This window comes from Microcaecilia unicolor, chromosome 8 (assembly GCF_901765095.1).
Source record: "Microcaecilia unicolor chromosome 8, aMicUni1.1, whole genome shotgun sequence".
In the NCBI taxonomy this organism is placed as follows: Eukaryota; Metazoa; Chordata; class Amphibia; order Gymnophiona; family Siphonopidae; genus Microcaecilia; species Microcaecilia unicolor.
In genome coordinates, this window is record NC_044038.1 from 174,417,740 (window position 1) to 174,561,918 (window position 144,179).

At 43.5% G+C, this 144,179-nt stretch overlaps 1 protein-coding gene across 1 annotated transcript; it reads left to right on the forward strand.

Moving 5' to 3' along the window:
* The first annotated feature begins 23,987 nt into the window (after nucleotides 1-23,987).
* Nucleotides 23,988-78,225, forward strand: NDFIP1 (Nedd4 family interacting protein 1). The gene is given in 9 exon segments (XM_030213429.1): nucleotides 23,988-24,029; nucleotides 43,813-43,846; nucleotides 43,849-43,899; nucleotides 53,063-53,193; nucleotides 60,878-60,965; nucleotides 61,442-61,566; nucleotides 62,717-62,783; nucleotides 68,782-68,887; nucleotides 74,133-78,225. Coding segments are annotated over 8 exon segments (642 nt in total). The 3' UTR covers nucleotides 68,886-68,887; nucleotides 74,133-78,225.
* Nucleotides 78,226-144,179: the final 65,954 nt, after the last annotated feature.

Consider the following 144,179-nt stretch of genomic DNA (forward strand, 5'->3'; position numbering starts at 1 on the left):
TGGAGGCAGGGAGTCTGACTGGTATTGGCTGAATGCTGGCTGTGTCCCAACAGAGGTGTGAAGCCAGGTAGCCAGCAACTACAGGGGTGAAGATTGCTGAAGGAGACAGGCAAACATCCTCTAGTTTAGTTTTAGGCTTCAATTTGCTGTTTTCAAGTTTACCTCATTTATTCTATTTATGTTTATATTTGGTCATTTTACCTATTGTTATGCTGTTAATAGTATTGTAAGTTTTATGTTTAATTGTACCTGCTATGTACACCTCCTTGGGTGAATCTCTTCATAAAGGTGGTTAATAAATCCCAATAGATAAATAGTGCAGTGGTTTCCAGCCCAGTGTACTGGGACCACCTGGCCAGTTGGGTTTTCAGGATATCTACAATTAATATGCATAAGAGAGATCTGCATACCAAAAGGGCAGTGTATGCAAATCTGTCTCTTTAATATGCATTGTGGATAACCAGGAAACCTGACTGGCTAGATGCTTCCTGAGGACTGGGTTGAAACTGAGGTGCTCCCTGAGGACTGTTCTGGTTAATTTCAGTGGGTGTTAGCTTTAATGTATATAAAATTTAGCCATCTGAGGCTGAGATTAGTTATAGAACTGCAGGTGTTGTGGCAGATTGTATAGAACAGATCAACTGGGCTTTTTCTGCCACCATCTGCTAAGTTTCCATGTAATCTCCAGCTAAGTCAGCCTGGTATTTCCTTGCACAAAATGTCCATGCTGAATTCATCCTTGATGTGGGTCCCCTGGGTCAGAGAAGAAAAACAGTTCTGGTGCTTCTTTTAAAATGGTTGCTTATGTCCTCTGGGTGGTCTGATTCTTCACACCAAATCGTGTCTTGGTAATTCTGCTACTCTCCAGAGACCTCAACACCACGATGCCATGAACTTGCAAATAAACCCAATGAAATTACTTAGCTAAACCTGGCTACAACCCTATTTTTGGTTAGGTTTGCCAGTTAGAGCCCTGAGGTGACGTGTATGTAGTTATAAAACCTGACGAGCTGGCTCTGACTCTGTCTCTTCACCTGCAAGTATTTTAAATATCCTCCAACCATAGGGCTAGGACTGGTAATAGCGTTAGAGCAGCACATAGGCCACCAGTGTGCTTGTGAAAGCAGTTCAAGCACACACAAAAATTGTGTTGGCATTCCAGTAGAAGCATTTGGTCTTGTTGCTTGGAAGGGTGACATAGTGGAATAAGTTAATCATAATAATTTCCTGGGGCTGTGGAAGTAGGTACAGAGGTAAGGAAAACTGAACATGTTGGCAATATTTGGGATATTATTATTGAATAGGAGAAGACTACAGCCAAAGCATCCCAACTAAGTAAATAGATATGACTTGTAAAAGAAACTTGATGAACAGTAGAATTAACAACAAAGATGTTATTGCAAAAAGACTGTTGCATTATTGTACTTTATGTTCTCTGCTAGAAGTTGATTGTTAAACGTTTGGGACCCTGTTTACTAAGCAGTGCTGTAGGTGCGCAAACTTTTTGGCACTTACTATAAATTAGCATGCGCTAATGCTAGAGACACCCATAGGACTATAATGGGTGTGTCTATCAGTGTGTGCAGCTTAGTGAACATGGCCGCAGCTAATCAGTTTTCTGCAGACACCCTGGTGCAGGGGGGAGAGGGGCGCTATTTTTTCTTTGCTTAGAAATTGGCTGTATCTCAATTATTCTCCTGTTGTTTTTTTTTTTTTTAATACAAATATTGAAACAAAAAAGTAGTCCAGTCCTATGAAACCTCAGTTCAATTTCTGGATCAGGCCATCTGCTCTCCAGGTAGAATAGGATTAAGGATGCTGTGGAGGCAGCATTCACAGCCCCTGGAAGATGGGGTCTTAGCTATTGTGCAACAGTGACACATAATGGCCAGATTTTAGGGTCCATGATTAGAATGTTCTGAAAGATGCCCTGGTTGAGGACCAGCACTGTAATGCACAGACTTCATGGTGTCTGGAAAGAAAAAGGGACCCCCCCCCCCCAAATATTTTTCCAAATAACCCCCAAAACATCGTACTGCATCAAAAACGTCTGCCTGAAATTTGAGACATTTCTGAGTACTTTATTTTTCAATGGGATGGGGCTCCATTGCATCGAGCTTGCAAAACAGTTGAGCTCTTAATTAATGCAAACCCAGAAGTCATTGATGTGTCAAGGTTGAAAGAGGACACTTTGAACACAAATTATGAATTAACTAAAAAAACAACAACACTGTTATACTAATGTATTTTCAAAGGTCATACTAAATGTTTAAACAATTACAAAGTATTTTGAAACAATGCAAGGGGTCCTGTTTTTTTTCCAGACACTGTGTAGAGCTGCTTGTGGAGAGTGGGAATATAAAGTAAAGAAACCATTCCAGGGTAGTTGTGAATTAAGTTTCATGACATCAGATCCCAGCCCTGATTCCGACTGGAGTTGGAACCCCAAAGGGAAATAAAAGCATTATTATATTTTTGTCATTGCAGTTTCCTCCTGCTTCTTTGAATTTGCAGCTCAGGTGGAATCAGCTTCCACTGGGCTACAGCATCTTGGCCCCTAATAAACCAAACAGAAAGTTGGCATTCCTCAGCGACCCTCCAGACCGGTCAAGACGCGTGGGTTATGTCCTCCTACCAGCAGAGGGAGACTGAGAAAACACTAAGCTTTTGAAGCCTGTATATATAACCTGTGCAGAACCTCCACTAGCCAGTATTTTCTCAGTCTCAGCAGAGGTAGCAGTTGACAGCCTGTGCAGTCTCCAATAATCTGGTGAGGTAGTTTGTCATTGGGTCGTAGGATTTTTTTTTTCCTTCCAAACTTTATTCTGTTGCAGTACCCTGTACGTGTGTGTAAAAAAAAAAAAAAAAGTGCTTTGAGGCCCTGGGTCTGGTGGGGCCCAGTTTTTCCCCCTGGGGTGTTACACCTATGTTTGGGTCCCTCCCCCTGTGCTGCTCTCTATTTCTGTTTGCTTGGCAGCTTTGTGCCTCGGCTGCTTTCTCAGTATTGTAGCCTTGAGTGCCTTACAATTTCCAGATGCCAGAGTTAGAGTAAGATGCCTTTAAGGTCAGTTATTCTATTTCATTTTGCTTGGCAGCTTTGTGCCTCGGCTGCTTTCTCAGTATTGTAGCCTTGAGTGCCTTACAATTTCCAGATGCCAGAATTAGAGTACTGTGCCTTTAAGGTCAGTTATTCTATTTCGTTTTGCTTGGCAGCTTTGTGCCTCGGCTGCTTTCTCAGTATTGTAGCCTTGAGTGCCTTACAATTTCCAGCTGCCAGAGTTGGAGTACTGTGCCTTTAAGGGCATTTATTTCTTTATTTTCAGCGGACCGAACGGGGGTTTCGATTCCTTGCTGGAACGAGAGAGCAGCGCTTCAGTGCTTTTGCAGTGTGAGTGAGTTTTTGGTTTGGCGCGTTTGCGGAACAGCTTTTCCCTTCCCTCGTGGTTTATGGCGGCCCAGCTCCTCCGATGGCGCGCGTGCTCGTGGCGAGGGGTAGAGGCGCCGGGCGCTCAGTGTAGCTTTGCGGTGCACCTATAAAGGTGGCTGCGGCACCCCCCGACTTGACCGCGGAGGGATCGATGGTGTCGGGAGTCTCCGGGTCAGCGGGAGCGTAGGCAGGGCCGCTGTCAGCGGGAACAGTTTCGGCGGGAACAGCCGCCATCTTGAGACTGACGCGGCCCGTGGAGCCAGCTGTTTTTGGGCCTGCGGCCTCCGTTTTGGCACAAAAGGGCCTAATGACGGTCCAGGAATGGTGGGCTTTCCTCCAGATTTTGTCTGGACGCGGTATCAGGCCTGGAGATCGGGACCCCCCCCCCCTAATTGGAAGAGGGGGCTATTTCCGTCTTGGCTGAGAGACCACGGTTAGAGTGGTCAGAGGACAGGCAATGTTTTTCTCCTGTAGCTGCAGAAGCTGTGCTTAGTGATCTGGGGGAGTCAGATGGAATTGACGGCTCTCAGGAGCAGGATTGGTGGATTCCTGGAGAGGATCCTTCAATAGTGCGGATTTTCCATAGAGATGAGCTGTCAGAACTCATAGATCAGGTGTCGTCCACCCTTCAGTTTGGTCCTGAGGTGGCTTTGGGGGAAACTGTCCAGGATCCGTTGGTGAAGGGCATTCAGCGTCAGGCGTGATCCTTCCCTATGAACAAGGATCTCCGGGAGATGATTTGTCAGGAATGGGATTTGCCGTGTATGGTGGCAAAGGCAATGGCGAGGCTTTATCCCCTCCCTCAGGACGATAGGGATTCCTTTAAGGCTCCCACGGTAGATGCAGTAGTGACGGCAGTAATTATAGCTACGGCTATCCCGGTTGATGGAGGAACGGCCCTCCGTGATCCTCAGGATAGGAAGTTGGGATCTTTTCTCAAGCGTAATTTTGTTTTGTCGGCTCTAGCCCTGCAGGCCTCGGTTTGTGGGGGTCTGGTAGCTCGGGCATGTTTTCGTTGGGCCAAGAAGCTCCTGGATGATTCGGTAGATGTTGGTTCTTCTGGGGGTCAGGAGTTAGCCGACTTGGACATGGGTTCATCCTTTTTGTCTGAGGCTTTTATGATTTGTTGCCTACTTCAGACAAAAAATATGGCTATGGTTGTGGGTCTCTGCCACTTAAGGGAGCTATGCTCTTTGGAGAAGATTTGGACAAGTTAGTGTGAGGTCTTAGTGATACCAAGGTTCTATGGCTTCCAGATTTTCGGTTCAAGGCAGGGGCCAGAACTAGTTCCTCTCGGGGACGGTTTAGGGAGGCTCAGCGGTATAGGCCGGGCAGATCGAGTGGGACCTACCCCTAGCTGTCTGTTTGTCTGTCCAATTTAGATTGTAAGCTCTGTTGAGCAGGGACTGTCTTTTCATGTTAATTTGGACAGCGCTGCATAAGTCTAGTAGTGCTATAGAAATGTTTAATAGTAGTAGGACCTCTAGGGGTCGGTTTTTCCAGCGCGCACAGTTCTTTCGTGAGAGTCGTCACGGAGGGCGTGGCTTTTCCGCAGGAGGTTAGTATTCAGGCCGCAATTCCCAATGAAGGTGTGCGGGCTCAGGCTCTGGTGCATGTTGGGGCTCGGCTGAGTCTGTTTTACCAGAGCTGGGCCCAAATCAGGTCAGATCAGTGGGTTCTCAAGGTGTTTTGAGGCGGATATGCGCTGGAATTCGAAAGCTGTTCTCCCGAAGTGTTTCTGGAATCCTTCTGTCGGTCTTGGAGCAAGAGGGCAGCAGTGAGGGACACTCTGCGGTGGCTGCTCGCGTTGGGAGCCGTGGTTCCTGTTCCTTCAGATCAGCAACGCTCAGGGTGCTATTTGATCTATTTTGTGGTCCACAAGAAAGAGGACACTTTTCGTCCCATTTTAGATCTCAAAAGGGTCAATGCGGCACTCAAGGTGCCCTCTTTCCGGATGGAGACGTTGCGGTCGGTCACTGGTGCGGTCCGGAAAGGAGAGTTTCTCACTTCCCTGGATTTGACGGAAGCTTATCTTCACTTTCCTTCGTGCAGCCTTTTGGTTCCAAGTTACAGGGTCCGATTCGTCGGTTCCTTGCAGAGAAGGCGCCGACAGCCCGTACTTATCGTCAGGTCCTGGGCCTGATGGCGGCGACCATAGAGGTAGTTCCGTGGGCCAGGGCGCACATGCGTCAGGTACAGTCAGCTCTGCTCAGTCGTTGGTCCCCTCTGTCGCAGGACTTGGAAATGTGTTGTCTGCTGTCGGTGGCCCCTCGTCTCAGTCTCCGCTGGTGGCTCAACCCGCGCAATTTGGGAAAAGGAATGCCGTTGGAGTCCCCACAGGGGCTGGTAATGGTCACAGATGCCAGTCTGCAAGGTTGGGGGGCACATTGTCTCGGTCAGGTAGCTCAAGGCCGGTGGTCTCGGGCAGAAACAGAGTGGTCCATCAACCGGCTGGAAACTCGGGCCATTCGGGTGGCGCTCCAGGCCTTGACGTCGGTGGTTCGCCACAAGGCAGTCCGAGTGCTCTGTGACAATGCCATGGCAGTAGCATATGTCAACCGTCAAGGGGGGACGAAGAGCCTTGGCGGCGCAGTTGAACTCATCTTCAGGCTCTCTTGGCAGCGCATGTGGCCGGGGTAGGTCACATAGATGCAGATTATCTCAGCAGGCACACTCTAGATCCCAGAGAGTGGTCTTTTCTTCGGTCAGTGTTCCAGTGAGTTGTGTCGGTCTGGGGACTTTCGGTGATCTTAGGGCAACGGCTCGCTATGCGCAAGTTCAGAGATTTTTTTTTTTTTCAGTCGCTGAAGAGACCCTTGAGCGGAAGGAATCGACGCTCTTCTGTTGCCTTGGCCTCGGGAGTGACTGTATGTGTTTCCTCCGTGGCTGTTAGTCGGTCGAGTAATATAGCGCATCGAACATCACTTCGGTCGGGTGATTCTGTTAGCTCCGGATTGGCAGCGTCGACCATGGTACGGAGACCTGGTGCGGTTGGCAGGGGCGGCGGCCCTGCCTTTGTTGGGATCAGTTCTGTGTCAAGGCCCGATAATCATGCCGGATCCGGCTCGGTTTTCGCTTATGGCTTGGCTCTTGAGCGGCACAAGTTGAAGAAGGGGCTTTCGTCCAGTGGCTTTGCTACGATGTTGAGTTGCCGTAGACGATCCACTTCCTTGGCGTATGTCCGGGTTTGGAGAATCTTTGAGCACTGGTGTGAAGACCATCGAGTTCGGCCGTTTCGCTCTTCGGTGGCGGAAGTTTTGGAATTTCTGCACGATGGTGTTGATAGGGGTCTGGCCTTGTCTACACTGAAGGTTCAGGTGGCAGCTTTGTCATGTTTTCGTGGGAAGCTTCAGTGAAAGTCCTTCGCGTCTGTGCCTGAGGTAGTGCGCCTCAGTGACGGATGGTGCCTCCGTGGGATTTGAAGCTAGTTTTGGATGCTTTGATCAGGCCTCCGTTTGTGCCGCTGGTATCGGCATCTTGTAAGGATTTATCTTTAAAGACGGTCTTGTTGGTGGCGATTACTTCAGCACGGAGTGTTTCAGAGCTTCAGGCTTTGTCTTGTAGGGAACCATTTTTGTCCTTTCTGAGGGAAAGGTTTCGTTGCGGACGGTGCTTTCCTTTTTTGCCCAAGGTGGTTTCCGAGTTCCATGTTAATCAGGTCATCTCTCTGCCAGTGTTGGGTGATATGGCTGGAGATTCGGAGCAGCGTGGTATTGCCAAGCTGGATGTCAGGAGAGTTTTGAGTTGTTATCTCTCTGGAACTCAGGACTTCAGAGCCTCTGACCGTTTGTTCGTTCTTCATGGTGGCCCAAAGAAGGGTGCAGCGGCTCCTAAGGTGACCATAGCACGGTGGTTGAAGGAGGCGGTTGCATCTGCTTACTTGGTGAAGGGTCCTGTGGTGCCTAGGGGCTAGTCTGCTCATTCCACTAGGGGAATGGCAGCCTCGTGGGCGGAGAATAGTATGATTTCTCTGTTAGATATTTGTCGGGCTGCGGTTTGGTTTTCGTTGCATTCCTTTGTGAAGCATTATAGGATTCCTGTGCATGCAAAGGACGAGGTGCACTTTGGGGCAGCAGTTTTGACCTCTGGCCTTAGTAGGTCCCTCCCGTAAGTTAGTTACTGCTCTGGTACGTCCCATGCATCTTGACCGGTCTGGAGGGTCGCTGAGGAAGGTGAAATTAGATCTTACCTGCTAATTTTCTTTCCTCTAGACCCTCCAGACCGGTCAAGAGCCCGCCCTGTCTGTATTGGAGGCCAGGAGGTGTGTTTGTTGGATAATTCTTGGCTGCTGTAGATTGTTGTTTCTCTAATTGCAGACTGTTTATTTCTGTTTTGTGATAGGAGTCCGGGACTGGTGGGGCTCTTCTTTGATAGTCCACCTGTAGAAGCCCAACTGTTTTATCAAAGGCAAAGGAACATGTTTCTGTAAGAGCAAGCGGAAGATGTTTCTTGTTTTTGCAGTTTACTGTGACCACGTACAGGGTTGCTAGTTGTTGTTAGTGTTTTTTGTTTCTCTGCTTTGTCAGGGTTATACTGGCTAGTGGAGGTTCTGCACAGGTTATATATACAGGCTTCAAAAGCTTAGTGTTTTCTCAGTCTCCCTCTGCTGGTAGGAGGACATAACCCACGCGTCTTGACCGGTCTGGAGGGTCTAGAGGAAAGAAAATTAGCAGGTAAGATCTAATTTCACCTTCTGTATCATCTCAGTTCAGCACTTGATGCATTTACTTTGGAAAGCTGCCAGCTTTTCTTCAGAGGTGAACAGAAGGCAGCAGACATAAGACAAATAACTGGAATGGCAAAGTAGAGGTTTGTTATAGATAGCATGATCCCACACCCAAAACCCTTTAATTCTTTTTTTAAATGTGCTAAATTTTTTATTGCAGTCAGTTAACCACATATCAAATTGTGGATCAAGTCTCTTAAGCTCAATCAATTCTGAATCTTTTTTTTTTCTTTTTTACAAATCTAGGGGCCCTTTTACTAAGCTGCATAAGCGTCTAAATGCGTCCAACACACGCCAAAATGGAGTTACTGCATGGCTCTTATGGTAATTTCATTTTTTGAGCACGTCTGAAAATTTTTTATTTTCGGATTTGCGTATTGGGTGTGCACAAAGTGGCATTTGACGCACATAGGTCATTACCACCCAGTTACCACATGAGACTTTACCGCTAGGTTAATGGCTGGCGGTAAGGTCTCAGACCCAAAATGGATGTGCGGCAATTTTCATTTTACTGCACATCCATTTTCTGCAAAAATTTAAAAAGGCATTTTTTACAGGTGCACTGAAAAATGATTCTGCGCATGCCCAAACATGCGTCTACACTACCACAGGCCATTTTTCAGCGCACCTTTGTAAAAGGGCCCCTCAGCTTTCTATTTAGAACAGTGGCGTAGCCAGACTGCCAATTTTGGATGGGCCTGAACCCAAAGTGGGTGGGCACAAAATTTTCTCTCTACCCCCCTCCCCCAGCAAAATTTAGTCACGCTAATCAGATGCATTTGTCACACAGGGTAAAGTGCTGCTTTTCAGTGCATCAGATTTCAGAAAATTTATTTAATAGCCTAACACCCTTTTCAGTGAGCTTTCAGAGGCCAAAACCTCCTGCCTCAGGTCAGTATAATGCTGTTACGGTATCCTCGCCTGACCTAAGGAAGGAAGTATTGGTCTCTGAAACTTCATTAACACAGGTACCATATTACTTTATCCTAAATTAAAAATAAAATTATTTTCTTTACCTTTCTTGTATGGCCATTTACTTTTTCTCATTGTGTTGCTCCCAGTCTCTAGATTCTGCTTTCCTTCGTTTTCGCTTAACTCTTCTGCCAGGGTTTCCTGGCCATTTGTCATTTTTCTCTCCTTTTTCTTTGCTTTCTTCAATATTTTCCTGCCTCTCTCTCTCTCTGTCCTGATTTAATTCATTCTTACTATCCATTCTTTAATTTCCTTCATCTACTTATGGCTTTTCATCTTTTTCTCACCCTTGTTCTCCCCGTGCCCCTTCCTCTTATTCTCCAGTCTTTCACTACTCTCCTTTTCCATCCAGCAGCTCTCTTCTTTCTCTCCCCATCCTTCCAGTCTCCCTCCCCTCTCTCGCCCCATCCTTCCAGTAGTCTCCCCTCTTTCTTTCTGCATCCTTCCGTCCAGTATCACCTCTTTCTCCCTACCCTTCCATCCAGCGTCTTCCCTCTTTCTCTCCCCATCCTTCCATCCATCTACCCTCTCTCCTGATCCTTCCATCTAATGTCTCTCTCTCCCTCTTTCTAACCAGTGTCTCTGTATCACTCTACCCTTTTCTGTTCAGTGTCCCTTCTCTCTCCACATCCTTCCAGTCTCTCCCCTTTCTCTCTGCATCCTTCCAGTCTCTCCCCTTTCTCTCCCCATCCATCCGTTTTCCCTCTTTCTCTCCCCATCCTTCCATCTGTTTTCCCTCTTTCTCTGCCATCCTTCCATCTGTTTTCTATCTTTTCTCCCCATCCTTCCATCTATTTTCCCTCTTTCTCTGCCATCCTTCCGTTTTCCCTCTTTTCTCCCCATCCTTCCATGTTTTCCCTCTTTCTCCCCATCCTTCCATGTTTTCCCTCATTCTCTGCCACCCTTCCATCTGTTTTCCCTCTTTTTCTCCCCATCCTTCCATGTTTTCCCTCTTTCTCCCCATCCTTCCATGTTTTCCCTCATTCTCTGCCATCCTTCCATGTTTCCCTCATTCTCTGCCATCCTTCCATCTGTTTTCCCTCTTTTTCTCCCCATCCTTCCATCTGTTTTCCCTCTTTTTCTCCCCATCCTTCCATGTTTTCCCTCTTTTCTTCGACGAGGCCTGCCCTGCATGCCAGTGCCAGCCCCAGCTCCCATTGCCGGCCACTGCTGCTTTTCCTGTTGAGCAGCAGGGCCTGCGCTACAAAAGAAGAAGCGCTAACGGCGCTAAGGACGAAAAATGTTTTAAAAAAAAGCGCGGCACCGGCAGGCACTGTCTAGGCAGCCTTGAGGCATTGGCTGCTGGCTCGCAGGCTCCTCCCATCTCCTATGTCACTGCCCCTGGAGCGACGCAGGGGCAGTAACGTAAGAGACGGGAGGAGCCTGCGAGCCAGCAGCCAATGCCTCAAGGCTGCCTAGACAGTGCCTGCTGGTGCCGCGCTTTTTTTTTTTTAAACACTTTTCATCCTTAGCGCCGCTAGCGCTTCTTCTTTTTGTAGCGCCGGCCCTGCTGCTCAACAGGAAAAGCAGCAGTGGCCGGCAATGGGTGCTGGGGCTGGCGCTGGGTGGGCCTGGGCCCAGCCAGGCCCACCCGTAGCTACGCCCCTGATTAGAAGCACTGATCAAGAGGATTATCAGGTCAAGCAAACACTTAAGAATAGCATTCCTTTTCTTCATAAAATTGCCTTTGTCTAAATACATCTTAGATTCCTTGAACATTTTGTAATCCCTTGGGAATTCTTTGTACTCTGACATATTCATCTTATGTCAATGGTAAATCTGCACATGTAAATCTTGTATTTATTTTATTTACAGCATTTCTATCCCACATTTTCCAATTAGTGTTGTTTCAATGTGGCTTACATGGCACTAAGAAATACAAACAGATAGGGGATCTGAATTACATAGAATCGAAATGGCTTGATGAGGGATGGGGAAGAAGTAGGCAAGAGGAAATATGAAGGACAAGGGGAGGGTGACAGAGTGGAGAGGTGGATCTATTAGTGGAAGCTAATGTGGGGTCATCATTTAACTACATTTTCCCATCTATTCACACAAAGGTCCATTTCAGGTTCTTTGAGTAAAGTGATGTGGTAGCCGTGTTAGACCACTTTTAAAGGTAATAAATAGAAATAAAACAAAAAACACAGAAAAAAATAAGATACCTTTTTTTATTGGACTAACAATACATTTTTTATTAGCTTTTGAAGGTAACCCATCTTCAGATCAGAAATAATCAAACGTTGACAAATATCAGAATATATAAGTGAAACACAAAAGCATTCTAATGGCAGTATCACAGGAAGAGGGTGGGGTGGGGTGGGTTAGGTGAGAAATATGGAGAGCTGGGTGGATGAGAGACATGGAAAGATGGATGGTTGATAAGGTGACAAAGCCGGAAAAATTGTATGGTTTATCGTGGGACAGAAAACCCAGATCTTTGTTAAGTCCCGTCTGTTTCGTGTCAAAATATTTAATCATTTTGACTTCAAAGGTCTTACATTCCTGGATTGTCGTAAAGTTTCCTTTTAGTATTCTTACCATAAGATCATTCATGCAGTGTTCTGGTTTTGTAAAATGCTGTCCCCCAGAGGTGACATCCTGGTTGGTATTGGAATGTTTAATATTATGTCTATGTAAAGTGAGTCTTGTCTTTAGCATCTGGCTTGTTTCTCCAATATAGCATCTTTCTTCACTGAATGATATATACATTTGAAGATGAGCACATGAAGGATCCCCTTATGCTGAATAGTTTTCCCATGTGAATAACTGGGGGATCCTGTGAAATGTGTTGGCACACTTTGCAGCTAGATATATTTCAGGGATGTGTGCCACTCTCTTCTTTTTGATCTTCTTTCGGGAGCTTTTCACTAGTTTGTGTTTTAAGTTGGGTGGCTGTTGGAAGGTCAGCACTGGTGGGGCTGGGAATATCTCTTTCGGTACATTAGTGGCATGCATCCAAGGGTATTAAAAATAACTCAAGCATGAAATTGCTGATCTACTGTTAGTAATATGTAACCTGTCGTTAAAATCGTCCGTAGTACCTGAAAATTGGAGGGTGGCCAATGTGATACCAGTTTTTTTTAAAGGGTTCTAGAGGTGATCTGGGAAATTACAGCCCGGTAAGCCTGATGTCGGTGCCGGGCAAAATAGTGGAAACCATTAAAATTACAGAACACGTAGACAATGGTTTAATGGGACAGAGCCATGGGTTCAGCCGAGGGAAGTCTTGCCTCACCAATTTGCTTCATTTCTTTGAAGGCACGAATAAACGTGGGTAAAGGTGAGCTGGTTGATGTAGTGTATCTAGATTTTCAGAAAGCTTTTGATAAAGTTCCTCATGAGAGACTCCTGAGAAAATTAAGGAGTCATGGGATAGGAGACAAGGTTCTGGTGTGGATTAGGAATTGGTTATCGGACAGAAAACAGAGGGTAGGGTTAAATGGTCATTTGGATTTAATGCACATGTTTATCAGTAGTTTTACATTCAGGTGCACTAGGTATTTTCCTGTCCCTGAAGTGTTATGGAGGGTTAAGTGACTTGCCCAAGGTCACAAGGAGCCACACTGGAATCTAAACCAAGATTCCCTGGTTCTCAGCCCACTGTTGTGGAGGAGCAGGCTTAATAGCCACAGCATGGCAGTTACTATCCTAAAAACACAAAGAAGGAGGTAATTTGCACAAAATTGCAGTTACAACCCTAAACAAAAGCATAAAGTGGGTAATTTTATAAGGAACCCCCTCATTGTAGGTGACAGGAAGGCGCACAATGGCAGTCTTGTATTAATTTATGCATGTAAATGACCTCTTGTAGAACACCTGCACCATATAATACCCAACACTAATCAAAAATTATCAAACCACCTTATCATATACTAGTTTTCTAGACCTCAGTGGCATTAATTTTATAATGGACCTGCTGCCAATATGGACTATATGAGTTTACATATGAAATTTAAAAAAACTTTGTTGTAAAAAAAGAAGATTTGATATTGATAATGAAGGGGTTATTGATGAATAAATAATGACCAATGAGGAGGCAGGCAAACTGTGGTTTGAGTGATCTGTGTGAAAAAAGTTGCCACTGAGGTCTATAAAACTAGTATATGATATGGTGATTTGATAATTTTTAATTGGCGTTGGATATTATATGGTACATGTATGAATGACCCCTACTACTGGTGTATTTGATATCTCTTGTATGTAGAACACTGACATGCAAAAAGTTAGATATGTTTCTTAGAGCTCAGTATGTCTTTTCTTATGTTCTCTAATCTTCCTTCTTTGTATCACGAAGTAAATTCTTCTGTATAAGAATAAAAACCATTTCCCATTTGTTTTCCAAAATTAAACTCAAGAGGGACAGTAAGGGAGAAAGAGTCTGCAGAGAGATATTAAGGGGGGGAGAAAATGAAGAGAAGGCTAGAGAGAAAAAGAGAGAATAGGAAAGAGAAGGCTGCAGAGAGGGGGGGGGGGGGAAGAGAAGCTGCAAAGAGATAGACAGAGGAGAAAGGGAAGAGAAGGCTGGAAAGATAGTAAGACAGAGACGGAGGAGAAAGGGAAGAGAAGGCTGCAGAGATAGTAAGAGAGAGAGGAGGAAGGGAAGCGAAGGCTGAAAAGAGAGAGACAGGAAAGAAAGGGAAGAGAAGGCTGCAGAGATAGTAAGAGAGAGGGGGGGGGGGGAGGGGAAGAGAAGGCTGCAAAGAGACAGTAAGGGCCAGATGCACTGAACTTAACAAACCATTAACGAGCAAGTAGTAAACCCTGGCATGCACTAAAGGCCATTTTCCATCATGGTAGCAGCTAATGAAAACACAATGCAAATGATCCAAAGGAGCTGCACTACCATTGCAAGGCTATTATAATGAGATGCACTAAGGTTTACCGATTTCCCCTTACCGTGGAAAACCTAACGTGAGGTCTGCACCTCTTGTTAGGCTGGGGCTGCTGTGAACAGACCCATGGAGACCAGTGGGAAAGTGCCTGTAAAAAAAAATAAAAAAAAGAACAAGCTGCATGTCCCAAGTGCTCGTCAGGGACATCCTTCTAAAAGTGCCTAACATGGACATCCTTCAAGGATGTCTCTGACGTGCACTTGGCTTTTTTTTTCCCCTTCCGCCGCCCCCTCCCCCCTGCCTTGAAATGACAGCTTCCCGCAGCCCCGGCCTCCCCGCCATCCTCCGCCCCCCCTGAGGTCGTCACCGCCGCCACCGCTCCCCCCTCCACCGGGCCAGGCCCTCACAGTGCCTCTCACCTCCATGAGGCAACAGCTGATCGCCTCCCTTCGGACTTCCCTCCTTTCCTCCCTGGCCCGCCCTCGTCTGATGTAAGTTACGTCAGACAAGGGCGGGCCAGGGAGTAAAGGAGGGAAGTCCAAAGGGAAGCGATCAGCTGTTGCTTGCTGCAGCGCCTTCACATGGAGGTGAGAGGCACTGTGAGGGCCCGGCCTGGTGGCAGACGGAGGGGGAGGCAGCAGGGGTGGGGCCACGGGGGTGCAGAGGATGGCAGGGAGGCCGGGGCTGAGGGAAGCTGTCATTTCAATATGGGGGGGGGGGGGGGGGCGAAGGACGTCCATAAAGAACGTCCATAGGCACAGCTCTTCTTTTATATATAGTGAAGGACGTCCATAGGCACAGCTCATCTTTTATATATATATAGTGAAGGACGTCCATAAAGGACGTCCTTGGCATGCGCAGAGCAGCCAGCATAATGCTTGGCTGCTCTGCGCATGCTTGACTGGCCGACTGTTTAACGATGGAATAGAGAATGCAAGTGAGCTACAACGAGCAGCTCATTTGCATTCCTATTCCTTGATGCATGCCCGTTCCTTACCGATTCGCTAAGGGAATAGGTAAGGGAAGGGCTTTAACGATTTTTTAGTGCATCTTGGCCTTAGAGACAGAGGAGAAAGGGAAGAGAAGGCTGAGATAGATCGAGAGAGAGAGGAGGAAGGGAAGGCTGGAAAGAGATAGAGGAGAAAGGGAAGAGAAGGCTGCAGTGATAGTAAGAGAGCGAGGGGGAAGGGAAGAGAAGGCTGCAAAGAGACAGTAAGAGACCGAGAAAGGGAAGAGAAGGCTGCAGCGAGTTAGTGAGAAATAGAAAGAGAGGAGGAAGGGAAGAGAAGGCTGGAAAGAGATAGAGAGAGGAGGAAGGGAAGAGAAGGCTGGAAAGAGATAGAGGAGAAAGAGAAGAGAAGGCTGCAGAGATAGTAAGAGAAGGCTGGAAAGAGAGAGAGGAGAAAGGGAAGAGAAGGCTGCAGAGATAGTAAGAGAGAGAGGAGGAAGGGAAGAGAAGGCTGGAAAGAGATAGAGGAGAAGGGGAAGAGAAGGCTGCAGAGATAGTAAGAGAGAGAGGGGGAAGAGAAGGTTGCAGAGAGTTAGTAAGAGATAGAGACAGAGGAGAAAGGGAAGAGAAGGCTGCAGAGATGGGAAGAGAAAGGCTGGAAAGAGAGAGAGGATAAAGGGAAGAGAAGGCTGCAGAGATACTAAGAGAGAGAGAGGGGGGAAGGGAAGAGAAGGCTGCAGAGACAGTAAGAGCAGGGGTTTGGGTTCAGGCCCACCCAACAGAGCACCTTCGTTTGAACGGCAGCAGAGGGAGCAGGCTGAGCTCCCCCGATCCTGTATCTGCCTCCCTCTGTCCCACTGCAGCGCTTCCCAGACGCTACCTACCTACCGCCGCCACAATCCTCCCATTTCAGCAGCAGCGCAGACCAGCGGTAGCGATTCATGCTGCTGCTGCTTCGTTCTAACCCGGAAGCGTCTCCTCTGCAGCGTCCCACCCCAATTATTACAACTTCCTGTCGCTGGGGCAGGATGCGGGCGCTCGGCAGAGGAGACGCTTCCGGGTTAGCACGAAGCAGCAGCAGCATGAATCGCTACCGCTGCTGCTGAAACGGGAGGTACATGCTGGATCGTGGTAGTGGTAGGTAGGCAGCGTCTGGGAAGCGCTGCAGTGGGACAGAGGGAGGGAGATGCAGGATCGGAGCTCAGCCTTTTAAGGGTGGTGCCCCATTGAAGAGTGGGAGAGTTGGGGGGAGGTCTCCATAAGATAGATGCTGCATGAGGTGGAGAGGGGCAAGAGAGAGAGAATTGTGGGACATAGGGTAGAGAGGGGTAAGAAAGTTAAAAAATCTTGCATGGGGAGGGGAGAGGGACAAGAGAAGGAGAAATGTTGGACATAGGGGGGTAGTGGGGAGGGAGATATGGTAAATGTTGGACAGGGGGTGGTGAGGAGGAGAAGATAGATGGTGAAAAATTGGACATGATGGTGGAGGGCAGGAAGAGATATTGTAGGGGGAAGCGAGAGATGTTGGATGGGGCACAAGGGAGGGGGAGAGGCAGAAATGTTGGACATGGCACAGCAGTGTAAGAGAGGAAGAGAGAAAATGCTGCATGGGGGGAGGGGGAAGAGAAGTGTTGGACCCAAGGCACAAGAGAGGGAGAAATGGTAGAACGTGGGAGAGAGGGAGATATATTGGACCTGGGGGTGAATGAGAGGGAGAGAAAAACCACAGGAGGTGGAGAGGGAAGAAAGGAGGAGATGTTGGATTCAGGAGCAGAAGGGTGATGGAGAGATGCTGGACAGTGGGAGTGAGGGAAGAGAGAAGGAGAAATGTTGGAACATGGGGGAGAGGGCAGGAGGGAACAGAGATGTAAGGCTACAAGAGTGGGGTGGGGAGAAAGAGGGAGCAGATGCTGGGCTACAAGGGTGGAGGGAAGGAAGATGATGGAACCATGTGGGAGAGGCCAGGAAGGAGAGGAAGAGGGTGGCAAGGAAATAAATAAAAAGATAGTGATTACAGAGGATAGAAATATGGTAATGAAAGGGAATGGAGGGCTGAGGAAGGAGTGAGATAGGGAAATGGAAAAGCTAGTAGGTGAGAGAAAAAGATGAAAATCTGATAGGTAGCTGTAAACTAAAAAGGAGGAGAACAGTGAGAGGGTGAAATTTGAGTTGACAGCAAGGCAGAAAGAAGAAAAAAGAGAGGAAAGAGCTAAAAATAAGAAGTCAATATGTCAGAAGCATGTGTAGTGAAGGTAAAAGAAGACAAATGGACAGCAGCCGCTTGAAAGAGAATTAGAAGACGACAGACAGGAAAGCAGAAAAGAAGCTGCAACCAACATGATGGAAAAATACAATGTCCAGACCACAAAGGTAGAAAACAATGTATTTTGAATGTTTTAAATGGAATATGTTGGCTTTGGGAAATCTACATAGCAAATGTGTTTGTATCGTGTTCAGGAGAAAGGAAATGCATTTCTGTTTTTATTTCTCCAGTGTTGAAGTACATGCTAAGTTTAACTTTTTTGGGGTTCCGAGTTCAATTTTTGTCTAAATATTTTTATTTCTGATAAAAAACACGATCCCATGTTCTGTATTTGGTGAGGGTCTGTTGGTGTGACAGTAATGGCAGGTTGGAGGGAAGGCAGGGAGGGGGCCCTAGCATGTCTAACACCAGTTCTGACCCTTGCTGTATAGCTGGTAGGGATCCAAGCCTCCCCAGCTGAGGACTTCCTCCAAAGACAGCCATAAATCTTAGTTTCTTACCTGTAACGGTAGTTTTCCGTTGTCAAAGGATCTTCTAGCCACACCTCTGAATATACGCCACGATGACGTGCGTGACCCGGCTATCCAATAGTAATGCTTAAAAAGTAAAAGCAATAAAGTTAGCACATTCCCGCCCAGATATGCAGTATAAATACTGTATGACAGCCAAGACCAGTCAGTTTAATAATATAGCTACGACAACCAGGGAGGGTAGGGAGGGATGGTGTGGCTAGAAGATCCTTTGTCCACGGAAAACTACCGTTACAGGTAAGAAACTAAGATTTTTCCATGGACAGGATCTTCTATCCACACCTCTGAAGACTCCCAAGCATACACAGGTAACAATCATGTGATAGATCAAACATGACTAATCCAATAAACATGATGAAAGAAAATTTGTTACCTGTGGTAGGAGGAGGAGGACAGTTGTCGTTTACATTACCTCCTGAAGGATCGACAGTCCAAATAATTAATCTGTACGTGAAGCTGCATGGAAACAGTAATACTTTGAAAAGTATGCAGGGATGATCATGTAGCTGCCCTAGAGATGTAAAAATGAAGTTGAGGTCGCCATAGCACTCAACGTATGAGTTGTAACATGATGATGTGAAGTATGTTGATTATAACAAATTTTTATATATTGAGTAACAACTGAAGAAAGAGTACATTTAGAAATTAGATGTCGATTTTTTTTTACATTGTAAGAAAGACATAACTGCGAAGGTATATGACCACCTGATGTACACTGTAAATAACTTGATAATGCGCTTGTTACAGTCCAATGTGTGCAATCTATTATGTTGATTAGATTGATAAGGAGGTAGAAAAATTACTGGTAAAATAACCGATTAATTTCTGCGAAAAGAAGACTCTACTTTTGGTAGAAAACTCCAGATAAGATCGTAGTATCAGATCATGATGTACAACTTGAGTATATGGGGTGAAAAATACAAGTGTAGTTTCCTAAGTCTTCGAGGTGAAGTAATAGTAATAAGAAACTACGTTTTCCAAGGAAAAACATTGAAGGTAACCCAATGAAATGGTGCAAATGGAGGTTACATGAGGTTTTTTAAAACCAAAGAGAAATCCTATACTACTGGGGGTAAGTGAATTGGAGATTTACGATTCAGAAGATCTTTCAAAAATCTGTTTGCGATAGGATGTGTCATTACTCTGTAATCATCAATCAAACCAGAGAAAAACATAAAATATGCGCAATTTGGACCTTAACTAAAGAAGTAGCCAAACCTGAGATGGATAAAAAGAGGAAATATTCCAAAAAATGAAGAAATTAGGCAAAATTTTAGGTAAATCTCATGTGTTATACAGTCATAGCGAAATCTGTTCCAGTTAGACAGATAAACAAGTCTGATCGATTGTTTTAGAAGGCAAGAATACATTAATAACTGGTTGAGAAAAACAAAACAAAACCGAATAACCTATCTGGTTACTTGAAGATACCAATTGGAAAGATGGAGTTTATTGAGACTTGGATGAAGAAGTTGACCATTGATCTGCTAGATGAGGTCTGATATTGCATGAAGAAAACCATGGAAGGAGGACAGTTAACTGCATTAGTCCAGGAAACTACGCTTGCCTCGGCCAATATGTTGTTATTAGAATTGGAGGAAAGACGTAAAAGAGAGAATTTGCCCAAGAAATAGTAATACTTCTGCGGCTATCATGTTCCTTTAATATCACCTTGAAAAATATTTATGACAGTTGTATTACTGTGAGGACGCAAAGAGATGTACCAGAGTACAGTGCAAAGCTGAAAAAGGTCGTGAAGAATTGTGATATCACTTGTGTAAGACAAGTATCCTGCTTAACACATCTGCAATGTGATTTTCCCACTCTGATAGATAAATCACTTGAATCACAGAAGGGAGTGATAGAATTAGGGTCTAAAGTCTGACAGCTGCTTGACACAGATGAAGAGAGCTCATAAGCCCTTGCTTATTTATAGAAAATATTGCCACCTTATTGTCTATACTAACCTATATCACTTGGGATGGAAATAGATGTTGAAAAGTTTGAACAGCCACTCTGAGCGCTCTGAATACGAGGAGAGTATGGAATAGAAGCTGTCCTGAAGTGACCAGTGGCCTTGTGTTGACAAGTGTCCTAGATGTGTCTGTCCCCCAACCAACTTAGGATGCATCTGTAGTAAGAAACTTGGTTGGAAAAAGGTGATTGGAACGGAACTCCTACAAAGAGATTTAGTTCATATGACGTAAAAGGATGTCGATACTGAATCCACTTTCCCTTAAAATACCACTGTAGAGGCCTTATGTGTAGTAACACTAGTGGCAGAACAGCAAATGTTAAAGCCATATGTCCCAAAAGAATTTCGTGATGGTACTGAATGAAGATAATGAACTAATTGTATGAGGAAAATGAGCTCGCGGGAGTGGTGACTGTGGTATAGATTATACAGAAACCAGATCCAGTCCCATGAAAGTCAACTTCTGTGTCGGGATCACCTGTGACTTTTTTTTTTTTTTTTTTTAATTGATCAGTAAACCTAACCTTCAAAAAGAATAATGGTAGTCTGTAAAACTTGAAGATTTTGTTGTGGAGACTGGGCTACCATCAACCAATTGTTTAGATATGAAAAACAGGAGGATTCCTTATCAATGTAACTGAACAATTTAAAAAGCAAATGTACAAACAAAGGAACCAAAAAGAGATCTCTCACAACTTATGTTTCCCAAACAAGGTCTGTATTTAAATCAATAAATTGACCTAATTGAGAACACCCTGAGCTCTGACGGTAAGCCAAAATGTATGTTTGTACTGGTAATTTTGTCCTTGACAGACAAACCGAAGGTATCGTCTTGAATAGGGATGAAATAGTAATATGTAAGTCATCATCCTGTAGATCTAGGGCTGAAAACCCTACTCCTTGACTTAATGCAGGAAGTATTACAAGTAAAAATGGCATTCAAATCTTTGTTTTGGGAGAAACTTGTTGAGTTGTGTTATATCCAAGATGTAGGGGTTGTGAAAATACTAAAGAATAACCATTTTGAAGAATATCCAGAATCCACATGTCTAATGTTATTGATCTCCAAACAATGAAAACGTGTTGAATTTTGCTCCCCACCAGACTCTGCCACTTGGAAAGGTGAAAAAGAAGGAGAAAGCTTTTGCTGCTGATGTGTCTGAACAGGCTTCTGAGAACGCTGTTCTCGAGTTGGTCCAGTGTGAAAATATGTGGATAATGAAATATAAATTGACAAGCAGGACATTGATAAATAAAAGATTTACGCTGTTGAAATCTGGTTCCAGAGGTAAAGAAAGGCCACTTCTTATAACTGGATTTAAAAAATTGGTGTTTATCCTGCTCCGAGGTATCAAGTGTTATACCCAATCCTGTTCATTATACCCAGACTGTAAGCTCTCTCTTGTCAAATGTTCTGGTAGCGCTATAATATAGTATTGGTTGTACCACCCTTCTTAAAAGCTTCAATTAGCTGTTTAACACGATCTTAAACGATACAGGGATTTGAACTCACCACCGCTGGATTAGAAGCCAAATAAGAAAGCACCAGAAGAAAGGAGCATCAGGCACCTTTCATAAACAATGAGCACCCAAAACTGAGGCTCTTAAGCATGATAACCATCTTGAAGGAATTAAAGAAACTACATTTCTGACAGAAGTATCAAAGTGATCATATAAAGTAATGACCATTTGTAAAGAAAACCCCTACTAAATTGTCATAATCTGCTGAAAAAGAGGCATATCCTGTAGAGACATTAATGATTGTAATTGGGACAAATCCTCCCAATTAGTAGATAAATATACTATGTGATGAAGTATATAAACATAAATAGGGGCAGATAGCATAGGAGAGTGATAATTCTTTCTTGCTAATATATCCATAAACTGGAAATCCGTTATTCTTATACATCGTAGATTACACCTCCAATGATGCGTGGGTAAGCTGACTCTTATGAAGACTAAAGAGTTCAAGAACCTTATATTTAGTATGTATTGATCCTTAGGTAGATTGAATAGAATATTGTATATCAATCTATGATGGTCCTGAAGCACCTGAGGTATAAGGAGCTTGACCAAATTTAAACACTTAGTGACTTATGCTTTTATCCTTAGAAACCTCTTCTTGAGAAGTTAGAGAAAAATGCAATGCATGAACCAATCTATGTAAAAAACGTTTGCATAATATTCATCACTTAGAGAAAACTCTTCCCTGATTAGTGTACTACATATAAAAAGTAGCAGGGATTGTCTGCCCTGTCTGAATAATATGAGTGTTAGGAAGAGCTGATACAGAGAGTTGTGAGTTCACAGACAAATTGATTGGAAGAGAAGAATGAGATACCCACCACAGCTTCTGCCCCTGAGGAATGAGCGGACAAGAAGCTACGTAGATGAAATCAAATGCAGTGAGACAGCTTGTTCAGAGTGAAATATAGAACCCGAAGGTTCTGTAACCCTCTGTTGAGTCTGTATAATCCTGAAATTGAACTGTGACGAGACTTTCTGGACTTCGAGGTTGTTTTTTTTTTTTTTTTTTTTTAAACCTCCGATACAGAAGCCTATTTACAATTGTTGTTAACTAGGCAACGATACCGACAACATCCATGCCCAGATGGACTGACCTGTCAAGATGGACGGTTCTGACTGCCCTTCCAAGATGCTGAATTGGGCGCCCATGCCCGACGTCGACCTCATAGCCGACTTCGTCTGGACATCGACCTCTGGAGATGGCAGCGGTCACAAGCAAAAACATCCTAAAACGTTTGCTGTATATACCGTGAAGAAAAGATGTAATCCCCGACACTGAGGTAAGGGGGAAAGCAGTAATTGAAGACACCTGATCCCCGGGCAGTAAGGCAAGGGGGAGAGCAGGATAATAATATTCTCCATTAGAGCTAAAGTCTCCGATACCTGTAAAGAAAGTAGTGAAAAACTTACATTTAGATGGATGGCGATGTTGAGGTACAGTAAGTACCCTACCTGACATCGATGTCGAGTTCACTTCCTGAATTCGATCGTGACGTCACTGTTCGAGATCGTCGATCCCGTGATGAACGTCGACGTCGATCCACAGACCTGCCCATGGAGTCAGGCAAACACTCTCGAAACGTTTGCTGTCTGATGGGCGAGAAATTGTCCTGATCCCCGGGCACAGAGGCAAGGGGGAGAGCAGGAATTGAAGTCACCTGATCCCCGGGCACAGAGGCAAGGGGGAGAGCGGGAATTGAAGTCACCTGATCCCCGGGCACTAAGGCAAGGGGGAGAGCAGGGATAATATTATTCTCCATAGCAGCTGAATCATGCGATACCTGTAAAGACAGTACTGGAAAAGATTTGGTAAGAGAACTTACATATGAAGAGTACAAAGCTGTTAAACACTGTTTCTATAAGTAAACAATTTACTACATCGTGAGACAATACAAATAATTTTGACTGACTGAATATAAAAAACCACCGGGTCGCTCTGTCAGCGCGGAAAAAATAAAACTGACTGGTCTTGGCTGTCATACAGTATTTATACTGCATATCTGGGCGGGAATGTGCTAACTTTATTGCTTTTACTTTTTAAGCATTACTATTGGATAGCCGGGTCACGCACGTCATCGTGGCGCATATTCAGAGGTGTGGCTAGAAGATCCTGTCCATGGAAAACTTCCTTCTACCAAGCTCTGCAGTCAGTGACAGTATGCTTGAGTCACGGACAGCTAAGCACGCATAGGGTGCTGGCATCAGTGGCTTACGGATGTTGCTACTGCCTGTCAAGTTTGGTAAAAGGGAGTTCTGGCCACCTTCAGAGAAAGTCTTCAGCTGACAGAGTTTGAGGATCCTTATTAGCTAATGTATTTATATTTTGCGGTAGGGCAGGGCAGAGAAAATATTGTGCCCACCCACTTTGGGCTCAGGCCCATCCAAAATTGGCTGTCTAGCTACGCCTCTTTAAGAGACCAAGAAAGGGAAGAGAAGGCTGCAGAGAGTTAGTAAAACAGAGACAGAGGCGAAAGGAAAGAAGAGAAGACTGCACAGTTGCTGCGGTGCAGGAGAGGAAGAAAACTCGATGGATAAATAACACAACAGGGCTCAGCAGCAGGAAAAGTTACGTAGCTGCGAGGTGCGTACGCGCGCCCGCTTCAGAGAGCGGTCGAGAGCCGCGTAGCACACGCGTCAACCCCCCTCCTACGTGCGCGCACTCGCAGCTCGCCCGTCAGCACAGCAGCAGTCCGTCAGCCAGCCCGCAGCGCTGCCAGATCCCGGCCGGCCCAGGGGCTTCTGTCCGCCTCCTCCGCCGGTTCCCATCTCTCTCGTTTCCTGCCATGGCGGACCAGAACAGCAGCAGCAGCAGCCGATACCAGCAGGTAAAAGTCGGGGCGGGCAGCGCGTGACGCCAGCGTCGGGGTCAGGCCCGCGCGCTGTCAGGGCAGAGGGAGGCCGGACAACCGATTGCCGGGGCCCGGGGGAGGCGCAGGCCCCTTTTCCCCCACTGCCTTCCGGGATGAGCGGTGTATGTGCCCGTTATTTCTTTGGTTTGCTGAACTGGCCTCAAGCGGGTTGAGTAGGTGTTTAATATATATATCTTCCGCTTACCCGGTTTCACTTATGTCCAGTTCGTGAAATTCCGCAATTAACCTTCTGTGAGAACAATTAAAATTTCTGGCCTCGCAACACTAGAGGGTCAGGGATACTCAGAGACCATCTTTGACCTGGCAGTATTCAGCCACAGAGTAGATCTGAGGACTGTATCCACTTGAATTATGTATTTATACCATTCCTCAGGAAAGAGAAATGATAAATAGTAGTAGGAAAGGCGCAGAGAACTTTGGTCACTAAATCACTGACACCCCCCCCCCCCCTCCGATGGGTAACACAGACACCTCAGACCAAGTTATCCAGGACTCAGCAGGAAGGACTCACTCCTGCCAAGTTCCTTACAGCTTTGTTTCTTCTGGAGATGACACTTGCCTGAGCCAAAATCAGACTGGTTAGAGGCCTGGCAATTAAAGCATCAAATAGATCACCATTTAATGCCATGGCCTTCACATAAGTTAAACAGGTGCATACAATCTTTTGTAGCCTGCTTTTCCAAGTACTTTCCTACAGTATTAGTATTTGGGTACAATAAGCCCCTGCCTCAAGAAGCTACTTGTAACAGTGGAGATAAAATTGGTTGATTCTGCCTGGGGTTCACTGAGCCCCCCACATGTCTTTTTGTCTGATGTGTTCTTCTACTGTCTGCATTTTGGCTCTCCTTATTGTCTCATTTCCTTGTATTCTGCTCCCCTACTTTCCTATAATGGTGTTCCTCTCTCTGTTTCTGATTTTAATTTTTTTAAGTTTAAAATTGTACTGTACTCTGCTCTTATAGCCCCAAGAAAGAGTGGTATATCAATAATCATAAACCATAAGTATCATCAGTGGGGGAAGTAGGATTTAAATCCATGCCTTCCTGTTTCTCAGCCCATTGCTCTAACAAGGCAATATATTCCTTGCCTGAATATATTTTATTTTAGTATTCTTGTATTTAATGAAAGCATGTTTTTTTTCCTTTTACTTCCTATTTGTTTTAATATTGTAGGGACATATTCCTTAGCCTGTTATTTTACAGTGCATAACTGTATTTTATGCTGATAACAGAATGGCAATATTTTGAAATTTAATATAGCACCTTTGTTTCATGTGGGCCTAACCAAGTTTAAAGCAGATTATAATAAAGATTAAAAATAAAAAAAACCCAAAACCCATAATATCTAAAAGCTAAGATAAATGTATCACTAAGAAATGGAAGTCCAGGAACCAATGGTTACTTATTACTTCACTTACCAAACTGCAGAAACATAATTTACAAATCCATCTATATGGCTAGATTTGGTTATCTGGGTTCTAAATGGTGGAATTCAATTCCCAAGAACACAAGAGACATTACAAACTATCTTCAGTTCAGAAATGAATTACAAACCTACTGTTTCAAGAAATATTATGGTTAATTATATATGTTACAAATGTTTTGTACTGCATTGTAATTGTAAAACATTACTGTAATTTCTCCTGTTAATTGTAAGCCATGTTGAACTGAAACTTGTTTTTGGATAATTGTGGCATACAAGAATAAATAAACTCTCAATACTTTTAAATAAAATATATACTAGTAATATTAATAGTGCCAACAAGCACAACTCCGTCATCAGTTAGTGACAAAGAACTGATCAAACAGCATAGTGAAAACAACCATAAGAGAGAGCATTTCTAAGATCTTCAGGAAGACCTTTTCAAAGGGTAGGAGCAGCACCACATATTGTTTTAAAATTACATGGCAGACAAATGAAAATCCTAGGAAGATGTAACTTAAATGCCTTGCAGATTACAGATTGATTTGGGATATAAACCTTGACATAACCCTCAAGTATGCAGGAACCAAACAGTTAATTTTATAAACAAAAGATACATCCAGGCCTGAATGGGAAACCAGTGAAGCTGAATCAAAAGCAGAGTTGCCCTGTCCCATTTAGACCTATCCACTTCCAACTTTGTTGCAGTGTTTTGCAATATCTGTAAGAAATAAATTGGCCTACCTGGGAATCCCAGCTTTTGAGGGTTGATTGGCTGGGCTTGTAGTGGTTGTGTATCTGCTGTGGATTTGTTTTTAGTTTGTGTGTTTATAAGCAGTTTTGTTTGATGTTTGATTTCATATATTTTGTAAATAACCATTATTCACTGAGAGAAGGATGTATTTTCTGGATCGGTTTACATTTTTGTGAAATACACTAAATTACAGTAATCTTGATGTGACAGGGTGACAGCTTGTATCTCTTGCCTCAAGCTCTCTTCAGTTAAATATGCCCAAATTTGGTGTAGCAACAGAAGAACTTCACAACAGAAGAAATCTGCCTCCCTAAAGAATGCCAGAAATAGGTGAATAGGAATACAAAGTGGTATTGGTATTCCCTCCAGCCCACTCACCCACAACAGATTGGCTTTTATCAGATTGATATAACAGAAGGAAATATAATTGATGTTGCTACTATCAGATAGTCTGATAGTGGTGGAGAAGGGTACTGAGAGGAGGGATTTGTCCTGTGAGCGGAGGTTACGGGCGGGAACGTAAGGGGAAATGAGGGTAGAGAGGTAATGAGGGGCTGCAGACTGAGTGCATTTGTAGGTAAGAAGGAGAAGCTTGAACTGCAACCCCTCTCCCCCCCCCACTCATTTTTACTTTAAACTTTATCAATAGAAATCAAACAAAATAAAACATGGAAAAGAAAATAAGATGATACCTTTTTTATTGGACATAACTTAATACATTTCTTGATTAGCTACCACACCTCTTTACTTTAAACTGAAACAGTGCTGTAAGTGCTGTAACCACTCGCCTCCACCTACCCTCCTCTCCTCCTTCCTGTACACATTAATTGATTTGATTTGCTTACTTTATTTTTTGTCTATTAGATTGTAAGCTCTTTGAGCAGGGACTGTCTTTCTTCTATGTTTGTGCAGCGCTGCGTACGTCTTGTAGCGCTATAGAAATGCTAAATAGTAGTAGTAGTAGTAATCATATTTTAATTGCTGTATGTCATCCTCTTAAAATTGTCTTAATTTCCTTTCTTGATTTTCACCCATTGGTGAAACTGTGTTTTGATTTTTGGCCTCAGAAAAGCTTCCTCTTACCTTTCTTACTTTCCAACCCAGTGGAAGTTGGAAAGAATTATACAAAAGGAGTTGAGAATGTTTGGCTGGGGTCAAAAATAACTCTGAAAATTGAACAGAATGGGATGAAACTTGGTATGAGAAAAAAAAAAAACTGGTAAAAAAGACTAAATCAGACCAAGGGATCCAGAGAAATACCTCCTCCAAAATGGTCCAGTCTATTTCTATGGAGAACGGAGTTCCAGGTTATGTAGCATAGAAACATAACAGTGAAATGTAGCAGTTGGAAAACAGGGCAAGACAGTTTAAAAGGTGGAATTCCTTACTCTTCTAAACCCCCAGACTGCCCCTACTTCCCCAAAACTACCCCACCATCCTGCAATTCAATTGAACATTGATTTTTAAGGTGTTACATTGTCAGAGACCAGTATATTTAGAAGAGATACTTACACCTTATCCCCCAAATTCTATGTATGGCACCCAAAATTGGGCACTGATCCAAGATGTGCACCTATCTAGATTGGCCAGCGAACCAATTAGTGCCAATAATTGGGTGCTAATTGGCACCAGTTTGAATTTGAGTGCACATCTTTCTACATCCTATTCTATAACCATGTGCACCCAAATCCCATAGTGTGCAGTGTAAAAAGGGGTGTGGCTAGAGGAGGTAAATGGGTGGGTCGGGGTGCTCTTAAAATTTGCATTCAGTGTTATAGAATACTGGGGATGTGGGCCCAAATTGGATGCTAGGATTACACCTGGTTTCAGCAGGCCTAAGTCCTGGTGCTCAAATTTGAGTCCCGAAATTGGCACTCAGGGCTCATTATAGAAGAGCATTGATCACTGATTTTTTTTTAATGCCTATTTTTGAGCTCCATTTACTGAATCCAGCCCTATATCGACCACTGTGATCAGATCAAGGTAACTTAACTACTAGTTCTGGGTGTGGGTATTGTAAGGAAGGCTAGATGGCAGTCAAAAGCATTTCCAGTGTTTGGACCAGAGTTGAGGAATAAATGTCCTATTGAGGTGAGACTGGAAACAAATCTGATGATATTTAGGAGAAAGTTAAACACATTTTTGCTTCCTCATTAATTTGATTCTATATTTTTAAAGGCAGCAATTATGAAGGAAAGTTTTTAGGTTTTATTATATTATATGGCTGACTTTTTTTTCCTGTTTCCAATTTTTATTGTTTTATGTGATGTGTAAACTGTTTTGAATGATCTTTTGACCAGGAAAATGGTATATAAATAAAAAAAAAACCTGCCCCATCCCAGAAAACTACCCCTGCAAATTGTTCTCTCTAAAAACTAGCCCTCGCAACTGTCACACTACCCTATATACTGCCCTCCACACCCAAAAAGTATCTCCTGCAGTAGCTGCACCACTCCCTGAAGTTACCACCTGTAAACTGCCCAACTCCCGCCCCCCCCAAAAAAAAATATCAATGCACAGAGTACTCCACATATAAACTATCCTACCTGCAAGTGACACAACACCCCACAAACTGTCCCAACCCCAAAATCTACCTCAGATTGTCCCACCCTCAAATTTAGTCCCCCCCCCCCCCCAAATAAACCTACTTGTTGCAAATTGCACCCATAGACACAACACATGTCCAGCATGCACAGAAAAGATATATACACATACGTAGCCCCCACAGATGCTTCATATATGTACTGAGGCCGTATTCTTTAACAATGTGTGTAACTTTTCGGAATGCCCCTGACGCCCATGCATACAGTTTGGTTTCTGCATTGGAGAGCAAAATTTCCATGAGATGCTTGTGTTAGGAAGCTGTGTGCTGAGCTGTCAGTGCATGTTCTGATGCAAACTTACTATACTGGCCTCTCAGTTTGTATTACAAACTTGATCTTGAAGTGTTAAGTTCATCCTCTGTAAATAATCCTTTGTTAATGGTTTCTTTTTATCTGGTGAAGGTATTTCTGTAATGGTCCTGTTGTAGTGTCTGCATTTAAGGTTTGTTATTGTGCATTCTACTACTACTACTATTTAACATTTCTAGAGCGCTACAAAGTGTACGCAGCGCTGTACAAACACAGAAGATAATACATAATGATAAGTACATAAGTATTGCCATACTGGGACAGACCGTAGGTCCATCAAGCCCACCATCCTGTTTCCAACAGTGGTCAATCCAGGTTACAAGTACCTGACAAGATACCAAACAATATAATACATTTTATGCTGCTTATCCTAGGAAATAAGCGGTGGATTTTCCCCAAGTCCATCCTAATAATGGATTATGGACGTTTAGGAAGCAATCCAAACCTTTTTTTAAACCCTGCTAAGCTAACTGTTTTTGTGCCTTCTCTGGCAATGAATTCCAGAGTTTAATTACATATTGAGTGAAGAAATATTTTCTCCGATTTGTTTTAAATGTACTACTTTGTTGCTTCATTGCATGACCCCTGGTCCTAGTATTTTTGGAAAGAGTAAACGAGATTCATGTCTACCCATCCACCCCACTCATTATTTTATACACCTCTATCATATCTCCCCTCAGCTGTCTCTTCTCCAAGCTGAAGAGCTCTAGCCACTTTAGCCTTTCCTCGTAGGGAAGTCGTCCCATCCTGTATGTTTAGTGTCCATACTCTAGAAATTGACACTTTGTTTTTGATGCAATATTGCAACTCATTTCTCTTATTGGCAAACAAAAACATAAAGGTGGCTCAGACTGAAACTCCATGGATTGCACGGTTTCTGATTTCAGTTATTGAAAAGTACCGGCAGTGTGCTCACTATTTTAGTTCATTTGAATAATTCCTTATTGTACTTTCTCTTTGTGAACTTTTATTTCTGTAGTTGTTAAAGGGAAAGATCAGTCCGGTAGTCTTTCTTGAGTTTTTCAGTTTTGATTGCCGTCTTCATACTGCATAACACATCACTTCCTGAGTGGGTTGCTGCTTTGCATTCTGTAATGAAAGATCTAAAATGGAAGTATTTTATCTATGTGTATAGCAGTGAGCTCTCTCTTTGATTGGTTTATTGAAAAGCTGGTTAAAATAAAAGGGGCTGCCCTGCTAGGTCAGCTTTGGGGGAGCTGCTCCTCAGTTTGGGATTTGAAGGCTGTAAGTTGAGATTCCACAGATGGAGAATGTGAGCAAGTGCAAAGTGATGCATGTGGGAAAGAGGAACCCGAATTATAGCTACGTAATTCAAGGTTCCACGTTAGGAGTCACCGACCAAGAAAGGGATCTTGGCATCGTTGTTGATGATACGTTGAAACCCTCTGCTCAGTGTGCTGCTGCGGCTAAGAAAGCAAATAGAATGTTAGGTATTATTAGGAAAGGAATGGAAAACAAAAGTGAGGCTGTTATAATGCATTTGTATCGGCCCATGGTGCGACCGCACCTCAAATATTGTGTTCAGTTCTGGTCACCGCATCTCATAAAAGATATAGTGGAATTAGAAAAGGTACAGAGAAGGATGACAAAAATGATAAAGGGGATGGGACGGCTTCCCTATGAGGCAAGGCTGAAGCATCTAGGGCTCTTCAGCTTGGAGAAAAGGCGGCTGAGGGGAGATATGATAGAGGTCTATAAAATAATGAGTGGAGTGGAACGGGTAGATGTGAATCGTTTGTTTACTCTCTCCAAAAATACTAGGGGGCATGTGATGAAGCTGCAAAGTAGTAAATTTAATACGAATCGGAGAAAATGTTTCTTCACTCAACGTGTAATTAAACTCTGGCATTCGTTGCCAGAGAATGTGGTAAAGGCAGTTAGCTTAGCAGGGTTTAAAAAAGGTCTGGACGGCTTCCTAAAGGAAAAGTCCATAGACCATTATTAAATTGAGTTGAGGAAAATCCACTGCTTTTTCTGGGATAAGCTGCATAAAATGTATTGAACGTTTTCAGGATCTTGCCAGATATTTGTGACCTGGATTGACCACTGTTGGAAACAGGATGCTGGGATTGATGGACCTTTGGTCTGTCCCAGTGTGGCAATACTTATGTACTTATGAGAAACAGAACTGAGCACATGAAGGACTCTGCTGTACAGGTGGGAACTGTAAGAAGGCAGAGTATACATTTTTTCCCTTGTGATGCTAAGGGCAAGAAGTCCCTTAGTTAAGTGACATTTGTCCTCCTCCTTAGTGGCTATGATCCGTTTTTAGAAATAAATTGAACAGCAGTGATTGTGGCCAGCCAAATCCTGTCTGAGTTGAATAGTGGAATTATGATCAGCCAGAATGATCTGGTTTCCTGCTGTGATCCTGTTTTTTGTTTTGTAATTGAAGGTACAAATCAAGAATATGACTAATATCAACATTAACAAAGTATATAATAGAAGAGTGCAAAAAATCTTTTCATTCAGTTATAAGAAACAATAAACAAATATTTGAACATTGCTTTTTGTGTTTTTATGAGTTCACTATTTCTACCCCCTCCCTACACTCAACTCCCACCCTCCAACCCTACCCACCCATTCTTAGGAAAGACAAATCACCCAGAAGCTGGTGATAGCTCTGGAGTAGGGGCTCATATTAATTACAAGCTTCACTGCAGTATATTTAACGCACTCTGTTAGACATAGCCAACAACACACATTCTCATACCTTTTGAAGTCTGGCCCAGCACAGAGAGTCCTTCCAGCCTGCTTTATGACATCATACCTTATATTATGAGTTTATCTTGTTGGGCAGACTGGATGGGGCGTATTTGTCTTTATCTGCCGTCATCTACTATGTTACTGTGACATTCTAATACCATTGTAGTATAGAATTCAACCACTGTGTAACATTTGGTGAAATGCTTTGATCGTTATTTAATAGGGCAGCAGTAGGGATGATGTGTAGCTGCAAGTGAGTTACATATACATAGTAACATAGTAGATGACGGCAGAAAAAGACCTGCACGGTCCATCCAGTCTGCCTAACAAGATAAACTCATATGTGCTACTTTTTGTGTATACCTTACCTTGATTTGTATCTTTCATTTTCAGGGCACAGACCGTAGAAGTCTGCCCAGCACTAGCCCCGCCTCCCAACCACCAGCTCCGCTTCCCACCACCGGCTCCGCCACCCAATCTCGGCTAAGCTTCTGAGGATCCCTTCCTTCCGAACAGGATTCTTTTATGTTTATCCCACGCGTATATAAAATGGGATAGGGAAGAAATGTTATGATATTCATTTTCTGGCTAGTCTCAGAGATGAGGACTTTTGTGGATCCTACTGGTTTGCAGTGATGTAGCATGGATCGAGAGAAAAGTACAATTATGTCCTACTTGATAACTGTTGTTCATTGAGTCAGACCAGTCCATGAAACCTGTCTAAGGAATCCAAGAGTGTTGGTTGGGGGGGGGGGGGGGGGGAGGGAGGGAGAAGGAGACCTCATATTGTACAACTTATTAGAAAAAAAAAAAAAGAGATGCATGGATGTATGAGTACAAACATTGGACAATAGACAATAAGAGAACCAAGGGCTTAGTTATGGAGACCGCTTGCTAAAAGAATACTGACAGGCTACCTGCTACATCATATATAGTGGATGGAGCAGGAATTTTCTCTGTCTTTCCTTGCTGGACAGAGATTATATTCCCCTTGTCTGGCAGGACTTGAGGAATGACAGCTATCTATCAGGTAGGGCATAACTGTACTTTTCTAGTTTTTCCTTACAGAATCTATGTAGTTGGCCATTTATGCAAACAAGTCTACCTTAGCCTAACTCTTCATTATTCTCAATCAGGATATAAATGATTGAAGGTTGAACAGCAGGAAAAACAGAATTTTGCTCCAAAAACTAATTAGGAAACATGAACTTAAACCTAAGGATGCAAAATTGAAAGCTGCAGCCCAGGAGTAAGTGGATTTTGGATGAAATGGTTCATGGCAAGCATAGGAAAAAAAACCTGATAAAATAGATCTATGCTTCCAGACTGTTTTCTCTTGTGCCATTTGATAGCTAGAACGTCATACAAACTTATTTGAGGTTAAAGAGAAAATTAATTTACATTAGAAATGTAAGTAGCCTGATAGTTTAATCTCCTGTAGATTCAACGGAATAGCCTAATATTTAAATTTTAGATATAATTACTTTTCTAAACCCAAGCTTAAGGTGACTTAAATTCAGGTCAAGAACACCCTTGGCTTTGTATGTGTGGGGAGTGGGGAGTGGAAGGGCTTAAGATTTATTTCCATGGGTTAGAGCTTTGTTTTTCAGTGTTGATTTGTATGCAGCACGTGTTTTCAGTGTTTGCTTGCATCTTAGGGAATCTTAGAAAACTCAGGTTGCCATAGTAACAAATCGTGAGAGGTAGAGATGTGAATAGTTACCTGCTGCATGAATTTCTTGCACATTGCCAGTGAGGAGATCCATCCAGCAGTTCTTGCCATGCACAACTGTGGTGAGGCTCAAGGGCATGGTTCCAGCCCTCCCCCAATCTCAGCGTTGAGGCTTGGATAGGGGGAATTCTCTGTCAAAGTCCTTCCTTGGATACACAGATGGCAGAAGTTTTGTTTTATAGGGGGCTCTGTGGCCAGAAAGAACTTAGACTTTAGGAGGTCTGAGGCTCCTTGAGGCTGACTACTCTAGCTTAAAGCCAACTCTCCTTAAGGTATACTGTGTTGAGGGAAGACAAGTGTTCATAAATATTCACGGCACTAGCTAAACACCAGCGCATATCACTGCAGGATCACACTGCATAAAAGACATTGGCTGACAGCACAGTGCATAGGCCAGCAGACTGGTCTTTGTCTGCAAGCACTTCTTGAAGTCAACCAGTGGGAGGCTAGGGTTGGCATTGCTCATTGCTTGTTGGGACAGGGCTAAGGCATCAGTATCATAGGCAAATGAAGGGGAAATTTGGACTTGTCTGTTTAATTTCCTTTCTTTGATTCCTGCCAGATCCCACCTGGGGAAGCCATGGGCAGTTGAGGGTTCTTGGTCTGATAGATTTAGAAAGCAAACAGTGAGTCTGAAGGTGGTAGTTCTTGGTGTGTGGAATTTTCATTCATGGGTTAGTGGTCATGAAATGATTTTGATTTCACTAGATTTTGGCTTTGGGGTTGAATTGGTAACCCAGAACATAAGAATTGCCTTCAGTAGTCTTAGTTTTTTTTTTTTTTTTTAAATTTTTTCTTTATTGAGTTTATATTACATTCAGTCATACAACTTAAATGTCAGGAAAAGGAAACAAAAATGACCATTAGATTATTTAACAAAGGAAATAGTTCAAAATCTTTTAGACCACTATAAAAATTATGGCAAGACACAAGGAATGAAGTATAAAGAACATAAAAATTAGTAGTCTTAGTTTTGATAAGAGGACTGAAGGCAGCTGTGAGCTGTTCTTTTCTTTGACTTCATTTGCTGGCAGGGGGATATAACCCACTGGTCTGGTAGGACTTGAGGAAAGCAAATTATCAGGTAAGTCGAAATTTTCCCTTCTCAGTCTGTTTTTGACTATGATCAAATGTAAGCGCTGAGTCATGAACTGAGGGCGATTGATCTTTTCGGCATTTTGTTCTGTGTTCTGTTACATCTTATGACTTGCCTTATCAATCAATAATGATCTGAAATTGAAAATCTGTATAATATGGGGGTTTAATATTCTGTTATCTAAATCTACTAGGTCAGAGCTTCCCAAACCGTAGCTCACAACCTCAAATGGGGTCACAAAACCTGCATTTGGAGTCACAACCTGGACAGGCTCTCTATAGGACTTTTGCCATCGGGGGGGGGGGGGGGGGTCATGTGTTTTCTGCAGCCTTGTGAATTACAGCCGCAGAAAGGTTGACGAGTGCTGCACTTTAAGTTAGATTGATAACTGAAGATTTAGAATTCTGCATAATTTGTAGTGTGATACATTTTTTGATAAAACACTTTGGGCCCTGTTTACAATTTGTGCTGTAGGTGCGCTAGTGTTTTTAGCGTTCGCTAACACTGGAAGCATCCCTATATTCCTATGGGTGTCTCTAGTGTTAGTGTGTGCTAAAAATGCTAGCGCACCTTAATAAACAGGACACTTTATATAATGTATGAATACCAGTGGAGATGGACAGTCTGAGTTGAGTTTCAAGTTGAATTTTAGTGGTGATTTTTTTTCTAAATATTTGGGAGGAATTTCCTCTGAATGGAAGGTGAGATGCAAATACCTTGAACTTTACTATGTGGAAAACTGTAGCTTGGAGAAGCTGAGGCAGCACTCGAGAGATGATGATTCATCCTTCCTGTCATATAAACCAATTTCGGTTTTGATAACGTGCTTTAACCTAATTTTACATGACTGAAACCAGTGGGGGGGAAAAAAACTGCACAGCATTTCCTTTAAGGAAGGAGTTTGTAATGCATGTTGCTGTTGTATTACATTGACAATGATGATTCACTTGTTCAAAATTTTTTTAAATGTAGCTGTCATGAGCCGCCTAGCCCACCCGCCTGGGGTTACCCCGCGGTCACTTAGAGGGTCTATCCTAGCACAGCTCAGGTCTACCTGCACCTATCACTTGTGCTCAACACTAGCACCCTCATCTCACTGACTGGGTCCCAACAGTATCTGAGCATGTCTCCCGCTCTCAAATTATCCCCAGTGATTTCTAGGTTACTGGAGCCACACTCCTAGTGGTCCCACAGTTCCCAGAAAGCACTCACAGACCCAAAACAAAACCCACCAGGATTCTTTATCAGTCCGGACAGGTAGAGGCAACAAACTAAATTGTTTATTGTCTTAAAACTTGAACAATGAACAAAGAATGTGGAATTCACAAACAATAACAGGTAACTGAAATATGGATAAATTATAACACTAACTAAACATTTGTTTACTTTCTAGAAAGTACCTGGGGAGATCAGGACACCTGCTCACCAGTTTTCAAATATAACTGTTTTACAGGGTTCTGCAAAGAGCTTTCTCTCTCTTTTCTCCCGAGCTGAAACTGGAGCAAAAGCCAGTATAATCCAAATTAAATGAGCTCCTGGGCCAATCAGAGCTCAGAGCAACAAGTTTCAAAAATAGCTGGTTACAACACTACAGACATTTCGTTTATATAACTAAAAGAAGGAACGGTCATTCCTCAGTAACAGTTTTAAATGTAAAAATGCACCACCTGCTGGCCAAACTAGAGAAATACACTTCAAGAAATATTCAATACAATTTACAGGCTTAAAAACACGCTGTTCTGTCACAGCAGCATGTTTACATTTTAATATGCGTGTTAATTACCTTTGAAATATTTTCTGCATTTTCATCAGGAGTGTTAATTGCCTTTATTCTTTCAAGATTCTTCTCGTTTCACCCTTGGTTTGAACATTATTTATGAACAAAAACTTAAAACAATGTTTTGGTCTTACCACCCAATGTAGGGTCTTATGATGAGACTGTATCATGTATTTAAATTTGATGGTTTATCTTTCTATTATCACATCAGAGAATTTATAATAAAAATTAGGGATGGGCTGTAATTTGAAATGAATGACATCTGCTGGTAATAGTATGCCCTCTTTTCCACCCGGGGAGGGGGAGCACAAACTATTGCGCATGTACACCCTTTCAAGACTGCTTCCCTATGAGGAAAGGCTAAAGCAGCTAGGGCTCTTCAGCTTGGAGAAGAAATGGCTGAGGGGAGAGATGATAGAAATCTATAAAATACTGAGAGGAGTGGAATGGGTAGATGTGAATATATTTTACGCTGCTTATCCTAGAAATAAACTGTGGATCTTAATAATGGCTTATGGACTTTTCTTTTAGGAAATTAGTCAAACCTTTTTTTAAACCCTGCTAAGCTAACTGCTTTTACCACATTCTCTAGCAACGAATTCCAGTGTTTAATTATACATTCAGTGAAGAAATATTTTCTATGGTTTGTTTTGAATTTACTACTTAGTAGCTTCATTGCGTGTCCCCTAGTCCTAGTATATCTGGAAACAGTAAACAAGCGATTGTACTGTTTTGAGATCTTGCCAGGTACTTGTAACCTGGATTGGCCACTGTTGGAAAGAGGATACTGGGCTTGATGGACCTTCAGTCTGTCCCAGTACGGCAACGCTTATGTTCTTATTCATTGTAAACAAAAAGAATTCCAAATGAAAACGACATGAACATTTTCTGAGCGCCCATCCCTAATAAAAATACAGGTATTATGGTGTGCCTGATTTTCATGTTTTTCTGATGTAGGTTAAAGTTGGGTATGTTGCTTTGTTCTTCTTTTCATCTGCTTTTATTCTAAACCACTTTTAAACAGCTGTAATAAGCAGTAAATCAAAATGAATGGTTATGGAGGTAAAGTGAGCTGTGTACGGTCAGAGTGTCTGTTCATGGCAGATATGAGCCTTATACTTGCAATGCTGCACTCCTGTAGTTGTGCAAGAAGCGCTTTTGTGAACAAATAGTGTAGCAGTTTAGCTACTGGATGTTTTCAAAACATATCTTTATTCATTGTTTGCCCAGTAGTCTCCTTCAGTGTGTTTGGGTTCCAGCTCAGTTGGAGCCACTGACTACTGAGACAATGGTAGGAGCTATGCCCCGAGCCTTCATGTGCGACTTTTTGAGAGTTTTCACTCTTTTTTTTTTTTTAATGGTCTTGCTCGTCCTGTCTAACCCAACAGTGACAGTCCTCGGATAGGGGCCACAGACTGCAGCTTTTTCTTGAACTCTGTGTGCATGCATTCTGCATCTGGCTGCTAGAGATCCCCATGGTGCCATGGTGACCCTCTCTGACATTCAGAGGCTATGAATGCTGTCTCTGTAATGTCCCTGGCTGTTCTAGCAGCTTTTGCAATCCATTCTTATTCTTCTGCAGGGTACTGCTAGTGAGACCTAGTTTTAATAAATGTAGTGAAGTCATGGTTAACTTTCTGAAAGCGACTGTCATTGGTAAAGTACAGGAATTCTAATTTAATGACAGTTATAGCAAAAGATGACCTTATATAATGTCATAATGGATTTAGATTTTTTTTTTAATTTATAGAAGTCTTTATTGAGAATTGTTAAACCAGTACATTAATTTCTCAGCTCGAAACATTTCAATATACCATACTTATACATAACCACATCCATGAGTAATCATATAGTTAAACACCAGCAAAACAATAATGCTATAACAAACACTATATCTTCTTCAAAGTTTTCAGTTTTATGATTATAGAACCCCCGTACCCAAATCTAAATCCCCTCTCTTTGTGTCCCCTTCCCCCCTCACCCTCATCCTTCCTTCCAACATATGGATGCACCTCTCATCCAGAGCATCTGGTTAAGAAAGGTTCCCACACCCTTTCCCATTTAGACAAAGTTTTTCTCTTTACTGCAGTTAATCTCTCCATCTCACATATGTATCGCACCTTTGTTATCCATCTCACCCTTGAGGGTACTAGCGGTGACTTCCAATTCTGTGCTAAATTTATTCGAGCTGCGTGCAGCAGACCCTTCATCAATGACCACTGATCAGATGTTAAGCCCTCCGGCCTCTGTCCCAACAGGAAAATTAAAGGATGCCACCGTACAGACTTGCCCAACCACACTTGCAAACAATAGTGTACCCCTCTCCAATATGCCTGCGCTTTAGGGCAAGACCACCACGTGTCCCATGGTGCCCTCTGCTCCACATTTCCTCCAGCACTCCTTTGGTACCTGAGCACACATATGGTGTAGCCTTACCGGGGTTAAGTACCATCAATAGAATACCTTAATGGCATTCTCTTGCATAGCCACCGCTATTGAGGATCTCAGAATTCTCTTCTCCAGAATCGTCCAACTTGCATCCGACAGAGTAAACTTTAGCTCCTGCTCACATCTCTTCCTATGTAACAGGGATGGTTTAGCATTGGTCACCAGATGTTTATAAAGGAAAGATATCAAACCATGCTTAACCCTCAAATCTACCCACATCTCCTCCAGCGGATGGACATCACGCCGCATGCAGCCTATATAGGCTGGCCCTTTCAGAAAATACAGCAACTGTAAATAAACGTTGCGATCCCCTGGCCTGAGCCCAAAGTCGTTCATCAGTGTTTCAAAAGGTACAAGATTCTCTCCCGTATGCAACTGCCCTAACAGATCCAATCCAGATTCTGCCCACCTGCAAAAAGTATTATTGCCTATGCCCGCCTCAGACAAAGGATTATCCACTATTGGAGCCAGACCTGACACTATGGGCTGACGTGCTGGGAACATGAGGTCCCAGTAGTAAAAAGTAGCCTGCACTGTTGGTGGAAACCTATCTACCCTCCCCTGTATTTACCTACAATCCACATCAAGTGCCCAAAGGTCCTAGTGCCTGTCAAGGATTGTTCAATGTCCACCCACAATTTATGTTCTTTCCTAAACCAATCTACCGCCGCTCGTGCCTGCACCGCACAATAATACCAAAACAGGTTGGGCACCCCCAGTCCTCCCATACGCTTAGTCTTATATAGCAAAGCCCGGGGCAGCCTCAGTTTTTTCTGGTTCCATACAAATCGAATCAAAATGTCCTGTAGGCCAGATAAGAAAGACCGAGACAGCCGCAATGGAAGAACCCGAAACAGGTACAAAAGACAGGGCAAGATGTTCATTTTAATCGCCGCAATCCGCCCGAACCAGGATAAGCCTGCAGACTGCCATCTATCTAAATCCCCCTGTACCTCCCGCTTAAGAGCCGGGTAATTTACAGCAAACAGCTCAGACAAGTCCCCTGTGATATTCACCCCCAATAACTCAATTCACTACTTGCCCACTTAAAGGGAAATGATGTCTTCAACGTATCCATCAGTTTCTGTGAAACATCTACAGCAAGTCCAACAGATTTGCTAGCATTTAGTTTATAACCTGAGATCTGGGTGTAATTCGCAATCTCCTGCATTAAGTTTGGAAGAGAGATTAATGGATTTGTGAGGGACATGATCACATTGTCTGCAAATAGTGCAATTTTATATTCCCTCGCTCCCACCCGGATTTAGATTTTTAATATTGTCAAAAAATTTGCATTAGGAAAATGAGCCTGATCACCACGTTTAACATGTCACATTATGGACTATCATCATCAGTCCAATATTTTTTTTATACAAAATACCTTTTCGATATCTTTCAAGCTTTTTGCATAAGCTCAAAACAAATTTTTAGAAACGTTAGAAAACATAAACTTAGCTGATGAGGCAAATCATACATTTATTGTTTTAAAAAATGGTCTTAAGAAATCATTGCAAAATCCTCAGAACATCTGGCCAGTCAGCTATTTGCTAATAATTTGGATTCACTGCCTCTCTTTCAAAAACAGAATCCTAGAGTATGTTGTTGTGTGCACCGAATTAAGGTTGCAGAAGACTTTTAAAGTGATTTCAAAGTTTCTCACTGTTTGTTCAGTACTACAAAATCTAACTTTTCTTTGACACACAAATTTGATCAATGCTTAGCCCCTCTGTACCTGTGAGCCATGTGTGTATTATTTGCTTTTTCTTTCTCTTGTGTGTCTTTCCTCTCTGAAACCCTATACCTTCCTAGCATAAACTTCTCATGCTCTGAAACCCGAGAGAGAGAGAAATGGCAAGAAAATGATGCCAAGAGTCTGTTTCATGATAACCTCATCAGTCATGGAATTTAGAAGAAGTGGGCCTGGAATAGGTTAGTTGGTTTAGCTGCTTGTTAGCAAGGTTCAACATGTTAGGTCAAATGACTTTTGTTCAAGCCTCCCAGGATCTTTTACTATAAGATCCTAGTATCTTGATGTATAACCTCAGCACATCAATACACCCTGAAGTCCCTTTATATTTCTGAAATGTCCTTTATTGAATAACAAACAGTTTACTCACAATTCAGAAGAGGTGCTTCTTAGCACAGAGCCTTTGTATTCTGAAAGCTGCCTCAGTAGATGGAATCAGAGACCTGAGGAAAAGGGCAGGTCTATTAATGTAGAAAAGCAGTTACACAGGCAGAGCAGCTCACAGATGGGAGATTGAAAATGCAATATCTTATTAGCAAGATATATATGAGGTAAAAAATCGGGTTCTCTCCAGGGAGTCTATGAATAAAGTGCTGACAGAAATAAGATGGAGACAGCTACCAAGTCAGTCAGAGAGAGAACCTGGACAGTAGGGGGGGGGGGGGGGGGGGGGGGGGGGGGGGGGCCTCCCTCAAGCCCAAAGAACAAGAGGCCAAGAAGACAAGAGCACAAGAGCCAAGCTAGGCTGAGCAAAAAAGGCCTAGGCAACAGCTCACCAATAAAACAGTTTTTAAGCAGGTGTGTCTGCACTACCTGTGAACTACATTCACATAATGCCTTGCTTATTTAACATTACAGTGACCTACAGTAAAACATTAACACATTTCAGGAACCTATCCCAACCAGGCAAGGCTGTCAAAGGACGAACAACTTTTGCTTGTTCCTTGTGCCTTTTCTCTGTTTTCTGTGCTCTGGCTGCCAGGTTCACTGGAGACTGAGCATGTGACTCTCAGGTGCAGAGGCTGGAGAATTACAGTTGAAATCACGGGAGTTACAGAATCAAGGTAAATCAATGGTTATCTTCTAGGCAACAGAAGGAGAGACTTTGCCTTGAAGAAGTTCATTGGGCTGACATGGAATGTGTCTGTCTTTGATTAGAGAGGAAATATTTGTCCATTGGGCTTCCTCGCAGAATCATATCTCCTGTTGCCCAGAAGATAACTTTTCTGTCTTCTGTCTTTACTGTGTAGCTGCCATGGTGTCAGCTGCAAATCTCTAACCTCTCAAACTTCATAGGTTTAATTCCCGGTGATTCTCACGCTGGCCTAGCAAAATCAATGTTTTGTTGGCCCCATACTTTATAATGTTGTTGTAAAAAATGATTTTTTCAATTCATTTTGGACCTATATCCATTTGGTTCTTTTAAAAGTATATGAACCGAAAATGCTCTCGTTGTTGTACTGTTTTTCTGTAAACAAATTCACATCCCTAATGGCATTACAGCTTTGAGTTGAGTAGGCCGCTCAACAGCCCTCCCCCATTAGGAATTATCACATTATCTTCTCAGTACACTAATCCAGCAACTATTATGGCAAAGCTGCTGCATGGCTATAAATTGTATTCCAGATATCTGAGTCACTGTGCTGCACACATTGAGCATTAATGGAAGATTTTAAACTGGTATGGATTTACAGTGGCATTTGCTGTAAACAACCTTAGTATATGCCCCAAAACAGAATTGAATGCTGATATTCTAAGTGTCTTATTGGTTCAACATCTCTTGAAAAAGGCAAACCCCAGGAATTGTTTACCCTGTTAAGGTTTACTGAAACTATTTTTAATAGTGGATTTTGAAGTTTGTATATGGAGTTGCTTTGGGATGAGTGTCTGTGGTTTTATCTAGAGGCCAACTGAATTTTGGATTTGGCGCTAAAAACCAGCCCAAAATTGTTGGTGCATTTTTGGCTGAAACTGAAGCTCATTCCTCTCTTCCCCCCCCCCCCCCCCATACCCAAAACTGCTGCCTTCAGACCTACCTTAGAAGCCCTCGTGGAACTTCTGGCCTTGTTGGAGCAGGAGTAACCCCAGTCACCCCTGCCTATGCCAGCTCCAATCTCAAAATGGCTGTCGACTGGTGATCATTCCTGCCCTGACGAGGTCACTAGGGCTTCTAAGGTAGGTCCAAGGAGGGCAGTAGTGATGGGAGCTTGCTTTCTATTCGGGGGAGGAGCTGTATAGTCCACTTTAGTTAGGGGAGGGGGGGTTGGCTGTGCAGCCTGGTTTTGGTTGCTCTTTTTTTTTCTCTGATACTAAAGATGCCTCATTTCATGTATAGCACCTGTCTTATAGTAGTTCCAGTTTGCACTCTTGGGAAGCAGAGAGCAGAGTGCCTTAGTGTTTGAAGTGGGGCAGGAATGCTTCAGTGATTAAAAGCTTCATTCAGTACCCTTTTTACAAAACAAGCAAAGCCTGAATGGTCAGAGCGAGAGAGAAGCTGCAGCAGCCCAATAGTTTTTTGTGTAGGTCTTTCTCCAGTTTTTCTATTTGTATAAAGTAGACAAAGTGAGAAAAAAAAAAGAAACACACTCTCACTCTAGTGGAAGACACTCAATGTGAGCAAAGTTCTCGTGACTATTGTTCCTGTTTAGGCCTGGATGAAACAGGAAATTCAGGATTTATTGCATTACTCAGCCAATAAAGCAACAAGCCTGAATTACTTATTATAGGGAGAGATTCATTTCATATAATCAGCTTGTCGCAGATACATATAGCACATATGCATAAAACAACGAGCGGTTTCCGCAGGCCCTAGGATTTCTTGCAAAGGAAGCTTTGTAATAGAGGGTAACAGGGACTGTAGCTATATTGTAACTTCATTTTCTCAGTTGTGCATATATGGGCCTGTGACTCTATAGCTGCAATATCTTGTAAGTAAAACTACAGGACAACATTGCTGCTTGGAGCCACCTGGTAGTCATTGCTGCAAATGCAAAGACACACAGTTGGGACACTGCAGTAGATTTTGCTACTTTCAGTTTGGATTTTGACAGGGATATGAAAACAGTGCAATAGTCAGTCACACACATGGTATTACTCTCTGATAACCTGTAAATCTCTCTTTAGCTGCAGAATGAAGAGGAGCCGGTGGAGGCTGCTCAAGCATCCCTGATGCTCCTCCACCATACAGCAGCATTGCTGGAGAGAATGCAGGTACAAGTGCTTTCTTTCCAGGTGTGTTTTATTTGTGAGGTTGAGGAGGGGAGATGGAGCTCAGCCAGCTTGGTGTTTTCATTCTCTTCTCTTCTTGCACTTGGCTGCCATTTCACTTGCTTTGTTTGGCAAGCAAGATAAAGGGTAAAACAGAAAACATCACAATTCTTAATCTGTGTAGTAAAAACACTATTTTATGGCGGGGCTAATGAGATTAATACAGTGAAAATGGATCTGACCAAGTAATGTGAGAGGAAATCACTGGGATCTTGTCAGGATAGCTACAGGTAAAGAATGTGATAGAATCAAACCTGCAGCTGTCACCAAGAGAGCAATGTAGTAAAATGAATTAACATGACGCTAATATATATAAACAGGTGATTTTAAAATGCAAATGAAGCATGTGTTATCATAGATACAAACAGTGTATGTCTGCATGTGGATAGTATTGCAAGAACTTAACTCCACAGTATTGCATTTATTTTATTTATTAGGATTTATTTACCGCCTTTTTGGAAGGAATTCACTCAAGGCGGTGTACAGTAAGAATAGATCAAACATTAGCAATAGACAATTACAACAGTAAAAATATTCAAAAACAATACAAAGTATGGCATGGTATACTATTTACAATGTCAACACAATACGTAATAGAACATTCCTTGACACTTGCAGCAGATGAATCCAGGAACTAGTGGGTTAAGTCCGCCTACCAGAAGGTGGCGATAGAGATAAACTAAAGGCAGTGATGCCAGATGGCCAGCTCCTTCCTCAGTTAGTATCTCAGCAGGTGGTGGGTGGCTTTTTCTCCAGCTCCTGGGCCCAAGGCCTCTGAGGGTGCTCCTGGGCCGGTGGCCAGTTTGAGCCGGGGGTTGCAGACTGATGGTGTCCCCTTTGGCAGCATACACAGTTGCTGGGTCCCTGCTGCACCTCAAATTCCCTCTGAACAGGCTTTTGCTGTTCCTTTCCTTCCCTGTTTGTTTCTGCCTCCTTACTAAAAAAAAAAAAAAAAAAAAAAAATGAGAACCATAGAATTTATTTAAAAGAGAAACAGAGACGCACAGGGAAGTGTGTTTTTGCTGAGAGCAGGTTTGTGCTACTGCTGTCCGAGTCCTGTTTTTTGTTGCCTGCTTGTCTGAGCCTGCCTCGAAGTGGAGTCGTAGAGTTTTTTTTTTCTTTGGCTCAGCTGTCAGTTCCCACGCTTTCCCGGTCCGGGGTAAGGCCTGCTGGGTTCCTGTTCGGGGATGGGCGATGGCAGCGGAAGCGGTAAAACGCTGTTCCCAATGCGGGAAACGGTGTTCGGCGGCGGGCCTTTGCAGCGCGGGGTGTGCTGATTTCGCGGGACTCGATGGGGTGCCCCCCCCCCCCCAAGAGCGTGCTTTCCCGCCCAGAGCCTGGCGATTCTCGCACTATTTTGCGATCAGTCGCGGAGCCGGCTCCGGTAGCGGTTTTGGGCAAAGCTTCTCTGCTGGTAGGGGAGTTGGGGGGGCTGTCAGGCACTGTGGGCGGTGGTGCAAGTGCCATGGCTGCGACCTCCGTTGCGGGGGAGGGGTTTTCACCAGAGTTTATTTTGCTACTCCATCAGGCGTTTTGTTGGAAAGGCCCTTGTCCCCCCCTCCCGTGGCTGCGACAGCTTCGGCCTTTGATTCTCTCAAGGGGTCTGGGGGTAACCAAGAGATTTTGGGTTTTTCCCCAGAGGATTTCTCCTCCCTTAAAAAGCCTCGACTTTCTTTGGGGTCTGAGGAGGGGTCCTGCAAACGGTCGCCTGCAGCTTCCTCCATGGTGGCTCTCTCGGAGCAGAAGGGGGTAGAGGACGTGGAGGACGGTGTCCTCACTGACCAACCAGAGGACTCTTCCGCCGTGAGGATTTTCCATAAGGAGGAGTTGTCCTCCTTTATCTTTCAGGCGCTGGAAGCCCTGAATATAGAGGACCCTGAGGTTGCAGCTTTTCAGACGGTCAACCCCAAGATGGCTAGTACCAGACGACCTTCTAAGGCCTTTCCGGTACTTGAAGCTATTGAAGAGTTGATTTCAGCCCAGTGGGCGGATCCAGATGGGCTGAAAGTAGCCAGGGCTATGGCCAGGCTGTATCCGGTTTCAGCGGACCGTTTAGAACAGTTTGCTCTACGTAGGGTGGATGCCCGAAGACTACTCTTCCAGTGGAAGGTGGTGTGACACTTAAGGATATGCAAGACAGACGTCTAGAGGCCTCTTTAAAACGTGCCTTTGAGGTGGCCGTTTTGACACTTCAAGTTTCTGTTTGTAGTTCTTATGCGGCTAGAGCTTGTCTCAGTTGGCTACATTCTGTCATGGATTTGATTTCAGAGTCTGATATGCCGGGAATTCCTCAGATGTTGCTGATGGATATTGGGCTGGCGTACTTGGCGGATGCCTTGTATGATTTGGTCCGTGTTTTGGCCAAACTCATGGCCTTGACCATTTCCTCTCGGCGTCTTCTGTGGCTCCGTCATTGGGCCGCAGATATGGCCTCTAAGCAATGGCTTATTAAATTGCCTTTCCGAGGGAAATTGCCTTTTGGGGAAGACCTAGAAAGATTGTTAAAAGATTTGGGGGATTCCAAATCTCAGCGTCTTTCGGAGGATAGACCCAAGTCTACTTCCAGACAGGGAGCCTCGAGGTCACATTTCAGAGAGACGCGATGGTATCACCCGGGACGGTCCAACGCAGCCTTTCAGTGTCCTCGTTTTGGGCAGCATTCTTCCTTCGCAACGAGAAGCGTCCGACTGGACCCCCTTTTGTTAGGGGGCTCCTTCTCGGGCCTCCCAATGATGGGGCGCAGGTCCACTCGGAAGGAGAGCAGATCGATGGTCGACTTTCCTCTGTTTCTTCCAGAGTGGGCCAGAATTACTTTCGGACCATTGGTCCTTGATGTGGTGCAAGAAGGTTACAAAGTAGAATTCTTCTCTCCCATCGCAAACTTTTTTTCTGGAGTCACGCTGAGTATCGCGGGCCAAGAGGACAGCGGTTCTGCAGTGTTTGCGAGACCTGCTAAGGATAGGGGCTATCGTGCCTGTTCTCCTCTCGAAAGGCGCACCGGTCGGTACTCCGACTTCTTTGTGGTTCCAAAGAAGGGAGGGGCTTTTCGGCCTGTTCTAGATCGCAGAAAAGTAAGCCAGTTTTTGCTGGTTCGTTACTTCCGCATGGAGACATTAAGGGCAGTTATTGCTGCTGTTCAACCAGGCGAGTTTTTGACGGCTCTCGATTTGAGGGAAGCTTACCTGCACATTCCCATTTGGCAGCCCCATCAGAGATTTCTCAGATTTGCGGTGCTGGGTCAGCCAGTTTTGGGCCCTTCCTTTCAGAATGGCCACTGCCCCACACACTTTTTCCAAGCTCACGGTGGTGGTGGCGGGGTTCCTGCGGAAGGAGGGGATTCGAATGCATCCATATCTCGACGACTGGCTGATTCGGGCGACAACAGCAGAGGAGAGTCGAGTGGTCACCGACCGAGTGATTGCGGTGTTGCAATCCTTAGGTTGGGTGGTCAATATGGACAAGAGTCATCTGGTTTCTACTCAGAGTCTGGAGTATCTTGGAGTGCAATTTGATACGAAGTGGGGGAAGGACCTTATTGAGTCATCGCGCTCCCCGAGTGTGGGACTGTGTTCAGCTCCTCAGTTCCATGACTGCGACCTTGGAGGTCATTCCATGGGCAAGAGCTCACATGCGGCCTCTTCAGAATTTCCTTTTGAGCAGATGGTCGCCGACGTCGCTGGATTATCAACGACGTCTTCCTTGGTCGAGCTGGGCCAGGGACAGTCTCGCATAGTGGCTCCGGTCAGCCAGTTTGCAGAAGGGTATTTCTCTGGCGTCTCCCAATTGGGTGGTAGTCGTGACGAATGCCAGCCTTGCGGGCTGGGGAGCCCATTGTCTTCATCGAGTAGCCCAGGGATCGTGGACCCCTCTTGAAGCGACTTGGCCAATAAATAGTCTGGAGTTGCAAGCAGTCGTGAATGCGCTGCGGAGTTTTCAGGACCTTCTGCAGGGGCAAGCGGTTTGTGTATTCTCGGACAACACCACGATGATGGCCTACAACAATAGGCAGGGGGGCACTTGCAGTCTTCCCTTGGCAGTGGAAGCGTCTCGTCTTCTAGTATGGGCGGAAGCGCATGTTCAGAGTCTGTCGGCAGTGCACATTGCGGGTCAAGACAATGTTCAAGCTGATTTTCTCAGCCGGACTCTTTTGGATGCAGCGGAATGGATGCTGTCGGACTCGGCTTTTCGGCTGATCTGTCAACGTTGGGGAAGACCAGTAATGGATCTCATGGCCATGGCTTGCAATGCCAAAGTTTCCCAGTTCTTCATTTGCAAACGGCAGCCAGGATCCGCAGGATTGGATGCTCTTCTCCAGCCATGGCCGGAACAACAGCTACTGTATGTTTTTCCTCCGTGGCCTCTGATAGGGAGAGTTCTTTGCCGCATAGGGCGGCATCGGGGGCCGGTTGTTCTAGTGGCCCCAGACTGGCCCCGACGGCCGTGGTATGCGGATCTCGTTTGAGCACTCTCAGAGCCACCATTGCGACTTCCGGTGACTCCTGATCTGCTGCATCAAGGGCCAGTTCAGATGGAAAATCCCTCCCAATTTGGTCTTACAGCCTGGCTATTGAGAGGCGGCAGCTGAGGAAGAAGGGATTTTCAGGACCAGGTCATTGCCACTCTTTTGGGGGCACAGAAGCAGTCTACTTCACCAGCTTACACGCGAGTGTGGAAAGCTTTCTCGGCGTGGTGTGCTTTACGTGCTGAATCGCCTTTTCGGGCGGACATTCCGGTTATTCTGATGTTCCTTTAGGATGGTCTTCAAAAGGGATTGGCATATAATTCCCTTCGAGTGCAGGTGGCCACGCTAGCTTGTTTTAGGGGCAAACTGGACGGTTCCTCTTTAGCAGCTCACTCTGATGTGGTCCGTTTCCTACGCGGGGCTCTTCGGCTTTGGCCTCCTCTGCGGCAGCCGTGCCCAGCGTGGCATTTGAATGTGGTACTGTGAGCCCTCCAGGCCCCACCATTTGAGCCGTTGAATAAGGTTTCTGAGAAGGATCTAACACTTAAAACAGTGTTTTTGGTGGCCATTGCTTCGGCTAGGAGAATTTCTGAAATTCAGGCTTTGTCTTCCAGAGATCCTTTTTTGCAGTTTTCTGAAGCAGGGGTGTTGATCCGGATGGTACCGTCGTTTCTACCTAAAGTGGTTTCAGCTTTCCATGTCAGGCGGTTTATCTTCCGTCTTTCGGATTATCCATGGGAGTTTGCCTCGCTACGTTTCCTGGACGTGCGGAGAACCTTGTTTCGGTACTTGCAGATCTCTAACAAGTTTCGACGCTTGGATCATCTCTTTGTGCTCTTTTCGGGATCGAAAAGAGGTGAGGTGGCTTCTAAGGCTTTCATTGCTTGCTGGATTAGGGAAACCATTGGAGGGGCGTATCTGCTACAAGGGCGGGCATCTCCAGTGGCCCTGAAGGCACATTCTACTCGGGCACAGGTGGCTTCTTGGGCGGAGGCGTCGGCCTTCTCTGGAAGAGATTTGTCGTGTGGCTACTTGGGCGTCCCGTCATCCTTTGCGAAGCATTAAAGGCTAGACATGTCTGCTCGGGAGGATGCGAGTTTTGGGGCGGGAGTGTTGGCGCGGGGAGCATCGGCTTCCCACCCTACTTAAGGAATGTTTTGGTACATCCCACTAGTTTCTGGATTCATCTGCTGCAAGTGACAAGGAAGGTAAAATTATGTCTTACCTGATAATTTTCTTTCCTTTAACGCAGCAGATGAATCCATGATCCCTCCCTAGTTCAGCAGACGTTTTTTTTTCATTTTCCGTGCAGTGTGGCTATTTTTTTCCTTCTGGGTTCTCTTTTGCAGAGTTCAGACAGATATGGGAACACGGAAAGGATTCCGCTTTCTGGATCAAGTTGCAGTTATTTCGAAGTTCTTATTTGGTTCTCTGTTTTTCATAGTGAGGATGGTTTCTGGTTGTTGTTGGTTTCATATTTTTGGCCTTGGCAAATGCTTACGAATGACATACTAACTGAGGAAGGAGCTTGGCCGTCTGGCATCACTGCCTTTAGTTTGTTTATCTCTATCTCCACCTGCTGGTAGGCGGACTTAACCCACTAGTTCCTGGATTAATCTGCTGCATTAAAGGAAAGAAAATTACCTTATAGGTGATAGCGAAGGGTAAAGCAAAGATGTAACATATAGATAGGTAAGAAAGTACGAAGAGTTAGAAACTAAGGTGATTGATTTAAAGGAAGTTGCACATGAGGTCAGAGAAATGGTTAAATATCTCGGCTAGGGTGGGAGTGGATAAACATGTCCTGCTGCAGTATGTGCAGCCCAAGTCACTCCTTGTGTGTGTGAGTGAGACTAAGTAGTTACTTTGTAAAGCAGTTTGCATATTTTAATGCAAGTATTTTCACAGTGCATTAACATGTGCCCACTTTTGGATCTTTTTTCTCCTTAGCATAGATTTTTCATTCTGTCTGCCACAGGATAGTTTATGTACATTAACAATGCTGCTTGTTTGCATACATTAGTTCCTACTATAACAATAGTGTGCTTTAATACATCAACTCAAAGTTAGCTAGTCCTGTAGCTGATTTTTGATTCCTGGTCTGCATGATAACTTTTACAAGGCAGAGAGAAGAGAGAACAGCATTATTGTGGCATTTTGATTTTTTTTGTTCAGATTCAAGGTGGTCTTCTGCTATGTACTTCAGTAGTTATAGATGTATCATACTTTTATTCCAGTTCTGCTTCATAGCAAAATTGATCTGGGTTTGCCATTTTAACTTTTCCATTGAATACAGTGGAATATTTTAACTAATATACCTAGGGACAGATTTAACAATTGGCAGGGTAGGCAGCTGGGTAGCTGTTCTGTGTGAGTTGCTTGTTCTATGGTCATGGGGTTAAATGGTCAGTATTCACAATGGAGAAGGGTAGTTAGTGGGGTTCCTCAGGGGTCTGTGCTAGGACCGCTGCTTTTTAATATATTTATATGATATAGAGATGGGAGTAACTAGCGAGGTAATTAAATTTGCTGATGACACAAAGTTATTCAAAGTTGTTAAATCGCGACAGGATTGTGAAAAATTACAAGAGGACCTTACGAGACTGGGAGACTGGGTGGCTAAATGGCAGATGACGTTTAATGTGAGCAAGTGCAAGGTGATGCATGTGGGAAAAAAGAACCCGAATTATAGCTACGTCATGCAAGGTTCCACGTTAGGAGTTACGGACCAAGAAAGGGATCTGGGTGTCGTCGTCGATAATACGCTGAAACCTTCTGCTCAGTGTGCTGCTGCGACTAGGAAAGCGAATAGAATGTTGGGTATTATTAGGAAAGGTGTGGAAAACAGGTGTGAGGATGTTATAATGCCATTGTATCGCTCTATGGTGCGACCGCACTTTGAGTATTGTGTTCAATTCTGGTCGCCGCATCTCAAGAAAGATATAGTAGAATTGGAAAAGGTGCAGCGAAGGGCGACTAAAATGATAGCGGGGATGGGACGACTTCCCTATGAAGAAAGATTAAGGAGGCTAGGGCTATTCAGCTTGGAGAAGAGACGGCTGAGGGGAGACATGATAGAGGTATATAAAATAATGAGTGGAGTGGAACAGGTGGATGTGAAGCGTCTGTTCATGCTTTCCAAAAATACTAGGACTAGGGGGCATGCGATGAAACTACAGTGTAGTAAATTTAAAACAAATCGGAGAAAAGTTTTCTTCACCCAACGTATAATTAAACTCTGGAATTCGTTGCCGGAGAAAGTGGTGAAGGCGGTTAGCTTAGCAGAGTTTAAAAAGGGGTTGGACGGTTTCCTAAAGGACAAGTCCATAAACCGCTACTAAATGGACTTGGGAAACATCCACAATTCCCGGAATAACATGTATAGAATGTTTGTACGTTTGGGAAGCTTGCCAGGTGCCCTTGGCCTGGATTGGCCACTGTCGTGGGCATGATGCTGGGCTCGATGGACCCTTGGTCTTTTCCTAGTATGGCATTACTTATGTACTTATGTAACGTCAGCTGTGGCTGTAGCGTGCTACTGTACCTTTAATAAATGTATGTTGGATAGGGATAGCGTGGTGAGCATCCAAGCTGTCCTTATGCCTAAAGGGAGCTAGAGACAGAAATCTACTACTGGATATTCCTGGAACAAAAGCTTGATTAGAAAAAGAAATTATAAGCCTGATTTTTTTTTTCTTTTCATCCTTGCTGAAGGTTTCAGGTTCACTTAGCCTGCACTTGCCATGTCTCTAGCTGTACCGATGTAGCAGCCTTGTACAATTGCCTTACAAGTATCACTACAAGCTACATGAAAAATAGAAACCAGTTTCCGTCCTTTTTTGGCTTTTATCAATACGTGGAGGAGTGTGGTAGCCGTGTTAGTCCACTCTTAAGGTTATCAATAGAAATCAAACAAAATAAAACATGGAAAAGAAAATAAGATGATACCTTTTTTATTGGACTTAATACATTTCTTGATTAGCTTTCAAAGGTTGCCCTTCTTCGTCAGATCGGAAATAAGCAAATGTGCTAGCTGACAGTGTATATAAGTGAAAACATTCAAGCATTACTATGACAGTCTGACAGGGTGGGAGGATGGGGGTGGGTAGGAGGTATGCATGGGGACATCAAAGCTTATCATTGATATTCTAACAGGATAGGTGTGGATAGGTGAGGGGAGGGTGATCAACAGAGAAATACAGCTTTATGGTTTATAATGGGCTAGGAACCCCAGATCCTTGTTAAGTCCTTTCTGTTGGGTGTTAAAATATTCAATCATTCTGACTTCAAAGGTCTTACGTTCTTGTATGGTTTTAAAGCTACCTTTCAGGATTCTCACTGTGAAGTCACTGGTACAGTGTCCTGGTCCTGTAAAATGCTGACCAACAGGGGTGGGAGCGTGAAAACACAATCGAATTTGTTGCTGAGCTTGTTACAGAAAACCAGGCATGTGAGAGGCTACTGATGCCTGTTTATCATAGATGCAGATGCTAGGGTATTTTGTATTAATTTAGTAGGACTGATGAACTGACACAATGCTTTATTAGTGCTGAGTTTGATTTGTAAATAGCATGACAGGATAAAGTTAGCCTTTCTGGTACTGCTGCTCTTATCTCCTTTTTTTTTTATTTATAAATTTTACAGCATTTTTTGACTATAAAGATGAGTCAGGCTTCCCCAATCCTCCCTCTTATAATGTGGCCACCTCACTGCCCAGTTACGATGAAGCTGAGAGAACCAAGACTGAAGCTACCATCCCACTAGTTCCTGGAAGAGTGAGTATCTGAACTCTCTTCACTGGTATCTCATAATTGAAAAGGGGTAATAAGAAACCCACTTGAAGATTAGAAGCTGACAAGTGTTTCCCAAATTAACGAATAGAAACATTTTTTGCTGCTATTATGATCTGAAATTTAATAGCTTAGCTGAAAGGTGAAAACCAATGTTGTAACAGTCAATAGTTAAAGAGACAAAATAAAATGAATCCCCTGGAAACAGTTGAATTCCATACATGCTATGGGAAGTCTTTTTGGCCATTATTACTTATGTAATATTAGTTCATCTGCATGATGGTTCTTTATAGCTATAGTCCATTAAAATAAGCACAGGTGTATTATTGGCACCAGCACTTCAGGCCCTGTGGAACAGCTGCCCAACGATGTCTTCAGCAACCAAAGATTTGGACCAGAACATACTGAGTAGGAACTGTGAAAGAAATTTCTTAGTTTGATACTTTCTGGAAAAACCTGAAAGGAGGGCATACCATGACCATTAGGAAAAGAAATCATTGACACATGAACTTTAAAGGGTGCTCATATATTTCTGTCTCTGACTAAAGATACTCTGGCCTTCTGTCAAAAACTCATCCTGAAAAAAGGGTATTATTGAGAAACAATCCAGCCACCAAGCTATTAAAAGTAACGGGTAAAAGGAAGACAGCTAAAGTTCTCTGTATTGAAGGTAGTGACATAATGGTTCTATTAACTTTGCAAAATAATTTGTAAATGTATGCCCTCTAATTTATGTAGGCTTCTATTTATTGGGGTTATGTTTGTTTATATTTGCCTTCTCACAGTACAGAGAGAGACGGGAGTCTACTCTGTTGGTGATATGATAATACAGCACCCAGAATTTTACTGTGTAGGACTGAGTACTGTACCTTGGTTGGCTTTAAATAGTGTGATTTTACAGTGTACTATGTTATAAACTATTGTTTCCTCAGCGACCCTCCAGACCGGTCAAGACGCGTGGGTTATGTACTCCTACCAGCAGAGGAAGACTGAGGAAACACCGAGCTTTGGATACTGTATATATAACCTGTGCAGCACCCTCACTAGCCAGTATTTTCTCAGTCTCAGCAGAGGTAGAAGTACAGCCTGTGCAGTCTTCAATAGTCTGGTGAAGTAGTTTTATGGATATCGAAAGGGGAATTTTTGATTTTGTTTGGAAATTCTGTCATTTCAGTACCCTTGTACGTGTGTTTGAAAAAAAAAAAGAGCTTCGGGGGCTTGGGTCTGGTGGGGCCCAGTATTCCCCCTGGGGTGTCACACCTGCTAGTCGGGTCCCTCCCACTGTGCTGCTCTCTCTCTGTTTGTGGCAGCTTTGTGCCTCGGCTACTTTCCCAGTACTGGAGCCTTGAGTGCCTTACAGTCAGCAGCTGCCAGATTTTAGCTCTGTTTCTTTAACAGAATAATTATTTTCCTCGGAACGAATGAAGAGTTCACGTTCCTTTGACTAGGCGGGAGAGCAGTGCGATTATTGTTGTTAGTGGAGGCAGCTCGGCGTCTGGTCAGCTCAGCGTTCTGCCTCTCCCTGCAGTCCAGCTATGTCAGGCAAGCTCCTTCATTGCCACGCATGTTCCCGACGCGGGGTAGAGACGCCGGGTACTCAGTGTTGTCTCTGCAGGGAGCCGAAACAGCTGTCCTCGGCTCCTCCCGTTTTGTCCACGGAAGTTCCGGCGGTGGCTGCGGATCCTTTAGCTTCAGGATCGCAGGCGGGAGCGGCGGTGGTTTCAGTTTTGGCAGGAACAGCCGCCATTTTGAATCCAGTGCGGGTAGCAGAACCGGCTGTTTTTGGGCTTGTTTCCTCCATTGGGGCTCAGAAGGTGGCTAATGAAGGCTCAGGAGGGGTTGGTTTCCCTCCGGATTTTGTGTGGATGCTTTATCAAGCCTGGAAATCGGGACCCCCCCCCCCAAATAGAGGAAGGGACTACTCCCATGCTGGCTAAAAGACCCCGTTTAGAGTGGACTGAAGACAGGGATTGTTTCTCTCCTATGGGTTCTGAAGGGCCTCTCAGTGATTTTGGTGAATCCGAGGGCTTTGAGGGCTCTCAGGATCTGGACTGTTTGGTTCCTGGTGAGGACCCCTCAGTAGTTAGAATTTTTCATAGAGATGAGCTTGCGGAGCTCATAGATCAGGTGATGTCCAGCCTTAAGTTGGAACAGGCAGAGATTCCCATGGGAGAGGTAAGACAGGTGGATCCTTTGGTTAAAGGCATTCAGCATAAAGCGCGGTCCTTTCTCATGAATAAGGATCTCCGGGATATGATTAAGAGTGGATTTCGCTGGATTCATCGTGTAAGGTTTCTAAGGCAATGGCGAGGCTTTATCCCCTTCCGCAGGAGGATAGAGATTCCTTTAAGGCTCCCACAGTTGATGCAGTGGTGACAGCTGTTACTAAGGCTACGGCTATTCCTGTAGACGGCGGGACCGCACTTTGTGGCCCCCAGGATAGGAGGTTGGAATCTTTCCTCAAGCGTAGTTTTGATTTGTCGGCTCTAGCCCTACAGGCTTCGGTTTGTGGGGGTTTGGTAGCTCAAGCTTGTTTTCGCTGGGCTAAGAAGCTTCTTGATGATTCAGTGGATGTCGGAACTTCTGGGGTCCAGGAGTTAGCTAAATTGGAGATGGGTTCGTCTTTTCTGTCTGATGCCCTTTACGATTTGTTGCGGGTGTCAGCCAAGAATATGGCTATGATAGTTGGAGTGTGTAGGGCCCTCTGGTTGCGAGGTTGAGTTGCAGATGCGGCTTCTAAGGCTAAATTGTGTTCTCTCCCTTTTAAGGGATCTATGCTCTTTGGGGAGGATTTGGACAAGTTGGTGCGAGGTCTCAGTAATGCTAAAGTTCCTCTTCTTCCTGAATTGCGTCCCAAAGCGGGGTCCAGAGGGACGTCATTACGCGATCGGTTTAGGGAAGCCTGACAGTACAAACCGGGTAGGTCTAGTGGGTCTTCCAGAGGTAGTTTTTTCCAGCGCACCTAGTCTTTTCGAGGAGGTCGTCGTGAAGGCCGTGACTTTTCCTCGGGAGGACCAGGTTCGGGATGCAATCCCCAATGAAGGTGTGCGGGTCCAGCCTCTGGTACGTGTAGGGGCTCGGCTGAGTCAGTTTTACCAGAGCTGGACCCAGATCACATCAGATCAGTGGGTTCTTGAGGTGGTTCGAGACGGGTATGCGCTGGAGTTCAAAAGTTTGCTTCCCGAAGTTTTTCTGGAGTCCTTGTGTTGTTTGCGGGTCAAGAAGGCGGCAGTGCGGGACACTTTGCGGTGTCTCCTCAATCTGGGAGCAGTGGTTTCGGTTCCTCCCGGTCAGCAATGCTTGGGTTGTTATTCGATCTATTTTGTGGTGCCAAAAAAGGAGGGTTCCTTTCGGCCTATTTAGATCTAAAGAGGGTCAATGCCGCGCTAAAGGTTCCCTCCTTTCGCATGGAGACGTTGCGGTCAGTCATTGTCGCTGTGCGGAGTGGGAAGTTCCTAACTTCTCTAGATTTGACAGAGGCTTATCTACACATTCCCATTCGTCCGGCGCATCAGCGTTTTCTTCGCTTTGTGGTTTTAGGGAAGCATTTTCAATTTTGTGCCCTGCCCTTCGGTCTTGCAACAGCTCCCTGCACCTTTTCTAAGGTCATGGTAGTGGTAGCGGTGGCGTTGCGGAGACAGGGTATTTTGGTGCATCCGTATCTAGACGATTGGCTGATTCGGGCCAAGTCAAGGGCAGAGAGCAAACAGGCTACAGCTCGAGTGGTACATTTTCTGGAGTCCCTTGGTTGGGTAGTGAATCTCAGCAAGAGTCATCTTGTTCTGTCATAGTCTCTGGAGTATCTGGGGGTCCTCTTCAATACAGGCAATGGTCGAGTGTTTTTACCGTCCCTTCGGATTCTCAAGTTGCAAGATCAGATTCGTCGGTTTCTTGCGGAGGCATTGCCGACGCTGCATGCTTACCTTCAAGTTCTGGGGATGATGGTGGCGACTATAGAGGTAGTTCCCTGGGCCAGGGTGCACATGCGTCAGTTGCAGTCAGCTCTGCTCAGTCGTTGGTCTCCTCAATCGCAAGAGTTGGAGAGGCGATTGCCGCTGACTGCAATTCCTTGTCTCAGCCTCCGCTGGTGGCTCAACACTCGCAACCTGGAAAAGGGAATGCCGTTGGAATCTTCAGAGTGGGTAGTTCTCGCCACAGATGCCAGTCTCACAGGCTGGGGGGGCTCATTGTCTCGGTCAGGTAGCTCAAGGCTGGTGGTCTCCGGAAGAAGCACAGTGGTCCATCAACCGGTTGGAGTCTCGGGCCATTCGCTTGGCTCTTCAGTTCTTTTAGAATCTGCTTCTAGGCAAGGCAGTCAGAGTGCTCTGCGACAACGCCACGGCCGTGGCTTATGTCAACCGGCAAGGGGTCACAAAGAGCCGGTCGGTCGCGGAGGAGGCGGCGCAGTTGTGTCAATGGGCAGAAATTCTTCAGGCTCTTTTGGCGGCACATGTAGCCAGGGTGGACAACGTGGATGCAGACTATCTGAGCAGACATACTCTAGATCCCGGGGAATGGGCTCTGCATCGATCGGTTTTCAATCGCATTGTGTCAATGTGGGGTCTACCAGTGATGGATCTCATGGCAACAGCAAGCAATGCGCAAGTACAACGGTTTTTCAGTCGCAGAAGGGATCCTCGGGCGGAAGGACTCGGCGCTCTTCTGCTGACCTGGCCTCAGGAGTTGCTGTATGTTTTTCTACCGTGGCCGTTAGTCGGGCGAGTAGTCCAGCGCATCGAACATCACTCGGGTCGGGTGATTTTGATAGCTCCAAATTGGCCGCGTTGTCCGTGGTACGGAGATCTGGTGCGTCTGGCGGTAGCGGAGCCTATTCCACTGACAGAGACAGTATTGTTGTGTTGGGCCGATCGTCTTGCCAGACCCGTCTCCGTTCTCGCTTATGGCTTGGCTCTTGAGAGGCACAAGTTGAGGAAGAAAGGTTTTTCTTCTAGAGTTATCGCTATGATGTTAAGCACTTGCAAACAATCCACTTCTCTGGTGTACGTTCGGGTCTGGAGGCTTTTTGAGCACTGGTGTCAAGATCGGAATTTTTTACCCTTTCGTTCTTCGGTTGCGGATGTATTAGAATTTTTACAGTATGGTTTGGACAGGGGTCTGGCCTTGTCTACTTTGAAGGTACAAGTGGCGGCCTTGTCATGTTTTCGTGGAAAGGTTCAAGGGAAGTCGTTAGCTTCTGCACCTGATGTGATCCGTTTTTTGAAGGGTGTTAAATTGCTTCGGCCTCCTCGTTGTCGGTTGGTTCCTCCATGGGATTTGAATCTTGTTTTGGATGCTTTGATCTGGCCTCTGTTTGAACCTTTGGTTTCGGCTTCTTGCAAGGATCTTTTCTTGAAAGTGGTGTTTTTGGTGGCCATTACGTCAGCGCGGAGGGTTTTGGAACTTCATGCTTTGTCTTGTAGAGCGCCTTTTTTGTCCTTTTTCCAAGGAGAAGGTTTCTTTGCGGCCAGTACCTTCCTTTTTGCCCAAGGTGGTTTCTGATTCCATGTGAATCAGATCATTTCTTTGCCAGTTTTAGAAAATTTGGCGGGAGATTCGGAACAGCGTCGTCTTGCAAAGTTAGATGTGAAGCGAGTTTTGCGTTGTTGTCTATCTAGAACTCGGGAGTTGAGAGCCTCAGATTGGTTGGTTGTTCTTCATGGTGGTCCTAAAAAGGGGGCAGCTGCTTCCAAGGCTACTATAGCCCGGTAGTTGAAGGAGGCGATTGCATCGGCTTACTTATTGAAGGGTCGTGAAGTACCTAAGTTTTTTTCAGCTCATTCCACTAGAGGAGTGATGGCTTCTTGGCCGGAAAATAGTATGATCCCTCTACTAGATATTTGTTGGGCGGCAGTTTGGTCTTCTTTGCATTCGTTTGGTAAACATTATAGGGTTGATGCTCATGCAAAGGAAGAGGCGAGTTTTGGTGCAGCAGTTTTGGCCTCTGGCCTTCGCGGGTTCCACCCGTAGATATTTACTGCTTTGGTACGTCCCACGCGTTTTGACCGGTCTGGAGGGTCGCTGAGGAATGTGAAATTAGATCTTACCTGCTAATTTTCTTTCCTCTAGACCCTCCAGACCGGTCAAGGGCCCGCCCTATATATGCTTTAGGCCAGAAGGTGTTCTTTGAGTTTATTTGTTTTCTCTCGGCAGTTGATGATTGTTGTTCAAATAGTTACAGACTCTTGGGACCAGCTTCTGTTTCTGGTTCGGGTTTGATACAGGTGTGGTTTTGTTTGTGACCCGCCTGTGGAAGCACAAAATCTTGGAGTTATGCAGTGACCACGTACAGGGTCTGTATAATTGTTGTTTTGTTTTTTCTCTGCTTTGTTAGTGTTATACTGGCTAGTGGGGGTGCTTCACAGGTTATTTATACAGTATCCAAAGCTCAGTGTTTTCTCAGTCTCCCTCTGCTGGTAGGAGTACATAACCCATGCGTCTTGACCAGTCTGGAGGGTCTAGAGGAAAGAAAATTAGGAGGCAAGATCTAATTTCACCATTTATATATACAGAACTGTCAACGTGCTGTTCTTTCTTTAATGTTTCTTTTATAAAACTGAAAATTTACGTCAAGACTTGGGTGTTTAAAAGTAGACTTTAACCTTTTGTAAATGTTGGTTTTCCATAGAAGAAAAATGCACTAGGTAAGTCTGAGTGGCTGATTTCAGGCATTTCCACAGAATAAAGTGCTGACATGTCAGATGTGCAAAAACAAGTCCTATGTACTTGGTACGTGGATCTTGATCTTTTTTTTTCCTAGATAAATTTTTTTAAGCTCAGGTTCCCTTGCCAAGACCAACAGGATCCAGGCATTAAGGGAGGGAAGGAAGACTTGCTTGTAACAGCAACAACAAAATTAAACAACACGCACAATCAAAATCCTTCTTATGTTTTATTTTCTTGTCACTTTACCGTTTTGATAATTAAGTACTGATGCTTTTGCCAAACAATTTACTGTATTAAAAAAAAAAAAGGCAACAAAACAGTAACAGGGTAGTGGCTCCAGAATCCCACAGTGCATTGCTGGTGGTGATGTCATAGTGCCTATTATTATATGAATTATAGCAGGCTAAGAGAGGAGAGATGATGATTGTTTAAAGATTCAAATCATGCATCCAAGATTCAAATCATGCATCTGGATGATGAGACTTTCCTGCTGAAGGAATGCTGTCGTGATGTATGTGGTTCCTTTGCCTCTGCTTCCAGCAATGCTCTGTGTCCCTGGGCACAGTCCGCTGGTATTTGCCTTTCAAGAGTACATTTGGATTGTAGAAAACCAGTGTCGAGTCATAAATCTCACTGTGATACTGCAAACACCTTAAGTTCTAGGACCTCCTTAGGGTCCATCAGTTGCTGACTGTGCTCTAGGGGGGAGAGATGGGAAAGGGGACACACCAAAAGCACTTTCTGAAATGGAGCCAAGCCTGATTTTTAAGAGAATATAAAAACAGGTCAAAAAGGAGCAGCAGTAGCAGCAGCCCCAGAAAAAATGACATCTATTGCAGATGCTGTACAAGGTGTGTAAATCAGAAGCTAAGCTGTATTACCTCCCTGTACAGTATTAGCATGCCATTGTCTGTGTTCTTCTGTGACTTTAGAATGATTCATACTCTACCATGTTGTTAACATTTGGTAGACTGAAACAGTTGATTTAATTTCTCCTCTGCATTAGGATGATGATTTTGTGGCCAGAGACGATTTTGATGATGCCGACCAGCTAAGGATAGGAAATGATGGCATTTTCATGCTGACCTTTTTCAGTAAGTACAATGGACATTGAGAGACTGCCTACTTCGGTCTATATTAGTCCAACACCTTTGTCTATGGCCATAAGGCTTCAATTACATGAGTAGAAACTGATGGCAGATAAAGACCATATGGCCTATCCAGTCTGCCCATCTGTGCCAGCTGCTAAGCTCTGCAATCACTTCCTCTTCCTTAGAAATTCTCTGTGCTTGCCCTATGCATTCTTGAATTCAGATACAGTCCTTATCATTGGCTCTGAACAGAAGTGTTGTAGTGACCACATTGGACCTCCATATGAAAAGAAGTGATCTTCGTCTTTTCACATTGGCCAAATAAATTTCTTTTACATTGCATACTTGCTGTCAGCAGGCCTCAGTGGTATTGTAGGATTTGGAAAGCATTCAGATTGATTGCTGATAATGTTGATCTCAGGCCTGAATTCTTTAAGATACGAAATTAATCTATTCTATGTATTCCCACCCCCCCCCAGTGGCATTCCTCTTCAATTGGATTGGGTTTTTCTTGTCCTTCTGTCTGACCACATCAGCTGCTGGACGATATGGCGCCATATCTGGCTTTGGTCTTTCTCTTATTAAGTGGATCCTGATTGTGAGGGTAAGCTATTATCACAACGCTGTCTGAGATTGAACTCTAGGGTACGAGCATCTCCTTTCCAGATGTGAATTTCTCTTTAGGCATGCTCAGGTTCAACTGTAGATCATATGATAGTCCTGTAAGGTTGTTATGAAGCACGTTTCCTATGAAAATAATTGCCAGGCCACACATAATAGAACTCCATAGGCGGGAGATTGCTTTGAGGAGATTCAGGACCTGATTTAATTTTGGTGTGATTTGTAGAAATAAGAGAAGAATCTAAAGCCTACAACATCCAGGTTTTAAATTTAAGCACCTCTTGAGCCATTCTGAAAGGCATTTCTGCAGGTTTTAACTGATATAAACACAATCCCCCCCCCCCCCCCCCGAAGCACCATTGTGTCAGGGACGTGCACACTGGTCCCAGTAGATATATTACCATGGAAAAATGAGCTTGCTTCCTCAGTACACCTGGTTATGGTCCCTTGTGGGCTGGGAGGAATTAGCTAGGACTGCTAAACACTTTGACGTACTTCTAATTGGGGGCAGGAGTGGGGAGCCTGTGACTTAGTACAACACACTTGAGAAATCTCCCAGCTGCAGTTCAGTATTTGAAGCCAGGCATAATGGATCTTTACTGCCTGCTTATTAGTACCTCTTGTTTCTTCTGAAGAACAGTTTTAACCCTATATTTAGCTGGAATAAGATTTCTCAGCATGGGCTGTCATATGCAATGAAATATTGTTGGTGTGCAGTCTTCTCAAAGAGCGCACACTGTGTGCAAAGAGGGCGTACTGCTTCCCGATAGTGTATACATGCATGATGGTTCATGCATGTGCACTCTTTCCCTGCTTTGCAAACAGTGCACGCTGTTTTGCAAACAATGCACGCTGTTGACAACATTCATTCTAGAACGAAAAAATACGTAAAAATTATTTCACTGCCAGTCCCTAATGATTTTTTAACTAGGAATGGAGAGGGGTCTGCTAAGCAGTCAGGTATTGTTTTGGACATTGTCTCTAAAATGAAGAAACAGTAAGAAAAGAATTTTCAGATGTAGAGATGAACTGAAAAATCCCCATTTAAAAACTTGTATGCCCAGTGTTTCTCTAGGAATTGTGCATTTAGTGTTAAAATAGTTGGTGTGTAATATCGGTTATTTCTGTTGTAGTTCTCCACCTACTTCCCTGGTTATTTTGATGGTCAGTACTGGCTCTGGTGGGTTTTCCTTGTATTAGGTAAGTTCTTATAAAATCTTAAGTTCTTTAGTCTTTGGACCTATTTATTGCACCAAGTTAAAATTTGCTTTTAATGTTAGCATTATCAGGATTTATCATGCAGGATAAAGCAGCTTTTCAAGTTATCCAGCACCATTATGAGCATGAAAGGAGTCCTCTCTCCATCTATGCATATCTTTATTTGAGAATTGTGATAAGGGTAGACCATGGTCCTCAAACACATCCTGGAGGACCACCAGCCAGGTAGGTTTTCAGGAAATCCCTAATGAATATTCATGAGAGATTTGCATATAATGGAGGAGTTAGTAAATGTTCAAATCTAACGTGTATATTTATTATGGACCTGCTGTAAGCTTGACTTGGTCCCCCAGAGCATGGTTGAGAAACCCCTAGAGTAAACTGTGCAGGGATTGGAATTCAGGAGCTTTTCTCCGTTTGCTTGGGAGATGGAGGGTATTTGGGCTACAAATTGCACGGGAAGTATTTGATGCATGAAACTACCATACGACCCCTGACACAGGCAATTTGCCAAAACATGGGCCATTAGGTCTTTCAGTAAAATTTGCTGCCTTTGACCTTAGCCTCTGCCTCCTCTGTCCCACTGTTAGGCCACTGCACTTCTTATTCTGGTTTCCTTTGACCTGTGTTCCTGATCCCCTCTGCTTTGGTTGTCCTGCATTCCTAATTGTCCAGCAGGCTAGAGCAAGACAGCCACAGGCAACAGAAATAAAAAAAGCAGTTAAAGATACAGGTCTCCTATTCCTACAAATAGTCCAGAAATGACTGCAGGATAGAAATGAAGCTCTCTCGCCTACAGCCAGGCAGGATTTGCAACCTAAGCCTTTTTCAAAATGTGACTACATGTGCCTCTGACTTGGACTCCTCTGTCTCTAGTGGATTGTCCATGTTGTGTGGCTTCAAGCAAGCTCCTGATTTTAACTCCTTCTCTTCTACATTTTCTAGAAGTGATTCTACTGTGCATCCCAACTTGGATTCACTGATCAATGATATTTCTTATCCCAAATTCTTTAGCTGTCATATGCATTTAAACATAATGAAGTTTCTTTTAGTAAGCATGACTTCCTTTCTATACTAAAATTTATTAATGTTCCTAAGGATATCACCAGTATTGAGAACTCCTCCTGTTCCTTAACATAAACAGCAGATGAGTCCAGAGACTTGTGGTTGTAACCTTCTACCAGCAGGTCGAGATACAGAGCACTGAACTGTCTTATAAGATGGAATGCTCCTTGGCCAGTCAATATTCTCTGTCTTCAGCAGGCGGATTAACAGTCTCTCACAAACTCCTGGTCTCATCTGATGTTGGCTTCTGTTCTGGGTCTCTCACTTCAGTGGAGTTTTGGGGTGTGCGGTTGAACAGTGCTGGCTTTAGGGGATAAACCTGGCGATACCAGGTCCCTCCCCCACCCTTCTCCAGCCCTTCCTTCATTCTCCTTCCTCACTGACAAAAAAAAAAAAAAAAAATTGGGGCATAATTCTTTAAAGCCCACAGCCTTGGCTGCAGGAGAAATACTTGTTTTTTTTTCTGAGGCTAGTGCACTGTTCCCATGACCAAGCAAATCTAACTTTCAGGGTTCCCACTTCAACAAAAACAGGCCTTCTTCATGCTGACAGAAAGAAACTCTTCTTCAAACTCCAGGTCTACCAGTGCCTCCTGCACCTCCCAATGATTGGGTCTCAGTTTCACCTCCTTGGGTTTCATAATGGACACCTCTCCAGGTTCCATGAAGGAGAAATGTTATAATTCTATTTCCTTTTGCTTTTGTTATAAGAAATACTGACTGACCAAGCAAGGATTATTCTGTCCTATAAGACAGTTTAGTTACTACTACTACTATTTAGCATTTCTATAGCGCTACAAGGCATACGCAGCGCTGCACAACATAGAAAGAAAGACAGTCCCTGCTCAAAGAGCTTACAATCTAATAGACAAAAAATAAATAAAGTAAGCAAATCAAATCAATTAATGTGAACGGAAGGAAGAGAGGAGGGTAGGTGGAGGCGAGTGTTACGAGTCAAAAGCAATGTTAAAGAGGTGGGCTTTCAGTCTAGATTTAAAGGTGGCCAAGGATGGGGCAAGACGTTAGGGGCTCAGGAAGTTTATTCCAGGCGTAGGGTGCAGCGAGACAGAAGGCACGAGTCTGGAGTTGGCAGTAGTGGAGAAGGGAACAGATAAGAAGGATTTATCCATGGAGCGGAGTGCACGGGAAGGGGTGTAGGGAAGGACGAGTGTGGAGAGATACTGGGGAGCAGCAGAGTGAATACATTTATAGGTTAGTAGAAGAAGTTTGAACAGGATGCGAAAACGGATAGGGAGCCAGTGAAGGGTTTTGAGGAGAGGGGTAGTATGAGTAAAGCGACCCTGGCGGAAGATGAGACGGGCAGCAGAGTTTTGAACCGACTGGAGAGGGGAGAGGTGACTAAGTGGGAGGCCAGCAAGAAGCAGATTGCAGTATTCTAAACGAGAGGTGACAAGGGTGTGGATGAGGGTTTTGGTAGAGTGCTCGGAAAGAAAGGGGCGGATTTTACGGATGTTGTAAAGAAAGAAACGACAGGTCTTGGCAGTCTGCTGGATATGAGCAGAGAAGGAGAGAGAAGAGTCAAAGATGACCCTAAGGTTTCGAGCTGAGGAGACAGGGAGAATGAGAGAGCCATCAACAGAAATAGAAAACGGGGGGAGCGGGGAGGTGGGTTTGGGGGGGAAAATGAGAAGCTCGGTTTTGGTCATATTTAATTTCAGGTGGCGTTGAGACATCCAGGCAGCAATGTCAGACAAGCACGCTGAAACTTTGGTTTGGATGCAAGGTGAGATATCAGGGGTAGAAAGGTAGATTTGGGAGTCATCAGCATAGAGATGGTAGGAAAAGCCATGGGATGAGATTAATGAACCAAGGGAAGAAGTGTAGATAGAAAAGAGGAGGGGACCAAGAACAGAACCCTGAGGTACGCCGACAGGCAGAGGGATAGAAGTAGAAGAGGATCCACCAGAGTGAACACTAAAGGTGCGGAGGGAGAGGTAGGAAGAGAACCAGGAAAGGACAGAGCCCTGGAATCCAAGTGAGGACAGGGTATCGAGAAGTATGCTGTGATCAACAGTGTCAAAAGCAGCGGAAAGATCAAGAAGAATGAGGATGGATTTGGCCAGTAATAGGTCATTGGAGACTTTAGTAAGCGCAGTTTCGGTTGAGTGGAGAGGGCGAAAACCAGATTGTAATGGGTCAAGAATAGCATGTGAGGAGAGAAAATCAAGGCAGCGGCGGTGAACAGCACGCTCAAGTAATTTGGAGAGAAAAGGAAGGAGGGAGATGGGTCGGTAATTAGAGGGACAAGTAGGGTCAAGTGAAGGCTGCTTAAGGAGAGGTGTGACCACAGCATGTTTAAAGGCAGCAGGGACAGTCGCAGTGGAAAGTGAGAGGTTGAGAATGTGACAGATAAAAGGAATAAGAGTAGGAGAGATGGCATTAAGAAGGTGGGTGGGAATGGGATCAGAGGAACAGGTGGTACATTTTGAGGAAGAAAGGAGAAGTGTAGTTTCCTCAATAGTAACTTCAGGAAAGGAGGAAAGGGAATGAGGGGAAGGAGAGAGAGGGGAACGTACTAGTGGAGGGAGAGCTGGTGAGGTAGAGAAAGCAAGGTTTATCTTTTGAGCCTTGTTGTGAAAGAATTCAGCAAGGGTCTGAGGAGATAATGAAGGGGGAGTTGGGGGAGGGGGCACCTTGAGGAGAGAGTTCAATGTGGTGAAGAGAAGTCGAGGATTAGAGCCAAGAGAGTTGGTCAGTTGGATATAATAATCCTGTTTGGCACGTAAAAGAGCAGATTGGAAGGAGCTCTCTCTCCACCTGTTGGTAGTTGCAACCCACAAGTCTCTGGATTCATCTGCTGCAACTAAAGCAGGGATGTCCAATCTTGGCCCTCACCAGATCAGGTTTTCAGGATATCCCCAGTGAATATGCATGAGATCTGTTTGCATACAATGGAGGCAGTGCATGCAAATAGATCTCATGCTTATTCACTGTGGAAATCCTGAAAACCTGAATGGATTGTGACTCTTGAGGATGGAGGTTGGACAACCGTGGACTAAACGAAAGAAAATTATCAGGTAAGACATTTTTCATTACAAGTAAATGACTGTGCTGTCTATCTTGATAGACTGTTTTCAACTATATTGGTGGATAGAAACTTTTGACTTGGAATTGTAAACTGTGCTGATGTAATATACTTTGCAAATGGTGGTATATCAAGTACTGATTAAAATAAATAAAAATAAATAAAACTTGTTTACAGCAAGGGACATTTTTTGAGTGATGGTGTGCACTGCTCCTAGCCCAGAAATCATAGTGCTCAGATTAATGATCGTTTATAGTAGCACAATATGTATTGTGTGTAATTGGGGCAGAGCTGTCAAGGGTGTAGGTTACAAACTGATCACCAAACAATTAAAAAAAATGATGCCTTGGTAGCATAGAATATTTCTTTTATACATAGCATTCACATTTTAGTAATGGAAAGCTGCCATCTGGTGGTGATAAATTGCATTAGAGCTGTGGACACATCATTGTTTACAGTGGAGGTGTGCTGTGGAATCTTGTTTGTCAGATGATCAGGTTAAGTATTTTTATTGTTTTTTAACAGCAGGGAACTGTTTTGTGTTTGTATTATAAAATAAATTCTTTACGACGTTAACCATTTTCACATCCAAGATGTCTTTAAGCTTTTAAATCAGGGGTGGGCAACCATGGGCCTTGAGAACCACAACTCAGTTGGGTTCCACAATAAATATGCATGAGATCTATTTGATCTGTATATACTGCTTCCATTGTTTGCAATCTCATGCATGTTCATTGTGGAAATCTTGAAAACCCAATTGGGTTATGGCCTAGCGGACCATGATTGCCCAACCCTGCTTTAATCATAAGTGTTTCCTGGGCACTTCTGTGGCACCTCATTGTATCTCTCCTTTTATTTGTGGGTTGTTAGGCATGTTGAGACTTGAGTCGATGAAGCAACTCGTTCATGAAGATCCTCCTCGCTCCTCTTTGCCTTTTGGCCTGTTGAGTCACTGAGGATAGATTTCCTATAATCCTAACTTTTAACGGGATAACTTTTGTTTCTTAAATGGATGAAGTCTGTGAAAGCAAAGGAAATGTTTAGGAGGAAAATGGAGGATTTTGGTTTAGCTCAACCCGTTCTCGGTAGTTAAGGGCAAGTTACTTTCAGGTATACTATTTTCCTGTCCCTGGAGGGCTCATAATCTAAGTTTGTACCTAAGGCAATGGAAGGGTTAAGTGATTTGCCCAAGGTCACAAGGAGCAGCAGTGAGATTTGAACCTGGCTTCCTTGGTTCTCAGGCTACTACTCTAACCATTAGGTTACTACTGCTGAATGCAGCCATTCCCAACCCAGTCCTTGGGGCACACCTAGTCCCATTGGGTTTTCAGGATGTCCACAATGAATATGCAAGAGTCAGATTTGCATGCACTGCCTCAAAACCTGATGGGGACTAGGTGTACCCCGAGGACTGAGTTGGGAAAGGCTGCCTGTATTGGCTGTATTGTATGTCTGTCCTATTTAGATTGTAAGCTCTTTGAGCAGGGACTGTCTCTTCATGTGTGGTGTACAGTGCTGCGTATGCCTTGTAGCGCTATAGAAATGATTAGTAGTAGTAGTATTGAACTTGCACTGAACTACATGAACTAAACCCAGCTCTGATATCTGATTAGGAGCCTTCCTTTCTCCTTGAAGTTGGGATTCCTTAATGTTGATTGTGAAATTTTAAGTGTGTTAAGTACACCAGAGGTAGAGAGTAATACCCTGTTTGGGTGTTTTTTATAGCATTGATTCTAATATCGGTGTAACTTCATGAAAACATTTGTTTTTCAGCATTTTTTCCACTTCATAGTCAAAATTTGGCAACACTTGGAACTTTGTATTCCCCCTCAGCAAGCCCTGTTGTAATATCATAAAATATTTTCTCCAGGTTTTCTCCTGTTTCTCAGAGGATTTATCAATTATGCCAAAGTTCGGAAGATGCCGGATACGTTTGCCACTCTCCCCAGGACCAGGGTTCTCTTCATATACTGAAGGTATGACCTAGTTCTTGTCATTTTTGATTAGTAATGTTGATCTCCCTACAAGCCTTTATTTTCAGGTTTAATTTCTGAGTGTGTCCTGTAAACCGTCTAGCCTCTTATACACATAAGCCCAAATATGATCCTATAATAGTTCAGCCAATCTAATAAATTATCTGGAATTGTTTTTAGAATTAAAATCTTTCCTCTGCCTCATTTATCAGTCATTTTTTCTTTAGTGTGGTACATTCAAAGTAGGAGGCCAGTGTACTAACCAGAGGGGTTTCTTACTTACTGCTGATGAGCTTTGCATGCAACAAGGCTGTTTTTGTGGTGGTAGGTGCCCTGGGTGGGTTTTTGACACTTTTTTCCCAAGAGAAGGAGGTGTGTTGATGGTGCTACCTTTGTCAGTGAGTAGTTGGGTTGAACATACATCTGGTTCATATGCACAGGAGACCATGTAATGCTGCTGGTTCGCATGCACATGCACCATACACATAGCAGTCAGTGGTAAGCCTAGCTGCTATTGAGCATGCCCAGAAACAGTTCACTACACACAACTTTCAAGTGCGTGTATGTAAACTGCGTATAGGCTGGAATGGCAATGGAGCAAGGGCAGACTCTTATACAATCGGCATCTCCATGGATCTCTGGGTCCCAGGGCTTTCTTTCCCCTTCCCTCCCCCCCCCCCCCCCCAATGCCCAGAACAGCCCTCCACAGCGTTTCACCATTTAGCTAAGGTGAAAAGAGGAGTGAAACATCGAACCCCTCACAACCGTTTCTGAACTCTCTAGAAGCCTAGGGGGACCACATGCCCCACTGTCCCGCAGGAGAAGGACTAGCAGGGCAGGCGAAAGTTTCCTTCTGGAGAGGGAGCAGGGGGCTGCAGCCACTGCTGCTGTGTGCTGAGCTTGGGACAGGTGGCTGCAGGGACGGAGGGAACTGTTCTGGAGTGCTTCAGTAGTATACGCATAGAGTTCTCACAGCTCCAGGGACACTTCAAAGGACTTTTTCTTCTCCTGCAGCTTCTCTGGGCTCACATTACCCTGCAATCTTCTTGCCACCTTCTGGGCTCCCAAGTCCTCTGTTCTCCGGAATTTTAACCCCCCTCCCCCCAACTTTTTTTTTTCTTTCTCTATATCCCCCGACATTTTGGATTGCTTCATCTTGTCCCTGCTGCTGTTTACTTTCCGCCTCAGCCTCCATGATGCTGTGCAGCAGACTGCTCCGCCGAGAAGCTACTGTCAGTGCTACCGGCTGCTCCAGACCTCCTGTAATATTTCTTTTGTGGGCCTTTCTGTGCATCGCTTGTAAACGGCTGTGCATTCCTCGGAATGCGCATTTGAATACTGATCAGCTCATTTAAATGCTCTGATCAGCTCATTTAAATGCATTAGCATACCATTTCTGTTGTCTGCTGTCGCGAATGGAAAATAGCCCACAGAACCCCTTTGTGCATCTCCCACTGAATAACATACTCGTTAAACCAGCTGGAACTGGTCAACAAAAGCACGTTGCTGGCCCGGTAAGGTTTGTGCATCGGACCCTTAGTTTGCAAATGTGACTGCTGCACGGTCTTCACTTCATGACATCACACACTCTCTGGTCCCCTCCCTCCACCCATCGCAATACATCACTTATCCCTTACTTGTACTCTGTGTTGTCGTCTCCTTTCTCATCTGATTTCTTCAGCTTATTCCCAAGTGTGGGATCAAGCAGCTGCACCTGAATTATCTGTTCAAGTCCCTCCCATCCTGGTTATCCCTACTGGAGTGAGCACATCTGAGCAGAAAACAATTGCCTCTGCTCCTTTTTCATTCTCTCCTCTCCCTACATGCTGCTTTATTATTATTTATTTTACTATTATTATTTTTCACATTTATATCCTGCCTTCAACCAAGGCGGGTTACAAAGCCCCACCCCTTTCCATCCTGGAAAGAGGTGAAACTGAACATAAGAATAGTCATACTGGGTCAGACCAATGGTCCATCCAACCCAGTATCCTGTTTCTAACAGTGGTCAATCCAGGACAGTGTATGTTTTTGTAGAAACTCAAATAAGAGGAAGAGCTGAAGAGGTTAGGGCTCTTAAGCTTGGAAAAAAGACGACTGAAGGGAGATATGATTAAGGTCTACAAAATCCTGAGTGGTGTAGAATGGGTAAAAGTGAATCGATTTTTCACTCTTTCTAAAAGTACAAAGACCAGGAGGCACTCAATGAAGTTGCATGGAAATACTTTTAGAACAAATAGGAGGAAATATTTTTTCATTCAAAGAATAGGTAAGCTCTGAAACTCATTGCCAGAGGATATGGCAGGTACTACAGAGCAGAAAAAAATTGCAGCTGCATAGTCACATGATATAGCTATGGTCAGGCCTGAATTTACATATAAATAATGTAGATAGGGGGTCTTTTACTAAAGATTAGCTCAAGTTATCTGCAGCAGAGCCCATAGGAATAAAATGGGCCCTACTGCAGATAACGAGTTGATCTTTAGTAAAAGACACTCATAGTTACCTCTGGTGCCAAATTTTGAAGGTGTTGTCTGATTCCCACTCCTAGGAACTACTCTTTTACTAATTCAATCCTTCCTGTTTAGGCAGCATACAAAGAGGAGGAGAAATGCTGGAGAAGGCAAAGTTGCTGACCTGTAATGAGACTTTCTCAGTGTCCCTCCAGACCAGTCCAGACACTTGGTTTTATGTTTTCCTGCCAGCAGATGGAGACTGAGAACCACTGACTTAATGGTCTGATAGTATAAGTATCTTGTGTAGTCTTTTACCAGTTAGTTATTTTTCAGTCTCCAGCAAATGGTAGTTGAGTATTGTGTGATAGGCTTGGGCCTATGAGAGTTCTTGTCTGGAAGATGCTTTTACCCTTTACTTTGGAAGGGGGGGGGGGTGAAGGAGAAGTGAAGGATTAGTTCTTGAAGCAGGGGTCTGCAGCACCTCCTCATTTGGCCTAGGGGTGTCAAACCTAATGATCCGGGGTCCATCTCTCCCACCCCCTCTGAGGCGCTCTTTGGGCTGCTTGGGGAGAGGGCCCTTATGTGCTCCCAGGGACAGGACACATTAGCAAAAAAAAAAAAAAAAAAAAGTACAGTACAGAGCAGACTCTTTTATTGTTGCAGCAGCCTGAGGAAACCTATACAAGATGGCATGGGGGCGGGGAGGTGCCAGTATTTGTGTGTAGGCAGCTGGCAGGCAGAGACCTTTTTGGTGACGTCCGTAGGGAACTATTATTAGCACTACCTGGTTTGTGGCACCCACTGTGTGGCTGTTGGCATGGCAGGTGGTGCCGATTAGCATGCAAGTTCCGTGTGAATAAAGTTGGCAAATTTTAAGTTTTGTGTATGACATGGTGTTATGCTCACGGTAGAAGCCGTGTACTCAGACATCCATGCGCGGCTGTACCACACGGCTTTCTGCATTGGCTCCTTTGTTTCTCCCTGAAGTGGGCTGGAGAGACAGTGTATGATTCTTATAACTTACAAGGTCCTATGCTGTACAGGCTATTTTTGATAATGTGGAGTGAGCCAGCTGAATGCTAGGTTTCCAGATATAGAGCTGCCAGATACATCTCGCTGGTCATGTGTGTTACTCAGTGTGCAGTTGTCATTCAGACTTCCCTTTTTGAACGTTATTTACAAGCAGCCATGCACCCCAGTCTGTGTGTATACAGATTAATGTGTGATGAACACCCTGCAATCTTACTCCTAAAGAACTTACTCCTCCTTTGAGCCACAGGTAATTATTACTGAAACCCTGTTGAAGTTTTGCTGTGTTCCATTGTGATTTATTCTGTGGCCGGTTCTATATATCACAGCTTTAAATTGTCTTTTGATGGGTTAAGTGGAATTGACAGATGAATCAGTGATTGTAACGTAAGCTGTTGCTTTATACAACAGAAATCCAAATTGTGTTTCTCAGGTGCTGAACCCCCTTCTGGACCACTTTGATAATTTTATTTTTTTTAGCCACTCCAAAAAAATGTGAAGAATCACTTCTTTCTAGTGAAAATGTGCCTTGAATGTGAATATTTCAAAGCAGCTTTTAACAGTCTTCCCAAAGCTACATTTAAATGCCCAGTTATTGGTTGGTAACTAACTGTGTATGCAATGTGTGTTGATATTGGTTTCAATATTTTTATTTCCAAGATTAGATAAGAGGATCAATAAAAGTATACAGTACATATACCCTAAATAAACAGGATAATTACAGAGGATATAACTCAGTATTTATACAGATAATAAATGTCTGAAGAAGCCTAGATAATGTGCATTTTTGTGAATTCCACCAGGTCACATAACCTAGTATGTTTTTAAAGAGAGATTGCAAATATTCCTCGTATTTTGGATGACAGTATCACCCTGCAAAAAGCTTTTTCAATATTATTCAGAATTGGGAGAGATTTTTATCCAAGGCTGTATTGTAGGTGGATGATCCTGGATGAAATGGCTCTTGAGCTGTAGATAATACAAATTCTGGAGAAGAGGGATAGAAGAGGGAGTTCTGGTTGACTATTCTAAAAGTTACAGAAGCACATGTTAAATTTTTTTTTTCATTAGGATCCTTTTTATTGGGAAACCTTGTAATCTTGAGGTTGCAGTACTGACATACATCTCCTGAGACAGATTCAAATCCCAACTGAGTCCCACTGTTAACAGTGCAACTTTTAACAAGTCATTGCATTGCAGTGCTTCTCAAGTTACCCAATTATACAGGGATTCCAAAAATGCTAAAATAGTTCATCGGGATATTGGACAAGTCGCTTCACCATCCGTTGCCTCAGGTACAGCTTAGATTTTAAGTTCACTTGGACAGAGAAATAACTTGTGTACCTGCTTGTAACTTACCTTGAACTTAAACTTAGGGAAAGCAAGTAATTAAAATCTTCAGACCAGATCCAAATTTTGTGTTTAAAAGCAGATACCTTTTTTGTTGGTTCTTGGAGACCTAATCTAAAATTCATGGAGCACAGGGGTTGGATGAAAATCCATCTATGTGAAACCTTTAAACGATATAATGTGTTGATATATTTTTTACCCAGACATTTTTTTCAGAGATATTGACGAATGTAGGGAGTTTAAAATAGTAAAGGACAAACCGATTTTTGCCTTGAGGTGTATGGTACAATAATGCTGACAACATTGTTATCACAAAATGCATTTGCCGTGTCTATGAACATCCTGTGTTGCTTTGCATCCTTTCTTCCATGGGCTAACTATAGCTCTTTCGTCTTTGTCTCTTTTCTCCCCAGATGTGTTCTGCCAGAGACCTTCCTGCCTATGTGAATTCTCCCTCCAGAAGCAAAAAGACACCTGCAGGAAGTGCTTTGAGATCAGAGCAGAAGGGAAACTAATCACCTACTTTAAAAATAAAATGAGAAAAATATTAAAGTACTGTTGAAGAAAAGCATTTCTTTATATTTGTTTCTAGGTGTAAAATTTTAATAGTTAATGCCAACTTCTGTAATCATTGAATCATTTAGTGGCTACTGTTCGAGAAAGCTATTGCAATCAAGCCTGTGATGTACTAATATACAAAACCTTATATTGTTTGTAATCCTATAAATAGCATGAATGATGCTCCTACAGCCAGGAGGGGGCAGTATTGCTTTAATTTGATTTCAGTCTTTAAAAATGACTTTAAAACAAAGGGATTTTAGTGTAAGAGTTAGAATTGCTGGCCATATTTCAGGGTATTGGTCTCAAAGGTATAAACATTGGTTTTGTGGTGAATGCATTTCTGCACATTATATCTATTTACTGTTAGAATAACATAAGGTATTTAATACACTTGGGACCCTGTTTACTAAGCCACGCTAGAGATGCATTAGCATTTTTAGGGCACACTAACCGTGTAGATGCCTATAATATTCCTATGGACATCTACACGGTTAGCACACGCTAAAAATGCTAGCACACCTTAGTAAACAAGGCTCCTGAAAACAAAATTAGAATGCACATTACCATTATTATGGTATGGTCTGGTTTGATTATAATAAGGATTAAGTATTTTTCAGAGTGTAAGTATTAAGCCTTGTAATCGGTATTCAGTCTTGTATATTGATTTTCATATTGTATCATTTCTGGATCATGTAGGAAAGCTTGACAGCATCTACTGGTAGGTCATAACAGGTGGTAACAGGAATACAGTCTTTATAACTGCTTTTAAAATGTGAAGGTATAACACATTTTGATGAGCTTGTGGAGGTTTTTGAGACAATCCCTAACGTAGTTTTTTTTTTGCTTTTAAAACTTGTATAAGCAGGAACCTTTATGCATTCTCAGTATAGACTGATGTGCACTTTTGTGCTTTCTGCCATGTGGTAAATTAATTTTGAAGTTTTACTATGTTAAAACTGTAAATATAGCAGACAATTAATAAATGTCACTTCTGTAGCACTTTCTACTGTAGACTGGTGCTTACTTTAGCATACAGCTTCTTGGTTACTTTTTAAAGAGCATTTTCATGGGCTAGCCCAGTGGCTCGGTCCAGCTTGATCATGGTAGGCTGCGACAGCAGAGAGGTGAATGTGTACAGACGTCATCTTGAGGTCCAACTGTAAGAGACGAAGGTAGGACAGAATGGGGGAGAATGGGTCCTGATTATGCCTTGCCGCCCAGTTGGAGAATCTGGTGCATTTAAACTGATAAGACCTCCTTGTGGAAGGTTTTCTTGCAATGAGGATGACTCTTCTCACCTTCGGAGAAAATGGGAGGCTTGTATAATTTTATAATGGTCTCCTAATTTGGAAAGGCAAATAGGGGTCTATTTTTTGGGCTATTTGTTTTTATAAAATAGCCTTACAAAATCCCTACATAATGGCTAAATGTAGATCTGCTTGGGAGCAGTTGTAAATGTACACGTTTGCACTCTATCCATGCTCCATCCACTCACTTGTCCTTCAGATACACAGCTCATATAAAAGTGCATGCCTTTTTACCGCTTACTCTGCAGGTCATGAATGAGACAACCCTACAGCTGTGTTAATAGAGTGGGATGGAGTCCCAGTAGGATAGGATGACTCATCAACAGCTGAAATAGATGAGGGAACCAAATTTGCCTTGGCTAGTGGAGAGCAATCAGGATGATTTGTGCTTGTTCTTGAACTATTTCCTGATGGGCTTGGGATATCTTGGGGGGGGGGGGGGGGCGGAAATGCATAGAGTAGAGTTGCCTCCAAGGGACAGCAAAGGCGTCGTATGCCATTAATAAAAGAATTGGTTGAATGGAGAAGAAAAAGGGGGGCATTTGGCATTCTCTGGCGATTGCAGGAGATCTATCTCCAGAGTTCTTCATTGTTTGAACAAGGAATAGGCAGTGTTTGCATGGAGATGTCGTTTGTGAAGGTTTGATCTACAGGTTAACACATCTGCAATCTGGTCGTTCTGTCTGGGAAGATAAGCTGTCTGTAGCATGAGATGGATAGACTGGCCAGTTGCCATATTTTTATCAGCTCCTGGTGGAGGCGAAGGCATCCAGAGCTGACCTGCTTGTTTATGGACAGTATTGCCACTTATCCATCCTGATGAGGACCATCTTCCTCAGTAGCCTGTGGTGAGCATGTGTAGGGTACCGAAAATTGAGTTCTAGAACATTGATGGACACATTCTTACTGTGTTTATAACCCTTGTGTGCAAATATGCTGGAGATGCACACCACAGCTGTGTGGGGATGCCTCTTTCTGGTTAGAGTTAGTTGATGCAGTGTTTGAAAAGAGCAACCCTTTCCAAGGTTGTCCTGCTGTAACCACCAATATAAGGAATGCATCTAGTAGGGTGATCATCTTCGTGAGCAGTTGACAGCGTTGTTTCCAGCATAGTTGGAGATGCCACTGCAATGGCCTCATGCAACCTGTCCAGTGGTGCAATGTGAACACTGGCTGCCATATGGCCTAGGAGCCTGAGGATAGTGTGATCAGTCACTCTGCATACACCATGAAGTCTTGCACTGGGATTCACAATTGTAGCAATTCTGTCTATGAAGTGTATCACTTAAGTGGGTACAAATGAGGAATCCTAGGTTTTGAAGTGTTTGAATGGTCACTTGAAGTATTTTAGATACTGAGATGATCAAATTGACCAAATAAGGGTAGATGTAGTGTCCATCCTGCAAAGATAGTTCACAAGAACAAGTGAGAAACTGAAAGGAAGAACTTGGTACAGATGGAAGGTGAAAGGAAGGAATTGCCAGTGCCTGGTATGTGATATAAGCACAGAGGCAGTACAGTCATTCTGGTCTAGAAATGGAGTGTGAGAAATGGATTAATTTTAAATTTCTCTTTGATGAAGCAATAGAGATTGTGAAGATTGAGGATGGGCCTTTACCCTCTTGTCTTTTTGGGAAAGAAGAAATATCTGGAGTAGAAACATAGACCCTGTTGGTTCAGGGGAACCACCTCGATTGCTTTGTTCCATAAAAGCAATTTTGATCTTTGCTGCCAGAATCTTAGCATGGTGAAAAAGGATCTTGGATGTGAGGTGGTCCCCTGTGTTGGGAAGCAAATTGAGTCACGATGTTACCAGTCATTTGTTACCAGTCCTCTAATGTGTAAGAGCCTGCCCCCTACTGGTGGGTAGTCAAAAGCTAGGAGTTGCCTTGACAGGAGGGGCAATAGGAGCCTGCTAGCTGCTTGCATTTTTGTGGTTTCTGTCAGTGCACTTATGTCTGCAAGGTTTGGCATTAAGTAGTTGGTCTTGAGTAGATTTGGTAATGTTGATGATAAAATTGCTGGAAATAACTGATATTGGTATGGGTTTTTGTACACAGGCTGTTGAGTCTAGGGAAACTGCAGAGTTGTTCAGCCAGTTGAGACAAATTCTCCCATATGGTGGAACAGTATTCTTGATTTTGGAGACCACATCTTTGGGCTATATCCCAAATCATTGAAGGAAGAAACATTGGACCGTTGCGCAGATCTCTCTTTTAAACCTGATACCTGAAGCCATGTGGTCCATGTAGCACAGATAGCTACAGCCACCAAAAGGATGAGATGGTAAACAGTTACTTGCAGGGTTATGTGAAGCTGGGAGATCTGGTCTTGATTTACAGGAGACCTTTTTCTTCAGTTCTAATTGAAGCAGGAGAGTACGTGGTATTGCAGAATCTGCAATTGTTGAGCCATGAAATTTTGGCTAAGCATTGCTCCTTGGACTACCTTCCTCCCAATGGTGTCCTCTTATCCTGTGCAGGCTGGTTAGGCCACTGTCTTTCCTTTTGCAGCCCTGGTTGTGACTCCCAAGTGGTGGTGATGTTGCAACTGACAGTTTTGGAGCTGCTGCTCTATTCTCTACTCCCCTCTTCTTTTCCTTACACTAATTGCACTAAGATCTCTTCCCCCCTCCCCCTCCAAAAAATCAAACAAAACAAAAGGGACCAAATAGATTAACTGGACATAAAAGTTTGTGGGTATTTTTTAAAAATAAAATACCATTGTACACAATTTAATATACAAAGTTATGCAACCCTCCCCTCCCCCCCCTTCATCCCTCTTGAATTGCATTCTGTCTAGTGCCGCTTGATGTTGAAGTTGGCTTGACACCTTGGATTAAAGGTATAATTCTGTTTTTCTTAGTGTAGATTAGATTTTATTAATAAGAGCTGGAGCAAACCAATGAGACTGGAAAAGTGAATATGGAGATGTTCACCAGTGTATAGATTTTGTATAAGAGGTAATAGTGCTTTTTCCTTGGTAAGTTGCAGATGTCCACTTTTTTAGCAGCATGAACAATTAGTTTGTCTTGCACAGTAAAATATGTAGTGACTGGAAACTACTAATCTCATTTAGTCAAATGTGTATATTCCATAAGTATTTTGGGCCGATGTTCAGCCGAAGGCAGCCTGCGTAGGTGCCGTGATCGGCACTGCCCCGGCTGTTTCCGGTGACTGGCATTGAATATCCGGGTTTATTTTGGCTACTAAGAAGTTAACTGGCTATGATATTCAGTGCCAACTGTTAGTGGTCGAAGATAGGCCTTCTGTTTAAGTGGTTTATTTTCTCCGAGGACAAGCAGGCTGCTTGTTCTCACTGATGGGTTGACGTCCTCGGCAGCCCCCTCCATCGGAAAGTTTACTAGCAAAGGCCTTTGCTAGTCCTCGCGCGCCCATGCGCACCGCGCATGCGCGGCCGTCTTCCCGCCCGAAACCGGCTCGAGCCGGCCAGTCTTCTTTCGTCCGCACTCGGTACGGTCGTGTTACGCCGTTCGTGCCCCAGAGAGTCGACCTCGCGCGTCCTTTTTGACGTGTTTTTGTCCTTTTTTCCTTGAAAAAGTTCGGGAAGCGCTCCGGTAGTGTTCCGGAAGACCCTTTCGGGTTTTCTGCCCTTCCCGTATTTCTCAGTTTTTGCCCCGTAAGTTTTCTTTCGTTGTCGGGGTAGGCCTCTTTTGGCCTCGGTCGAGATTTTTCTCCCTCTAAATTTTGGTGCTTCAATTTTCGCCATTTCGGCTTTTGATTTCGCCGGCGTGATTTTTCCGCCCATGACATCGAAGCCTTCCAGCGGCTTCAAGAAGTGCACCCAGTGCGCCCGGGTAATCTCGCTCACTGATAGGCACTCTGCGTGTCTTCAGTGTCTAGGGGCCCAGCACCGCCCTCAGAACTGCAGTCTGTGTTCCCTGTTACAAAGGCGGACTCAGGTAGCGAGATTAGCCCAGTGGAACGTTTTGTTCTCGGGCTCTTCGTCGGCATCGGCACTGGAGGCATCGAGTGCATCGACGTCGTCAGCGTCCGGACCATCTTCCTTGGCTGCCGCTCCATCGACTGCATCGAGGCATCGGACCTCTGCATCGGCGCCGAGGCATCGGGCGACTGTATCGACGTCGGTGGTACCGAGACTTCGTCTGCTGATGTCGTCGGACGGAGGTGCATCGTCAGGAGTGCAGGTGAGGGCTGTCCATTCCCCTGCTGGTGGCGGTGAGCCTTCGGGTGGGTCTCCTCCTACCCTGAGGGCTCCTGCGGTACAGCCCCCCCGGGATCGACCCTCTTCGGTCTCGGCCCCGAGGAAGCGACGGATGGATTCTACGTCCTCGTCGGTGCCGGGGAGCTCCAGTGACATGCTTCGGAAGAAGTCGAAGAAGCATCGACACCGGTCTCCTCCCCATGTCGGCACCGAGAGCTCTGGGTCGCCGAGGGATTCGGCACCCAGCAGGCATCGGCACCGAGAGGACCGCTCACCCTCTGTTCAGGAGGTGTCGATGCGCTCCACTCTGGACAGCCCGGAACAGCCTCCTCGCCCGGAACAGGTTCTGGCGTCGACGCCTGCATCGGCCTCTCAGCCTTTCTCTGCAGCCGCTCTAAACGAGAGCCTCCGGGCCGTTCTCCCAGAGATTCTGGGAGAGCTGTTGCGCCCTACCCCTCCGGTACCGGCGGTGCTTGCGCCTCCGGTACCGTCGAGCGTGGCGCCGGCTGGCCCATCGCCCAGGTTGAGGTCCCCGACGTCGGTACCGCGTGCGGTGCCGACCGTGGCCACCTCCCAGGAAGGCTCCCCGACTACGTCGGCGGAGGGAGCTTCGCCGATGCGGGCGAGGGAGTCTACCTCTCGACGCCCCCACCGTGGACGGGGTTCCACCGAGTCGAGCAGGGCGAGGTTGCAGACACAGGTTCGTGAACTTGTGTCTGACACCGAGGGTGAGGCCTCGTGGGAGGAAGAGGAGGACCCCAGATATTTCTCTGACGAGGAGTCTGAGGGTCTTCCTTCTGATCCCACTCCCTCTCCTGAGAGACAGCTTTCTCCTCCCGAGAGTCTGTCTTTTGCTTCCTTTGTCCGGGAGATGTCTACGGCCATCCCCTTCCCGGTGGTTGTGGAGGACGAGCCCAGGGCTGAAATGTTTGAGCTCCTGGACTATCCTTCTCCACCTAAGGAAGCGTCCACTGTTCCCTTGCACCATGTCCTGAAAAAGACATTGCTTGCGAACTGGACCAAGCCACTAAGTAATCCCCACATCCCAAGAAGATTGAGTCCCAGTACCGGATCCATGGGGACCAGAGCTGATGCGCACTCAGTTGCCTCATGACTCTGGAGTTGTGGATCTGGCCCTAAAGAAGGCTAAGAGTTCTAGGGAGCATGCTTCGGCGCCCCCGGGCAAAGACCCTAGAACCTTAGACTCTTTGGGAGAAGGCCTACATTCTTCTATGCTCGTGGCCAAGATCCAGTCTTACCAGCTCTACACGAGCATACACATGCGGAACAATGTGCGGCAGTGGCGGGCTTGGTGGATGCTCTTCCCCCTGAGCAAGCCAAGCCTTTTCAGGAGGTGGTCAGGCAGCTGAAGGCGTGCAGAAAATTCCTGGCCAGAGGAGTTTATGACACTTTTGATGTTGCGTCCAGGGCCGCTGCTCAAGGTGTGGTGATGCGCAGGCTCTCATGGCTGCGTGCCGCCGACCTGGAGAATAGACTCCAGCAGCGGATTGCGGACTCGCCTTGCCGTGCGGACAACATTTTTTGGAGAAAAAGTCGAGCAGGTGGTAGAGTCTCTCCACCAGCGGGACCACCGCATTCGACAAGTTCTCCCGCCGGCAGCCTTCAGCCTCTACCTCTACAGGTTAGAAGATTTTTCGGGGGAAGGAAGACTGGTCCCTATGCTTCTGGTAAGCGTAGGTATCAATCCGCCTTCCCGACAGCCTGCGGCCCAGGCTAGCCCCAGCGCGCTCGCTCCTCGTCAGCAGCGTGCGCCTCAGCAAGGCCCCGCGGCTCCCCAGCAAAAGCAAGGGGCGAGCTTTTGACTGGCTCCAGCAGAGCATAGCCGACATCCAAGTGTCAGTGCCGGGCGACCTGCCGGTCGGGGGGAGGTTGAAAGCTTTTCACCAAAGGTGGCCTCTCATAACCTCCGATCAGTGGGTTCTCCAAATAGTCCGGCAAGGATACACCCTCAATTTGGCCTCAAAACCCTCAAATTGTCCACCGGGAGCTCAGTCTTACAGCTTCCAACACAAGCAGGTACTTGTAGAGGAACTCCTCCGCACTTCTCAGCGCAATGCGGTCGAGCCCGTGCCATCCGGGCAAGAAGGGCTGGGATTCTATTCCAGGTACTTCCTTGTGGAAAAGAAACAGGGGGGATGCGTCCCATCCTAGACCTAAGGGCCCTGAACAAATATCTCGTAAAAGAAAAGTTCAGGATGCTTTCCCTGGGCACCCTTCTCCCCATGATTCAGCAAAACGATTGGCTATGCTCTCTGGACTTGAAGGATGCCTACACACACATCCCGATACTGCCAGCTCACAGACAGTATCTGCGATTTCAGTGGGCACACGCCACTTCCAGTACTGTGTGCTACCCTTTGGGCAGCCTCTGCGCCCAGGGTGTTCAAAAGTGCCTAGCTGTGGTAGCAGCGGCACTTCGCAGGCTGGGGGTGCACGGTGTTCCCATATCTCGACGATTGGCTGGTGAAGAACACATCCGAGGCAGGAGCCACTGCAGTCCATGCAGATGACTATTCGCCTCCTGGAGCTACTGGGGTTTGTGATAAATTACCCAAAGTCCCATCTTCTCCCAGTGCAGAAACTCGAATTCATAGGAGCCCTGCTGTATTCTCGGACGGCTCGCGCCTATCTCCCAGAGGCGAGGGCCAACAACTTGTTGTCCCTTGTCTCGCGGGTGCGTGCGTCCCAGCAGATCACAGCTCGGCAGATGTTGAGATTGCCTGGGCCACTGGCCCTCCCACAGTTCATGTGACTCCCATCGGCCCGCCTTCTAACATGAGATCTGCTCAATGGACCCTAGCCTCCCAGTGGTATCAGGCCGCTGGGGGTCTAGAGGACGTGATCCACCTGTCCACGAGTTTTTTCTCAAATCCCTGTTATTGGTGGACGATTTTCTCCCAATTTGACTCTGGGACGTCCCTTCCAAATTCCTCAGCCACAAAAAGTGCTGACCACGGATGCGTCTCTCCTGGGATGGGGAGCTCATGTCGATGGGCTTCACACCCCAGGAAGTTGGTCCCTCCAAAGAACGCGATCTACAGATCAATCTTCTGGAGTTGCGAGCGATCTGGAACGCTCTGAAGGCTTTCAGAGATCGGCTGTCCCACCAAATTATCCAAATTCAGACAGACACCAGGTTGCCATGTACTATGTCAACACGCAGGGGGGCACCGGATCTCGCACCCCTGTGTCAGGAAGCCGTCAGCATGTGGCTCTGGGCTCGCCGGTCAAGGCATGGTGCTCCAAGCCACATATCTGGCAGGCGGTAACAACAGTCTGGCCGACAGACTGAGCAGGATTATGCAACCTCACGAATGGTCGCTCAACTCTCGAGTGCTGCGCCAGATCTTCCAAGCGTGGGGCACCCCCTTGGTGGATCTCTTCGCATCTCGAGCGAACCACAAAGTCCCTCAGTTCTGTTCCAGGCTTCAGGCCCCCGGCAGACTGGCATCGGATGCCTTCCTCCTGGATTGGGGGGAGGGCCTGCTGTATGCTTATCCTCCCATTCCTCTGGTGGGGAAGACTTTGTTGAAACTCAAGCAAGACCAAGGCACCATGATTCTGATTGCCTCCTTTTTGGCCGCGTCAGATTGGTTCCCTTCTTCTTCTGGAGTTATCCTCCGAAGAACCGTGGAGATTGGAGTGTTTCCGACCCTCATCACGCAGGACGAAGGGGCTCTTCTGCATCCCAGCCTCGGTCCCTGGCTCTCACGGCCTGGATGTTGAGGGCATAGAACTTTGCCTCTTTGGGTCTGTCAGAGGGTGTCTCCCGCATCTTGCTTGCTTCCAGGAAAGACTCCACTAAGAGAAGTTACTTCTTCCATTGGAGGAGGTTTGCCGTCTGGTGTGACAGCAAGGCCCTAGATCCTCGCTCTTGTCCTACACAGACCCTGCTTGAATACCTTCTGACTTGTCTGAGTCTGGTCTCAAGACCAACTCTGTAAGGGTTCACCTTAGTGCAATCAGTGCATACCATTACCGTGTGGAAAGGTAAGCCGATCTCAGGACAGCCTTTAGTTGTTCGCTTCATGAGAGGTTTGCTTTTGTCAAAGCCCCCTGTCAAGCCTCCTACAGTGTCATGGGATCTCAATGTCGTTCTCACCCAGCTGATGAAACCTCCTTTGAGCCACTGAATTCCTGCCATCTGAAGTACTTGACCTGGAAGGTCATTTTTCTGGTGGCAGTTACTTCAGCTCGTAGAGTCAGTGAGCTTCAGGCCCTGGTTAGCCCAGGCCCCGTACACCAAATTTCATCATAACAGAGTAGTCCTCCGCACTCACCCTAAGTTCCTGCCAAAGGTTGTGTCGGAGTTCCATCTGAACCAGTCAATTGTCTTGCCAACATTTTTTCCCCGTCCTCATTCCTGCCCTGCTGAACGTCAGCTGCACACATTGGACTGCAAGAGAGCATTGGCCTTCTACCTGGAGCGGACACAGCCCACCAGACAGTCCGCCCAATTGTTTGTTTCTTTTGACCCCAATAGGAGGGGAGTGGCTGTAGGGAAACGCACCATATCCAATTGGCTAGCAGATTGCATTTCCTTCACTTACGCCCAGGCGGGGCTGGCTCTTGAGGGTCATGTCACGGCTCATAATGTTAGAGCCATGGCTGCGTCGGTAGCCCACTTGAAGTCAGCCTCCATTGAAGAAATTTGCAAAGCTGCGACGTGGTCATCTGTCCACACATTCACATCTCATTACTGCCTGCAGCAGGACACCCGACGCGACAGTCGGTTCGGGCAGTCAGTTCTTCAGAACCTGTTTGGGCTTTAGGATCCAACTCCACCCCCCGAGGGCCCTGTTTGTTCTGTTCCAGAGCTGCCTCTCAGTTAGTGGTAAATTTTTTATGGCAATCTCCTTAATGTCCTCGCCGTTGCGAGGCCCAATTGACCATGGTGTTGTTTTGAGTGAGCCTGGTGCTAGGGATACCCCATCAGTGAGAACAGCAGCCTGCTTGTCCTCGGAGAAAGCGAATGCTACCTACCTGTAGAAGGTATTCTCCGAGGACAGCAGGCTGATTGTTCTCACAAACCCGCCCGCCTCCCCTTTGGAGTTGCGTCTTCCCTTGAAGTGTATTGTCTGCTACCTACTGGACTGGCCGGCTCGAGCCGGTTTCGGGCGGGAAGACGGCCGCGCATGCGCGGTGCGCATGGGCGCGCGGGACTAGCAAAGGCCTCTTTGATAGTAACTTTCCGATGGAGGGGGCTGCCGAGGACGTCAACCCATCAGTGAGAACAATCAGCCTGCTGTCCTCTGAGAATACCTTCTACAGGTATGTAGCATTCGCTTTGACCACTCAACATGGCCAGTTTGGTGCTGAATATCCATGCCTAACCGGCTAGCCGTGATATTCAATGGGAGATAATCTGTCATCTTCTGCTGAGTGTCTGCAATTAGGCGCTTAAATGCTATTTTGTTAAATAGTTTTGAATATTGGGGGGGGGGGGGGGGGGTTGTGCTTAAGGTTGGTCTTGTATAGTCAAAAACTGGAATGTTTGACATTCCTCTTTCTGTTTATTCAAAGGAAAGATTGTGTATATTATCTGAAATAGACAACCACACACGAGCAGTTTTTAAATTCATGTTTTTCACACAAATATTCTTTGCTCTTGATTTTTACCTTTTGTTCTAAATTCAAATGGTTTAGTACTTGTACAGTCAGTGCAATGCCACATTTTCTGGGTAATTTTATAACTGCCTGGATAGGTGAAAAATACACACATGCTTTTTTCACTTTGGACTTTGCAAGAACTTCAAAACACAAGCATGCATATACTTTCACTTTGAAAATGATCCCTGAAAAAGTACCTGCACACAACGTACACCTGTGTGTTGTGTGAGTAAAAATTCTACTTAGAAATTCAAGTGCGTGAAGTTAGTTCCAGATCCGGTACAACCTGGCATCCCGGAACAGCTCTTCCTTGCAACAGGTAAACTATGCATGGAATGGTAACTATATGCACATTTATCCATATACAAGGATGGGCAGTTCTATAAAAGTCCATTTCCATGAATGTGCTTGCATACATGGCTTGAAAATTACTTTTCCTGTTCCTAGCTTATCTGCCCTGGGCTGAGATGAAATGTGATGACTGAGACCTTACTGTATAGCACTGTCTGATGACTATCAGGTGCTTTCAACACCTTTTGCCTCTGGGAAATGCATGTATGTAAGGGACAGGAGGAAGATAGACTGTTCTATGCCTAATTCCGGCATACACTGTAAAAACTGCATGCATGAATAGGCAAATTCTGTTTTGTTTTTGTGGGGTTTTTGTCAATGCAGTGATATAGTTGGAAGGATTGTTGAAATACACAGTATTTCACTGACCATGTCATCTTTTTAGGTGTATTTTTTTTTTATCATTTTCCTCTGAGTCTCATTTTGAATGATGCTGAATTACAGAGACATGCCTTCACATTCTCAGAATCCATATGTCTTGTTTGATTGCAGTTAGGACAGATCTGTGCTTTTCCTTGAAAGAACTGAACTCTTTTGTAGGTTATGATGCCTCAGGGAAGGACTGGAATCACATCAACTGCACAGGCTCACAAAGATGGCAGCCGCCACCGCCCGACAACACCAGCTTTTAACACTTCCTTCTTCCTACCTCCCAATTTACCAGCCAATCACATACAGACGTCACTGAAAGCTTTCTATTCCATAGAAGTGCTTTCCATTCCAGTGTATCTGTGTAGTTGGCTGGTAAATTGTGAGGTAAGAGGAGGGAAGTTAAAAAAAAAAAAAAAAAAGTTTTAAAAAAGTTTTAAAAAAGTAGAACATCCACTGTTATACTTCCCAAATACTATTCTCTCGCCCTATCATTCCCCATTGATACATTCCATTGTTCTATTCCCAACTGATTTTTGATTTTGACTTTGTCTTCCCATACCTCCTCACTATGTAACCCTTTAACTGTACTGTAACAAATTGTATTTCCACATTCACACCTGTATTGTAGCCACACTGAGACCGCACAACAGGTGGGAAAATGTGGGATACAAATGCAATAAATAAATAAATAAAAGACAGTGTTTTGTGAGGGTGGCGGCTGCCATCTTTGTGAGCCTGTGATGTTGGTGAGAGGATTCCAGTCCTTCCCAGATGAAGCTCTGGTACTCTGGTTACAGCGGTTAGCATATCTGGGTTTAAAACGGCTTGGACATGTCCCTGTAGGAAAAGTCCATAGTCTGCTATTGAGACAGACATGGGGAAACCAATGCTTGCCCTGGGATTGGTAGCATGGAATGTTGCTACTCTTTGGGTTTCTGCCATAATTAGATCTTTAAAGGTGTATCTGCCTTTTAGAAAACAACTGAAAACTTTTCTATTTAAAGATAATTGGTTGAGTATTTTTAGCTTTATAATTGTAAATTCCTGATTGTCTTGGTCTTTAGTCTTTTTGTTATCCATACTGAACTGAGAAGGTTTTGCAGAATACAAGATTGTTGTGTAATGTAATGTAATATGCATGAAATAATGTTTGTTTCAGCGCTATCCTAAGTTGAATCTTTCGCTTAATGCTCGCCTTCGACCATTACAGTCAGGTGATAGGTCCTACTGTTGAGTTTTGGTAATTAAACTTCATCATGATTTTAGTAGCATCCTTCTCGCAGCAAGCATTACATGACATACTTTTAACTAGTAATTTTTGTTTCATGTGTGTATGTTTCAGGAATCATGCCACTGTGCTGAATGTGGTTTTTGGGACGTAGATGAAAATGGTGTATTCATTTATAAATTAATTCATATAGCTGTGGTGGGATGGGCTGAACATAATAGAAAATGAACATTCAGATTGTGGTGCTATTTTATGAATAGTGACATCAACTTCCTTTGAGACACCATGGGGCTGATTTTCAAAGCACTTTAGACAAAGTTACACTGTAACCTATGAAGTTTGTAAGTCTAAGTACTTTGAAAATATGCCTCTATGCAGTAAACAAAACAAAAACTCACCTGCAGGAAAGTTACGTACTATAAATGTATGCATGCATTTTGTTGACATTGACTATTATTAAAAACAAAATTACAGAGCACATCCAAGGACATGGATTACTGAGACCAAGCCAGCACGGCTTTTGTGTGGGGAAATCTGGCCTGACCAATTTACTTCAATTCTTTGAAGGAGTAAACAAACGTGGACAAAGGGGAACCGGTTGATATTGTGTATCTGGATTTTCAAAAGGCGTTTGACAAGGTACCTCATGAAAGGCTACAGAGGAAATTAGAGGGTCATGGGATAGGAGGATATGTCCTATTGTGGATTAAAAACTGGTTGAAGGATAGGAGACAGAGAGTGGGGTTAAATGGGCAGTGTTCACAATGGAGAAGGGTAGTTAGTGGGGTTCCTCAGGAGTCTGTGCTATGACCGCTGCTTTTTAATATATTTATAATGATTTAGAGATGGGAGTAACTAGCGAGGTAATTAAATTTGCTGATGACACAAAGTTCTTCAAAGTAGTTAACTCGCGACAGGATTGTGCAAAATTACAAGAGGACCTTACGAGACCTGGGCGGCTAAATGCAGATTACATAATGTGAGCAAATGCAAGGTGATGCATGTGGAAAAAAAGAACCCGAATTATAGCTGTGTCATGCAAGGTTCCACGTTAGGAGTTAGGACAAGAAAGGATCTTGGAGTTGTCGTCGGATAATAACTGAAACCTTCTGCTCAGTGTGCTGCGGCGGCTGGAAAGCGAATAGAATGTTGGGTATTATTAGGAAAGGTATGGAAAACAGGTGTGAGGATGTTATAATGCCGTTGTATCGCTCCATGGTGCGACCGCACCTTGAGTATTGTGTTCAATTCTGGTCGCCGCATCTCAAGAAAGATATAGTAGAATTGGAAAAGGTGCAGCAAAGGGCGACTAAAATGATAGCGGGGATGGGACGACTTCCCTGTGAAGAAAGACTAAGGAGACTAGGGCTTTTCAGTTTGGAGAAGAGACGGCTGAGGGGAGACATGATAGAGGTATATAAAGTAATGAGTGGAATGGAACAGGTGGATGTGAAGCGTCTGTTCACGCTTTCCAAATATACTAGGACTAGGGGGCATGCGATGAAACTAAAGGGTAGTAAATTTAAAACAAATCAGAGAAAATATTTCTTCACCCAACACATAATTAAACTCTGGAATTCGTTGCCAAAGAACGTGGTGAAGGTGGTTAGCTTAGCAGAGTTTAAAAAGGGGTTAGATGGTTTCCTAAAGGACAAGTCCATAAACCACTACTAAATGGACTTGGGAAAAATCCACAATTCCAGGAATAACATGTATAGAATGTTTGTACGTTTGGGAAGCTTGCCAGGTGCCCTTGGCCTGGATTGGCCGCTGTCGTAGACATGATGCTGGGCTCGATGGACCCTTGGTCTTTTTCCAGTGTGGCATTACTTATGTACTTATGATATTCTGCAGTCTACAAGGAATCTCTTCTAATATAACAGTATTGTCATACCCATATTGTACAAAATAACTCCTCTTCTAATGTTTGCCTATGCTGAATTTTTAAAATTAAGTTTATGCACACACAGGTAAAGTGGTCTGTGGATGAAGTCTGTAAGTTACTTACTAATCATTTCTAAAGGTCTGCAATTTATTAGGATTTATTTACTGCCTTTTTGAAGGAATTCACTCAAGGCAGTGTACAGTAAAATTATATCAAACATGAGCAATAGGCAATTACAGCAGTAAAAATATTCAAATAATACAAAGTATGGCATGGTATACTACTTACAATGTCAACACAATACCTAATAGAGTATTATAACTGATACTGAATTGATACTGTTTTGCCTAAGCCATGTGAACAGTTTCAGGACCACAGTTTGAGAAAAATTAACTTATTAATGCGAGTTTGGTAATAATCCGAGCACCTCATTTTAAATTGGAAAGGTTATGTCTTCTAAGAGAGGAGGATGGAAAATGCTCTTAGGATATTTAACAACTGCCAACAACACCCACAACACAGCTGGGACCTGCTTCGTTGAGTGCTGATAGTGAACATGAGCAGGCCTGGGAGGGGGGAATCACAATTTCTTCTGGACTGCACAGACTAGTATTTTTGAAACAGCACCAGCCTAGGATAGTAAGTTAGTTACTATCATGTTTAACCACTTAACTGTTAGATGGCGTGATTGGGCTGAAGCCTCATTCTTCCCATTCAGCCCCACAGTGATTTAGCTGGTGTTTAGGTCATGAAAGCTCCGAGCAAACAGTTGACAGTCATTCGGTTACATTTTTCAAGTCTTCACTATCTTGATTTCCTTCAACATAAATCTTAGCCAAAACTGATTGAGGGACCTTGGCTTAGTAACCACTAATTTTTAGAACGGGTATTGTCCTATATAATAGTGAAAATTTTGCTCTATTTAGCAGGATTTAGAGACAGCTGTATTAGAACTGGGAAATGGATAACAAGGCAGGTGCATATTTTTTAACTGGGTGTGAAATAAATTTTACTTTCTGTGTTTCACTGCAAATTTTCAGTTTTAAATTTACATACATTTACTGTGATTTAAAAAAAAAAAAAAAAAGACAGCAATAAAAAGCCAAAAACAAAGTTCCAGAGAGATCTAATTGACCTTACCTAGTGCGATGTGTATATCTGCACATACATGTTGATTTTTCCCTGCATGCCCAAATCTACCCTAGTGAAGCTAAAACATATTAGAAGTTGTATGAAAGAACAAAAGTATACATTTACAGCACATGGCATTTTCTGTAGTGATTGAAATTCTTAATTTAGATTTTTTACTGACATTTCTGGATGTTATGATGGAAGAACCCAGCTTTCTTCTTTCAAAACAAAATCAGCAAATACCATTTCCAGGTGTTTTAAGCAGAAGCTGGGAAGTGGGAGAGGAAATGAGATTGTCTAAGAATGAGCACTCCCAGCAAGCTTATCAAACCTGCCTATTTGTTCATCTCTTCTGCCTTTTCACAAGTTCACAGTCACATTAAAGCCTTGGTGCTAACTGTCCTCTGTGTATGAAACAGAGGCTTAGATTGAGAAATGAAACTCTTCCTCCCCAGCTAGGGTCTCTAGTGTGCCCCCCCCCCTTTTTCAGCCCAGTGCCTTAAAAGGTGAAAAACAAAAACAAAAGGTTTTTTTTAATGCAACAGCTTTTTAATTTATTTGAAAGCATCTTATATGTAGATATTTATATCATGAAATAGAATTGAATATCATTAAACCTGCTTAAAAATTATTGTAGCTGGTGGAAATAGCATTAATAAAGGCTGTGTTTTGCGCTCCTTTTTCTACACTGTTCTATACGATACAGTAATATATGGCCAGATTTCAGTGAGGATATCCTGTGTACTGATGGGTTCATGTTAACTGTTGTAATCTGCCTTGGGAAGCCAGCTGTTATATAGATTGGATGTAAAATTAAACTCTCCTTTCATTGGAGCACATGGAATCACATCTTCACCTCATATAGGGCATATCTTGTCAATGCATCTTGTAATACTGTATCTCAGTGGCGTTCCTAGGGGGGGGGGCGGTGGGTGCGGTCTGCCCCGGGTGCACGCCGCCAGGGGGGGGGGGTGCCGTGCACGCCTGTCCTCTGTTGTTCCATGCTTCTTCTCTGCCCCGGAACAGGTTACTTCCTGTTCCGGGGCAGAGAAGAAGCATTGAACAACAGAGGACAGGCGCGCGTGGCACCCCTCCCCGGCGGCGTGCACCCGACGGGGGGGTTCCTTCGCGGTGGTGTCCTTTCACCGGGGGGGGGGGGGGGTCCGCGCTGCATCGGGGGGGGGGGGCGGGGCGCATCGGCGATCCGCCCCGGGTGCCAGGCCCCCTAGGAACGCCACTGCTGTATCTGAAGATTAAAATTATGCCACTGGCCCTCTTGGAACTTGTGTGTGGTGAATTCCACTTTTCTGTTATGTCATTGTTCTGTGGAAGGATTGGTTTCCTGTTTGTTTGTTTTTTTAATTCTAGTTATCTGACATACCATGTGACATGCCTAGGATCAATTCAAGAATGGGCTAAGCACAGCAAACTTTGAACCCAAGTAAAACCGAGCTCCTCTGGGTCCCTAACACAAGTGGACATGTGCCCAACATCAAAATCTCTCTTGGGAAGTATGAACTCCCCCTCAAACCACAAGTCAGGAAGTTTGGAATACAGTTAGATTCAACACTCTGATTCCCCAAATCCAATTAACCTTTAAGAGCTGCTTCTACTATTTGTGACAACTATGCTGCCTCTCTCATTACATCAAGAAGGAAACTCTTATCCCAGTTGTGCATACCATGATACCATCAAGACTGGATTACTGTAATGCACTCTAAAATGGTTTGACTACAAAGGGTCTGCACCAGCTCCAATTGATTCAGAATGCTGCAGCAAGACTCATAGAAGATTGTAAGCGATGTGACCACATCACATAATTTTTGCCAAAACTTCACTGGCTACCAGTACAATACAGAGCTAAATGTAAAACTGTCTGATTACGTATTGTGTTGACATAGTACTTTGTATTTGAATATTTTTATTGCTGTAATTGTCTACTACTTATGTTTGATTTATTCTTACTGTACACCACCTTGAGTGAGTTCTTTAAAAAAAAGGCAGTAAATAAATCTTAATAAATACATAAAAATGCAACATACCCCTGTGAGGTGTCATCATTGACATATGCATGGGTTTCCCTTTGTCTCAGTCCATCCCTTTATGCCACCAGAGTAGACTGTGTGTTCATGTGCTCTAACAAGTCATGTCATACAAACTGAAATTATGAGGGAAAAGAGAAAAAAAAGTGGTTCTTTCTATATTATCCAACACTTCATTTATCTGACCCACCTGCTGGTCCCATTTATGTCAGATAATCAGGACTCTACTGTTCCTGATCCAACATTTCCCTTAAATTCTTATAGATTGTTTTAGCTGTGCCTTTTAGACAAGCCTGTGATTCTGTGACTTCTAGGTAAATTTATGATTTATGGTATAGTAGCTGTTAGTCCACTTTTAAATGATTTTTGAAAAGCTTTTGCTGTCATGTAAAACCATCAATTTCTTCAATGTAAGAACCCCGTTTTAGTGCACGATAGAGCAGAAGAACATTTTAAAGGTCTTGCTGAACCCTCCCCCCCCCCCCAAAAAAAAAAAAAAAAACCAACCAACTGAAAAAGAGTGTTACCTTTGCAACCAAACAAAACCATCTGCTGTGCCCTAAAGTTACCATCTTTATCAGTGGATTAAAGAGGAATCTCACCACCACATTCACTAGAACACTTGATAATACAGAAATTTAGTCCCATTAATGGACTTCAGACGCTTGTTCAGCAGTTTAAAACAACAGCCCTCTGTCTCGGCCCTGCAGAATCAAGTTTTGTTCTTTAGGTGATCTGCACAGAACTGGCCTCATTATTTTTGCTTTCTTAATGCAGTCAGTTGAAGTTAATGTAGATTTTCTGCTGGTTTCCTAATTACTTTTAGAAACAGCATTGGCTGGGCCCTTCCATAGAAATATAGAAATAAAGTGAGCGAGAGAGAGGATGGCAGCCACAGATATACAATGTACAAAGGGCTTTTGTTTGTGAAAAAACATCTATCAGTGTTTAAATAGACCTGGCGGAAGCTCAGGCGCACCGTATCAGTATCTTATCTCTGGCCATATTTATTCATACACTTTCATCAGTCACATGAATTTACCTAACCACATCCACTCTGACTTTAAAGTCCAAATATGCCTCTCCTGGGTATAGTGCCATTCTCTTTCTTCCCTTTTTTTTTTTTGGGTGGAGAAAACATCTGATTTACAATTATGGAACAAGGCCATTTGTTTAATCAAAGGGCCCTGCTATTCCAAGAAACTTATTTACATACTGGGGACAAATGTGTTCAGACAGCTTATTTATAAATGTGATAAAGAATTAGAGGAAATGGACAACACACCTGTATGTAACAATTACGATCAGAACTGCTAGTGACTAAACCAGCTGACATGGATCACCCTGCTGCTTGTTGATACCAAGTTCTGAATTCCAGTGTCTTTATATGGAGCACACAAAGGGACTGTGTTTTAAAATTAGTCCATTGATACCTTGTCTGCTGCTGGATTGAACCATACAACATAATGGTTCAGTATATCGAGAGTTGGATAGATTTGAAGGAATCTACTGTGTGACAGAGATCCTCATTACATTTCTTACTATGAGGTCATTACCATTTAGATCAGGGGTTCTCAACCCAGTCCTCAGGTCACACCGAGCCCATCAGGTTTTCAGGATATCCACAATGAATATGCATGAGCTAGACTTTCCCTTGAAAAAGTTGGGGTTAGCAGGATTTCAAAATGAAATTGGCATGCATACTTTTCCATTTTTGCCCTGGCCCTGCCACTGGGTCCACTCCTTTCCTACCTAGACAAAAGTAAGCACACCTACTTTTTTACGTGTATGTGTGTGTGTGGGGGAGGGAGTAGGTAGGGCAATTTTCAAACAGCTCCACTGAGCTACATTTCTATTAATGAGACTAGATCAATTTCACAATTGCCCCCTGATCTTACTTATGAATTTGCCAGACTTCTAATTTACTTCTTGTACATATTCTCTCCTTTTTCTCACCCTGATACTTTAGGTAGTGTATGAAAGTATGATAGATAAATTAAGCACAAATACAGGATTTTGATTCATGGGCTCTGCTTTACCCAGCAGAATGTTGGGCTTTCTTGATTGTTAATCTGGCCTTGTTGCACCAAATTACATTACAGCTGCTAGAAATTTGTGCAAACTCATCTACTTTGCAGCTGGAATAGTTTCACCCTACCCTTTTAAACTAATCTTTGGAGATCCTCAGAAGGCAAAGCGCTTAAAATATCTCTGGAATTACTCCCACTAACGAAAAGCATGCATGGAATTCCTTCTAATAAATATCACAGGAAATGAAGGCAGACAAAGGCCAGTTGGTCTATCTGCTGCACCTAGTCTAGGTCCCTTGTCTCTGATAGATGACTGTAAGAAATACTTGTCTCCCTTCAGTTTCACATCATGACTTCCTGTCCTTTCATTTCATTTTGCATTTAAAACTTTACCTTCCTTTATTGAAGTCCAAACCTTTCAAAGTTTCCATCATGTCCTTCCTATCCCACCTGTTCTCTAAGTCAGAACATTGTGGACTACATTGGAGAATCAGCCTTTACTCTTCCCTTCCTATACCAAATTAGAACCTCGTGTTGATGTCTCTTAATGAAATCTTCTCATTTGCCCATCAGAAAAAGAAAATAATAGTCAAATAAATTAGACTAAATACCTTCTTTGCTAGGTTGTTGAGAAAAGCCACTTCCATAGATTTTCTGTATGAAATATGTAATCAATGTGGAAAGCGAACGAGAACCTTTTGTTGATGTTGCACTTGAGATGTAGCAGAAAACTATACCACACCTTATCAAACATCTGCATGTGTGTATTTATTAGTGATATCTTGAGAACTGAGCACTGCTGTATTGGACATGTGGGTTTAACTACCCACCTCTGGCTGGCAGAGACTGAGAATGGTGCAGAACAGAGGGGCAAGACACGTGCCATCACAAAACCTTGAAACCCAGTGACACATGAATGGAAAACAAGCTATGGCTCTTGCTCTGGTTCCTACTGGGGCCTTTTGCTGAAAGACTGGGGTAGAGAGAAGGTGAGAAGAAAATTAGAGCTGTACTGAATAGCATAAGTACATAAGTACATAAGTACATAAGTAGTGCCATACTGGGAAAGACCAAAGGTCCATCTAGCCCAGCATCCTGTCACCGACAGTGGCCAATCCAGGTCAAGGGCACCTGGCACGCTCCCCAAACGTAAAAACATTCCAGACAAGTTATACCTAAAAATGCGGAATTTTTCCAAGTCCATTTAATAGCGGTCTATGGACTTGTCCTTTAGGAATCTATCTAACCCCTTTTTAACTCCGTCAAGCTAACCGCCCGTACCACGTTCTCCGGCAACGAATTCCAGAGTCTAATTACACGTTGGGTGAAGAAAAATTTTCTCCGATTCGTTTTAAATTTACCACACTGTAGCTTCAACTCATGCCCTGTAGTCCTAGTATTTTTGGATAGCGTGAACAGTCGCTTCACATCCACCCGATCCATTCCACTCATTATTTTATACACTTCTATCATATCTCCCCTCAGCCGTCTCTTCTCCAAGCTGAAAAGCCCTAGCCTTCTCAGCCTCTCTTCATAGGAAAGTCGTCCCATCCCCACTATCATTTTCGTCGCCCTTCGCTGTACCTTTTCCAATTCTACTATATCTTTTTTGAGATACGGAGACCAGTACTGAACACAATACTCCAGGTGCGGTCGCACCATGGAGCGATACAACGGCATTATAACATCTGCACACCTGGACTCCATACCCTTCCTAATAACACCCAACATTCTATTCGCTTTCCTAGCCGCAGCAGCACACTGAGCAGAAGGTTTCAGCGTATCATCGACGACGACACCCAGATCCCTTTCTTGATCTGTAACTCCTAACGCGGAACCTTGCAAGACGTAGCTATAATTCGGGTTCCTCTTACCCACATGCATCACTTTGCACTTGTCAACATTGAACTTCATCTGCCACTTGCACGCCCATTCTCCCAGTCTCGCAAGGTCCTCCTGTAATCGTTCACATTCCTCCTGCGACTTGACGACCCTGAATAATTTTGTGTCATCGGCGAATTTAATTACCTCACTAGTTATTCCCATCTCTAGGTCATTTATAAATACATTAAAAGCAATGGACCCAGCACAGACCCCTGCGGGACCCCACTAACTACCCTCCTCCACTGAGAATACTGGCCACGCAATCCTACTCTCTGCTTCCTATCTTTCAACCAGTTCTTAATCCATAATAATACCCTACCTCCGATTCCATGACTCTGCAATTTCTTCAGGAGTCTTTCGTGCGGCACTTTGTCAAACGCCTTCTGAAAATCCAGATATACAATATCAACCGGCTCCCCATTGTCCACATGTTTGCTTACCCCCTCAAAAAAATGCATTAGATTGGTGAGGCAAGACTTCCCTTCACTAAATCCGTGCTGACTTTGTCTCATCAGTCCATGTTTTTGTATATGCTCTGCAATTTTATTCTTAATAATAGCCTCCACCATCTTGCCCGGCACCGACGTCAGACTCACCGGTCTATAATTTCCTGGATCTCCTCTGGAACCCTTCTTAAAAATCGGAGTAACATTGGCTACCCTCCAGTCTTCCGGTACTACACTCGATTTTAGGGACAGATTGCATATTTCTAACAGTAGCTCCGCAAGTTCATTTTTTTAGTTCTATTAATACTCTGGGATGAATACCATCAGGTCCCGGTGATTTACTACTCTTCAGCTTGCTGAACTGACCCATTACATCCTCCAAGGTTACAGAGAATTTGTTTAGTTTCTCCGACTCCCCCGCTTCAAATATTCTTTCCGGCACCGGTGTCCCCCCCAAATCCTCCTCGGTGAAGACCGAAGCAAAGAATTCATTTAATTTCTCCGCTACGGCTTTGTCCTCCTTGATCGCCCCTTTAACACCATTTTCGTCCAGCAGCCCAACCGACTCTTTGGCCGGTTTCCTGCTTTTACTATTCGACTGTTTTACTATTCGACTGAATAAGAATACTGAATATAAATAATGAGCTTTGAGCTCTAATGTAACAAATAATAAAAGAAGAATCTGAAATCCAAGATCAAGTGTTAATTTTAGTAGGATTTAGCACAGTAGAGTCCCAGATTATTCATAATTTAAATCACTATTCTGTGGAATATGAATAAAGATATAGTAGAATTGGAAAAGGTACAGCGAAGGGCGACGAAAATGATAGTGGGGATGGGACGACTTTCCTACGAAGAGAGGCTGAGAAGGCTAGGGCTTTTCAGCTTGGAGAAGAGACGGCTGAGGGGAGATATGATAGAAGTGTATAAAATAATGAGTGGAATGGGATCGGGTGGATGTGAAGCGACTGTTCACGCTATCCAAAATACTAGGACTACAGGGCATGAGTTGAAGCTACAGTGTGGTAAATTTAAAACGAATCGGAGAAAATTTTTCTTCACCCAACGTGTAATTAGACTCTGGAATTCGTTGCCGGAGAACGTGGTACGGGCGGTTAGCTTGACGGAGTTTAAAAAGGGGTTAGATAGATTCCTAAAGGACAAGTCCATAGACCGCTATAATGGACTTGGAAAAATTCCGCATTTTAGGTATAACTTGTCTGGAATGTTTTTACGTTTGGGGAGCGTGCCAGGTGCCCTTGACCTGGATTGGCCACTGTCGGTGACAGGATGCTGGGCTAGATGGACCTTTGGTCTTTCCAGTATGGCACTACTTATGTACTTATGTACTTATGTAAAGTATTTAGGGCACTATCTGGGCCGAATCGAATCGCACACAAATATTCGGTACAGCTCTATTAAAAATATAAATAAACCAATGAGTAATTGTAAAAGAAGACTAACCAGCTTATTTTCGAAAGAGAAAAACGCCTATAGTGCGACCTAAATCGGGAGATAGATGTTTATCTCGCAAAGGCGCCCAAATCGGTGTAATCGAAAGCTGATTTTGGGCGTTTCCAACTGCACTCCATCGCGGAAATGACTAAAGTTGACGGGGGCGTGTCGGAGGCGTGGTGGAGGCAGAACTGGGGTGTGGTTATCAGCCGAGGAGAGATGGGCGTCTTTAGCTGATAATCGAAAAAAAAAAAAGGGCATTTATACTGCGATTTTGGGTCACTTTTTTTGGACCCATTATTTTTCACGAACAAGTCCCCAAAAAAGTGCCCTAACTGCCCAGATGACCACTGGAGGGAATCGAGGATGACCTCCCCGACTCCCCCAGTGCTCACTAAACCCCCTCCCACCAAAGAAAACCCACTTTACAAACTTTTATTCCAGCCTGTATGCCAGCCTCAAATGCTGTACCCACCTCCATGACAATAGAATGTGTTCGATCCTGTCACAGCCTTTCCCTGGATCAGATGTGGCTCTCAGGTGCAGTACAGGGTCACATCAGCATTGCATTGTGGTGGGTGTAGGGTATTGGGCTCCGTGATGTCATTAGCTTGTGTTACCGTCTCACGATGTGGTAGTTGGTAGGCTCTTCTCCCATGGTGCTTTTCCCCCTGCCTACTGGGTCAGAGTGTGCCCTGTTGTGTTTCCTGTTGTAGTCCATGCGGTAGTGGCCATTTTTGTAAGCCAGTTTTAGTTCCCTTTCCTGTGTTAGCCACGTTACAGAACTTAGTTCTTACCTTGAATGTGGCTGAAAGAGGGCATTATACAGCACTCTGCCAGCTCTGACCTACTGCTTATCTCAGTACCAGGGAGACTCGTTGCCAGTGGGGCAGAACCTCTGATCTGCAGTTAACTGTGAGTAAACGCAGTTATTCCAATAAAGGACGTTTTCGGAGAGATTAGTCTTCAGGTGTAAACTGGTGTGCCAATGTTATACAGCAGTAACAAGTCCTAGAGGCCTGTGTGTATGCAGGTCCCTGGAGCACTTTTAGTGGGTACCGCAGTGCACTTCACCCAGGTGAACCCAGGCCCATCCCCCCTACCTGTAACACTTGTGCTGGTAAATGGGAGGCCTCCAAAACCCACTGTACCCACATGTAGGTGCTCCCTTCACCCCTAAGAGCTATGGTAGTGTTGTACATTTTGTGGGTAGTGGGTTGTGGGGAGGGGGGTTGGGGGCTCAGCACCCGTAGTAAGGGAGCTATGCATGTGGGAGCTTTTTCTGAAGTCCACCGCACTGACCTAGGGTGCCCAGTTGGTGTCCTGGCATATCAGGGGGTGAGTGTACTACGAATCCTGGCCTCTCCCACGACCAAATGGCTCGGATTAGGACGTTTTTGAGCTGGGCGTTTTTTAGTTCCATTATCGCCCAGCCTCAAAAACGTCCATTTTTTTCAAAAATACGGTTCAGCACCGCCCCTTCATGGAACCCGTTCTCGGAGATAACGCCCATGGAGATAGGCGTTCCGTTCGATTATGCCCCTCCACGTCACTGTAGTCTAATAAAAGCTGGTTCTGAATGAACTGGAAACTTAAAGGAGCAGAAGAAAATTGCTCCCCCCACCTAGAAAAAAAAGGACATGGACTCAAGAGGTTTCTGCCTCAAACCACCTCTAAGGTCATGAGTCATTCATTGAATTAATTCTCTCTGTCTATTAAACTCTTCCAATTAGCTAGTGCATATGATTTATCATAGAGAAACTGCAAATATATTTGAGTTGAGCTGCAGTCTGGTCTCACACAGAATCGACTTGCTTGCTCAAGATCTAGCCAGAGATAAAATTAAAAATGCATCTCCAACCAGTTTCCTTAGGAAGAACATAGAGATATGTAATTAAAGAGCTGATGACTCTAATGGGTATGAGTTTCAGGTAATCCCTTCTGGCACTTCCTCTTCCTATAACCATAAATAAATCAAAGAACCCAACTGGCTCCAGCCAGTAATCTATAAAAGCAAAGGTCACAGAAGCCATAACAGAGGAAAAGCAGCCACAAACAGCATACTGAAAACATGTGTGCCCTGGCTTTGGAAAGTGAATTCTGAAGAGGGGAGGGAGAATGGGAAAAAAAAAAGGCAAAGATGAAATTTTATCCGAGGGCCTTACCAAGCTACTCATCCTTGTTGCCGCTTGCAAATGAGATGTAAATGCATATGACATACAGGCATGGTTTTTTTGAAATGTAAATGTTATCAACGGAGTTCAGGTAGACCAGCTGATGGTAAGAATCACCTACTCTTTTGATGTGAAAACTGAAGAGCCATTTTGACCCAGAGTTAACTGCAAAAAAGAGCAGGAAAGAGATCTTATATAGACAGAGAATGTCCCAAAACTCTGGTATAAACAAACAAAGCAAACACTGGGCCTTCAGGATTGAGAAAAATGTAGTCCTTTATTTATGATGAAGACCCAACACAGGCCGTGTTTCGGCGTATAAACGCCTGCATCAGGGGTCAAAGGACATCACCTGTACTGATGTCATCCCAGAGATTATTCCTGCTGTATAATATTACAAAAATATAAAGGAAGGTTATTTCCAAAAACAAAGCCTCAAGTGATGCATCATTTAAGTGAGACTGATTTTCCATTTGAGCAGAGTCCTTTTTAAATCCTCAGACTCATTCTATTGAGTCTGAGGATTTAAGGAGAACTCTGCTGAAATGAAAAAAAAAGAAAATCAGTATCACTGAAATGAAGCTTGTATCACTTGCAACCTGAGGCTTTGTTTTTGGAAATAACTTTCCTTTATATTTTTGTAATGTTATACAGCAGGAATTGGAATCTCTGGGATGACATCACTACAGATGTCATTATTTCCGATCTGACGAAGAAGGGCAACCTTTGAAAGCTAATCAAGAAATGTATTAAGTTATGTCCAATAAAAAAGGTATCATCTTATTTTCTTTTCCATATTTTATTTTGTTTGATTTCTATTGATAACATTAAAGGCCAAAATGGGAGGGGAAATGAAGTAGCACAACTACCATCAGTCTAAATGACAATTAATGGAAAACATGAGGTAAGGCAACACCAAAACCAATCAGAACTAGCTTAAAGAAAAAGGTCTTTTCAAGGGACAAAATCTACAAAGGCTGACAGTATTCTATAAACTTAGCCTGTAAGTACCTGATATGCCCCTTCCCCGTCCATGTTAATGCCTCTTTGCATTTATGCACTATAGAATTCAGGGGCTAAGTTTATAGAATGCTGCCTAAATAATTCAGAGCCAATGAAGGGTCTTTATTGGAATTATTAGAAAAAGGAATGGAATGGGAAATAAAAAAAAATCATAATGCATCTGTGTTTTGAGTATGTGGGCAGTGGGCAGTGCTGGTTACCTCATCTTAAGAAAGATATAGGGGGATAAGAAAAGGGTCAGAGAAAATCGACAAAAATGATAAAGGGAATAGAACAGCTCTGGTATGAAGGTAGGTTAAACAGGTTGGGACTCTTTGTCTTGGAGAAGAGAAGGCTGAGGGGATGTGAGATAAAGGTCTATAACATTATAAGGAGAGCGGAGAGAGTAAAACAGGAATGATTGTTTAACCTTCCAAGCAGTACTAAGACTAGGGGACACCCCATGAAGCAAATAGGTAGCACTTTGAAGAATTTTTTTCACTCAGCACGCAATTAAGTTGTGGAATTTGTTGCCGGAAAACATGGTGAAAGCAGTTAACATAGCTGTGTTTGAAAAAGGTTTAGAGAAGTTCCTGGAGAAAATAACCCATTATTTGCCAAGTAGACTTGGGAAAACATATTGCTTATCCCAGGATGTAAGTGACAAGGAAAGGATCTCTTCTTTGGGATGCTGAGCTGGATTGACCTGATGTGGCAATTCTTATGACTCCCCCTGTTCCAATAACAAACCTAACAAACTAGAAACAATTTTTAAATTACGTTTTGGTTGTTTGATTATTTTGTCTTGCATAAACATTTGTAGTAAATAAGCTTTATGTGAGCATCTGATTCACAGTTTCAGGATGATCTCATCATGCTTTTGAATGTACTGATTCTCCCTTTGTTACATTTATAGGAACAAGCTGGAATCAATTTTATTTTATTTATTTTTTTTGCAAAAGGAAAATCCTCCTCTTTTGCAACAGCTGCAAAACGGATGTATATCTTCTGGGGCAGTGCTGTCTGTGTGGCAGAAAGTGTCACTCAATCAGACAGAGCACATACTGCCCAATTTTCAAAGTGATTTAAGTGGGTACCAGAGGATCCTTCCCACTTAAATTGCCTGTAGTCACCTAGCTGCTGATTTTCAGTGGCTCTTAACTGACCAGTACTGATAGTGTCAGTACAAATGGAGTTAGGGAGGAGCTGGCAGTTATACAAGTGCCAGTCACTAGGGGCAGGAGTGAGTGGGCCTTGCTCCTGCCCCCATAGCCCCACTTGATCTCCAGGAACTTCAGGTGAGTTTGGGGGGACCTATCTGAGTGGCAGGGGGGATTAGGAGGGGGTCAACTCAGCAGGAGTGGGTGGGCATGGTGGTCCAGCTTTGTTGGGGGGGCAGGGAGGGGTATTTAGCCTAGTGGGGAGATCAGGAGGGGCACAGGGGCCGATATTCAGCCAAGGCCTGCATAATTGTCTTATGTGGGTCCTGGCTTAATATTGGGTGGGACCCACATAAGCGCTGGCACTCAGCACCACTGCGGTTAGCCCCAGGCGGTGCTCGGACATGGCCTAGCATTGAATATCTGGGGCTAAATTAGCAGTGACGGTAAGCATTTAAAGAAATGCTGACTGCCACCAGCTGAATATTGGCCAATTAAATCCCAAGTAACAGTCATCTATATCTGACTTGTAGTAAGTCCACTTTATTGATTATTAATTGAAGCACTATCTAGGAAGCCAGTAGGATTAGACTAAAGTATGACTATTCAATAGGCCAAGTGAATGGCCTCACTTCTCAGAACAGACTGATACAGCCCTGTTGTTCAGAGAAAAATCAAAAGTATATGCATACGATGGTGGGAAACCCAGGATTGGCTTAGCCTTTTTGGTTGCAGCAGTACCAACTGGAGGTGTGGTGCTGAGGGCAAATCTGAGGGCACTTGGTTCTGGTCCCTGTTTTATCTGACCTTGCAACCTGGAATAGGGTTTGGTTTTTTTTACACAAAAGAGGCGAGAGAATCTAGGGACAAAAGAAATAACAAACTAGATGTGTTCAAAGGCTGGCATAGCTGAAAAAAGCCTCTCCTGCTCCATTTTCAGAACCTATTGCCTAATAAGCCATGGTGAAACTAAAAGGCATCAGCTTGTGCCTGAGCTGGCTGGAACTCAGCTCACATATGTAAACCAGGAAGCATTAGGAAAGAGTCTAGAGCTTGTGTTGACAGTCATAAAGTCCTGTTAATGATTAGACCCATGAATGCAATATTTACTTCCATGAAAGCTGGAAAGAGAGAGCTACCAACTGCTGTGAGAAGATGGGCGATGGAAGACACCATGCAGAGAGACGTGGGAGAGAAGGGAAGCTGTGCATGGACTGTACTGACATTAGATCACTAACGGTTAACATAGGCTGCCGAGACACCTCGGTTTACAATTCAACACAGTACACAAGATACAATAAGGACACAACACATGGTATTTTAATATGGCATAACTCGGCCGCAGCTTTATTTATATACAACACGTCTTAACCATGGGTATACCCAAGCCTATCCAGCCTCTGGCTCATTGTCCAACCCCAGTCCGCCATCATAGCAAGACTGACCAATCGTAACCTGAGCTCCCTGCCGCCCAGCAAGGGAGCTAAACCATAATCGCAGCTGCCCCAGCTGCCTAGCTTACACCATCAGGCTTGGGTACCCCGTCAAAGCTGCGACAATATATATGCATGTACAGTAAACATAACATAGTTTGGGGAGGGAGGGATGGGTGTACCTGGAGCCCGGACGCGAGAAGAGGCCGTCCGGGCTCCGCCCTGGGTTTTAACCCCTCTTTCTCTCCTCCCTTACCAGCGGGGTGCCCCCTTTTGCGGCAGGAACGAGCCCGCCTTGTTTCGTTGGCACCCCGCTGTCACAAATGCGCATGCCCCTCGGTGCACGGCGCCATGTTATCTGCGGCTCCGTGCACCTATGGGGCACTACGCCTATCTTTTCCCTAATAGTCATGGGAATGCAGAATCACAGCAGCCTTAAAGTGTTCCTTCCCCACCCTCCACCCGTAACAACTCTCACCTTCATTCTCAACCCCACTCCCAACTTATTTAAGTGTCAGAGTGTCTGAGGCAGTGATAAGGGACTGCAGCTGGTTGGTTTGGTGTAAGGTGAAGCTCCTTGGATTCATAATAAGAGTAAGATACATTTATTGGCATGACCATGTAGGATTCACCATTCTGTTGACACAGAATAGGGTATAATGGTGACCACTTTAGCTCACCTACTTAAGGTAAATCAACGGAGTGCACAGTAGCTCTGAAAAAATGTATTAGGGTAGTCCAAGAAAAAGATATCACCTTATATCTATATATTTATTTATTAGGATTTATTAGCTGCTTTTATGAAGAGATTCACGCAAGGTAGTGTACAAGTATAACTTATTTGTTGACCTTCATTTCTGCGTATTGAAGTGGATTAGCACAGCAACCACCATACTTTATCCCATATTAATCAAAATTGTCCCTTCTAAATCATTTTGGCATAGTGTGTGCAAGTACTTTGTCCTTTCCTCTTTCCATTGAAAGGATAAAGCCTCATGGCTTCCCAATTGGTCCATTTGAATGCACAGAAAGAAACATTAACAAAAACCAACGTATACAACGGGATACATTTTTATTGGACTAAATTAGGGCCTCTTTTACTAAGCTTCACTAGCGATTCCTGGCACGGCAAATGAGAGGAAGCCCATTCAATTCCTATGGGCTTCCTCTCATTTGCCACATGGGAATCGCTAGCGTTGCTTAATAAAAGAGGCCCTTAATATATTTTTGACCAGCTTTTGGGAGCTAATTCCTCCTTCCGTGGAACAAATTTCATGCAGCAAATCTTCACAAGAGAGGTACTTTTTAAAAGGTTCGCAGTGACAGCATGTTTTTATGAGCACATTTTTATTGCTACTAAAAACGAGGATTATCTTTATAAAGCACTCATTAAACTTCCTCCCAAAACAATATAATTTTAACCCAAATGAAAGAGGGAGGAGAATTCAACTACAGCTCCTAAGTCATTAAGGCCCAAGTGGAGCCCGGAACTGAACCAAAATTATCCCTGGTTTGTCAAATTGCTTCCTGCAATTTGAAGGTAAAGAGCAAATAACTGTGTTAGCTGGAGACTGTTCATTAATTTTTTTTTCCTTTAAGTAGATCTTGCTTCCTGAATAATAGAAGTATGTTTATCAAAGGTTACTTACTGCTCCGGCTATTAAAAGTCTAAGATTAACAATTTATGGTAGAATTAAAACCCCCCAAGGGCTCTATTTTAATGTCTAGAATGTTACCCTTTGCTACTAACTCTACATCTCACCCAATTACCTCAATTACAGAAATGTTTGCGGGGAGCTGATGAAGGTCCTGTATTTCCCTCACTTCCTACCCACTTTGAGATTAGCTTGTGGTGGTGGGTCAGTTAGGGTATGTGTGAATTGTGTCAACCCAGAGCTGGACGTTTATGGCTCTATTTATCAGAAAAAGATCCTTGGCTTGGAGCTAACTTCACTGTCCTGCAGTTGCAGAAGAGAAATATTCCCTGGCTTGCAGTGTAACAGTCTTTATGCTGCATCTCTTTGCTTGACAGTTTGCTTCCTTTTCTGCATTTTCTTGCCTCATTCTTATGTGCTGTTATACATTAAGTGAGCCCTCAAAGGTTAAGAGAACTTAATTTCATTCTCTCTCCCTCAAGATGGTAGGAATGGGCAAAAGTGGGATCTGAGGCCGATTGTGGACAGAATTCCACAGTCTGTGCCCCGCAAATGGCAGAAGACTCATCAACTCCAGTACTGGGGGAACTGAGGCTGATGCTGGACGGACTTCTACGGTCTGTGTCCCGCAACTGCCGAAAGACAGGTGAAGCTTCGGCAACTCCAGTGTTGTAGATCACTTTATTGTCACATGCTGCCAGTGAGGGTGCTGTGCAGCTCAGGGGGGAGGGGAAGACATCTTGACCATAAGTTGAATACTGTCAGTAATACTTAGGGATGAAATGAGGGTATAACCAAGACTACATCATGCTTGGCTGCCTATATGTTTGGCATGGTGGCGACTTTTCAGCCAGGCTTTAAGTATGGGTGACTGGGGCCCGCACAGAGTGGTGGATGCAGCTCTGCACACCTTCATAGGCAGACTGGATGGACCATGCGGATCTTTATCTGCCATCATTTACTGTGTGTTAATGACAGTATTATGACCTGTCTTCTGACACTGAGTTGGGAAACTGAATAGGCAGTTGAAGGAAACTCCACAACAGTCTCCAAACCAAATGATGCCCTAGACAAGTGTTGATTTTGGTGTTTCCATTCTCAGAAACTAGCAAATAGACTCAGGAGGGTAGGTATTGTGGCTGCTCTCCCCTCAGTTTGGCCCTCTGGGCAGTTGAGCTCCATGCCCGCCCCTTAGAATAGGCTTGAGAAGCTCTGTATCATGTTGGGTACATAACTGCCCAGTCTTGCACAAGACAACGCAGCACATGTGCACTGTAACAATAAGTTTCACGTCAGATATTACAGAAGATTTTACAGTAGGTCATAAAGGTTGTTGTTATCATGGTACAGCAAATCAGATTACTGTAACGGATAAGGTTTGACCCTCACCCTAGGAAGAAATCAGGAGATATGGCGTAAACTCCAGGCACTAAATACCTCATATAAGATAGTGTAAGCCTGGTCTCTTTCCATTTACCAATCCATTATGAGAATCAGTGAAAGCTGGCAAATTGCATGAAAATATTAATTAGATTTAAAAAAAATCCCAATTAAGTAAGATTTCTTGGTGAGTTCATGCAGGGCTGTTGCAAAGTGTATTTGGCACCCTAGGTAAACATTCAGTCATGCACCCCGCTATCAACTTTTAAACACTCCCCCCCCACCACCACCAGTTGTCATGATTATCCCAGCACCTTGCCTTCCAGAATAAGCTGGGCAAATGGGCTATTTGAAATCTGCCCACCCTCCACATATGTAGCTGTCAGGATTTATAGTTTTGCTGTGAGCCGTTACCCCAGGCAATTGCCTACTCCTGTTTAATGGTTGATACCTATAGAAATGAAATGGGTGAAATGATTTCCAATATTTTCTTTAGGGCTAAGACCCTGAACTAAAATCTCTTTTTTCAAGGATTTTTTTCAGAGATGTTTTAGTATCTCTTAGTTGCTCTTAGCCCAATACACTTAGGGGTGGGGAGGTAAAAACTGTACTGGAATGTAAAAAAAAGCATGGGACAAACATATAAGAACATAAGTGTTGCCATACTGGGACAGATGAAAGGTCCATCAAGCCCAGCATCCTGTTTCCAACAGTGGCCAATCCAGGTCACAAGTACTTGACAGAAACCCAATTAGTAGCAACATTCCATACAGAATCCCAAAGAATTGCAAGATTCTGGAATCCAAAGAGTAACAAGATTCCGGAATCCCAAAGTAGAGAGGTGTGGTAGCCGTGTTAGTCCACTTTTAAAGGTAATCAATAGAATTAAAACATGGAAAAGAAAATAAGATGATACCTTTTTTATTGGACATAACTTAATACATTTCTTGATTAGCTTTTGAAGGTTGCCCTTCTTCGTCAGATCGGAAATAATTACATACAACCCAGAGCTGGAAAAATTAAGAAAAATCATAAAAAATCTGCAGCATCTACTCCAGGAGAATGAATTACTGAAAGAGATACCCCCCCCTCCGAAGGGACACCACTTTGTAGTGGTGGAGGGGCTTCTGTGTTTCAAAGACTCAGAGGGCTATGCTGAAGGGTTACCCATATCAGACAGGCCTCTAACGAGAAACCAGACAAAGAGTGTCCCAAACTAGGGAGAGTGGAAAGATGGTGACCTGAAGCTCGTACGCTCAATGGCCCAGCTGTCCTCTGAAGTTTTGTCTTTGTTTACTTGAAATTTCCTCTTTGGACCTGCAGTTACCCTAACTGAGAAGAAGGAGACAATGGGGGGTCAGCCGCCGATGGCCAGCGTTTTGTCCCCTGTGCAGCAAGTGTGGGACCGCTGTGCGACGAGCTGCCCACAGATGACTGGGTTGATGAATCCATTGATTAGCGCTGGCGAAGGAGTGTCAATGCTCTTGGACCTGGAAACAACTTCACCGCTCTCAAATCATTTAACCACCATGTCCAAAGGAGTGGAGGAGTAAGTTAGGAGTGTATGCTGAAACGGAAGTCGTTTAAAGCTGAACCCGTGTCGGCGGTGCCACTCCTAAACCCGTAAGAGCTATCAGCTTGGAGGTTTTGGCTCCAGTGGAGGCTACATTGAATACCATCTGGAAGGCGCGCCAGGACCTAACAGTGGTAGTAAATAATTTTGCTTCAGATATAATCTTATTAGTGAGCCACATGGATAATCTAATTGAATCCTTTGAGAATGAAAAATTGATACAGCAAATGAAGTTCTACAGGAATAGGAAACGGTTAAGATTTTGAAAATGTTAATGGACTAGAAAAATTTGAATAAAGTGAATATTGTTACAGATGATTAATATCGAGATTGTTGTTTTCCCAGAGTTCCGGGTATGACTCCTAAATTTTTTTTCCTCTGAAATGATTCCTCTTAGTATATTAATTCAAAAGGAGTGAAGCCTGTGAAACTGGGATTACTTTAATCAGTGGGAATTAGATCAGAGATTCAAGTGTTTGTATTGTTAAATAATTTCTGGTTTTAAAAGGGGGAAAAATGAAATCAGGTGTATTGTTTCCATTAATATTGGACAATAAGTATGTTTCCAACAAAATTAATTGACTATACACCGTTTTAGGTTTGAGGAGGCCAACCAGATGATCAATGTGGAATAACGATTCAGATAAATAATAACTGGGGATAATCAGGTTAATACCACGTTTTCTTGGTTTACTGTTGTTTAATTGATCTCCTTGTCTTGTTTCACTCTCCCTATTTATTTTGTGGTCTAAGAAAGAGAAAGATTGTATATAATTCATTTATCTAGTTGAGATTGTTTTCTTCTAATATTGTATTAATGTACAGTCATCTCTGTATTACTGTTTGCAAGAGACCCTTGTAAAATGAAAAATTATAAATAAATGATAAAAAAAGAGATATTCCCATCCCCACCAGTGCTGGCCTTCCGACAGCCACCCAACTTAAAACACAAGCTAATTAGAAGTAAGCTACCAACACAGACTCAAAAAGAAAAGAATGACACACATCCTTGCAATATATCTAGCTGCAAACTATGCCAAAACATTTCGCAGGACTCCACGGTCATTCACAAAGGAAAAATATTCAACATTAAGGAATCTTTCACATGCTTATCTTCCAATGTGGTATATATCATTCAGTGTAAAAAATGCAACGAAGGCTGCTGCATTGGAGAAACCAGTCAGATGCTAAAGAAGAGATTTAATCTACATAGACACCATATGAAAAATCCCAGTACCAATAAAGATGTCACGCCTGTGGGGCAGCACTTTACAAAACCAGAACACTGTACCAGTGACTTCATGGTAAGAATCTTAAAAGGGAACTTTAAAACAATACAGCAACGTAAGACCTTTGAAGTCAGAATGATTAAATATTTTGACACCCACCAGACAGCACTTAACAAAGATCTGGGTTTTCTAGCACATTATAAACCATAAAATTGTACTGCTTTGTCACCCTCCTGTCTCCTTGCATACCTCCTTGTCCCTCTTCCTGTCTCTCACCTATCCACCCCCATCCTGTTAGACTATCATTTATATATACTGTCATCTACCAATATTTATTTCCGATCTGATGAAGAAGGGCAAACTTCGAAAGCTAATCAAGAAATGTATTAAGTTATGACCAATAAAAAAGGTATCATCTTATTTTCTTTTTCCATGCTTTATTTTGTTTTATTTCTAATGGAATCCCAAAGAATAGCAACATTCCATGCTACCAATCTCAGGGCAAGCAGTGGTTTCTCCATGTCTGTCTCAATAGCAGACTATGGACGATTCCTCCAGGAACTTGTCTAAATCTTTTTTAAACCCAGATAAGCTAACTGCTGTTACCACATCCTCAGGCAATGAGTTCCAGAACTTGTCTATTCTTTGAATGAAAAATATTTCCTCCTATTTGTTTTAAAAGTATTTCCATGTAACTTCATTGAGTGTCTCCTAGTCTTTGTACTTTTTGAAAGAGCAATCAATTCACTTCTATTCATTCTATACCAGTCAGGATTTTGTTGACCTCAATCATATCTCTCCTTTCTCTCTCTCTCTCCCTCACACTCACACACAAACACACATACATGCAAACACACACCCACACACATGCCTTTAGCTGAGCAAGTGTGAAACCGAGATGCTCCAACTAAGGGTTTGCATTGGAATTTAGAAAAGGGGTCCAACAAAGCAAAAACAACCACAGAGAGCAGACTCCCAAATTCAAGGCAATCTGACTGTGGACTTTCTTAGACACTGCCTATGCAAGAAATGTTACTGATATATTACATAGAAAGAAATATATCCACCACTTTGAAACATGTCACAACCCTCCTTCCCATCCCTGGGAGCAGATTCAGAGGATGTGTTGTCTCACAGCTGACCCCTGATTTTCATCTTCAATTCTAGTACTGTACTTTAAACCATAATTGCCATCCTGTTGTACCATATCTCAGTTCAAAGAGCCACTGTATTCTGTACCTTGGTGTTAAGATGTAGGCACCACAATGCTTACTGCCAGACCAATTCTATAACAGCTTTAGGGTATGTGTAAGGCATTACAGGATAAGGTGCACCCACTTATGACAGGTCTATGGCTGGCGTAAATTGGCATGCTTAAGTGCATCATGCAATGCATGCAACAGATTGTATTCTATAAGGTGTGCGCTTTGCTTGGTGACATGTCCATGGTCCACCCATATGTACGCTCTCTCACAGATACATGTTAACCCCGGGATGCTATATACGGAGTGCCTAGATTTGTGTGTGAAAAATTGGGCATGCACACACAAATTAATTGGCCAATGAGACAATAAAGGTTAATAATTGTGTGCTAACAACCAATTAATGTTAATTGGCACCTGTTAAAATTTGCACACGTATCTGGCTGCACGTTATTCCAGCAGGCAGAGCACCTAACTCTAATAGCGTATAACTTGAAAGGGGGTATGGGCATATTAGGGGCATGGGTATGGAAGTAGCATTCTGAAAAGTTACATTTGTTTTTACAGAATACGGTTTCAGCACACCTAACTTCAGTACCAGAATTTACACCAGGTTTCAGAAAGTGTAAGTCTGGCACCCAAAGTTAGGCACGGAAATTGGCGTTAAAGTGCGATTCTATAAAGGCCTTGCTCTCCTTTACAGAGCTGTGCTTAGTGCCGATTTTTGACCATCATTTATAGAATTCCCCCCTAAGTGACTTTGCCATGTACATTACAGAACAACGCTTAGCACTTATGGGTGTAAGGGACACCTATGGATGCCTCTGACGCCTGTTATTCTAGAACAGGGGTAGGCAACTCCGGTCCTCGAGAGCCGCAGGCAGGTCAGGTTTTCAGGATATCCACAATGAATATGCAGGAGATAGATTTGCAAGCACTGCCTCCATGGTATGCAAATCTATCTCATGCATATTCATTGTGAATATCCTGAAGATATGCGCACACTTGGCACCTAACATTACCTGTTTGCTTTTGTTTTGGGATACAGCAGATGTAACACAGGATCAAATATTTGGATAAAACTGGAAAACCCCTGATGCAGCAGAAGTGAAATGGGGCTCCCTGTCGGGTCGAGCAGCTGGTGGCACCAATGAGAACAGAACATTATAGTGACTGGACTAAGAGCTAAGTGGTTTCTGGCGGAAACACCGGGGCTGAGAAGACTGATTACACATAGGATAGTGACTGTATTAGCAGGACAGCAAATAATTGATCTAAAAGAAATTCTGTGTTGTTTAGATATACACACACATCTGTTACCCGAGTAGTTGAGGGGAGTTAGATACTCCACATCTACCCACACTTAGAAGGATTGCAACCTTAGTGGTAGCAAGTGGGATGGAGTTTTTTTCAAGCCAGATGATGGTGCGCCGGGCCCACGCCTTATAGTCCGCAGTGTCGGGCTGGCTGGGTGGCGTTACTGAGGCTTTTTTCTCCACCATTGTATGTTGGATGCGTGACGGGGTGTTAACAGTGTGAGTGTCAAATATCTTATATACATAGCTAGTGTGAGGCTGTGTTTAGATTTTCATTTATCATCTAGGCTTGAGTGGACTATTTGACCTAACATTACACACCAAGTTATAGGTTGAAGGGGGTAAGCGCATAGGCTTAGATTATATATGGTGACTGAAAAATCAGTGCCAAAAAAAATTGAACTTAGTGCTATTCTATTAACCTCGCATAAAGTTAGGGAGAGTTTATAGAATATGCCTAGCGCCTGTTCCCGCAACTAAATTTAGTCACAGCCATTTACACCAACTAAAACCTGGTGAAAAATGCCCACACCTGAGTTATGTATGGAGTGGGCATATTCTATAGCACTGCGCGTAAATTCAAGGATGCCCATGCCCCGCCCATGCCCATGGCCACACCCCCTTTTCAGATCTGTGTCTAGAATTTATGCACATCACTTCACAGAATACGCTTAGAAAGTTATGCATGTAAATTCTAATTAAAGCCAATTAGTAGCAATAATTGCCTGTTAAGTGGCAATTATTGGTGCTGATTGGCTTGTTAAGCCAATTAAGTTGTGCGTGCAAATCAGAATATGCCCATATTTGTGCACGCAACTTAAGTTGTGCTATATAGAATTTGGAGGATAATGTACAGAATCCCGTGTCCCTACATTCCCAACAAGAAGAGACTTCTGCTACAGCACAGGGTTATCACAGCTTCGAACAATTCAGAGACTGTATTGTTCCAACTGTGCCAAACCCAAACCTGTATAACCAAACTCAAAATAGCTGGGAATTGTTGTTTTTTTCTCCATAAGCAGTCGTTCTTTCCTCGCTCTCAGCTTTCCCCTTACAGGACAGCTGGGAAGTTCAGGAGACTAGAAGGGAAGTCTTCCTATGAGTTTGTTAATACCTCCCAGGTCGAAGCAGCAACTGCCTGTCCTGCATACCTGATTGCTCTGTATATCTCAATAACACAACCAGGACATAAAAAGCTTGTGCTTAGCACTGGGAAGCTGAAAACTGATAAAGATCAGTTAGAAATGGTAGGAATTATATGAGGAAACATGCAATTTATGGTCTATTGACTCTGGTTCGGGATCTGTCACAGTTGGTTAACTCCCTTGAAAGCTTTTGATCTAATTGGCGTTATATAGATTTTTATAAATAAATACATAAATTAAAAATCCCTTATCTGACAAACATACCCATGGAACCATATGGGCTCAGAATAAGATTCAAGAGACTATACTGGCAGGATGATTGGCACATGTGTTACCAATAAAGAGGTTAATTTTATAAAACACTTTCCACGTACAGAGCATGTTTTACTCATGGGGAAAGGCCGTTATAACTTGTGTGGGCTATACATGTGTAAAGGTATGTGTGATGACAATATTGCATGTCATTTGTTTCAGGTATCTAGTCCTTAATGTAGATCTTAATCAACTGCTTCATCTTAATCTTCTAAGCGCACTAATACACTGATAACTGGCATTCCACAAGAAAAAGTGGATAAAAATAATCAGCCTAATAAAGATTGCTACGATATACCTGACTGTGAAGATCTCTTGATCCACCCCTACTCTTTGAACACAGTAAATGACGACAGATCCAGGCTGAACAATAAGGTGGCTAGAATTGCACTTGCCGCTTTTTATGCCTTTGTTAAGGGTAGTCGGTGACATTAAGGAGGTTACTTGTATAATGTAAGTGCTTCCATTTACATAAGCCACGCAGACTACTGCAATGGAATCTACGCGGGATGTAAGGAACAACTCATAAAGAAACTTCAGACCACCCAAAACACGGCAGCCAGGCTGATATTCGGTAAGACACGATTCGAAAGTGCCAAACCCCTTCGAGAAAAACTGCATTGGCTCTCAATTAAAGAACGTATTACCTTCAAAATCTGCACCCTGGTCCATAAAATTATCTATGGCAAAGTCCCAGGATACATGATAGACCTCATTGATGTACCATCCAGAAATAGAACTCGATCATCACAAACTTACCTGGACCTCCACTACCCAAGCTGCAAAGGACTCAGATACAAAACATCCTACACATCCAGCTTCTCCTACATAAGCACACAACTATGGAACGCACTGCCAAAAGCAACGAAAACAACCTACGACCACCTAAACTTCAGGAAATCACTAAAAACCAACCTGTTCAGAAGAGCATACCCTACTGACCCTACATAAATGCCTACACTCTGCAACACAGCTAAACCAAAGATCGTACTGGACACTTTTAACCTTCCCCTCTTTGACCCCATTATGCCTGGATCAATTGTAACTTATTCGACCACAATACAACCTTGTATTTGTTTCTCTATCGGTCTAGGCTTACGCCTTACGGTATTATGTAAGTCACATTGAGCCTGCAAAACAGTGGGAAAATGTGGGATACAAATGTAACAAATAAATAAATAAATGTGCACATACCTGCCAAGATTCCATCTAAGCACTATTCTATTAATACACAGGAGGTGTAAACATGGGAAGAGCTTAGGCAGGACCAACATGCTGAACTTATTGAACACGAGGAAGTAACACCTGCATCCGCAGCATTAGGAGCTAACACTTCCACTAGCTCTATGGCTGGAATAAGTGGCCTAATTTTTCGGCATGGATGCTCGTGGTCACACTAGTTTTCTACAAAGGAAAGTAGATGCATTCATAAATTCTCTGAATGCCCCTCCCATGGCCATACCCCCTCTTCATAACCACAAGTATATTTTACAAGACTAAAATTGCACACGCAAATGTCAATTAAGGCCAATTAATACTGATAATTGATTATTAGCACCCAATTATCAATGCTAATTGACTTGTTAATTAAATTGCATGTGTAAATTGGATAAACACTTAAATTTGCACGCACAATTTTAAGCACCATTTATAGAATTTTGGGGTTAATACCTCTGTGACATAAATGCACAGGAAATGGATCTCTTTCAATTGCAAAGAAGCTTTGGAATGAGGGGCCCAGGATAAAGGTAAAATAGGGGGGACTTGGGAGTAATCTAAGAAAGTGTTCTTTACTGAAAGTATGGTGAATGCCTGGAGCGGCCTCCCAGTAGTGATTGCAGAGACAATTACTGTATATGAATTCAAGGAACCATGGGACAAGTACAAAGGATTTCCAAGGGAGAGGAAGGCGTTGTAACCAGTGGCGTACCAAGGGGGGGCGGTGGGGGCGGTCCGCCCTGGGTGCACGCCGCTGGGGGGGGGGGTGCCGCACGCCTGTCTGCTCCGCTCATTCCGTGCTCCCTCTGCCCCGGAACAGGTTACTTCCTGTTCCGGGGCAGAGGGAGCATGGAACGAGTGAAGCAGACAGGTGCGCGGCACCCCCCCAGCAGGTAAAAATGCACCTGGGGGGATGTCCTTTCGCCGGGGGTGGGGGGGGGGGGGTTGCGCTGCACCCAGGGAGGGGGGGTCCTTTCGCCGGGGGTTGGGGGGGTCGCACTGCACCCGGGGGGAGCACATCGACGATCCGCCTTGGGTGTCAGCCACCCTAGGAACGCCACTGGTTGTAACAATGAGTTGTTGCTATGGATGGGCAGGCTGGATAGGCTGTGTGGTCTTTATCTGTTGTCATGTGTAACACCTCTGGTAGGCATACTTCAGATTATGATGATTACCCAAAAGATACTGCTACAATGTAAACTCTATAGGGACGATATTCAAAGTACTCTGTACCACGCATCTTGTCCCCATGTGTGAGTGGAGGAGTGGCCTAGTGGTTAGAGCACCACTCGATATCCAGAGGTGGCTGGTTCTAATGCCACTGCTGCTCCTTGTGATCTTGGGCAAGTCACTTAACCCTCCATTGCCTCAGGTACAAAGTTAGATTATGAACTCTCCAGGGACAGAAAAGTACCCAGTGTACCTGAATGCAACTCACCTTGAGCTACTAGTGCAAAAGGTGTGAGCAAAATCCAAATAAATATCTGCACTTGGCCCCTCAGCTGTATTGTAGAAAAGCATTAGCATAATATCTATGTTATATGAATGTTCTAATGTATACTTATTAGATATTTCATTAGTATTATGCTGACATCATATTATATCTCTGTTATTTTAATTTCAGTGCTGTTAAATGTGTATGTTTTTTAAATCCTGTTTCACGGTAGTCCTATTAGGTTTAAATTTGCTATTCTCAAATTTATCTCATTTATGGTATTCATGTTCATATCTGGCCATTGTTACTATTGTTATGCTATATCAACAAAATTGTAAGTCTTATGTTAAACTGTACCTGTTGTACACCGTCTTGGGTGAATCTCTTCATAGAGGTGGTTAAAAAATCCCAATAAATAAATAAAATAATATGACTTAATTGTAGCCCACTTTGATAATTATGCTTCTAAGAGGAAACAGGAGGGGGGCAGTGACTTACATCCATTTCTTCCTAAATAGGGGATTTTGTGGACTCATCTGTTCAAGATGATAAAGGAGAGATGACAGTAAAAACTGTCCTGGTTATGCAGTGACATTTTATAAGCAACGAGTGTTCTGTTATTTTCTCTGAATTTATCTCTTGAGTTACACTCTACTCAACTGATCTAATCCATGCCCCCTAAGCACTTCCTCGCCACTTTTCCAGTTCAGGCCTGATACTGGTAGTTTTGTTCTCGACCACTGAAATGTTTTCATTCATTATAAAGTAGTTACCGTCTTCCCAACATCATTTCCCTCACTGGATGTCACTGCCAACAGTCTCATTAATATCATTGTATAAGTATGCAATTCCACCTTTTTGTCAGAAATATTGCAAAATCACATTCGCTAGGGAATGAACTAGTTGCCAAGGACGATCTCAGTTACTCCTGGCTATTGTGGATTTGGCTTTCCATTGGTTGGAAAACAATGACACATTCCACGGCAATTAAGTAACTTTTCAGCTCAGCACCTGGAAAGGACACTTAACAGATTGTATTTTGTACATTTGAAGGGTTTAGTAAATACTGCTCACCGTATGGCAAGTTCTTACAATAATCCAGGATAAGCCAACATCATTCATTGTACTGAGAACTAATAACTTAATGAAGGGACCCGTAACACCAAATATTTTTATTGGCCTCCAAAATTCCTTGAAGATGACACTGTATTTATTATCCTGAAAACATTAAGTAACAGTAAGAGGATATTAGTACTGCCAAGTTAGTCTGTGGTTTGGAAGAAAGCAAAAGGTGGTTTTTGCTGGGAGCAAAATGTCAGAATGAATGACCTCATGTTTTTGTGTTCTGTAGAATTTGGCTTTGTACCATCACATTGATACCCCAGAAATAGTCGCTGAGCTCTGTGAAAATGGGGTTACTTCTGCAACTTTTGAAGACAATGAGGCAAAAACATCCATTTGAATATCAGCAGGAAAGTATCGATGCATGATAATCTGATATTTATAAGAGGAAAGGACTAAGTTGGTTTATATGAGATCAAAGGCCAGATTTACTGAGATCTTTTCTCATTCTGTATGTCTGTTGAGAAATAGCTTAGTAAATCAGACCTACAGGCTTCATAGCTCTGAAGACATATAGGGACGTAACGTGCACAGAGCAGCAGGTACAACAAAGGAACAGAGAAGGTAGCCTACGTGTTCTGCACAGAGCGGAAGGTACAATCCAAAGCTAAAGCATAATGGAGGGAACCGGCATATTCTGCACAGACCAGCAGGTACAATTCTAAACAAAGACACAGAGGAGGGAACCTGCATGTTCTGCACAGAGCAACAAGTACAACCCTAAACAAAGACTTAGAGGGGGTAACCTGCATGTTATGGGTTGTCCACTGAATTACCTTGATCTCAGCTTTTACTCTCACTGTTTTCTGTCCAATAACCAATTCCAAATCCACTCTAGAACCTTGCCTCCTATCTCATGACTCTTTAAGTTTCTCAGGAGTCTCTCATGAGGAATTTTATCAAAAGCTTTCTGAAAATCTAGATACATTACATCAACTGGCTCACCTTTATCCATGTTTATTCACGCCTTCAAAGAAATGAAGCATATTGGTGAGGCAAGACTTCCCTTGGCTGAACCCATGCTGACTCTATCTATATGTTCTATAATTTTCTTCTTTATAATAGTTTCCAGTATTTTGCCCGGCACTGACGCCAGGCTTACTGGTCTGTAATTTTCCAGATCACCCCTGGAACTCTTTTTAAAAATCAGAGCCACATTGGCCACCCTACAATCTTTAGGTACTATGGATGATTTTAACAACAGGTTACATATTACTAACAGCAGATCAGCAATTTCATGCTTGAGTTCTTTGAGTACTCTTGATGTATGCCATCTGGTCCAGGTGATTTACTACTCTTTAATTTGTCAATTTGGCTCAGTACATCTTTCAGGTTCACTGAGATTTCTTTTCGTTCCTCCACATCATCACCCTTGAAAACCACTTCCAGTACAGGCAGATCTCTTACATCTTCTTCTGTAAAGACTGAAGCAAAGAATTCATTCAGTGTCTCCGCTAAGGCCTTGTCCTCCCTGAGCACCCTTTTTGCTCAATCGTGATCTAAAAGTCCCATGGTTTCCTTTGCAAGCTTTCTGCTTCTGATGAACCTGAAAAAGTTGTTATTGTGAGATTTAACCTCTGGGGCAAGTTTCTCTTCATATTCTCTTTTGGTCTTCTTTATTAATGCTTTGCATCAGACTTGCCAAGTGCTTATGTTGCTTTTTATTTTCTTCATTTGGGTCCTTTTCCCATTCTTTGAAGGACAATCTTTTGGCTGTAATAGACTCTTTTACTTCATCTTTTAACCATGCTGGCTGTTGTTTTCTCTTTTTTTCCACCTTTGCAAATATATGGAATGCATCTGGTCTGGGCTTCCAAGATGGTATTTTTGAATAACGTCCATGCCTGATTTAGTGTCCTAACCTTAGCAGCTGATCCTTTTAGCTTCTTTTTAACTATTTTCCTCATGTTATTATAGTTACCCTTTTGAAAATTAAATGCAGCTACAGTAGATTTCCTTTGCAGGTTCATCCCAGATAGTAGCTTAAACTTGATCATGTTATGATCACTGTTTCCCAGGGGATCCAACACCGCCACCTCTTGCACTATGCCCTGCACGCCACCAAGGACCAGATCCAAAATGGCTCCCCTCTTCTTGGTTCCTGGACCAGTTGCTCCAAGAAGCAGTCATTTATTACATCTAGAAATTGTATCTCCCTGGCACTCCTTGATGTAACATTTATCTAGTCAATATTGGGGTAATTGAAATCACCCATTATTATAGTATTGCCGAATTTGCCAGCTTTCCTAATCACTGAAAACATTTCTTCATCTGTCTGTTCATTCTGTCCCGGTGGACGGTAGTACAGCCCTACAACAGTACTCCTTCCCTTCAAAAATGGAATTTTTATCCATAATGATTCCACGCTGCTATTTGTTTCATGTGGAGTGTTTATTTTATTTGACTCAATTCCCCCTTTAACATATAGTGCAAACCCCCCCCCTCCAATTTGATCCTCTCTATCATTGCGATACAATTTGTACCCTGTTAACACAGTGCAGTGGCGTTCCTAGGGGCGCTGACACCCGGGGTGGTCGCCGATGCGCCCTGCCCCCTGGGTGCAGCGCCCCGCCCCCCCCGGTGCAGCGCGAACCCCCTCGTCACTCCCCCACCCTGGCGAAAGAACCCCCCCGGGTGCACGCCGCTGGGGGGGGGGTGCCGTGCGCCAGTCAGCTTCGTTGTTTCCATGCTCCCTCTGCCCCAGAACAGGAAGTAACCTGTTCCGGGGCAGAGGGAGCATGGAAACAACGAAGCTGACTGGCGCACGGCACCCCTCCAGCGGCGTGCACCCGGGGCAGGCCGCACCCACCGCCCCCCTTAGTACGCCACTGACACAGTGTCCCATTGATTGTCCTCTTTCCACCAAGTCTCTGAGATGCCTATTATATCTACCTCATCATTTAGTGCTATATATTCTGACTCTCCCATCTTATTTTTTAGGCTTCTTGCATTTGTATACAGGCACTTCAAATTGTGTTTTTTCCTTTGATCTATAAGCTGCTTAGAAGTTGAAGTGGATAATGTGCATCCTTTATCCTGCTCTCTCATTAAGCATACCTGGTTTACTTTCAGCATTGTTGAAACCTCTCTACTGAGATTCCCTAAATGACCTGTTTCAATAGTATCCTTTAAGGATACTCCACACTGAACTATGTGCTCCTGGGCGACTGTCGGCTCCCCCCCCCCCCCCCCCCGGTTCTAGTTTAAAAGCTGCTCTATCTCCTTTTTCAAAGTTAGCGCCAGCAGCCTGGTTCCATCCCAGTTAAGGTGCAGCCCATCCTTCGGAACAGTCTCCCTGTTTTCCAGAATGTCACCCAGTTCCTAACAAATCTAAATCCCTCATCCCTTCACCATTGTCTCAGCCACACATTGAGATTTCGGAGCTCTACCTGCCTTTTGAGTCCTACGCATGGAATGGGGAGCATACCTTAAAATTCTACTCTGGAGGATCTGAATTTCAACTTCCTACCTAAGAGCCTAGGGGGGCCCTTTCACCAAACCGCATAGGTGCGTATGCTCATCCTACATACATCAATTTGGAGTTACCACCCAGCTACCACGTGGCCCGGGCGATAATGTCATTTTTTACTCATGTTTACTACGCGCGCCAGAAAATAATTTTTCTTTTTTTCTGCGCGCAGCGGAAACCGGGTGGTAATTGTCATTCTACACATGTAGATGATTACTGCACAGTTACCATGTGAGATCTTACCTCTAAGTCAATGGGTGGCGGTAAGGACTCAGACCCCAAATGGACATGTGCCGATTTTTATTTTGCCACACGTCCATTTTTGGCAAAAAATTAAAAAAGGCCTTTTTTACAGGCGCGCTGAAAAATGGATCTGCACGCGCCCAAAACACACACCTACACTAGTGCAGCCCATTTTTCAGTGCACCTTAGTAAAAGGACCCCTAAATTTGGCTTCCAGAACCTCCCTCCCACATTTTCCTATGTCATTGGTACCCACATGTACCAACACAGCTAGCTCCTCACTACCTAAGATCCTGTCTAGGTGATGCGTGACCTGGCTGGGGTGTGCTCCCTTGAACCTAATCTCAGGATCTGACATTTCCCACCTGAAAATGTGGTTCTGTTCTGTTTTGTGGAGAGTGAGACTTGGGGACAGTACTAGTCTTGCTTAATTCAGACGCTAAGCATTCCTAAAGGTTTCCAGTAAGAATTAATTTTCATCTGGACCCTGAATTGCTGGATTTCCTTCTGAGCACACTGTTTATGGTTTTCTCGATTTCATGCATACTTTTTTTTTCCTGTGATAGGTTTGTTTACTCCATGGGTTTAAGTTAAATATTATTGGTTTCCTTTCCTGTGTACATAATGATTCAAGGATTAAAGGCAATGCGCAGTTGCAGTCCGTAGCTCCAGATCTGAGTACTTGGAACGGATTCCAGCAGCCTGTGTCGGAAATGAATTAAAACATACATGGGGCACTCAGAAGACATTGAGAAGAGGTCACACATAGCATCGTGGTTATAGAATGTCCTTAGATGCATCTCAGGAAGTGCTGAGTGATCAAATGAATGAGTCCACAAATACTTTGCAACTGGAAAGCTAGACAAAAAAAAAAAAAAAGACTTTTTTTATTCAAGGTGACCTAAATGTGGTGTTTACATTCTGCCGGATTCTGTATAGGTTGCCCAAATTAGGACGTGCAAAGTTGGGCACGGATCCCAGATCTGTGTGTAAACTAATTAGCTAATTAGGGATAACCATTAATTATTGGCTTTAACAAGCACTTAATTGGCAGTCATTAGGAGTTATGCATTGATCTGCCTTACACTCTATTCTAGAACATGCACACCTAAATTTCATGATGCACGACTCCAAAGGGGGTGTGGCCATGGGAAGGGCATGGGTGGGTCAGGGATGTTCCCAGAAATTAGGCACGATTTTATAGAAAACCTGCGCTTATTTGCCATCATTTGGGTGTGAACATTTATACCAGCCTTTGGCAGGCATAAATACTCCTGCCGAAAGTTAGGCGCAAAATGCACGCTAAGCTAGAATTCTGTAAAGGTTGCTCCAAGCAGAGCACCCTTTGCGGAATACTAGCTCAGCGCAGATCATCTCAACACCTAACTTCGGGCACCATTTACAGATGCTACTAGCACATTGTGTATATTTATAAGAGTTATAATTTATATATCCCAGAGCTGCCTGGAATCCTAAACCAACCAATATCCCTAGTTAGAGCAGTAACTTACTGCTCTAATTGCCTCCTGCTCATGTTTGATCTATTCTTACTATATACCGCCTTGAGTGAATTCCTACAAAAAGGAGGTAAATAAATCCTAATAAATAAATAAAATAAATAATAGTGCGCAGAGCAGTCTAACACGGGCCATGCACTAAGAAACAGGCTTAGTGCATCCTTACAATGGCCTTTCCCATGCTCTAAGTCCATTTCTAGCATGGCTGCCAAAAAGGGCTAGTTTCTCTTTGTTTTGTAAGTACATAAGTATTGCCACACTGGGACAGACCGAAGGTCCATCAGGCCCAGTATCCTGTTTCCAACAGTGGCCAATCCAGGTCACAAGTACCTGGCAAGATCCTAAAAAAAGTACAATACATTTTATACTGCTTATCCCAGAAATTAGCAGTGGATTTTCCCCAAGTCCATTTTAATAATGGTCTATGGACTTTTCTTTTAGGAAGCTATCCAAACTTTCTTTAAACCCCATTAAGCTAACTGCTTTTACCATATTCTCTGGCAACAAATTCCAGAGTTTAATTATATGTTGAGTGAAGAAATATTTTCTCAGATTCGTTTTAAATTTACTACTTTGTAACTTCATTGCATGCCCCCTAGTCCTAGTATTTTTGGAAAGAGTAAACAAGTGATTCACATCCACTCAGTATTTTATATACCTCTATCATATCTCCCCTCAGCTGTCTTTTCTCCAAGCTGAAGAGCCCAAGTCGTTTAAGCCTTTCCGCATATGTGCAGGACATCAGACTCACAGAAATAGAAGCCTGCGCAGCCGTGTTGCTGATCTGCAAGGGCAGGCTTCTACATGGAATGTTGCTAGTGGAGGAGTAGCCTAGTGGTTAGTGCAGCGGACTTTGATCCTGGGGAACTGGGTTTGATTCCTACTGCAGCTCCTTGTGACTGTGGGCAAGTCACTTTATCCTCCATTGCCCCTGGTACAAAATAAGTACCTGTATATATGTAAACCACTTTGAATGTAGTTGCAAGATACTACAGAAAGGTGGTATAGCAAGTCCCATTTCCCTTCCCTTTCCCTTAAGTGAACCCTCAGAGGCTCAGATGGGTTTACAGCTGAGCAGGGGAACATGTCCAGGAGGGTTTTCTAAGATTTGTTTTCAGTGATCTGAAAACGGAATAGCTTCCAGATAAAATGCACTTAATTATAGAAATTTTAGTCGATGTCTTCTTGCTTAGGAATTTTGAGCAGTTTTAGCTGCAAACAGAGGTCAAACCAGGCTTTTGTTTTTCACCTTATTAAAGTAATGCTCAGGGTAATTAGACACAGGAAGTGCAACATATAACAAGGAAAGGAATTCCCCAAAATGAATTTCTGCCTGTTTGCCGAAGCTTCAACATGGACTGAGTCAGTATGGGGATTCATGGCTGGTCAGTGTGCCTCCTAAACTGATTTAGCATAGATGATAAATACTGAGCTGTTCACTAAAGGCTAGACATGCATCCTAACCCTCCCCCCCCCCCCCCCCCGTTAACTCTTTAATGAATGTGCAGTAAACTATAGTATCTGGGCAAATGCTAATATTGTTTTTAGATGGATTCTTTAGGGTTGACGAATATAGAGTTAGGGTGTCAAGTATAGTCTAGCATAGCTCAAATTTGTATGGACACCCCAATCGTTCTTTTCTCTCTCCATGTCATATTCAGCCTCATTTTCTTCTTGGTACACCTGGTTGATTGTTAGATTATGTTATACACTTGCCCTCATGTGGCTCACTTTTGGATACAGTTGCTGGACTTTCTTTTATTTTTTTTATTAAATTTTTCAAATTAATTCCAACATACATTTGAAATACGCAAAGATGATTTAAAGTCAAAATACATATATCAAAAAGCAAAATGTTTATACATTTCTTACAAATTAGGAATGATCTATTACTCATCTTTAGTCCAATAGTTGCTGGACTTTCTACTGCAACAATGGAAATGCAAAATTATGATTAAGCCTGACTTATTGTTTGGGGAATATAACATTCCTTTCCCTATTCCAACAGATTTCTAGGTAAAGCTATCCTAATGGCCAAGAAGGCAATATTATTCCTCTGGATAAGTGAAGAAGCGCCATCGCTAGCATTGTGACACACTCAAATGACACATCTGCTCACCATGGAGAGTGATGGAATCACAGATATTGCCTCAGTGAAAGGGGTGGAATTTCAATGGATTTGGGAACCCTTTTGGGTCACTCTCACTCCCATGGCACACAGCTGGATCTTGAACTTCCCATAGTGCATTTATGGAACTGTTGGACGATCTCTAGTTTGATGGTTAAACCGGGGCAGCCTTCCAGGGGTATAGGTGGGAGTGAAGGGGAGGGGATGGGAAGGAAGGTGTTATTTGATATTATTCGAAGTTATAGTAAAAGTAGGAAGATGTTCAAGCTGTCTGTCCTTTTGGGAGAGATTGTGTTTGTATGTTGGAGATTGTTACTTTTGTAGTCGTTTGTGTTCATATCTTCCTAATAAAAATGATTTGAATATATTATTTTGTACATGTCCATTGCCTTCCGCAAACAGAAGTAACTCTAGAATTTCCTTTGCTAGATATTATCTTAGTGAAAGAAGAGGTGCGAGTATGCATGTGTGAGTGTGTGTGTCTATGTGTGTTTTGTGCAGGTTATATGTGTGTAGAAAGTGACATTGCCTTTCGCCTCCCTGTACAGTGCTTGAAAAAAGGAGAGATGGATGTCCTAGGCTTTAATCCTCTTTTGTCCATTGAGGTGGAGGTAAGGGCTCCTACACTAACCCGGCAGTAACTGCCCGATTACTGCTGGGTACCTGCTAGTGCTACAAAAATAAATATATTTTTGTAGTGACGGATATGCTATGGGTGGGAAGTACCGCTGGGCTGCTGCAGTAGTCCAGCAGTACTTCCTGTTTAGCGAGCAGTAAACCTACGTTGGGCTTACCGCCACTTGGTAAAAGGGGCCCCCAGATCTATTTCATCATTTTAATTTCAAAGATTCTTAGATTGTGCTGAACTTTCCTTTTAGTTTTCTGATCATAAGGGCTTTGAAAAACAGAAAAAAAAGAGCAGACCAAATAAAAAGTACAATGTTTTTTATTTCCAAGTCATCAAAACGGCGATTAAAGGAAACTGTTTGCTGTTTTGATGACTTGGAAATAAATGCCATTTTACTTTTTACAGGGTCTGCTCTTTCTTTCTGTTTTCAATCTTGCAGATCGTTTGCCTGTTTGCTTTTTGGGACCCTAAGGACGTTGATGCAGTGTTCCGGCCTTGCAAAGTTCTCTTCCAGTTGTCACCCTTGTCAAGGATCCAATTGTGCTTCATAACCGCCAATATTGAACAAATTTCAGAACCTCCCCAGGCTCCTCTGACCCTGGTAAGTTGATTCTTGTCTTAAGCTTCTGGCCTGTCTCTTGTGGACTAACCCAGCTACCACACGATTTTATATGGTAAAAAGATCATAAATCAGTGGTAAATCATTGCCCCTACCTTTGTCCCCTACCCTGTCACAGATTCCAATCTGATTCCACTGTTTATTTTATTTATTTGTTAAGATTTATTTACCACCTTTTTGAAGAAATTCACCCAAAGCAGGGTACAGTAAAAATAAGTCAGATATAGGCAATAGACAATTACAGCAGTAAAAATATTCAAATAACATTACACAATATTTATTTATTTATTAGGATTTATTTACCGCCTTTTTGAAGGAATTCACTCAAGGCAGTGTACAGCAAGAATAAGTCAAACATAAGCAATAGACAATTATAGCAGTAAAAATATTCAAACAACAATATAAAATATAGCATAGTATGCTACATTACAATGTCAACACAATACAGAGTAAAACATGTTAATAGACAGCATACGGTGTTAGCAAAGATGGAACATATCCTATATAATAATTCTCATCTCCAATGTTCTGACTTGCTTCCTGGGACCATGGCTCATTCCAAGTTGGTCTGCTAGGCTCCGTAGATCAGGCTGACATCACTGTAGCCATTATGATGTCAACTTCAGAACCCGGGGGGGAAAAAAACCCATGCCTCACAGCTGATCCATGTCCAGAGGAGGGTCGCTGGACATGGGTGGCTGGAGGGGGGCAGGGGAGAGAGGAGGGTTGCTGGACATGGGTGGCTGCAGGGGGGTCAAGGGAGAGAGGAGGTTCGCTGGACATGGATGGCTGCAGTGGGCGCAGGGGGAGAGGAGGGTCGCTGGACATGGGTGGCTACAGGGGAGCCGAGGAAAACCTTGCTAGCGCCCATTTCATTTGTGTCAGAAACGGGCCTTTTTTACTAGTAGATAGAAAAGATAGAGTAACAGGAGTAAGAAAATAAGGGACTAGTTAAGGAAAGTTGCAAATGAGGTCAGAAAGATGCTTGAACATTATCTTGGCTAGGGTAGCAGTGGATAATCATATGCAGCCGGTGCCATTTATATAATATACTACTTACAATGTCAACACAATGCACATTAAGATATCTTAACAGATGGCATGTTGCCAGCTCCATAGGAGACCCACCAGCTAACAGAAATGTAGGAGTATCAGTGTCCTAAATTCTGCCCAAGGAAGAAGGGGGCTCATTCTTGAAGCTGCTCCTGGAGTTTTCTGAAATTATTGCTTGGAGGCTCTTAATTTGAATTTACACCACTGAGGAGGATCCCAAAATATTTTCTGTACCTAAATGATCCCTTCCTGCATAGCAAATGTGCAATGACACATGTTCAAGATATCAGCTTCAAGGTGTACATATAAAAAACATAAATAATTGCATCCGTCTCAGCTCCTTCTCTCTGTGGATGCTATTGCTAAATTTATTTTGTCCTTTCTATCAGAAATCACAGAGACAGAATATTTATGTAATAGGAAAGAGAGTATTTCAAGAGGAAGGAACACGCCGGAATTTTAGATTACACTGTTGTAAAGCTCCAGTTTTTATAGAAATAGCATCTTATTTGTTTCATAGCAGCAGGACTATCATATATTTTATTGGCCAAACCTTTCAGTTTCCCCTAGAAGCTAATGGGCAGATGTTGGTGTAGGCGACAGATCCTTGGAAGCACCAGAAAGGCCACCACACTCAGAAAGGGAAACAAAGGGTCTATCAGATTTTCACCTAGGAGTCTGACATACTGACTCACGAGAGGAGGCAGCAGGTGCGCTTTGTGGCATTCTCACCACATCAGATGGAAAGGCAAACCTTGAAGGAGCAATGGGTTGGGCTTAGAAGGCGTGGTCAGCTTTCAAATTAGAGGCAGAAGAAGGAGATCACTTATTATTTATACATTCTCATGTCTACAGATGGGGACATCCAGTCCTACCACATCTCCAGGTCTTGGTCCATCCTTTGGCCTTGTGGGGGATGAGAGGAGGAGGAAGGAGGCAGTCACTAAGAAAGCCTCAAGCCTTCTTACTCTTTGAATTTCTATGCATCTTTGCTCTTCATCTTTCTCCCCTACTGAAGTCTGCTTGTTGAAATGGTGCATTATATGTCCAACCTACATCAACAAAAACAGACATTGCTAGGTTCTGGTTCTTACAGTTCTGATTTTGATTTGTTTCCTGTTGTTTGTTTCTTGGTCCTATTCAAAATGTATTCTTAATTGCTAGAAGAGAAAGTCCAGGTAATAACTTGCTGTCCATCCAAAAATTAACGTTACAACCTTGACTGTTGGCAAGGGAAACAACTTGAATTAAATTTCTATAACAGAAAAAGTATACCAACTCTCATCGCATGCAAACGTAGGAAACCTTCTTGTTCTGAGAGAAAAGGCATGTATGTGTTTTGAAACCTGCAAGATAAGCCTCAGAATATGAGTGCTAAGCTTTACTGGGCTATTACTGATGTTATTAAAGGAACCGGATATGCCTTCATTTCTCATCAGCTACTGGCAAAAAGGAACATGAATTTTCTTTTTCTGAGGGGTGGAGGTACGTAGTTCTTTCCAAAACTCACAGAAATTAAATAGGTATAGGCCTACACTTAGGAAACATTACAGATGCCAAGACTTACAAACCTAGAAATATACTTTACACAAGGAATGTCAAAAGAACAAGTCTGACCATGCCTTTGTGTTTTGTCTGCAAGTTCCTGCTTTATCTCAACAGAACCCCACATTTAGAGAACAGGAGCCTAGCTGTTGGACCTGAGGTAGACAAACATAGCACGAGACTATAAACCCTCATTCCATATCCTCTGCTACTGAGACATTTTGTCTTTTGCTGCCCAGAATCTAAACAAACTCTATTGGAAAGGAAGGAGCAGACCCAGGTATTTTACTGTGTAAGCCTGTTCCTTTTTATACGGCAACACCTTTTCATAAGCAGGTTTATTAGTCTGTAGTCTGTTGTGTTGTTTATCTTTTGAATGTCCATATGTCCCCTGCATAAACACTATAGACTTGGTTTTAAGTTTATACTTAGAAGCTGTAATTAGAGCACATGATGTGTGAACACAAGAAGCCAGCAGGAAGCAGCACCAGTGAAAACAAACTCACCAGATGGCATGGAAATTTCTTCCTTTGCTGATAAGTGGGAATGTGTTGGAATATACTCTAATTTTGGTTATGTCTCTCATTGACAAAAATGTTCTGGCTTTCTCCTAAACCACTGAGGGATGGAGCAGATCATTCAAAATTAAGGTTAAAATGTCAATATATAGCTCAGATGGTAACTCTCTTGGCTTCAACCCCAAGGACTGTGGTTCGGGTCCCACAGTAGGACCTGGGCTCCAACCCAACGCAGAGACCACACTGTAATTAGTACCAAGGAATGCTGAATAGCCTTCGGTGTATATTTCATCACAGCCACCTCTAAAGACTTGAAATCTTGGTGCCATCTGGTAGTTATTCATCTGAGTACTGAAAACCTCATGGAACTATTTGAAACAAGTAGGAAATAACCCAAATCCATTTCCTAATTCCATCCCACCACTAACTAGCATTAATGCAGTGGAGCAGTTCCATGTGATATACTGAGACTTTTGGAGACTTAATGATTGCCACATTGGCCTACGTGTTGCCGTTGCTATGATGGTTAGAGACTGGCCTTCATGGTCTTTGAAATTCTATTTATGAAACATGCAGATGTCAGCCCAAATCAAATATGGTTCACTGACAATTGTCCAGAAGGATGTTGAGGGTTATATATACAATAACAAACAATGTTAATGACAATTACAAGGAATAAATCCAGTTACAATCTACAATCAGTTACACGATGCAGTCCAATGTTTTTTCTGCTTAATCTAGTTGGTGTTATACAAATTCATTGAGTGAAATTATAGTGCTTGAAGTATATATTGGTACTTGAAGCTGACATAGATTAAAATCCCGATGCCTTGAAAAAAATCATGTTACCATTATCGATTTTCACTATGATTTCTTAGAATATCTTCACTATAGGCTTCATCTTGGTCAGCACAGTATTCACATTATAATACTGCTTGTTGCACATTGCCACTGGGCATAGCACCACCACCTTTAAATTTGACCAAAACAAAGCATCTTTTCTCCCAAACCCTCAACCCACAACTTTGGAGGTCATAGTGACATAGTAGAAGATGACAGATAATGACCAGTTGACCTATCCCATCTATTAAGTTATTGTGGTCTTCTGCTGTAGATACACTTCCACTTCCAGTGGGTGAATCTTGAGCACATGTCAGACACCGCTTCTTATCCAAGTCAGTTTTATTGTCTTCCTCTGTAGCCCTTCTCAATTCTAGGTAGATTAAGATCTATGTTAATTCGCGAGAGGATTGTGAAAAATTACAGAAGGACCTTACGAGACTGGGAGACTGGGCGGCTAAATGGCAGATGACGTTTAATGTGAGCAAGTGTAAGGTGATGCATGTGGGAAAAAAGAACCCGAATTATAGCTACGTCATGCAAAATTCCACGTTAGGAGTTAAGGACCAAGAAAGGGATCTGGGTGTCGTCATTGATAATACACTGAAACCTTCTGCTCAGTGTGCTGCTGCGGCTAGGAAAGCGAATAGAATGTTGGGTATTATTAGGAAAGGTATAGAAAACAGGTGTGAGGATATTATAATGCTGTTGTATTGTTCCATGGTGCGACTGCACCTTGAGTATTGTCTCCAATTCTGGTCACCGCATCTCAAGAAAGATATAGTGGAATTGGAAAAGGTGCAGCAAAGGGCAACGAAAATGATAGTGGGGATGGGACGACTTCCCTATGAAGAAAAACTAAGGAGGCTAGGGCTTTTCAGCTTGGAGAAGAGATGGCTGAGGGGAGACATGATAGAGGTATATAAAATAATGAGTGGAGTGGAACAGGTGGATGTCAAGTGTCTGTTCACGCTTTCCAAAAATAGTAGGACTAGGGGGCATGCGATGAAACTTCAGTGTAGTACATTTAAAACAAATAGGAGAAACATTTTCTTCACCCAACGCGTAATTAAACTCTGGAATTTGTTGCCGGAGAATGTGGTGAAGGCGGTTAGCTTGGCAGAGTTTTAAAAGGGTTTGGACGGTTTCCTAAAGGACTTGGAAAAATCCACAAATTCGGGAATAACATGTATAGAATGTTTGTACGTTTGGAAAGCTGCCAGTTGCCCTTGACCTGGATTGGCCGCTGTCGGGGACAGGATGCTGGGCTTGATGGGCCTTTGGTCTTTTCCCAGTATGGCATTACTTATGTACTTTTGTACTTATATTTCCATACCTGAGCCAATACCCAGTGAATGCTCCTTCTCCAATATTATCACCAAACTTTGCAATAATCTAAACAGGTACTAAAACTAGTGAGATTGGAGCTCAGACATCTGGCCCTCATCAATCCTGTAGTATTAACGCTGTTAGTTTCTGAAAAATGTTAGGGGGTCTTTTACTAAAGCTTAGCTCGAGTTATCTGCAGCAGGGCCCACAGGAATAAAATGGGCCTTGCTGCAGATAACTTGAGCTAAGCTTTTGTAAAAGACCCCCTTAATCTGTTGGTGCCATCCAGTTACCCTGTGTTTCATGATCATGATGGTTCTATATGTTTCTTCTTATCTACTTCTCTCCTTGGTGGATAATAAGAAGATAACAAAGCCATCTTGATTACATATTATTGTTTACTTGTTCTTTTCAATAGGGAAGCATTCCATTCAGAGTTTGTCTAAGATTCACTAGCCCAGGGTTTTCTAAACCTCTCTCAGTGGATCTACGGCCAGTTGAGTTTTCAGCATGACCACAATGGATATGCTGGAATGATTTGGGGCAAATCACTTAACCCTTCTTTGCTTCAGATACAAGCTTAGATTTTGAGTTCTCCAGGGACAGGGAAATACGTGGAGGGGCATAATTGAACGGGGCGCCCAAGTTTTCCTGAGGACGTCCTCGAAGGACGTCCCAGTGAAGAGGCGCAGAAACTCGTATTATCGAAACAAGATGGGCGTCCATCTTTTGTTTTGATAATATGGTCGGGGATGCCCAAATCTCAACATATAGGTTGACCTTAGAGATGGTCGTCCTTAGAGATGGTCTTCTCCGGTTTTCGGCGATAATGGAAACCGAGGACGCCCATCTCAGAAACGACCAAATGCAAGCCCTTTGGTCATGGGAGGAGCCAGCATTCATAGTGCACTGGTCCCCCTCTCATACCAGGACACCAACCGGGCACCCTAGGGGGCACTGCAGTGGACTTCAGAACTTGCTCCCAGGTGCATAGCTCCCTTAACTTGGGTGCTGAGTCCCGGCCCTAAACCCACTCCCCACAACTGTACAACACTACCATAGCCCTAAGGGGTGAAGGGGGCACCTACATGTGGGTACAGTGGGTTTCTGGTGGGTTTTGAAGGGCTCACATTTACCCCCACAAGTGTAACAGGTAGGGGGGGATGGGCCTGGGTCCGCCTGCCTGAAGTGCACTGCATCCACTAAAACTGCTCCAGGGATCTGCACACTGCTGTCAGGGAGCTGGGTATGACATTTGAGGCTGGCATAGAGGCTGGCAAAAATATTTTAAAAGGTTTTTTTTAGGGTTAGTGACCACTGGGGGAGTAAGGGGAGGTCATCCCCGATTCCCTCCGGTGGTCATCTGGTCAGTTCAGGCACCTTTTTGAGGCTTGGTTGCAAGAAGAAAATGGACCAAGTAAAGTCGGCCATTTTGCTTGTCAGGGACGCCCTTCTTTTTTCCATTATCGGCCGAGGACGCCCATGTCCCGCCTTCAATATGCTTCTGACATGCCCCCGGGAACTTTGATCGTCCCCACGACGGAAAGCAGTTGGGGATGCCCAGAATCGGCTTTCGATTATACTGATTTGGGCGACCCTGGGAGAAGGACGCCCATCTCCCGATTTGTGTCGAAAGATGGGCGCCCTTCTCTTTCGAAAATAAGCCTGCTAGTGTACTTGAATGCAACTCACCTTGACCTCCTATTAAGAATGGTGTGAGTTAAATCCAAATTAAAAAGCATCTGAGGCAATTCTGTGTAAACCACTTAGATGCCTATGTGCAGACCCTTAGCGGCATATAAAATGCAATAATTAAATAAATTCTATAACTTGGTGCCTTGATTTAGATATCACAATGGGGGCCTGCTGATTCTATAACGGCATTTAAGGGCCCCTAAGCCAATATAGAATACTAAAGATAAAGCCGCTTTGGTGTGCTGAGATGTAGGCATGCCTATTCATGACAGGGCAATGGCTGATATATAGGCATGCTTAAGGGCATAGCTTGGGCAAGCAAAAAAAAAAACATGCAGATAGTTATAAAATATGCACCTACATGTGTGCTTCACCTGCATACATTTACACCTACCCTCGAGCAATTGTACAGTAAATATCCACAGATGGATTTTCAGTTTTTTCATGGCTATTTTATAAAGATACATAGGCCATAAAGTAGATGTCTACTCAGATTTCCAACCTAGGTGACCTGTTATAAATTACCTTCAAAAAGATTTCTATTGGCCTGTAATTTGTAAATGTTACAGAAAGGTAAAGGCAATTAAGCTCTGAAATTTGCTGCCAGAGAATGTGGTAAAAGCAGTTAGCTTGGCAGGGTATAAAAAAAAAGAATATACGCACATAAGAATAGCCACACTGTGTCAGACCAATGTTCCACCTAGCCCAGTATCCTGCTTCCAGCAGTGGCCAATCCAGGTTACAAGTACCCGGCAGAAACCCAAATAGCAGCAACATTCCAGGCTATGAAACCCGGAGCAAGCAGTGACTTCCCCCAAGTCTATCTCAATAGCAGAATATGGACTTTTCTTCCAGGAACTTGTCCAAACCTTTTTTAAACCCAGATACATTAACTGCTGTTACCACATGCTCTGGCAGCGAGTTGCAGAGCTTAACTATTCTTTGAGTGAAAAAATATTTCCTCCTATTTGTTTTAAAAGTATTTCCATATAATTTAATTGAGTGTCCTCTAGTCTTTTTACTTTTTGAAAGAGTGAAAAATCGATTCACTTTTACCCATTCTATACCACTCAGGATTGTATAGATATCAATCATATCCCCTCTCAGCTGTCTGTTTTCCAAGCTGAAGAGTTTTAATCTCTTTAGCCTTTCCTCATATGGGAGGAGTTCCACTCCTTTTATCATTTTGGTTGCTCTTCTTTGAACCTTTTCTAATTCCACTATATCTTTTTTCAGATACAGCGACCAGAATTGAATTCAATACTCAAGGTGAGGTCACACCATGGAGCAATACAGACACATTATAATATGGTCTTATTTTGCATCCTGTTTCTAATAATTCCTAGCATCCTGTTGGCTTTTTTGGCTGCTGCCACACACTGGGCAGAAGATTTCACCTAGATCATTTCTTGAGTGCTGACTCCTAAGGTGAACTCCAGCATCAGGTAACTATGATTTGGATTATTCTTCCCAATGTGCATCACTTTGCATTTGTCCTCATTAAATTTCATCTGCCATTTGGATGCCCAGCCTTCCAGTTTCCAAAGGTCTTCTGCCATTTTTCACAATCCACATGCATTTTGACAACTTTAAATAGCTTTGTGTCATCTGCGAATTTAATCACCTCACTTGTGGTTCTGTTTTCCAGATCATTTATTAATATGTTACATAGCACCGGTCTCGGTACTGATCCCTGTGGCACTCCACTATTCATTCTCCTCCATTGAGAAAATTGACCATTTAACCATACCCTCTGTTTTCTGTCCAATAACCAGTTCCTAATCCACAGAAGGACATTGTCTCCTATCCCATGACTTTTTAATTTTCTCAGGAGTATCTCATGAGGAACTTTATCAAAAGCTTTCTGAAAATCTAGAGACACTACATCAACTGGCTCAACTTTATTTATGCTGTCAAAGAAATGAAGCAAATTGGTGAGGCAAGACGTCCCTTGGCTGAATCCATGCTCACTCTGTCTCATTGATCCATGTTTGTCTATGTGCTCCGTAATTTTATTCTTTCTAATATTTTCCATTATTTTCCACGGCACTGAAGTCAGGCTTACCAGTCTATAATTTCCAGTATCACCCTGGAACTCTTTTTAAAAATCGGCATTACATTGGCCACCCTACAATCTTCAGGTACTATGGATGATTTTAATGACAAGTTGCAGATCACTAACACTAAGGTTTGGATAATTTCCTAAAAGAAAAGTCCATAAGGCATTATTAAGATGGACGGGGAAATCCACTGCTTTTTTTTTTCTAGGATAAGCAGCATAAAATCTGTTTTACTCTTTTGGTATATTTACCAGTTACTTGTGACTTGGATTGGCCACTGTTGGAAACAGGATACTGGACTAGATGGACCTTTGGTCTGTCCCAGTACGGCAATGCTTATGTTCTTAAGGGGGTCCTTTTACTAAGGTTTGCTGAAAGGTAGTATAGATGCGTGTTTTCGGCGCACGCAGAATTCTTTTTCAGCGCACCTACAAAAAATGTTTTTTTTTTAAATTTTTTGCCTAAAGTGGACGTGTGGCAAAATGAAAATTGCCGCGCATCCATTTTGGGTCTGAGACCTTACCGCAAGCCATTGACGTAGCGGTAAGGTCTCATGTGGTAACCGGGCAGTAATGTTTACACATGTCAAATGCCATGGGTCAGAAAATAACAAGTATTTTTCGGATGTGCGTAGCTAATGCATGCCAAAATTGAAATTACCCCAAGGGCCACATGGTAACTGTGCAGTAAATCCAATTTGGCACGCATTGGACGTGCGTAGGTGCGTACACAGCTTAGTAAAAGGGCCCCTTGTTGTTCCTTGCCCCAGGAACTGAAAGTCTCTATAATATATCCCAGCAGTGCGGCTTTGTGTTTGCTTGATTTTCACAACATACTTTCAAGCTAAAGTGGAGCACGGAGTATGACTCCTAACCTTTAAGTCCATAGAAGACTGTGTTTAGTACAAATAGTTTGATTTTACATAGTTATTATATTCCTGCATTGTTTCATATTTTGTTCTTTTTATAAGTGTGCTCCTCTGATTCAAGCCAGCACTTTCTGGCAAGGCTACAACCCTCGGAAGCAGGAAATGAAATTGGACTCACTGACCCTGTGGGGTTCTGCGTACCTTGAGGCAGAGGGTGGGGGAGTCGTCTAAACAGCAGCCAGAAAGAGAAATTTCAAGCAGATATGTCCCCTCTTCAGTCTTATGCACATAAACAAATTCCTTAGGCTTAGCAGACACCAAGCTGTGGCAGTCAATGTCTACATTTGATATGCAGCATACAATGGAGAGGGTCAAAGAACACAACGCAAACCGACCAAGAAAGAAGCACAAAGGGCTTTCAAAAATGGTACAAGTGTGCACGATTAATAACCCTGGATAACCTGACACGGGAATGTTAATTGTTTTCATTTGTCAATGTGGTCATATGGGAGCAAAGTGATGGACTGCACGCACTTTCAAAAGAGTGCACACTATCAGGAAGAGAGGACACATCCTTCAGAAAGCGTGCATAATCTTTTCCTGATAGTGCGTGCATGTGTGCACTATTTGTACATGGGTCATATGCATGCTCAATTTCATTAAAATGAGTGTGCACAGCGATTGAAAACAGAACAGGGCGCCAGGCAATGTGAGACCAGCGTGGGACAAACACTTTAGCTGGTGGGGGTTGGGGACCCCCGGCAGCCAAGGTACCTTCGCAATGGCGGTGGGGCCGCAGCGGTGGCAGGAGGGCGGTGATGGGGAGGCAGGCCAAAATATGCCCCTCCCACCTTGGGCTCTGGCCCCCTCCCATCGAGTTCTGGCTATGCCCCTGATTGGCAAATGAAAAAACACAACATGTGGGGATTGTTTTGCTGGTTTTCATTCATTAACAATGTGTGATGACATGGGAATTGTCATCGCAAATGATAGCCTCTCCCTATTGAAGATGTGCTCAATTTTATCACATCAATAGTTACAAAAAAATTTTCAAATTTATTATTATTAAACAGTTATTATATACATCCTATATTTTGCATAAATAAGAAATGCTTATTACAGAGCACGCTATTTGGTTTGGTTGTACCACAGAAGGGCAGTATAGTCAACATGATTTTTGAAAGAGTGAGCGTAGGGTCCATGGTGCACCTTCCTTTACTCCATGTTTGCACCAAATTGGTTAACATTTGCAGACATTATCAGGACCTCAGACAACTGGCACAGTCACTGTGTCCTGTTTCCACAGTGTCCTCAGCTGGCTGAAGGAATGAAAGAGAAGACCTGGGAATTGAAGTCAGGTCCTCCAGCCAGCAGCCTGCACCACTGCCACTGAGCCACTTTTTTAGCTTGATTTCATGATCTGTAATACATTCTCTGATCTTATCTTTGAAAGCAGGTATCCCATATCTTCCCTGAATCTGGGGAGAGGTGAAGAAATAAAATACAGAGCATTTTCTGAAACCTCTTCAGCGCAATGGCATGGAGCCACTACCTGGGGGCAAGACCACAAACAGCCATACAGGAGACAGGTTCTGGTGGCACAGTGGAGGCTGGACCCAGGACAGGATAATGTCCTCAGGGCTTTTCGTGAGACAGGAGTTTAGACATGCTTTTATTTCATAACATTTGTTCCTTCTAACAGAGGAAGATTCTATTTACATAGCACAAACATTTTTTCTTAAATACACGAATTGTAAAAACAAAACTTTGGAAGGCGAGCCTTTTCTAATTAGCATCTGAATTAAAAACATTAGATCACCTGTTTCTGTTTTATGCTACAAGAAAGACTAGAACATAACTCTTTATTCACTGTACACATTTTTGTATTACATACATATAAAAATGCAACAAACAAAATAAAGAAAAAAAAACAAGGGATGGGGAGAAAGACAGACAGTGGTGGTGGTGGATTTCTGATGATTAGATGTAAAAGTTGTGTTAGATGTAATTAACTTTTCTCTTCCTTTTCATATCTCTTTAGATACCTAAGGCAAGGCACTGAGGAGCTACAGTGTGTTATTAGCTCAGTGGTTTTGTTGACTGTTTGAAAATGAGAAATAAATAACAGGGCTACATTTTGATAAAAATGTTAATTGCGATTAATCGCGTAATCAAAAGTATGTTACTTATTTATTTATTTTCCCATTGCTGCTCTTTGGGACTCTGGGTGAGTCACTTAACCCTCCCTTGCCTAGAGTCCCAAGGAGCTGCAGTGGGAGGGAACTATACCTTTAATCAAGTGATTAATCGTGATTACAAATTTTAATTGAAACACAGCCCTAAAAAAAATTAAAACATAAAAAGTAATGAAAACATATAAAATTGAAAAACTATAAATTAAAGAATCTAAAACAGTATGCAGAATAGCTCTAAACAGCCTTACAGTTTTTACTACTTCAGAAAAGCAAACCTAATAAAGAAATAAAACAAAACAAAACCTAAAACCAGCCTCCTGTTGCCCCACAGTGATGGTGTTGGTAGTTCAGATTCATCATGAATCAGAACAACTGTTTAAATTATAGTCACTCTACACGCTTTCCCAACTCAGTCTGTATTTTGCAAACTTGTTGACATGTTATTTTCCTTCAAATCCACCAAAATATTTAAAAAATATTTTCTGAAGAACAGATGGGCCGCTGGCATGGCCTACACTCTTTCCTTTACAACAGAACCAGACAGCAGCTCTCCTGGAACCAATCCAGGCATTTGTCACTATCCTTGAGATTTTTCCCCTAGAAAATATTTAGGAAACACGCTGTCCTGATAAGAAATGTGAACATGACATGCAACAGTCTCCTGTGTAGCCTTTAAAAAGGAGAAATTGGGTCTGCTGAATCGAGCTTTCAGTCTTCTTTTCGCTGGTGTTTGGAATAATAACAAATGAAGCAGACACTTCTTATTCCTGGGAAAGGCAACAGCTTGCAATGATAGGGTCCGATTTCTGCAAGCCTTTTCCCTGTTGGCTCCTAGATTTCATTGAAGGCCTCATGAGTTCTGGTTGGCTGATGCCCAACATTCCAATAACTCAGCTGTAAGAATGTCAACAATAAACAAATGCTCATAAAGACAGTTCTAGAACCCTTTGGAGGAAATTAAAATAAAGGATTTTCTTCGCCTCCTAATAACATCCAACTTCCGTCGAATGGTTTCTAATGCTAGCAATAACCTCTGGCATAAGATGTGGCCTGTTACTAATGCCCTTGTGAGTTAAAGGAGAAAAAAAATCAAATTAAATTTCCTTCCTCTTGGCATTACTCTAATCCGCTTACCTGTATGTAAATTCTAGGGGTTATGAAAATTCTTTGGTAGCTAAGCAAACTGAGCTTAGGAAGTTCTATTTTTTAAAAACTGTAACTTCAGCACTATTTAATTCTACTTCCCAGCAGGCTCTTGGCTCCATGTCATTTCCTGTGATACTTCTATAGGTTAAGGGTCAGCGCTGAGAGATAGATAGGCAAAGGGATGAAACAATGTTTAATTTCAGAAGAAAGCAAAGACATATATAGAAGCTTGATTATATTAAATTAAACCCCATGCTATGCCATGCAGAAAATTATTTTAATGCCCGTACCTAAATCAAACTCGGGTATACATATAAAGTATCTCACACCATGTAAAATGAGTTTATCTTGTTGGGCAGACTGGATGGACCGTTCAAGTCTTATCTGCCGTCATTTACTATGTTACTATGGTTCTACAGGGAATGTTGCTACTAATTGGGATTCCAGAATCTTGTAACTCTTTAGGATTCCAGAATCTTCAGAACTTTTAGTACAAGAAGAGTGCTGGGCAGACTTCTACGGTCTGTGCCCTGAGAATGCCAAGGACAAATCAAATTCGGGTATGAAGTATCACATACCATGTAAAATGAGTTTATCTTGTTGGGCAGACTGGATGGACCGTTCAAGTCTTATCTGCTGTCAATTACTAAGTTACTATGCGCAGAGCACCATTAATCTATAATTACATGCATAACCCTAAACCATGTCCCCAATCTGCCCAGAAACGCCCACAACCCTCCCATTTCTGCACCTTCTTTTTCAGGCCGCACATAAATTTTAGGCACGATCCCACGCATAACTTTACACACGTAATACCCAGTGAAATCTAATTAGTGCCAATCATTGCTTGTTAAAAAGCCAATTATTGGCACAAATTGGCTTGCTATTCTATTAAATTGTGCATGCAAACTGGTCACGCCTAAATTTGCGTGTGCAATTTTTAGCAACCTTTATAGAATCATGGGGAAAGTGAGTAGGGCAGAACACACTCGCCCTGAGTAAGGATGACAGATCAGGAGATCATTTTCTGCTACAGAGAGCTAAGAATATTCTTAACATTGTATGGCACTTCCACGGCACTGGGAGTGTATCCTGCATCTTTGGATGATTTCCTTCCTGGGCTGGCTGGTCCTGTTTGCTTTTGTTCTCATTTTGCACATGGAAATATTCTTTGCCCAGCAACCAAAAAAGTAATGCAAAGTTTGAAACAAATGGGACTATGGAATTTCACGCTTGATGGTCTATCTCCGGCCAGTTGTCGCTTGCACCGTGATAGAAATAAGAAGACAGAGCTACAGGGGTGGAATGGGGGAGGGCATGAAAAACTGCAGCTGTGAACTCCTTTACAGGATATCAAAATTGCAAACATAAAATTACAGTCATGGAAGAGGTGCTGAGGAGGATGAAGGGTTTGTCGATTGATCACTTGGTGATGTTGAGAAACATTGTGGTATGTTTGTAGAAAGTGAAGACTGCAACTTGTGGGTTGACCAAGGTCTCTGAGGTTGCTGTGGAAGAGCTTTGGTTAGATTCTTCCAGAGCCTAGGACCAGCACACCATGGGGAAGTGACACTGTAGGAGATAGAGGGGAGGTGCAATAGACTGGTTAGTGGTACAAATGCAAGATTTGTGAAGTCAGTGTGGTGTGCTTGTAGGCTACACTGACAGAGCAGTTATATCTAAAGGGTCAAGGTCAGAAGATATGCTTTCATTGCAAGGGTGGTGGAAGCCTAAAATGCCCTCGTGGAACAGGTGATAAGGAACAGAAACAATAGGAGAATTCAAAATAGTGTGGGCTAAATACAGAGGCTACCTAGTGACAGGGGGTGTGGAAGTGAAGCATGGGTAGTATGGAAGCAAGGTAGCCCTAGGTATATCCTGCATGGAGCGGCAACTGATACCCTAAAATCTGCATTTTTATTAATTAAAAGGACTGGACCAGAGTAGCAGTTACAACCTTAAAGGTAGTGGATTTACCAGAAGACATGAGGGGGTTGGGGGGAGGGAGGGAACCTGCAACAAGCTGCATTTATGAAACAGCTATAACTCAAAATAACAAGATCGGTTGATAAAACTGCGGCACAATCCAACATAGAAACATGTAGGCGGATAAAGACCATATGGCCTATCCAGTCTGCCCATCCATGTCATCTACTCTCCCTATCACTCCCTTAGAGATCCTATGTACTAGTCCCAAGTTCCCTTGAATTCAGATACTGCTTTCATCTCCACCACTTCCACCTGGAGGCCATTCCACGAATTCACCACCCTTTCTGTGAAGAAGTATTTCCTCAGGTTACTTCTGAGTCTATCCCCTTTCACCTTTATCCTATGTCCCCCTCATCCCAGAGTTTCCTTTCAACTGAAAGAGAATTGCCTCCTATGCATTTATGCCATGTAGGTATTTAAATGTCTCTATCATATCTTCCCTCTCCCCCCTTTCTTCCAAAGTATACATATTGAGATCTTTAAGCCTGTCCCCATATACTTCACAGTGAAGACCACTGACCATTTTAGTAACTGCCTTATGGGCCGACTCCATCCTGTTTATATCTTCTTGAAGATATGGTTTCCAGGATTGTAAACAATAATCTAAATGAGGTCTCACCAGAGTCTTATACAGGGGCATCATCATCTCCTTTATCCTACTGGCCATTCCTCTCCCTATGCATTCAAGCATCCTTCTAGCTTTTGCCATCGCCTTTTCTACCTATTTGGCCACCTTAAGATATGATCACACCCAAGCCTCTCTCCTCTTTCGTGCACAGACGTTCTTCAGCCCCTAAACTGTACCATTCACTTGGGTTTTGCACCCCAAATGCATGACCCTGCATTTTTTAGCATTAAATCTTAGCTGCCAAATTCCAAACCATTCCTCTAGCTTCGCTAAGTCCTTCCTTATATTATCCACACCATCAGAAGTGTCTACCCTATTGAAGGTTTTGGTATCATCCACAAAGAGACAAACCTTACCATACAGCCCTTCAGCAATATAATTTACAATAATGTAAAAAAAAAAAACTGGCCTAAGAACCGAACCTTATGGCACACCACTGGTTACCTCCTTTTCTTCAGAATGAGCTCCACTTACCACTACCCTTTGTTGCCTTCCACTCCACCAGTTCCTAACCCAGTCGGTCACTTTAGGGCCCACACCGAGGGCACTCAGTTTATTTATTAGTCATCTATGCGGAACCGTGTCAAAGGAATTACAAAATGTCACCCTTCCTGTCAGTGATTGAGCGGGCACAGATAGGATGGGTGGCATTTTAAAAACAATTAGTGCCAAAACACTAGCACCTGCATCGGCCCCCTGCCCAGCATCTGGACCCCCCCTTCCCTCCCCCCAAGGGGAAATTTTAAGCTAACTGTTACGTTAGCTGTGTTGAAATGTAGCTTTCCTTCCGTATATCTAAGAACATTAAACAGATTGGAGAAAAAAGTTCTGATTGCTTGATCCTTTTGTTCTGTGTTTCTCTTCCTGGCTGTAATCCTGTCTCTACAAGTGGAGGCTTTGAGGCCAGTAATTATGCTGGCCCCAGGCCCTGGACAGCTGCTGCTGTTGTGTCTGTAAGCTAGGCCATGGGGTTCGCCTTCCAGTTGTTCCCCACACTGACCGGAGATTGAAGACCTGGGCTGATTTCCTCCGCATTCCTTGCTGCCTATCCTGTGTAATGCAGAACGCAACCAGGAGAGAGAACTGGAATTAGAAGCGCCCTAGGCCAAGGCAGGAGCACAGGGGAGAAAGCTCATGCCGCTCTCTGCTACATTTCCTGGAGTTTTCCAATAAAACCTAGAGCAGAAGCATCAAACATGAACTGCTTTAGGATATGCAAAACCTTTCTTGCTATGTTATGCACAGAGTATGGAAGACAAGAAGAAAGAAGCTGACTGTTAATATTTGTACACATCTGAATCTGTGCTATAAAAGAGTTTATCAACTTGCCTTTTCCATAAACTGAAATTACATTATATTGTTATACTGTAAATTTTAGGTTAACTTTAGGGTTGTGCTTTCTTAAGACTTTTTCCATTTCGGGTCTGCTCCAGTAAGGCTTTTCTCCCATGTGGCTCTTGCAGTAATTCCATTTTTGGCGCACGTCCGATACGCGTGTCTGAAAAATAATTTTTATTTTAAAACGCACATATTGGATGCGTGCCAAGTGGCATTTGACGCATGTAGGTCAATACCACCCGGTTACCGCGTGAGTCTTTACCACTAGGTCAATGGCTGGCAGTAAGGTCTCAGATCCAAAATGGACGCGCGGCAATTTTGATTTTGCCACATGTCCATTTTCAGCAAAAATTTAAAAAGGGCCTTTTTTTACAGGCGCACTGAAAAATGGATCGGCGCCTACACTACCGCAAACCTTTTTTCAGCGCAGCTTAGTTAAAGGACCCCCAAAGGTTTTGTGAGAGTAACTCATGGTGGAACATGTGACTTCAAAACACTGCCCAAGGAAACTGCCTTAACCAAAGGTCCTCAAGCCTCATCTTTGTTTTAGCAGTTCCCTAGGGATTAGACAGGGCAGAGCACTAGATTATCACTGTTTTTGCAAGCATTTTGTGGGTTCATGGGGAACCCTATTGTGTTGTGTAGGGTTGTCCACAGAAACCTGTGATCTTCCAGAGTATATTTCTCTGAACATCTCCAGTCAGAGGTTACTACCGGGACCTCCTCTCAGTTCTGCACCACTCAGTGAAAAAAGTTCTCTGCTTTCATCAAATTAACAAGGTGACCTG